The following is a 144,179-nucleotide window of genomic DNA, read 5'->3' on the forward strand; positions in this document are numbered from 1 at the left end:
TGGTCAAAGCAAGATGGAGATATTGTATGTAAGGTTGGTACTAGGACAATGGTTGATTATTGGAGGAAAGGGGCAATTTTTAGTCTAGTTTGCTGAGTGTAATGGAGATTGAGCCCAAAAGATTAGATTCTATGAAGTACATGGTAGCCCCATTTATGGCCTAATGACAGCCTTCTTCACAAGGAGGACTCTACAGGATAAGAGGATATTTTCCCTACTTTGGTGTCACGGAGAGAGTTGGGTGGATGCACAAATGTGGAAAAAAAGAGTTGTAGCATCATATCTGGAACTGAGAAGTAATGTGACCAATGTCTGTGGTTGGGGGAAGATCACAGAGTCATAGTATCAAGCCAAGCAGTAGGAGAAGTAGGTGGTTCATTCCCAATATGGAGTGCGGATCTAGCATAAGGAGGAGAAGAGGAGAAGGATGCCAATTAGCTATCAGGTAAATATATTGAACACAGATAAAACAAGCATGACAGAAACATGTGGGAAGAGAGGAGAAAGAATTTGTTACTGTATTTCTCGTAATTCTTTGATTGGAGGAAACAATCTCTGCTTCATTCAGACTTTATCTTCACGAAATTACGTGTCATTTATGATTCAATTACCTTTACCCAGAGGCCCCTAGGATTTGGAATGTGGGTGAGACTTCACTTTTTGGCACCCAGGAAAACTTAAGCTCTTTAAGTTACATGGAAATTTGGCTAAAAACACTAAGCCAAAATTTTGCCTACAAGCCAAGCACTGTCATCCTATTCTGTGTTTGTTTCACTAGTAAATGTTATTAGAGGGAAGCATTTGTTTGAAATTTCTGGCCAGTCATTTTTCTGCTCCTTTTGGTTGCTTTGTGTTTTTGCAAATCATCTCTGGGCTAGAAGCCATTCTTGCTTCCTTTTTGCTAGAACTCTCAATCCAAACAAAGATGCTGTTTGGCATGATCACACATGAAGCCATCTCAGTAATTAGTACAGCCAATGGATTCAAGCCAAACAAGAGAACTACTGGACTGTAATCTGGTGGACATGTTGAAGATGACACCATCTATAAATCTGTTGTGTTCTACCTTAGGGACCAGTAGCAAGAGAAACCCGTCAGAGTTTCCCTTTGAGGCTCTGGAAATCTAACCTGGAAATTTTGATTTATTGCAACACCTCCTAATCTGTTGGTGAATTGCATTCAGAAATGTCCTTACTGCTGATATGCTATGTTTGGCAAATTGAGCAAAGAGAAAGTCAGGACTTAAGATTGGTTTGCCACAAGACGGCTGAAATATGAAAGGAATTAGATACAGTATGAATGAAAATAAGGATAGGGATACAGGGAAGGGAAGATAGGTAGTGGAATTCAAGTCGCTGAGAACAAGGGACTTGGGGACTTCAATGAAAATGGAAGGAAAATCGTGGATAACAGAATTCTAGTGAAGTTGTAATAATTCACTACTACTTAGATTGCAAAAATAAGATTAAAAAAGACATAATTATGTTCTTATTAGGTCTACACTGCTGTAAGTGCATATATTGACTCATTTGATTGCCATGACTAGGCTGTGACTATCATTCTCATTTAAGAAGAAGAAATTAAAGCAAGGTCAGGCAGCTACAGAATAGCAATTCTGGAACCACAGACCTCATATGGCTCCAGAATCCATTCTCTTAACCTCCAAGTTATATTATTCCTCATAATGTGTATTTATTTATATTTGTTTAGTGGACATTAGAGATAACATGGTGATCCATTTTTGGCACCCTGTGATTGCTAGCTCTAGGTCAGGAATTAGGCATAAATGGGTCAGGTTTAAGGAAGGTGATAGGCTGACCATATAATTTATGGAATTAAAATTATATCATTTTGAAATATTTATCAATTGATTAATAAATTGAATTTATTGTATTGGTAGATGTGTAAAATGACTATAATGATTTTCTGTAACTTTTTCTAAAACATAATAATGTGTTTTTGTATGCATTAAAGCAACATAAAATCAACTTTTTATTGATTATCTAAAATCACAAGAAACAAAAAAAATTTTATTCTTGACAAACACTCTTGTATCCTCATGAATTTTGTAGCTTACCTGTGTCATAGGTATTTTTCAGAAGATTTTATTTTTAATATGTACTTATTAAATATTTTAATAATAAAATGTCTAGAAAGTTTTCAAAGTTGCCTTTTATAAGTAAAACATTTCAAACTGTTGACATTTTCAATTAATCTTTCTTTGTAGACCATAATTTTTTTAAATGAGAAAGTACTCTCTCTTTACAAGTGGTGAGAAACTTTATAATTTCAGAGAAAATACTGCTAAATAGAGGTTAGTCATAATTCTATTTTTGTATCAAATTTGGTATCTATTTTAGATAATATATTTTCAAAGGACTATTATTTGGCCTCCGTCAAGTGTACTTTTCTTTGAAAAATATTTTTGTAACCAAAATCTCATCAAATAGGTTATTTGCAATTATAATTCTTTTGACTGTTTTATCAAATTCAGATGCTGTAAAGCCAGAGGTCATCTCAATTTCATTCTGCTCTCTTGCTGAATATCAACCTATTGAAATAAAAATAGAATCTTTATTTAAAAAATTATCCCCACAACTGAGATATTTGAAAGCATAATTATAGAATTTTTAAAAATCTTGAACACTATTTGAATTCTTGATTTTTTCAGTTTCATTTTTTCTTTTGAAGAATTAAATTTAAATGTCTTTCTGTTTGTAAGCTTTGCTTTCAAAAGTTTCAAATTTTTGAAAGTGCAAAAGTTTTCTTTTGCACTCTATTTATTGAATATGCTGCCTAATGATTTACAGCTGACTTTTAATAAAACACATGAAAGATTTAGAAAACTTATTTGAACAATGTCCAATACCTTTGCAGGACATTTAAGTTGATTTACAAAGTACTTCTTCAAAGGCTTATACGTTTCTAAAATTTGACTGATATCAAGCAACACAGAGTGAAAGAATGTGCTGCCATAGCTGAATTTTTGTAGTCAGTATTTTTGTCAGGCTAATTGTCATTCAGTTTCTCTGTATATATGCACATATTGATATATTTTGGCTATGCTTTATATTTACATCTTTAGAATACTGATGCTTGTTTGAGAGCAATTAGAAATTATGTGTGTACTATAAACAATTCCAAGTACATTTTTATTACATAGGTCCATTAATTTAGTAAAATTGTTCTTTGAATATAAGGCTGTGCTTCACTAAAATTTTCATTTGTACTTTTACTGCCCAACAAATTAATTCTCAAAATTGAATTTTTTAGCTGAACTTAAAATTGTATTTACAATAACTTCATATGTTTCTCCTTCAATAAAAGGAACTTATAACCACTTTATTTAGATTCTCTAAGTGGACTAAAATCTGACCTGTTATTGGAGTTACCTTAATTAATTTTCTGTTCAAAGCATCTGATAGAACTTATAAAAGTCTCATTTCATTTAACTATTTGTAAAATCTTCCTTCTGATATTTAAATCAACTTGTTAACAACTTTTCCTCACTCTTCATATATTCAAAAGAAATTTTGAAATCAAATATAAGCGAAATTAGAAAAGCAGTCATTTGGACGGTCGTGGTGGCTCACGCCTGTAATCCGAGCACTTTGGGAGGCCGAGGTGGGTGGATCATGAGGTCAGGAGAACGAGACCATCCTCATCCTGGCTAACACAGTGAAACCCCGTCTCTACTAAAAATACAAAAAAAATTAGCCGGATGTGGTAGCGGGAGCCGGTAGTCCCAGCTACTCGGGAGGCTGAGGCTGGAGAATGGTGTGAATCCGGGAGGCGGAGCTTGCAGTGAGCCGAGATTGCACCACTGCACTCCAGCCTGGGCGACAAAGCGAGACTCCGTCTCAAAAAAAAAAAAAAAGAAAAAGAAGAAAAGCAGTCATTTGATCTAAGTGAAAAGTCATATTTTATTATATAAATTATATAAATGTAACTTTTGCAGTAAATGCATTAAATCAATCTATAGGCATCATTTGTAGAGATTGGTATAACTTTTGAAGTTGCTGCTAAAGCTTATTCAAATTTGTCTTCTTCTATCTTATCAAGGGTGTCATTATAGTACCCACTGTAGAGTTTCAACAAAGGCCAGGGAATAGGGAGCAAACCCAGTGAAAATGGAGACCTGCCACATGGTTGAGGTTTTCAGAGATCCAGTGGTCTGTGATATTTGTGTTATTTTCTCCAAAATGAAGGATATGTTGCTCATGTCCATGGAAAGAGACTCAAAGCCATTTTGTGTGGCCTGTTTTGGATTATGGAGGCCATGTATATTACATTTGAGTGTCTGTTTTAAACCATTTAATAAGTAACCCACAAATCCACTGGTGTTCAGAGGAACATAGAGCAAAACAAGTCCTGTAGCAGGGCTGGGCTCCTGTCTTGCCACTTGTATCTTACAAAGTAGCAAATCCAATGGAACTTGAAGTGTCTTTGATCCTTGAGGATGCTATATGGACCTCTTGGCAGACCATAGTAGAATTACAGTACAAAATCATTAGGATTTTGGAGCAAAGGTATGTCTTCTATAGACAACTATCCTCCCTTTCTTTTACACATTAATGAAGTAAAATTCACATAACAAAATCCATCATTTTAAAATGAACAATTCAGTGACATTTAGTATGTTAACAATATTGTAATACCAACAGTTCTTTTTAGTTCTAAAACATTTATGTAATTCTAAAACAAAACCCCTTACCCATTAAGCAGTTTCTCTTCATCCTATTTCCCACACCCACTAGCAACCATCTACTTGCATTCTGTCTCTATGGATTTATCGATTAAGTAAATTTCATATAAATGGAATCATACAATATTTCAGAACTTTTGTGTCTGACTTCTTTATTTAGCATTATAATTTCAAGGTCCATCTATGTTGTAGCATGTATCATTAATTAATTCCCTTTTGATGGCAGAATAATATTTCATTGAATGAATAAATCAAAATTTGTTTAACCATTCATCCATTGAGGGACATATGAGCTATTTCCACCTGAGTGCTGCTATAAACATGCATGTACATAAGCTTGTTTGAGTCCTTCTTTAGTTCTTTTGGGTATGCACCCAGGAGTAGAATTGCAGGATCGTATAGTTATCTTACGTTTACTTTTTTGGAAAACTGCCAAAATATTGACAACAGTAACTGAATCATCTTACATTTGCAGAAGCAATGTATGATTCCAGTATTTCCCACATCCATGCTATTTTCTTTCATATATAGATATATATTTTATTATTATTATACTTTAAGTTCTAGGGTACATGTGCACAATGTGCAGGTTTGTTACATATGTATACATGTGCCATGTTGGTGTGCTGCACCCATTAACTCATCATTTACATTAGGTATATCTCCTAATGCTATCCCTCCACCCTCCCCCCACCCCACAACAAGCCCCAGTGTGTGATGTTCCCCTTCCTGTGTCCAAGTGTTCTCATTGTTCAATTCCCACCTATGAGTGAGAACATGCGGTGTTTGGCTTTTTGTCCTTGAGATAGTTTGCTGAGAATGATGGTTTCCAGCTTCATCCATGTCCCTGCAAAGGACATGAACTCGTCATTTTGTATGGCTGCATTGTATTCCATGGTGTATATGTGCCACATTTTCTTTATGCTATTTTCTTTGTTTTAAATTATAGCTAACTAATGACTATGAAGTAGTACCTCTTTATAGTTTTAGCTTGCAGTTCCCTAATGGATAATAATGTTGAGCATTTTTCAAGACCGTTTTGGCTACTTGTGGCCCCTTGAAATTTCATATAAATTTGAGGGTTAGATTTTTCATTTCTGTACAAATGGCCGTTGAAATTTTGATAGGGATCATATTGAATCTGTAGATCACTTTGAATAATAGTAAGATTTCAAAAAATTCATTATACCAAGCTTTACAATTTGATTGCAGAATTTAATCCATTTATACACAAAATAATTAAAGACTTCTGCTATTTTTCTATTTCCTTTCTGTATATCTTATAGCTCTATTTTTCCTCATTTGCTCAATTTTCAACTTCTTTTGTGTTTGTTCTATTTTTGGCAATGTACCATTTAGATACTCTTCTCACTTCTGTTGTAGATATATTTTAAATATATTTTTGGTGGTTACCATGGCTTACAGTTTTGATTAACAGTAGCAGGTTACATCAAACATCTTACATTTATAACAATCTGGTTTATACCAAGTGAGCTTGAATAACATGCAAAATATCTGCTTCCATCTAGCGCTGTCCCCTTCTGTGTTGTTGTAACATATAATGTCTTTATACATTATGTGTTTAATATATCAATTTCTAATTATTTTATACATCTACTTTTACATCATGTAGAATATAAAATGTGGAGTTGCAAACCAAAAATGTAAAATTATTGACTTTAACGTTAGCTCTGTAGTTACCTTTACCAAAGATATTTATATCTTCATATATCTTTGAGTTACTGTATATTGTTCATTTATTTTTATCTTAAAGATTTCTTTTAGCATACCTAAAAGGTCTTGCAGATTGACTGGTAACAACCTCCCTCAATTTCAGTTTATCTGGGAATGTCTTAATTTCTCCTTCATTTTTTGAGGAATAATTTTGTTGACAATCACATTCCTTTTTGACAGCTTTTTTTTCTTTTAGCATGTTAAATATATTTTCTCACTAACTTCTTATCTCCTTAGGTTTTTTTTTTTTTTGTAAAATTGACTGTTAATTTTATTAACAATTCCTTGTGTGTGATGAGTTGCTTTTCTCTTGCAACTTTCAGTATAGTGGTATGATCATAGATTACTGCAACCTCAAATTCTTGGGCTCAAAATATCCTCTCCCTCAGCCTCCTGAGTAATTAGGACTACAGGCTCATGCCACCATGCCTAGTTCAGATACTAAATCTTTTTTAAAAATAAATTTACATCCTAGGGATAAATTCCACTTGATCACGATGAATGTTCTTTTTAATATATTGTTGAATTTAGTTTGCTAGTAGTTTTTGTTGAAGATTTTTACATCAATATTTATAAGAGATATTGGGCTGTAGTTTTGTTTGTTTTTTATGTGTCTTTGTCTGGTTTTAGTATCAGGGGAATAATGGGTTCAAAGGATGAGTTTGGAAATATTCCTGCCTCCCTTATTTTTTGAAATGGTTTGAGTAGGATTGGTATAAATTCTTTAGATGTTTGGTAGAATTCAGCAGTGAAGTCGTTGGAACCCAGGCTTTTCTTTACTGGGAGAATTTTTATTATGGCTCTATCTCCTTACTCGTTATTAGTGTGTTCAGGTTTTGGATTTCTTGCTGGTTCAATCTTGGTAGGTTGTATGTATCAAGGAATGTGTCTATTTCTTCTAGATTTTTCAATTTTGGGGCATATAGCTGCTCAAAATTAGTGATTTTTTTGAATTTGTGCAATATCAGTTGTAAGGTCTCCTTTTTCATGTCTGCTTTTTTCTTTGGATCTTTTTTTATTCTCAGTATGGCTAAAGGTTTGTTAGTTTTGTTTAATGTTTCAAAAACCAAACTTTTTGTTTCATTGATCTTTTATATTGTTCTCTTCATTTCAAATTCATTTATTTCTGCTCTGATCCTTCTTATTTTTAACTTAACCAATCCTTATTTTTATTTATTTTTTTCTCCTTTTTAGCACTTATTTTCAATTATTTATTTTATGACTTTTAGGTTCAGGGGTACATTGCAGGTTTGTTATATAGATAAACTTGTGTCATAGGGGTTTATTGTACAGATTATTTTGTCACCCAGGTAATAAGCCTGGGTTTTTTTTTTTTTTTTAAATAATCCTCTCCCTCCTCCCACCCTCTACCCTGAAGTACATCCTAGTGACTATTGTTCCCCCCTTTGTGCCCATGAATTCTCATCATTTATCTCCCAAGTATAAGTGAGAACATCTGGTATTTGGTTTTCTGTTCCTGCATTAGTTTGCTAAGGATAATGGCCTCCAGCTTCATCCACGATCTTGCAATAGACTTAATCTTGTTCTTTTTTATGGCTGAATAGTATTCCTTGGTGTTAATGTATCACATTGTCTTTATCCAATCTGTCATTGATGGGCATTTGGGTTGGTTTTATTTCTCTGCTATTGTGAATAGTGCCGCAATGAACATTTTTGTGCATGTGTGTTTATGTTAGAATGATTTATATTCCTTTGGGTATATTTCCAGTAATGGGATTGCTGGGTTGAATGGTAGTTCTGCTTTTAGCTCTTTGAAGAATCATTACACTGCTTTCCACAACCGTTAGACTAATTTACACTGCCACCAACTGTGTAAGTGTTCCACTTTCTTTGTAACCTCCCCAGCATCTGTTATATTATGACTTTTTAATAATATTCATTAGGACTGGTGTGAGATGGTATCTTGTGGTTTTCAATTGCTTCTCTCTAATGGTCAGTGATATTAAAGTCTTCCTCATATGCTTGTTGGCCACATGCATGTCTTCTTTTGAAAGTGTCTCTTCGTGTCCTTTGCCCACTTTTTAATAATATTGTTTGTTGTCTTCATGTAAATTTGTTTAAGTTCTTTATAGATGCTGGCTAGTAGACATTTGTCAGATGCATAGTTTACAAAAATTTTCTCCCATTCTGTAGGTTGTTTGATAGTTTCTTTTTCTGTGCAAAAGTTCTTAAGTTTAGACACCAATTGTGAACTTTTTTCTTTGGTTGTGATTGCTTTTGGTGTCTTCATCACGAATGTTTTGCCCATTCCTATGTCCAGAATGTTATTGCCTAGGTTGTCTTCCAGGGTTTTTATGGTTTTGGGTTTTACATTTAAGTCTTTTAATCCATCTTGGGTTGATTTTTGTACATGGTGTAACAAAGGGGTTTAATTTCAACCTTCTGTATATGGCTAGCCAGTTATCCCAGCACCATTTATTGAATAAGGAGTCCTTTCCCCATTGCTTGCTTTTGTCATCTTTGTCAAAGATCAGATGGTTGTAGGTATGCAGCCTTGTTTCTGGGCTCTCTATTCTTTATCATTGAACTATGTGTCTGTTTTTCTACCAGTACCATGCTGTTTTGTTTACTGTAGCCCTGTAGTATAGTGTGAAGTCAGGTAATGTGATGCCTCCAGCTTTGTTCTTTTTGCTTAGGATTGCCTTGGCTATTCAGGATCCTTTGAATATTTGAGTGCATGTTTGTTTATGTTTAAACGATTTATATTCCTTTGGGTATATTTCCAGTAATTGGATAGCTGGGTTGAATTGTAGTTCTGTTTTTAGCTCTTTGAAGAATTGCCACACTGCTTTCCATAATGACTGAACTAATTTATGCTGCCACCAACAGTGTATAAGTGTTCCATTTTCTTTGCAACCCCTCCAGCATCTGTTATATTTTGACTTTTTATAATATTCATTCTGACTGATTCCATATGAATTTCAAAATAATTTTTTATAGCTCTGTGAAGAACATTATTGGTAGTTTGATAGAAATAACATTGAATCAGTAAAATGCTTTGGGCAGTATAGCCATTTTAATGATATTGATTCTTCCTATCCATGAGCATGGAATGTTTTTCCATTTGTTTGTGTCTTCTCTGATTTCTTTGAGCAGTGTTTTGTAATTCTCATTGTAGAGATCTTTCACCTTCTTAGTTAGCTGTATTTCCAAGTATTTTATTGTTTTGTGGCAATTGTGAATGGGATTGCATTCTCGATTTGGCTTTTGGCTTGGCTGTTGTCGACGTATAAAAATGCTAGTAATTTTTGTGCATTGAATTTGTATCCTACAACTTTGCTGAAATTGTTTATCAACTGAAGGAGCTTTGACATAAAATTATGTCATCTGCAAATGGGGATAGTTTGATTTCCTCTCTTCCTATTTAGATGGTCTTTATTTCTTTTTCTTGCCTAATTTATTTTGCCGGGACTTCTAATACTATGCTGAATAAGAGTGGTAAGAGAGGGCATCATTATCTTGGGCCAGTTTTCAAGGGGAATAAGTCCAGCTTTTCCGCATTCAGTATGATGTTGGCTGTGAGTTTGTCATAGAAGGCTCTTACTAATTTAAGGTATGTTCCTTCAATATCTAGCTTCTTGATAGTTTTTAACCTGAAGAGATATTGAACTTTATCAAAAGCCTTTTCTGTTTCTATTGAGATAATTGTGTGGTTTTTGTCTCTAGTTCTGTTTATGTGATGAATCACATTTATTGATTTGTGTATGTTGAGCCAAACTTGCATCCTGGGGATGATGCTTACTTGATCATGGTGAATTAGCTTTTTGATGTGCTGCTGGATTTGATGTGCAAGTATTTTGTTGAAGATTTTTGCATCGATGTTCATCAAAGATATTGGCCTAAAATTTTATTTTGTTGTGTCTCTGCCCACTTTGTATCAGGATGACATTGGCTTCATAGAATAAGTTAGGGAGGACTCCCTCCTCACTTTCTGGAATAGTTTCAGTAAGAATGGTACCAGCTCTTCTTTGTACATCTGGTAGATATTACTTATTTTCTTTTACTAATTTTGGGTTTGGTTAGCTATTACTTTTTTTAGTTCTTTGTGATGCATCATTAGATTATTTACTCTTTTTTGATGTAGGTACTTATAGCTATAAACATCCCTCTTAGTACTGATTTGGATGTACCACACAGGATTTGGTATGTTGTGTTTCCATTGTCATCTGTTTCAGGAAACTTTTCTTCTTAATTTCTTCATTCCCACTGGTAATTCAGGGACATATTGTTTAATTTCCATGTATGTATAGTTTCCAAAATTCCCTTTGTTACTGATTTCTAGTTTTATTCCACTGTGATCAAAGAAGATGCTTGATATTATTTCAATTTTTTGAATATTTAAAGACTTGTTTTGTGACGTAATATATGGTCTATCCTTAAGAATGATCCATGTACTGAGGAAAAAACTGTGTATTCTGTAGTTGTTGGATGAAATGTTCTGTAGATATCTATTAGATCCATTTGGTCTGTAGTCGGATTAAGTTTGATGTTTCTCTGTTGATTTTCTCTTTAGAAGATCTGTACAATGCTGAAAGTGGGGTGTCGAAAGTGGGGTGTCGAAGTATCCAGCTTTTATTTTATTGAGGTCTATGTCTCTCTTTTGCTGTAATAATATTTGCTTTATGTATCTGGGTGCTCCAGTGTTGGATGCATATACATTTAAAATTGTTATATTCCATTGCTGAATTTACCCTTTTACTGTTATAAAGTGACAGTCTCTTCTTATAGGTTTTGCCTTGAAATTAATTTTGTCTGATGTAAGTATAGCTATTCCTGCTCTTTCTTGGTTTCCATTGGTATGGAACATCTTTTTTTTCAATCTTTTTATTTACAGTCTATGTGTGTCTTTATAGGTGAAGTGTGTTTCTTGTAGATAACAAATCAATGGGTCCTGTTTTTTCATCCATTCACCCAATCTATGTCTTTTTATCAGGGAGTTTAGTCCATTTACATTCAATGTTATTATTGGTAAGTAAGGACTTGCTTCTGACATTTTGATATTTGTATTATGGGTATTTTGTGGTATGCTCTTTCTTCTTTCATTCCTTCCTGTCTTCCATTAGTGAATGCAATTTTCTCTAGTGATAGGATTTAGTTTCTTGCCTTTTATTTTTTGTAGATTTGTTGTATGCTTTTTGGTTTCAGGTGACCATGAGACTTGCAAGTACTATCTTATAACCAATTATTTTAAACTGAAAACTACTTAACATTGTTTACATAAACAAAGAAGCAAAAAGAAAACTAATAAAGCCTCTAAGCTTTAAAGCATTTTACTCCCACTTTTATTTATTTATTTTTTGCTTCTGTTTAGATCTTATTATGCTGTCTATGTCTTGAAAAGTTGTGGTATTTTTAATTGGTTCATCATTTGGCCTTTCTACTTAGGATAATAGAAGTTTACACACCACAATTACAGTGTTATAATACTCACTGGTATTTACTATTACTGTTGAGTTTTGTACCTTTAAGTGATTACTTTTTGCTTCATTAATGTCCTTTTTTTCCTACTTGAAGTACTCCTTTTAGCACTTCTTGTAGGACAGGTCTGGGGATAAAGTTCCTCAACTTTTGTTTGTCTGGTAAAGTCTTTATTTCTCCTTCACGTTTAAAAGATATTTTTGCCAGATATGCTACTCTAGGATACAAGTTTTTTTTCTTTTTTTTCTTTAGCATTTAAATATGTCATGCCACTCTCTCCTGGCCTGTAAGATTTTCACTGAAAAGTCTTCTGCCAGATGTATTGAATATCCATTGTATGTTATTTGTTTCTTTTCTCTTGCTGCTTTTAAGATTTTTTCTTTATCCTTGACCTTTAATTATTAAATGACTTGAGCTAGTCTTCTTTGGGTTAAATCAGCTTGATGTTCTACAACCTTCTTGTTCTTCAATATTGGTATTTTTCTCTACATTTGGAATGTTCTCTGTTATTATCGCCCTGAATAAGCTTTCTACCCCTATTTTCTTCTCTACTTCTTCTTTAAGGCCAATCACTCTTAGATTTGCCATTTTTAGGCCATTTTCTCGATCCTGTAGGCATACTTCATTGTTTTTTATTGTTTTGTCTTTTGTTTCCTGTGACTGTGTATTTTTAAACAGCCAGTCTTCAAGCTCACTAATTCTTTCTTCTGCTTGATGAGTTCTGGTATTAAAGGAAGGACACCGATGTGTTCTTCAGTATGTCAACTGCATTTTTCAGCTCCAGAATTTCTGCTCGATTCTTTTAAATTATGTCATTCTCTGTTAAAATTTTCTGATAGAATTCAGAAATCCTTCTCTGTGTTATCTTGAATTTCTTTGAGTTTCCTCAACACAACTATTTTAAATTCTGCCTGAAAGGTCACATATCTCTGTTTCTCCAAGATTGGTCCCTGGTGACTTATTTAGTTTATTTCCTGGAATGTCTTGATACTTGTAGTTGTTCATCTGTGTCTGGGCATTCAAGAGTTAGGTATTTATTTTAGTCTTCACTGTTGGAGATTGTTTGTACCTGTCCTTCTTGGGAAGGCTTCCCAGACATTCAAAACAACTTGGGTGTTATGATCTAAACTGTATCCACTTTAGGGCGTACCCCAAGCCCAGTAACACTGTAGTTTTTACAGACCATTTGAGGTGTCACCTTGATGGTCTTGGACAAGATCTGGGAGAATTCTCTGGATTACCAGGCCGTAACTCTTGTCCTCAACCCTTATTTTCTCCCAAACAAAGATCTCTCTCTCTCTCCCTCTCCTCAGCCAACTAAAGCTGAGTGTGGAGTGACACAAGTGCCCCTGTGGTCACTGCCACTGTGACTGTGCTGGGTCAGACCTGAAGCCGGCACAGCACTAGGTCTTGTCCAATGCCTGCTGTAACCACTCTCTGGCTACTGCCAATTTTCTCTCAAGGCCCTGGGGCTCTATAATCAGCAGGTCACAAAGCCAGCCAGGCCAGTGTACTTCCCTTGAGGGTGATGGGTTCCCCCAGGTCATGGATGTGTCCAGAGGTGTAATTCAGGAGTCAGCAACTAGAGTCAAAAACATTACAAGTCTACCTGTTGTTCTATGGTACTGCAGCTGAGCTGGTTCACAGACCACAAGATGCAGTCCTTCCCACTCTTCCTTCTCCTTTCCAAATGCAGAGGAGGCTCACCCCATGGCCACCACCACCACAGGCCCACAAGGAGAACTTCCAGACTACCACTGATGTCCCCTTAAGGCCCAAGGTCTCTTAAGTCAGTTTGTAAGCCTGGTCTGGGATTCATCCTTTATGGCAGTGGGCCCCCCTCTAGCCCAGGACAGGTCCAGAAATGCTGTCCTAATCCCCTCCCATCTCCCAAAAAACTTCCTTCCCAGATCTTCCTACAGACTTTAGGTGATCTACTATGTGTCTCAATTTTGTGTCTTAATCTTTATCTCAGGTGACTGCAAGTCTTTCCTTCATTTTACATTTTCCAGCACTGCCTGTGACTTTTCTATCTTGTATGAGTTCTGAATTAGGCCAAGCAGAAATGAGTGCCTTGTATAAGTTCTTCAGGTAACTCCCAGGAATTTTAGAATACAAACACAATAACTCGTAAAAAGATCTTCTTTGCTCCTTCTGGAAGCATAAACCAGGGTCCCCTCCTGGAAATGCAGGTTGTTGTCTTCAAGACCACCTCTATCCTGGGAGGGTTTACAAGGTCAAGTAAAAATACTATGATGTTTTTCTACTATTTTGAAGTTATCTCTGTTTATTCAGCATTTGCTTAGTTTCTGTAAACTTTTAACTATTTTTTAAGAGCTCCGACAAATGTGGATCTTACAGTTTCTGCTTGGTTTTCAATGTTTCTGTGGAGGCAAAAAAGCTTGTAGCTACCAACTTTACCATTTTGCTCATGTCACTCATCAAGTATTTTTCTTTGGAAAAAATGTCTCTGTTTTTTTTTCTTTTTCTGGAACCTAGTAGTAATTGTATATATGAAAATGAGACTCTTGCTATATAATCCATCACAGTGTAATGCTTGCAATTTTTTTTTTTTTTTGAGACGGAATCTTGCTTTGTTGCTCAGGCTGGAGTGCAGTGGCAGGATCATGGGTCACTGCAGCCTTGATCTCCTGGGCTCATGTGATTCTAGTGATTCTCCTACCTGAGTTTCCTAAGTAGTTGGGACCACTGGTACATGCCACCATGCCCAATTCTTTTCTTTACTTTCTTTTTCCTTTTTTTTTTTTTTGAGACAAGATCTTACTGTGCCCAGGCTGGTCTCAAACTGCTGTGCTCAGGTAATCCTCCCACTTCAGCCTCCCAAAGTGCTGGAATTACAGGTGTCAGCCATTGCACTTGGGCAAAAACCTGTTTTAGATTTTAGTTTTAGATATTTTGTAGCAATAGGGTTGTACTATGTTGCCCAGGCTGGTCTCGAACTCCTGGGCTCAAGCGATTCTCCCACCTCAGTCTCCCAAGTAGTTGGGACCACAGGTGCACTATGTTGCCCAGGCTGGTCTTGAACTCCTAGGCTTAAGTGATCCCTCTACTTTGGCCTTCCCAAGTGCTTGTATTATAGGCATGAGCCATCACACCTGGTCAAAAACCTTCATCAGATTATGCTTTTCTTTTTTTATTTCATTTTTCATTTTTTATAGAGACAGGGTGTTACTGTGTTGCCCAGGCTGGCCTCAAACTCAAGGGCTCAAGTGATTCTTCTGCCTCAGCCTCCCAAATTGTTGGGATTACAGGCGTGAGCCACTGCACTTGGCCGCTATGATGTTCTGAAGTACTTGATTAGCACCTGGAAATAGTTTATGTGAAATCAGGCTGAAGTAGATCCTGAATGAAACAAGATTTTCATGGCATTGACTTATGTTGCACTGACACTCTTTCAAGTCACATTTTCAACTTAATGGGGAGAGTTCCCCGTGACCAAATATTTTAGTCTTGATTTATAGAATGGTATGACAATATGCTTACATGAGCCAATTTTATGGCCCCAATCCAGGGTAGCCATCAATTGCAGTGGGGAAAGTGTATTTTATCACTGGGCAAGTCTATGGTCAGTAAATTTGTTTGCTCACTTTGATTGAAAGAAGAAATAGAGGTATCTATGTGCGCTGATTCATGGGCAATGGCTAATGGTTATGTCTAATGACCAGTGACTTGGAATGACAAGATTTGAGAATTAGTGACAAGGAGTTCTGGAAAAAGAGATGTATGTGTGAATCTCACAAAATTGGCCCTAATTGGAAGATAGTTGTTTGTGTGAATTCACACCAAAGAGAGTTCACACTAGGGAAATCCTCAATAATCAGGTTGACAAAATGACAAAATTGTGTATGTAGTCAACATCTTTCCTTGGCCACTAAAATAGTTGTTTACAGAACTCAAGAGTTGAAGTGGCAGCCAGAGCAGCAGGAATGAACAATATTTATGGGCTAAACCTCATAGGTTCTCCCTGGCCAATACCAACCTAGACAACTTTGTGTGTGTGTGTCTACCAGCCAATGATAGAGAACAACATTGTATCCCCAATACAGTCACACTCTACAGGGTAATCAACCAGCTACTTAGTGGCAGGTTGATTGCAATGACCTCTTCCATCATGAAAGGACTTCCACTGGGGATGTGTTTGTACTCGCTGGAGGGCCTTCTGCCTTGGATACGAAATTGCCTTAATATCTTAACGTTTCTGCCAGCATCACCAATGAAAAACTTACAGAATATTATCCTTTTGTCCCAAACAACATTGTTTCTGAATATGGGACTCATTTACGAACTGTTTTCCAAAGTGATTTTACCAACATTTGCTCCCACTGAACTTAGGAAGATGAGAGTCTCTGTTGCTGTACATCCTCATCAACACTGCTTATTGTCCAATTCCATTTATGGATAAACAGTCTGTCATTTCGTAGTGAAACTGAAAATGAGAATATCTTCTAACTTAGCAATTTATTTCATCAGTATATGCCCTAAAATGCTCTTGAGAAAGTACATGAGAAGATACTTACACAAATATTCAGAGCAATATTATTCATATTAGCAAACAAATGGAATTTCTATTTTACATAAACAGTATAATAGAAAATGTTGGTACATTCACTCAATGAAATACTGGGCATTAGTGAAAATAAATGAACTAAAGTTACATGTTGCAGTATGAATAAATCTCAAAAACATAATATTGAGCCAAAGAAAAATATATACGTTATGATTCTGTTTATATAAAGTTCAAGAACAGGAACTCTGTACATATTTTTTAAAAAAATACAAGCAAGTGTTTGATTCTATTTACAAAGGAGGAAGGGAATGGTTGACACAAAATTTAAGATAGAACTTTGCTATGAGAGGGTGGTGCAATGGGTAAGGCATATATGGGCTTCTCTGATACTGTAGAATTTGTCAAGCTGAGTGGTAGGTATATGTATATTGATTTTACTATTTTCTTTAAGCCATGCTTGCCAGAATATATGCTCTGTGTTCACTAAAACTTATTCTCTTGCAGGGTACATAGAGTTCCACATTTCCCAGCCTGCTTGCCTTTAGGGGAACCCATAACTTCAGTTCTAGTCAATAAAATGTGAAGGGACGTGAGAAGCATCACTTCCAGACGGAGATGGTAAAAACTATCACATGATCTCCCTGAGATCCTTTCCCTGTCATGTTGACTGAACCAGAAGATGGAGACAGCCTGGACCTCTTGGGTCACTGCTGAAAGGGGGTGCCCCGGAGAACCTCTGGACCTGTAGTGAACTTCATTAAGTGAAAAACTATAATTTATGTGCTAAGCTACTGAGATGTAGACATTTGTTACTGCAGAATAAATTAGTCTTGTTTAATGCAGTGAACTTACATGATTTATTTATTTACCCTTGTGTACACAGTTAATTTCCCAATATAAAAAAGAAGCTCGTGCTTAAGGGAAAGACTTGGAGAGGGAAGTAGAATCACACACAGTTCCATCTCATACTAGGCAGGCTCCTTATTCAAATAACAACTTCCTGGAACCTCAGTTACTTCATTTAAGCATAATTGAATAATTATGCCTGCCTAACAGGGTTATCTGGGCATTAAACAGGATAATGTATTTCATTGGCTTAGTAAAATGCCAAGTATCTATAGATATTAAATAAATATTAATTTTTGTTTTCTTCTTCTGAAAAAGGAAGAGAACATATAGAACAGGTAAAAGGAGAGATTAAGATACTTTAGTGTCTTTACTGAGCTGAGACCAAAGAAAATGTAGGCAGAAAGGGCTTAAAACAATCAAAGAGAAAGCCCAAGTAAACGTCAGGGCTGGGATAGTTAGGACTTTCCACTGCCCCCTCCCATCATCTGGTAGTGCAGCGCCGGGAACATGATGAAGTGGCATCATTGTCTGTGGTAAATACTTGAGGTTTGTCATCTCACGCCAAGGAAATCGAGAATGCAGACACACAAGAAGTGAGTTTAATAGTGGAGGTTTAATAGGCGAGAGAAAAGAGAAGAGAAAAGCTCTCTCCTGAGAGAGAGAGGGGATCCCGAGTGGGTCTTCCGGTTTTGTGGTGAAATGCATGGGGTTTCATAGACGAGCTTGAGGAGGCAGTGTCTGATTTACATAGGGCCTGAAAGATTGGTTGGACCAGGTGTGCTGTTTGCATAGCGCGTGAAGAAGCTGGCCATCCCAGCCTAATCTTGTATTATGCAGATGGGGTCGCTACCTGGCCGGCGCCATGTTGTTTGCTTTTTTACCACACATATGGTGACAAAGAAAAAGAATGAGGGAACCTCATGTTGAATAAACCTGGCTTTCATATATCCCTTTTCTATTGGCACAACTGCCGGCATTTTTGCTTGCTTATTTATGCTTGCAGCTTGATTTCTCAGGCTGCTTTTGTTACAAAAGAAATGATCTGGGGGCTGCTTTTTATTAAAAGGAAACCTTATCAAGGACTCTCTTATCCTCACTATCTGCCTAAATAATTTCTTTCTAGCTTCTGTGTTAATGAAGATCATCACAAGGGTGATGTTGAATTATGAATTACCACCCTGAAAGTTAGGACCACCAGAATGTCAAGAAATTCACTGTGACTTACACCAAGGTTGCCAGAGTCACCTCCTTTCTGAGGTCATTCTGGGTAGACCTGCAACAAGTGGGCTTAGAGATCTCTTGAGCTGGCCTGTCTTGGGTCTGCCAGTTCTCAGCCACTGAGGACAGGTCTCATCCTTCTCTATGAGCCTTTCCCTCTTTTCTTCTGTCCCCAAACCAGGCATCTCCTAGAGTACTACTGTCTTTGCAAAGAGCCGAGATTTCTAGACTAGTGGTTCTGAGTGTGCAAAAGTGTCAACTAGAAGGCTTGCAAAAACACAGATGGCTCAACTTCTCTCTCAGAACTTTGGATCCAGTAGGTTAGACTAATGTCCAAGAATTTGCATTTCTACCAAGTTCTCCAGCGATTCTGAACCCCACTTAGAGAACAGTCTTTGATTTTCTCCAGTGCTCAGAAAGGTAAGAGATAGGAGTTTCTGCCATATTAGCGGGTCATATTCTCCAAGGGGACCAGCAATTTGGATATGCATTTTCCTGAGTTCTGTGGTGGGGGCTAGTTGTCTGACCTCACAACTAGAAGTGATACTGGTGTTTGCATTGGTCTCTTTCAAGTGACTCAATTAAATAACAGAAAGTAATAGAGGAAACCAAGGAAGGGGACTGGAGCTGGACTCCTTTAAATGGATTTTTTTCATGAAAAAATCTGTTATTCTCTGAGAAGCGGTTGCTGCAGGCTGATTGTGGGAGTGACCCTTTGCAGCAAAGGAAAGGAGGCAGTTCCAGGCACCCTGTGGGACCTTCCCAGATCTAATTTCTCATTGTAATGAAGACTGATGGGTAATGGGATCAGCTTTTTGCCCAAGGGCCTGCATGGTTCTGTGGAAACATTTTCCCACTGCGGCACATTTGGTCTGTGGGGAGAGGATGGATGCTGGAGGCAGACTTGCTGGCAGGAAGCAAAGCCCGGCTGGCCTCCTGTCATCTGATTCCCTGTGTACGGGGCTGGCCCAAGGGAACCTCATGTCCTCCTTTCTACCCAAGGTCACAGGGAGCTGCCAGCGCTGATGACGGCCCCAAGTTATAGCCCCTCCGGGCAGACTCTGTGGAGAAATGTGACTCCATTAAAACACAGCTGTCACCCTGGGGCAGCTGAAGGAGACAATAATAATCTTTAGATCTAACCCTGAAGTTTCAAGAAATTACTGAGAATAAAATAATGTCAGCACAATTTCCAAAAAACAAAAAACAAAAAAAAATCTAGTCCTGGTCTAGGCCAGTTAGGGAAGCTGGGGTCAAGGAAATAACTGAGTTTTCTTGAGCACATTCTAAGTACCTGGTGATTTACATGTGTTTTCTAGTTTGCACATTTAGGGCAATGCTGGAAACTAGATTTATCTTCTTAATTATTTGAGGAAGTAAACTAGGGTCAGAGAGGTTAATTGATTTGCAAAGTTTAGTAAGCGGCAGAGTGTGGCTATGAAGCACAAGCTGGCCTGACCCCAGAACTATGTCCTCGGCCATAGGCCCCTGCTTTCAGAAATGACAGGCCCATTTTGACCACAATGAAGTAGAAGTAGGCCATTCAGGAATAAAATGTCTGTACACATTGACATGTGCCTTTTATTTTCTATGAAGGGCCCACACATTTGCCAAACTCCACACTTTTTTTCCTGGTGCAAATGGGATATTCATCCCTGTTTCTGAGAATCACCCCAAATGCCACCTTATCCCTAACAGCTCTTCCTCTGTAGCTCATGTTTCCTGGAATCTTGCCTTCTCAACATTCCTATAGCATTACTGTATCTCACACCTCATTCATTTATTTATTAATTTATAAACTAAAAATAAAATTCTAAGCCCCCAACTGAATGAACAGACCATCTCTTGGCCAAGGGAACCCCAGAGCAACCTTGAAAACTGAGTTCTCAGCCATGACGGGAGAAGGATGTTTGGCACCTTATTATCTCCCCTCCTTCACTAACCACGATTAGGCTTTCTTCCCTAAGGGCATAACAGAAACCAGCCCATTCAGAAGACTTCGCTACTGATTTCAATTAATTGCCCGACACTGCCCCTCCTGTTTTATCTGATAAGAGACACCCACCACGGAGTTGTTCTGGCTAGTCCACTAAGAATATGTAGTGAGGGTTTTTTTGTCCTCTGTTTCATCTTTTGACATTAGAGGACTGACAACTCCACCCTCAGATCATGCTAACACCACCATTTTTTGTACAGGGGTCCCATTAAGGGGCATAAAGTTCAATTGAACATGGGCACATTTCTCCTTTCATGAATACTAATAACTCCTATAGCTTATTAAATATGCATATTCAGCCACCCCGTTCAGCGTGCGTTCCTGCTCCCCCTGTCCCTCCCTTTAAATATCTGTTTCTGGCTTCCTACCAGAAGCTGTGCTACCTAGGTTGTCAGAAAGGCCAGCCTGCAGGCTGCAAAACTTTATGAGAAATAAAGCTCTCCTTTCCAAATTTATAAACCTCATCATTCTGCAGTTGACACATTCATTCAATAGACATTTATTGAGAAATACCTTTTCTATGCTAGATTTTTTTTTTTAGGCTCTAGGGGCACAGAAATGTGTTAAGTTCCTGCCTTCCTGGACCTTTACGCGCGCACACACACACACACACACATACACACACACACACACACACAATATATTATATATATGTAGTTTGATTTCAACTAGTGAGAAGTGTTTTGATAAAAAATACACCAGAGTGAGGGGCTCAAGAGTGTTTTGGAGGAAACGACCTATTATAGAAAGACTGGTCTTAAATGGCCTTACTGGAGAGGTGACATTTGATCAGACACCTAAAGTTATAGAGCAAGTGATATGACAATGTTTAGAAGAGAATATTCTAGGCAGAGTGAGTAGCAAGTATGAGGGCACTGTGGCAGGAAAGAGTGATGTGTCTGCAGTGAGAAGGAGTGATGTGTAGGGGCAGCATGCTGTCCAGTGTGGCTGGGGTGGAGTAAACCTAGGGGATCATGGTTGACAATATGGTGTCAAAAGCCAGACAGCTCCCAGCTCCTATCTTCCTAGCTCAACTTTGGGCAAGTCAAATCTCTTTTCTGAGTCCTGATCTGCTCATGAATAAAATATGGATTACAATGCCTATTAAACTGTGTTGTTTGAGAGCTGAACCAAGAAAATGTAGAAAAGGCCTAACTTAAATAGACTCAATCATAATCTTCAGTTTTCTTCCTTCTTTCCTTTTTATTTATTTATTTATTTATTTATTATTATTATTATACTTTAAGTTTTAGGGTACATGTGCACAATGTGCAGGTTAGTTACATATGTATATGTGTGCCATGCTGGTGCGCTGCACTCACTAACTCGTCATCTGTCATATTCTCTTTTGTTTCCCCTTCCTTCTTCCAAAAAAAAAATCATCCTTAAAAAAAGGAATCTTGCTAGTCCTTGAGCATATGGAAATGGCTTGATCAAGTTTCTTGCTGTCCTTATCAGAGGGAGAGTCCTTGGTGGCAGTAGAACCAGCCTGGTGGTCTCTTGAGTGCTGAGTTCCATCCCGGAGGAGCAGGGAACAGAGAGGGAGTAGCTGCCTGGAGGTGTCATCAGTGAATGAGTCCCAAGCAGGTGCTAATTAAACTGTCTGTATTTTAAGGGATATCTGGAATATTCTAGGGCATTCCAAGTAGGGCAAAGTGTATTCTCTGTGATAGGCAAATAATGCCGTCCCCCCCCCAAAACTTCCATGCCCTAATTCTTAGAACTTGTGAATATGTTGCCTTACATGGCAAATGGGACTTAGCAGATGTGATTAAGTTAAGGGTCTTGGGATGGAGAGATTATTCTGGCCCACCCAGGCAGGTCAATATCATCACAAGTGTCTTTATAAGTGAAAGAAGGAGGCAAGAGTGTGAGGATCAGAGAGAGAACTGATGACATTCATCTGCTGGCTTTGAAGATGGAGGAAAGGGGTTGTGAGCCAAGGAATGTCAGCAGCCTCTGTGAGCTGGGAAAGGAAAGGAAATGGATTATCCTTTAGAGCCACCAAGGGAACACCACCCGGCTAACACCTTTGTTTTGGCCTCATAAGACCCATTTCAGATTTCTGACCTCTAGAATTGAAATATAATACAATTTATGTTGTTTTAAGTCACAAAGTTTGTGGTAATTTGTTACAACAGTTGCAGGAACCTAATACATTCCAAAGAGAGAAAACTGGGAGCTGGCTCCAGAGAGACTGCAGACTCTAAAGGGCTTGGTTCTCCATGCGCTTCCTCTTATAACCAGGACACATACTGGTTTCCTTCTGCTTGTATCTCAGAGCTTTTTAACATCTAGCAAATGATGTTGCTGAAACCTTGGTTACCTACTTCTAAACCCTCCTCACCCTGGAATCCTCCTTCCCTGTTTTCCCTCAGACTTCATCTTTGTATTCATCAGACAATGTATAGAACCATTCCCAAGCCAGAGTTACTCTATGTCATATATGTCACATTCTTAAATGGTCCCTGACTCTAATTCTTGCCTCAATTTTCACCCTGTTTTAAAACCCATCACCTCATTGTAGTTTTCCACATAAGATCTATACTCTCAGCTACCAGATATAGCATTGAAACTTGGATGTCCTACAGTAACTTCTACAACTGAATTACCCCTTAGCCTCATCCCAAATAATCATGATGAATGGCAGAAACATCTTCATAGGAAGATAGTGGAGAAATTTCAGAGGAACACTTGGTTCTCCCTCTCCACCCACCGTGATGTCTAGATGTCCATGTGTTTGTTGCTAACCTTATAACATATTTTGCAGCTACTCCTTTCTCCCCCTCCCACTGTCCATAGCCATTTTCCATCTTTACTGTGTGCCTCTTGACTGGCCTTCTCCATCTGCCCTCAGTGTCCTCTATTCCATCCTGCAGCTGAGTTACCTGGCAGGTTAGTGCCACGTGCATCTTGGACTGAGCAAGCTACTCTCCGTTTGAACATGCCCGGCTGCATACATAGCAGTCTGTTCTTTGTCTGCCATTCCAAAATATTTCTGATTTGGCACCAGTCTACTTTTTCATATGAATCTGACCACATTTTCCTGCCAGTATACTGTGCATTGCCGTGTTCCTGGCAATTCATCAATCCTTGAATACATTCTTATTTTTCTGATTTCATGCCTTTATTCAGATTATCCTACATATGACCTTTTTTCTATTGAAGTGCTTCCCTTTTCTTCTAGACTCAAAGAAAATGCTAATACCCTTCTAAACCCTTATGAGATCCCCTGTCTATCTTCTTAATTAATGTGCCCCTCTTCTATTTTTTGATATTGAATATGAAAGTCAAGTTCCTCTCATAATAAGAGTTGAGTCATTTTGTGCCTTATGGTCTTTCAAGTGTGTAGCCAGATCTTTTGTTTGAAAGCATATTAGGGATACTCAGTTCGTAGCCATTTTTTAGGGTTTTTTGAATTTTTTTGTATTAGCCACCCCTCCCCACCTTCCCATCTGGGGTTAAATGCCTGCCCACAGGGCCCCCTTTCTCTCAAATGCAGTTTCACTCTTTGGGAAATGTACTGGGCATCTTCCATTTGCCTCTCTCACCCTATCTCCCACCCTTCTTCACCCTGCTCTGTGCGGCTAGGGGCTCAACTATATGGGTTGTGTTGATGGGTTCCTTTGCTGCCTGGCTTTGGTTTGAGTTTGTTCAATACGAAGCCCCATTAGGAGACTGGAGGGTCTCCTAATGCAGAGTCTGGCACGTAGAATCCAGCAAACTCTTTTGATGGTAAGGGTGGGTGGGCTATGTGCAAGCAATTTCTGATGCTGCCGAGCCCTGCAGTAATGGTACTGGGAGCTGTCATTATTGTCATTCTTATGAACTTCTTGGGAAACAGTTAGCAGGCATCTCTAGAACGCTGCAGTTCTCAGCACACGGAGATTGCTTAGTAAATGATGGTGGAATCAAATGGAATCAAACCCATGGCTGAGTCCTTCTTTCTCCTATAGCTGTTGGAACTCGGAGATGTCTACCGCTAGTGGCAGGATAATATACTTGGGTCACATAATCTCTTTTTTGCCCAAACTTCACTGCTTTCCTATATGGATAAAATTCCCCAAAGGCTATTTTGATTCTTTCTGGGATTGAAAGAACATGGCAATATTTGATTGGCAGTCCAGAAAAGGGAGCTTCTCTGGGAAACAAGACTAGACAAGGCAAGAGGCTGCTGAGTGAGTGAAACAACCAGATCTCTGGGGAAGTGGAACCCCAGCTCTTGGCTGAGACAGACTGTGGTTAAGCAACTCCCCAGGAAGAGCACTCCCTCAGCCTGGCACATAAAGCTGCCCATTCCACTTTGGCTCTGCAGACCATGCTGGTATTATTTATAGGGAAGAGAAAAGTAGTTGAGAGAGGTCCTAGGTCATGGCACTGGGGCAGGTAAGTAGCATTTCTGAGGAGTTGTTACAGTGGAAGGCCAAAGTCTCTGGAAAGAAGCACAATGAAAGTAGTCTGAAATGGAGAGAGATGGGTTAGCCCTCGATGGCTTTCAATGTGCGGTGCAGTGCTGTCCTGAAGTGAATTCCAGTGGTAGTTCTCACGTGAACCTAGACCAGCAGCATTAGGGATACCTGGGAACTTTTAAGAGATGCAGATTCTCAGGCCCAACCCCAATATATGGAATCAGAATCTCTGAGTGAGGAAGGCCCACTTGTGATTCTGAGGCTTGCTAGTATTTGAGAGCAATGAGTTCGAGGAATCTGTTGTTATCACTCCTACTGGTATACAGGGTCTACTAGTGGGTATTGTAGGCTAATGTGGAAGTAATGTATCCCTTTCACTGCCTCTCCAGAAAGATGGCACAACACAGAGAGACTTGGAGGCTTGGTGTGGAGATAGAGAAGGCATTTATATATAAAAAGCTTTGACTTCTCTCTTCAAATTTCATCTAAATCTTGTGTGTTAGAGTCCGAGATGGCTGAAGGGAGGGAGATTCTCAGCAAGAATGGAGGGGTGGATAGCAGTCCTGAAGGGACTCTGGGCTCCTGTATTCAAATTGGCACCCAGTGTTCTGCCAGCCCCTGGCTCAGGATTGCATGGGGGATCCTGGGTCATGTCTCATTTCTGAGATTGAGAAACTGGAGAAACCTGCCTCACCTTCAGTCTCCAGCTATTGTATAACAGAACAGACTTGAGAGAGATGCCTAGGCAGAGATAATCTCAGTGTATGAGTCAAGACACTGGCATCAAGAAGCATCTCACAGACCAGGAGCCACAAGTAAAGGAAAGTAAATTAAAGGCAAGAGGCTCAAGGACACATCATCAGCCCAAAGCTTCTGGCTCATGGCTCTCATTAGGTGGATGAAGCTCTGTTTCTGTGCACTGATGTCTGACATGGGACAGATGATAATTAAGGCAGAGACCAGCAGAAGCTCTGTTCTGCATCCTCAGAATCCCTCTGCTTGGTGAATGGGCCTTTTATTGGTAATTTTGAATAGATGCAAAATGTTGATCATGTTATAGTTGGCACTATGCTGGCTGTGGGGCTATTTGGAGATCTCAAGCTGATATTCTGGTGATATTTGACAAGGGGATCCAAGAACAATCAAATTTGCTGTAGATGCCATTGACAAGTCACCTTTCCCTGCAAGGGCCTCCTGGGAAATATGTGTGCAGAGAAAAAAGTCAAGTGAAGCAGCGCTTTATTCCTAGCACAGCTCTGATCAACTATGGTGAACAAGTACAGAATATTCGTCAGAATTTAAGGAGATTCCTGACCTTGGGCAGGTCACCTGCTCTGACCACCTCCACCTGAAAACCTACCTCTGTGTCTTGGAACTCCATTCCACAGTTCTGGGGAGGTCACACACAGGATGAAGTAGAGTAGAATGCCAGAGATGGGAAGCATCTCTCACAGGAGACAGACGCTAGGGAATGCAACTGAGAGGAAGGAGAGGCACATTCCCATGGGACCCCTTAGAGGCTGACAGAGATCCAAGGCACTTCTATTTTTGAGACTCCTGATACATCAAAAACATAAAGAAATTGAAAAGAGGGTCATAGAATTTATAGACATTACACGCTTACTTTAAACAAATTAGTGTTTTTAACAAATATAAGACAAAGATAAAATTGTACAATATAATCCCAGAATTAAAGAAACAAAACAAAACAAAAAACATCATGTAGCCAATATTACAAGGTGGTGCTCCAGGAGGCTTAGTGTGGGAATGGGGAAGGTATTTATGTATAAAAAGCTTTGACTTCTCTCACATTTAAAGTTGTGTGATGGGTGTCTTCTTCCTTCAGCCAGCCAAGATAGCTCTATGACTGTGTGTAATTGTACTGAGCATAAATGTATGGGTCAAAAAGTGTGCATTGGAAGCCTCTGCATCATCAGAAGCATTAACTGATGGATTTTCTGTTTTGCAACCCTTATGATGGGCTCAGACCTGTCCCAGCCAAATCTTCCTTTTCAGTGTGGCAAGGAAGGTGGCATTCAACACAGAGACCTGAACTCAGCATATGACCACACATACTGGGCAGGCCTGTCCTACCAGACTAATGGTAGATGATTCCCACCTTCACCCACCCAAGGGGAAGGACTAGGAAGCAGGAAGAAGAGCCTCTATTTCCTCTCTTAAAAGCAACAGAAGGCCGGGTGCGGTGGCTCACGCCTGCACTTTGGGAGGCCGAGGCGAGTGGGTCACGAGGTCAAGAGATTGAGATCATCTTGGTCAACATGATGAAACCCTGCCTCTACTAAAAATACAAAAATTAGCTGGGTGTGGTTGTGCGCGCTTATAGTCCCAGCTACTCAGGAGGCTGAGGCAGGAGAATCATTTGAACCTGGGAGGTGGAGGTTGCAGTGAGCTGAGATTTCACCATGCACTCCAGCCTGGTGACAGAGCAAGACTCCATCTAAAAAAAAAAAAAAAAAAAAGCAAATAAATAATAATAATAAAAAGCAACAGAAGCCTCTTGGTGAGCCTCACCTACTCCTCACTATCAAGAGAACAAAGAGATGCGGCATCTTGTTCCAGATCACAAAAGGAAAAGCAACTTGGCTGAACTCCCCTGGCTTATGATTGCTCCGATCAGGGACTTCATTGCTGACATCACTGGAAATAACCATATCTCATTTGAGCATCTTGAACTTACCTGGAGTTCAATGCACCCATTAAATTTTTGTTGGTTTGTTTTATGCAAGAATCTATTTGTCACATCCTCAGTTCCTTTCTGGCTTCCTCAACAGCTCCATTCACTATGGACATCATCTGAGAGTCAGGGAGAGGCAGGAGGATGACAGAGACTTGGCTGCTGAAACATTTGACTGCTTCCCCAAGCATCTGAAGCCTTTCTGGCAGCCTCCTGGGAAGGTTTCACTGAGAGACGTGGGAGACAGGTGGGGTGGGTCTTCCTTGCTTCCATGCATTTGAGCTCAGGCGCTGGCCCATTTATCTGCTGCAGTGAAGCTCTACTAATGCAAAAGACATACATTCGGCACAGAGTGCCCTGGAGAGCAGTGAGGATAATAATGCCACTATTCATTATTTTAAAACAAACACAATTTGCAATGTGGAGCTATCTGGAAGTGTGAAATTGGTTCCTCTTAAAGAGCAACTGGCAAGGGAAGAGCATGTGACCAGACCAAGGGCAAGGAATTCCACTTGGGGCCAGCAGTGCAGTGTCACAAACTATAAGCTGGCCCTGCCAGCTGAGCTGCAGTCACAATTGATGTTGGAATATTATAAGAGATACCTATCATCCATTGAGGACCTATTAAGTGCTCTGTGTGCTTGATCTCATTGTCTCCTAACAACTACCCTATATCATAGACATTGTTTTTTCCCATTACCATAAGAAGAGACTGAGGGTCGAATCAGTGGACAGCCTTGGCAGAGAAAACTTCATTCCAGACTGTTGGGACTTCCAGGCCATGCTCTTTCCACAGTACCTTGTTGTAAGTGCAGGGATAACACTGACCTGTGAAATAAGACACTCTAGCTTTCCCTCAGAGCCGGGAAATGGTATGAGAAAGCAAGGCATGCAAAAAGGAAGAAGTCCTTCCCACTGAACAAGTCAAAGCTAGATCTGACTTCCAGCTTGGCCAACTCCAGGCACCAAAAATTGTACAACATTGGACAGGTTGTTTGCCAGTTCTGCCCCAATTCTCCCATCTGTGAAAATGGGATTTGAATAAGATAAAAGCTATACTCTTAAAGGTCTTAATTTTGCTAGAATCTTATGCCAGCAGGAATGTTATTCACTGACCCACCCAGGCACTTACATGTTTAAAAAACCCCCACACTGGCCAGGTGTGGTGGCTCACGCCTGTTATCCCAGCACTTTGGGAGGCCGAGGGAGGTGGATTATGAGGTCAGGAGATCAAGACCATCCTGGCTAACATGGTGAAACCTGTCTCTACTAAAAGTACAAAAATTAACCGAGCATTGTGGCGGGCACGTGTAGTCCCAGTTACTCGGGAGGCTGAGACAGGAGACTAGCATGAACCTGGGAGGCAGAGCTTGCAGTGAGCCGAGTTCACACCACTGCACTCTAGCCTGAGCGACAGAATGAGACTCCGTCTCGAAAAAAAAAAAAAAAAATCCCCACACTGAGTAGGAACCCAATCTAAAACCACAGGGCTGTAAGGTACTTTTAAGGAGAGGGCAGCTCAAAACCCCACCTGATTATGAGATTTCATTCACAGAAGCTTCAAAAGAAGAATCTCCTCTGGAATTCTGTGTTTCCTGGGAGCTCTTGTCTTGCAGTCATTTGGAGTTTTCCGTCCTTGCTTGATGGAAGAGTGTCGAGTTGAATTCACAATGCTGCTCTTGAAAAGTTGTTTCAGAGATCATGTGAACGGTGTGGGGTTGGCCTGTCTGGACTTGATATCTTGATGTGATCTTACCCTGAAGTCCCACTCCACTCTGCTGGTGATCTTAAAGATCACTGTGATGCAATGGAGAAAGCATGGTTTGGAATCACACCACTCTGGGTTGTTCCATCTTCTATATATGCATCCATCCTGGGCAACCTGCCCAACTGCTTGGAGCTTTGGCCCTCTCATCTGTTAATTGGGGAAACTAAGGTAGCCTTACAGCTTGAGCATGAGATGGGGCAACTGCATTAGATGCTGGATGTGAAGCAGCTGACACAATGCTGGACCCAGGGCCAGTCTTCTTTCCCCTCTTCATGCCCCTTCAGTAAAAAGTTTCCTCCCCTGAGACATGGTTCCTGGACATGGGATGACATCTGGCACAGTAAAGTCGTAAGAGCTCTGTCTCTGAAAGGTTTTTGGGGGCCATCGGTCCTTTTGAGAGCAAAATGAAATTTGTGAACATTTTCCTGAGAAAAGAATCACACTGAGCTATTAATGCTGACACTCACCTTTAAGAATCTCCTCCCAGAATCTCAGCCAGGCATTTCAGGGGTCTTCCTGCCTTTAGAGCTGCCTGTGATTCAGTTCACAGGAAACAGGCAAACCTTTCCCAGACCCTGGGAAGGCACCAAGAGAACAGGCTGAAGGCCAGGTGGATATCCTGCTGTCTTTTCCTAATTGCTTTTCTTGTGCTTGTGTGCGAATGTACTCTTGTTAACCTGTGCTTCCTGTACCCCATGTCCCTGGCACCTCTTCTCTGATCTGTGACACCAGCAGGAGCACAATTAGTCAGGAAGAACAAAAGCTCTGAGGTGCATGGACTCAGCTCTGACCTCACCAGATGTTCTGGCCTGGTTGTTTTCATGTAGGTTTCTGGAGCACCCTGGAGGCTGCTGGCTACTCCTCTCTAGAGCACTCCCTGGTACACTGAGGTGGCCGCATTCCTCTATGTTCAGTTATCCTGTGCAGCTACAATCATCTGTCCTCAGGCACTTCACTTACAACAAAGCCAGAGATGCCCATTTTATGAGATCAAGGCTCCTTTATTTATGACATGACAGGAGAACAGAACAGACTGCTATGCTTTAACGTGAGAAGAAGGGCCTCTTGATTCCCGGCCAGCCCTGTGCATGTGAAACCTGGCAGCTCAGGCAGCAGCATCTCTGAATGTAGGGGACAGTCACTGGCAGCTTGCTCAAAAGGGCTGTCTCCTGGGAAGGGGTGCCTCCAATTTGGCTAATTGTCTGGCTCTTTTTCCCCCCGAGTCCAGAGGATCTGTACCTGGGTCACCCTTGATGACACCCAGTAGATTCTAACATAACATCCATCATTTCTGGAGCTCCTTCTTGGTGCCAGCACATGTCACTTTGTCCTTTCTCCACACTACCCTGTTTGTGTGTCCTTGTCCCATGCACAACAGACCTGGATTACAAATGTTTACATCTTCCCAGTGGCCACATGCAACCCCTTCCATCTTCCCAGCAATCCTCTCTTTCTCTAACCTTCTCTAGCTCATTACCCTGTTATATTTTTATCTGTAGATCTTACCATCCTCCGAAGGTCTATTACTTATTTATGTCTTTACCTGTTTATTATCTCTCTTGCTAAAGGATAAGACCATGAGAGCAGGCCCCTTGTCTCTCTTATTCATGTTCTATCCCCAGGGCAAGGACTAAGCGCACAAAATCAGTTCTGTTGAATCAAGAGTTTGTGGCAAATGCAGTTATATATTATTATATGGATTCAAAACTTTCCCCTGGGTCTTGTTTTGCCAGGAAATTTATTCATCCTGGAAAGAAGGATTCAGGAAGCTTTGCAGATGAAGAGACTGAGATTAGTCGTATCTCTGAAAATGTAGTGCCACAAAAGTGGACTATACATTACAGACACTGTGGAGGTTTGTGGGTTCATGCAATTGTTTTGCCTGCCCTATTTCTGAGCACCTAGATCTCATCACTGATACCCGCTTTCTCTTCCCACATCTCAAAATCACCTTCAATCATGGACATGGGGTTTCAGACTCCCTAGAGGTGGCTCTCTGTGCCATATTGTGCAATCCAATGGCCAAGTGTTGTTATGCAGCTATGATGGTGCCCACAATGATGGTCACCAGTCTCACTGACATGCCATTGCGGGTCTTGTGGGCAGGATCTTGGAGCAATAATATTTCCATTTTTGAAGTGTGGTGCAAGAAGCCATGGTGATTCATGCTGTTCTCTGTCCAGTTGCCAGGAGAAGCTGGGCCAATTCTAAGCACGTGCGGTCTGCAATGGTAATGATGTTGAAGATGATGATAATGATAGGTAAAATATATGGAGCACTTGCACTGTGGTAGCAACTTTGCTGAGTACCCTGCACATTATTGCATTTAGCAATCACAACCATTGAATGAGGTAAATCTAATGATCATCCCTACTTTGCAGATAGGAAGGCTCAAAGAAGCGAAATAGCTAGAACTTGGGGTGATTCTAAAGGCTGCACCTTTAACTGCTGTGTTCTGTGGCTTTGGTTGTAGCTGAGGTATAGAAAATAGATTAGAAAGTGCATGCCTAGGTGTGGAGAGGATGGTTGGGAGGTTCTTGCAGCGGTTCAGGTGGGAGTTGCTTAGAGCTGGGGCTGGCAGAAACAAGGCATGGTTTTCTTATGGTACCACTCTTGACTTGAGAAGCAGAGAAGATAAGTTCCAGTGAAAGGACAAAATGACTGCAAAGAAAAGAATAAAAATGCCCTCAAGTGTGAGTCTGAGAATACCAAGGTGCTGCAGGCCACGAGAGAGCTTGTCTAGCCCAGTGTCATGGTGGTGAGAGAATTCGAGTCTATGAAGGACCAGGCTGTTCTACAGAAACCAGAAAAAAAAAGTGGGTAATGGTGGTGCTGCAGGAGGGGTGGGAGAGGCAGAGTGGCTGGGCTGAGCAGACCCAGTCCCAGCTGGGAAGTGACTCAGAGGAGCTACTGCCTCATGATGCAGTGAGAGATGTCAGTTGGAGATGCCTATTGCAAGATTCAGAGAGGGTGGGATGATTTCCAGACAGTCAGACAGAGGTGCTGTTTGGAAACCAGGTTTCCAAGCTGTTAGCAAGCTTGCCTTCAGGGGGTTTTTCAGAACAAGATTATTCTCATCACTTGTCCTGCATGTCCTCTCCATGTGGCGTTTCCCTGAAATATTTTCTTGATTTTGGAGGGTCTGTGAACATGAAAGAGAATATTTAGTTTTTGCTCATTTCTTTCTTTCTTTTTTTTTTTTGTTGAGACAGAGTCTCACTCTGTCGGCCAGGCTGGAGTGCAGTGGCATGATAGCTCACTGCAACCTCCGCCTCCCAGGTTCAAATGATTCTCTTGACTCATCCTCCTGAGTAGCTGGGACTACAGGCATGTGCCACCACACCCGGCTAATTTTTGTATTTTTAGTAGAGACAGAGTTTCACCGTGTTGGCCAGGCTGGTCTCAAACTCCTGACCTCAGGTGATCCAACCGCCTCTGGCCTCCCAAAGTGTTGGCATTACAGGCGCGTGCCACCCACCACACTCGACTGCTCATTTCTAATACAAACATATATGACCCTTCCCTAATTATCAGCGTAAATTGGTTTGCAGAAACCATGGACAAAAAAAGATTCTAAAACATGTATTAAGCACACACTGTCCTGGTATGCACATAGCATATAACCATGATCCAACAAATCCCACTAGTCACGTTTTCCCAAAACTCCATAAGACACAACCAGTGTTCACTGAGTTGTGGCTCTGCTCTCTAGGAAGAAAACATTTTCCACTGCCCTTGCAGTTAGGTGGGGTTCAATGACTAGCTCTAGCCAATGAAGAAGAGTGAGAATAAAGTGTGTCAGTTCTGGGCTGAGTTATTAACAACTGTTTCTCCTTGTCCAGACTCTTCCTGGCCTGTGACCTTGGAGGTCATCCATTCAGCCTAGGTCCCTTAATCACGGTGTGGAGCAGCATCCAGGCTCCCAACCCCATCCCAGACTCTCCTTGAAGATGTGGATCTACAACTGATGAAAATCTTTGTTGTGATAAGCCACTGACATTTTAGACATGTTGTTACTAATGCATAAGCTATTCATTTTCATGATCTTTCCTTTGCCTGGAATGTCTCCCTTTTTCTTTTCTAAGCACGGCAAACTGCTACATTTTTTGAAAATACCCAGCTGTCATATTAACATCTTGTAGGGGATTTTTACCACTCTTTAGCACAATTACTTTCTCTCTTTACCCCCTGCAGCATCTTGCAGACACCTTCTTACTTTGCATTGCACTTATCTTCCTCTTGTGAGTCTGTGAGCCCTTTGGAGACCAGGACCATGTATTATTTATCCTACTATCCCTAGCACCAGCACAGGTCTGGCTCTGGGAGGGAAGTCGCACACCAATACTTGTCTGATTGAACTTGGACAGGCACCGTTGTGTCTGTGATGAGATTCATTGAGACTTTTCCCCAAGGTCGCACTCAGTTTCATTCATTTAGATCCTTGCCTCTAGAGTCTTCATGGTCGGTGAGGCCTGATTTGTGTTGCCTTAACATTGGGTCCTCTGGATATGTCCATAGATATTTAGAAAACTGCTCCTGAGGGTGGGTGGCTTCTTTCTTCTCTTTGGTTAGCTTCTTGATTTTATTAGATTGTTGAGTCCTAGAACATGCAGCAGTCTGGATTTGACTAAACCGCACTGGAATATTAAAGCACGGGTTTTGGGCACGGATATGGTCCCTTCCACCTCTTGCTATTGATGTTGCCTCAACCAAGTCATATCCTCTCCCAGACTCCTCCATCCGTAATCTGGAAGAATGATAACAAGCTCATTCAGGGCTGTTATGGGGGTTAAATAATATAGTCACTTAAATAAGATAGCCACATTTCATTTTTCCTTACTAACTGACAAACTGCCAAGTAAGCACAAGAGAGAAAAAACATGGGAAACTCTCTGGGCACCCTCCCTCCACCCTCCACCCCTGTCCAGGCCTGGCTGATGGAGAATGGGCAGTCACCTCTGCCAAGCCCACCATGGGCATTACCACTCACGTTGTTGGGGAAGCCCTACAATTCCACTGTAGGGCGCTGATGTGGAGGCTGCTGGCTGATGCACACATGGCTGCCTGCCATAGACACATACATTCTTATGTCAGCTATGACGTCTGGAGGATGCAGGGGCTGGATTTGTTTGAAGCCACCACTTTCCAGATCCAGGCCCTTAACTGAGGTCTAAGGATGGATTCTCTATGGGGTGTCTGTGACACCAAAATTATATGCACATAGTAATGGAGGCTTTTATATTTATTTTTTTCCTGAGGAAAGGATCTAAAGCATTCGTCGATTTCTCAAGGAGTTCTATGACCCAGAAAACATGAAGGGATGGCAAATCCTATGTGGCAATCTGTGACACAGAAGAAAGCAGCTTGGTTCCTGGCATGCTGTGGGCTCCAACACACTTGAGGTGTGAGAGGAGAGGGGAAAAGTAGGTGAGATGTGCGAGAACATCCCCAGGGCCCGGTGTTTCCTCTTTTTCCCAATGTGTTAGAATGCGGCAGTCAAAGGAAATCTGGGGGCAGGACTAACTGAACAAAGTCAGCCTAGGGCCATCTGTGTTGCACCTCCTGGATCAGGCCCTTTGCCCTGTAATCCCAATGAAGTCCCATGACTGATCTGTAAGGGTGGTGCCAATTAGCCACATTTTACAGGTGGGTGGAACAAGCCCAGGGATGCCAGACTACTTTTCCAAGGAAAACCAGCTTGTAGGTGATTGATCAAGGATTTTAAACTCAACTCAAATATGTGTGACCTGCATGCCAGAACTTCTGAAAAGGGAAGTGAGAATATAGAAGAATAGTCGCTATCAGTAGAGACCACTCAGGAATACTTGTTGAAGAAAAGAAAGGAAAAAAATATATAGAAGCAAGGAAAAAAGGAGAAAATCTTAAATCTTAACAAATACAAGAGTTATGAAAGACCTGGGGACTAACATCACCATCTTGGGTAATATAGAAAAATGTTTTTTTCCTAAAAGATTATAAACACATTTTCATCTTTTTTCCTTCTTTTCTAGGGAAACTTGCCTTCCTTCCTTCCTTCCTTCCCTTTTTTCCTTCATTCTTTTCTTCTTCCTTCCCTTCCATTTTTTTCTTCCTTTTCTTCCTTCTTTTTTCAATCTTTTCTCCTTTCTTTTCTTAAACAGATGTCTCCTGAGCCCTTCTTTTGTGAAATACTGAGTAGACAGCATTGAGGATGATATAGATGTGTAAATATTCCTAATGCCTCCCTGCTATCAAGAAAATCTTAACCTTTTAGCGTGCTTATATCTAAAGCCAATGGAGGAAAAAAAAAACTTCCTGACAAATGAAAAATCTAAATGAAAATTTAGGAGAATAATTGTAGAATTTGTGGATGAGGGCATACTTTAGAGAAGAAAACTTATAATAAAAATACTATGTATGGCAAAATATATGATGTATTAATCAAGTCTCTTGCAAGTGAAAGAATAAAAGTGAAATTAACTTAAGTGAAAAGAAAATTTAGAGGCATTCATAGGTAGCTGAAAAATCCAAATTGCATGTAGCACGAAAGGTCACTTTCCTGAATATGTCAAGGACTCCCATTCTTGATGTGTAGTTTAGATAGATAATAGCTAAGTGAAATAAGACATGAAGAACACATTGCTGATTAACTGTAAATTGCTGTAACTTGTAAGGAAAATAATATCAGTGTACAGAGTGCAGCTGAAAGTATCTATATATGTTGACCTTTTGGAAGGTGATATTACAAACATGAGTACAACGTTTATCACAGTAATGTTTGCAGTATTCAAAAGAGAAAGCACAGAGATAAAAAAACAACCTAAATATCTACCAGAGGGGAATGGTTGATTAAGCCACAGAACATTCTTACTATCAAATTTTATGCTACAGTTAAAAGGGAAAAATGAGGTGCATGTTTGTGGGTCAGAGGGATTTAGCGGTCATTGAGTACAAAAATCAAAGGGCTCAGTCATGTGAATAGCATCATCACACTTCTGTAAAACAATTAAAAATGAAAAAGGCTTTTATGTGCATATCTATCTATTATTTATCTATTTATCTATCTATCATCTATCTTCATATGATTAGAGAGAAAGGTAAGGATAGACACTGCAAATGCTGTTTAACTCAGGTGGGAGTAGGAGTTGGGGAGAAGATTCAATAATATTTTTATAACTTTGAATTTTAGAATATGGTAGAACTACTGTGCATTATTGTTATTTTTAAATAATAAAACAATTTTTAAAAGGAAAAAAATAGACCATCAAATAGGGAGGTAAAATTCAGCATACTCTTTTTCATTAGGAAACAGCAGGTGGCCAGCGAGGCCCAATCCTATACAGAGTTGGTATTTGACAGAACTCAGTTTGGATTTTTAATTTTCATTTTTGGGGTGGCTGCATTAACTCAGGACCCATCTTACAGACAGGAAAGTGGACTGACAAGAGTGAGGAGATGTGCAAAAAGATGGAAATCTCACAGCCTCTTAAAATTAAGAAGAAATGAGAAAATAGACGATATGCTACTTGTAGTATAATTGAAAACCTCCCAATTTTAATTTTGACTGGTGAAAAAAGGACAATTTTTATCTGTGTTGTAAATCAGCATAATTTCTCAATATTGTTCACTGCAGCCCATTCTGTTTAGGGCAATTTATTTCTATTGTCCTATAGGTAAGCAAGCTCAGCTTACTTTCAGCAACTGCAACAAGTTGAGTCCTGATGTACATAATTAAATTTTAAAAAAAACGTGAGACACTTGCTGAAGTGAGAAGACTTGGGGAATTTTTTTCCAAAGTGTAAATTAGCTGGAGAACACGAGTCTTGGATGGTTGTATCAGTGCCAAAGGATGAGTTAGTTTTCTCAGATACGGCCGAGCTGCATAATAAAGGTTGTTTCACAGGCTTCCGGTTCTTATGAGCTGTTTAATTTCAAACTCTGCCTGTCTTATAAGCAACTGGGTCATTAACCTTAAAAATATCAACTTGTTCATATTCACGTGAAGTGAGTTATAAGCCAAGGGACCCTGAAGACTCGGCAGGCATTATGGGTTTGCACATAATACTCTGTCCTCACATTTCTTCAGACTCAAAAGTAGGGAGATGCAGAGAGAGCAGGGGGTGGCACACAGTAGTCTCTCGGTCAGATTTGCGGTGTCCCGCGGGAGGAGAGAGGGAAGGCAGGTGTGGGAGCAGCAGGATGCCACAGTGGAAAATCCAGGGCATGGGCTGAGGCCAAAGCTGACCATGAACACAGATTGGGGAGGGTCCTAGAAATAAGGGTTCAGGCCGGGCGCGGTGGCTCACGCATGTAATCCCAGCACTTTGGGAGGCCGAGGCGGGCGGATCACGAGGTCAGGAGATCAAGACCATCCTGGCTATAACACGGTGAAACCCCGTCTCCACTAAAAAAAAAAAAATACAAAAAATTCTCCGGGCGTGGTGGCCGGCGCCTGTAGTCCCAGCTACTCAGGAGCCTGAGGCAGGAGAATAGCGTGAGCCCGGGAGGCGGAGCTTGCAGTGAGGGGAGATTGCGCCACTGCACTCCAGCCTGGGCGACAGAGCGAGACTCCGTCTCAAAAAAAAAAAAAAAAAAGAAATAAGGGTTCAACCAGAGCGGCATGGTCGTGTCTGAAGGACTTTGTGTGGTGAAAAAGACGGGAGTGTGTCTCCAGCTCCCCCTCTACCCTGGCCCCTGGTTCTGCAGGCCAGCCCCTCCATACTTTTCATGAAGAGTCCACAGCTCCACAGAAATGATAAATGCTTGAGGAGATGGATATTCTAAATACCCTGACTTGATCATGACATGTTCTATGCATGTAACAAAATATCACACATGCCCATACATATGGGCAATTATTATGCAACAATTAAAAATAATAATTCACAGCTCTCCTGGCCTGGGGAAAACAAACTAGGTCTGGGAGTCCCACATTCTTTTATTGACATTTTATATAAAGTCAATGGCCAATTATTGACTGTATTAGTCAGCCATAACCAAGTTCCACAGACAGTGGCTGAAGCAGCAGAAATTCATTCTCTTGTACCCCTGGAAGCTGAAGGGCTGAGATCAGGGTGTCAGCAGGGTTGGCTCCTCCTGAGGCCTCTCTCGTTGGCTTGCAGATGGCCACCTTCTCCCTGTGTCTTCACGTGGTCTTGCTTCTGTGTATGTCTGTGTCCTCATCTCCTCTTCCTCTAAGGACACCAGTCGTATTAGATTAGGGCCCATCTATATGACTTCGTTTTACTTTCCCATTAATTACATCTTTAAAAGCCTTCTTTCCAAATATGGTCACATTCTGAGACATTGGGGATGAGTATTTTGACGTATGAATTTTGAAGGTTGGACATACTTCAGCCTATTTATTTCTTTTGGTATATTTTCCACTCAAATACCATCAACTGTCCAGATAGAAATGTGAGTGTGTGTATGTATATGTGTATGTGTGTGTTTGTATGTGTGCATATTTGTGTATGTATGTGTGACTGTAAAATGACTAGTTTTCTCCCTGATAATACTTTTATCTCCCTACTTTTCAACTACACATGACAGCCCTCTGGGCTGTGTGCCTTCCAAAAGCATGACAATTCTATCTCTGGAAGAGCAAGTTCTCTCTGAGTACCTCCACATAAAATGGCTTTGAAACCCATTTCCATTGCTTCCCTCTGAGTTGGACAGAAGCACTGACTCCTCAAACAGAACCTGAAGTCAGAGTTTGTCTCTAGATCTGATTCTGTCAGGCCCCTCAGCCCCTACATGTGGAGGTGCAATTTATGAAGTGCTCACTCCATAGCAGATCCTTTGCCAGATCCTCGATTGAGTTCAGCACACTGGCCTTGTATGACTGCCTTTGTCTCTAAGGCACTGTAAGTGCACAGGCATATTTGCATGTTGATTATTATATATCACTACATGTCAGGCATTCTAAATGTTCTGCAGAAGTGAATTCATTTAATCCTCACAATAACTCTATAAGACAAGGACCCTTGATAGGCCCATTCTACAGATAAGTAAACCAAGGCCCAGGAAGCAGAATGACCTGTCTGAGGTCAAATACCCAGCCAGTGATAGGTCCTGCATCTGAAACCAGATAGCTCAGAGCATATTTATTCTTCACACAGTCTTGTGAAAAGGGGGCTGCTATCACCATCTTGCAAATGAGGGAAGAGATTTATAGCTGTTTGGACCCAGGAGTGTCTAACTCCAAAGCCGTTTTTCTTTCTATTGTGCCACCCTGTTTGCCTGGACACTGCCTATTCCCCAGCGTCTTGGCTAATCCTCCCTCCTGTCACACATCCCTTGTGAACACCCACAGTCAAGCATGCCTGCTTCTTTACTTCAATATTAAAGAGCACAGAGAGCTGTCAGGCCTATTTGGTGAAACAGAAAAGGCACAGGCTTGTTTCAAACCTCAGCTCTTTTACTTTCCAGCTTTCTGGTCCTGGCCAAGTTGCTTTCCTAAATTTTAGTTCCCTCATCATAAAAGTGGAGATAAAAATAACTAGGTAATAGTGAGTCTTCAATGTTCAACAAATGTTAGTTAATTTCTCACCATGTTACTGTTGAGCAGGGTAGAAAATTTATTGCCGAGTGACCTCTGCTTCTCCCATCAGATGACATTTACTTCCCTGCCCCAGAAATCTGGACTGGCCTGGTGGCTTGTTTTAGGAAAAAGAAAGTGATAGAGGTGACAGTGTGTTAGTTCCAAACCTCAAAAGGCCTTGCATGTTTCCACCTTTTCTCTTGAACTCTTACCATGACCATGAGAACAAGCCTGGATTAACCTGCTGGAAAATGAAAAACCACCCAGAGCAGAACAGTCATTCCAGCTGAGGTCACTGTAGATGGGCAAACCCAAAACAACTGGCCAGCTGACCACAGATGCATGAGCTGGGTTCAGCTGACCACCCAGCCATCTTCTTGTTGTCTGAGAAATTCTATATGGGTGTTATTTAGGTCATTAATTTTGCTGTGCTTTGTTATGCAGCAATAGCTAACTAATACAATCATATATTATCTGTACTATTTACAAAAAGCTCAAAAACATGATCAGCTTTATCCAGAGTAGTGTCCTTTCCCTTGTCTTCATGTGTGCTCTCATCTTCATGCTCCTGTTCTCCTTGTACATACATGAAAGGAACTCCACGTTGGCTACTGCTGATGCTTCTAATGAGTGACAGCAGGAAATATTTGTTCCCACGGGTTCAAATAAACTCTCTTTGCATATGCTTCTTGTTGTCCTTATGTCAATATTGGCTTATGGAACTACAATCTTTTTTATGAGAGCTTTAGAGTGTGATTTTAGCAAAGAGACTAACACTTCTTATGGCAAAGAGAACACAATTCAAATGCCATTAAAGTGTTACAAAAAAGGGTCAGCTTCCTCCCAACCTGGCCAGTTCAGCAGGGCCAGGGGCCCACAATCATGATTCTGAGCTTATCTTTCTGTTCTGTGGCTACAGCCAAAGCACTCTGGTTACTGACCTGTCTGGATGGCCAAGGCACACCCCAAGTTCCTGTAACAACCATTGGCCTCAGATTAGTCTACAGAGCTGTGGCATTTACCAGGCCTGACTGTAATTATTGTGTGTGTGTGTGTGTGTGTGTGTGTGTGTGTGTTCCTGACATTATGTTACACAGCAGTGAGATTAAAAATGGTTGTACTTTATGGAATCCTGAGTATTTATGACAGGTGCTTCCTACCTCAGTTGAAAGACAGGTCAGGAATTCCCACTAAAGTTATTTGGCCTCAGAGCACCTAACAGTCACAGCTATAGTAAGTCACAGCTACAACAGTCACAGCTATAGTAAGTCATAGCTATAGTAGTCACAGCTATAGTCACAGCTATAGTAAGGTACAGGTGTCTTTGTGGCTTTTGACTCTAGCACAGTATCAATGTGGTTCCCTAGTAAATGTCTTTTGCATGAACCTAAAACCACTGTTCACGAAGAAACCCTTCATTTTCTTCCCCTTGACCTTAAAAAATTTCATTTCTTTCAGAGTCCACTATAATTGTTAGGATTCTAGGCTGGGTTCAGGTTTCAGCTCCAGCCCTTTCTACCTAGATGATTCTATATAAACTCAACATTGATGAGTCCCAGGATACAGGTATAAAAAACACCTAATGCTCTCTCCTGCCTTGTAGTGTTGTGGTAAGGAAGTACACATAGGTACTCAAACAAGTGAATACATTATCAGGTGCCTAGAATACTGCTTGACATATGGTGGTGGGAGTGATTAAATAAATGTCACCTGTTCTTCATTTATATATTTGTTTATGTGACACTATCAGAGCAGTAATTACTTGTCATCTCCCATGACAAAGATAGAGGGATGGAAAAGAACTGGCCCCTACTGAAAAGTTTCCTCGTTGGGAAGGGGAAGGTGCTGGTATGAGCATGTTGTTGTCCACAGGGGCAATTGCTCCTGCCATGAAAACAGAGGTCTGAGAAAGCCCAAGGACAGCAGTGTCTAATTCCTCTTGGGTTCAGGGAATTGGGAGAGGAGTCTCAAGAGAAGGCAGTTTTTGAGTTGAGTTTAGAAGGATGAAGGGGAATTTCACAGCTGAAAAGGGCAGGTCTTCCAGGAAGAAGGAAGGACTTGCAGGAAGGAGCCAGGCCGTTGTAGGCCGACGTGGAGAGAAGCTGGGCAGGAAGGTAGGCTGGCTGTCAGGAGAGAGGTATCGGGACAGAGCTGAAAAAGAGACTGGGGACAGAAGGAGGTCCCTGAGCTCTTCAAGAGGGCCTTGTTTCCTTCAGCTGCCTGTGTAAGGGGGAGGGAAATAATGTTATTTTGGATGTTGGGAGCAGAATTCCACTCAGGGAGAGAACTGTGCTTGTTTAAAAACAAGCCTTAATGGGCCCTTATGGATATGATTGGAGGCCCCGTGGGGATTGTCTGAGTGGGTTGGGAGTTTATCAAAGAAAGCTAAATGTTCATGCTTAGAGAAATTAAGGGGGAAGCGTGGGTGGGAGAGAAGGAGATTGATGCAGGGCAGAGGAGAAGCAGGTGAGAGAGTGGGGGAAGGGAGCAGCAGGAAGTATTCTCCTGCTCAGAGGGATTGGCACAGTTGGGGGTGCAGGGGAAAGGGCCTTCCAAGGCTGCTGAGAAGAGGACGAGGTATGTGTGGTTCAGTTTTAGGTTGTTTGCTGAGCAACACTGTTGAGCCTCTTCAGGAAAAGCAGCTGCAAATCCAAAATGCCTGCATGAATGGTGTTTTCCAGAAATCAAAGGACAGGGCCTGGGTTCCAGGTGACAGATTAAGACAATCACCAAAGGAGGGGAGCATCAATATAAGCAGAGAGCAGAAACTGGGTGACATAAACAAGGAAGTCCCTGGGAAATCACAAAGACATGGGCAAATATGAAACTTCAGAACAGAAAAGCATATACTTTTGAACCAATTTTATTTGAATATTAAAGAACAGAGAGATGCCAGCTGTCACCCTTGGCTACATGTGTATGTCATATGTCACCCATGATATTTGCATGTATAATGTCTTTTTAGAATCCTATGTGCAGATACTACATCTTCAGGAGAAACAAGGATGGCTGATTAGGAGGATATTTTGAATCAGGGGCTTTCAGTGTATCATAAATGTTCAGGGCCACCTTTCTTACTTGGTGATATTAGGATATTCCAACCTTTTGAGTTTTTTTCCAGCCTCTTTTTCACTAAGACTATAAACTAGATGGAGACAGATCATAGGAATGTCAGAACAGTGAAAGGGGTGGCAGGAATGTTCTAGAACACTCAGTGCCTCAGACACAGCTGAGCATTTAAAATTCAGGCATCACTGAACAGAAAAGCACCCAGAATATTATAAGTAAAATACAGGAATAGAAATGCATCCAGAATATTATAAGCAAAAGGGAGGTGCTTTTGGAAGGACATAGCAGTTACCTGAAGGAACCTGAGGTGAGGAGTAATAGCCAGGTCTGGGAGGGAATGAACATGGAAATGAAAATTTAAGAAGCAAGGTCATTGCTTGTCTTCTAGGGGCCACATGGTATCTTGATTCTGTTTCTTCCAGCTAAATTTTTTGTTTTCCTTTATAAACAACTTCCTCCACCCCAGCGTGCCAGGGGTGCCTCAGTCCTGCTCTAGCGAGGCTGTCAGTTCCAACGGGCTCCAGAAGCCTGCAAGAGCCCCTCCACCTCAGTCCAGGTTCCTGAAGCCTGAATCTCACTGGTGTTGCTGTGGGAGGCTCCCCTTCCTCCAATCATTTGTCTCTGAGTGGAGGCAGATCACATGGTGTCCACATGGCTGCAGGGCCTCTGCTGCTGCACTATGGGCAGTGCCCAAAGAGGGAGATGCAGGCTGGAAGTGAACTCACGTGCGCAAAATATAATGGTTTCAAAGAAAGAAGATGAATAGTAAAACATCCACCTGCCTGTTGGCCAGCACTACTGCAGTGTACTGTGTCTCCACAGCAAGAAGAGGACATTTTTAGAGTGCTGCATCTGTATAGCTGTATGCCAGACACTTTTATCTTCTCTGGCTTTCTTCCATCAGCTACTTTGAGTGGAAGACACAGCAGTCCTCATTTTATGATTAGCAACTCGTTTGGGACCTTATGAAGACATTCCACTTGAAGGTGCCTACTTTCTTCATGAACTGGAGAAATCTGATGGGCCTACTTTGGAGCCACTCAGCACCCCAGGTCCTCCTAACCCCTGGCTCTGCAGGTCTCTTGAATATACTAGATGAATTGCGTGGCCTTGCCGAAGTGGCTGGTCCCATAGCTGGTTATTGCTTCTGCTGTTGCAGCAGGACTTAAAAGGGCCAAAGGGTCACAGACAGACAATCATCCTGTGAAGAGACTGATGGTGAAGAAAGGGCTTTCAGGAAAATAAATGGATCAATGAGAGGAGGTGGCTTAGACTACATATGCATGCAGGTGAATCCTGTGCACAGAGACCCTGCACAGGAGACCCCTGTCATACATATGTGCACATGCACACCCCTACCCCACATACCTACACAACATACGTGAGTATTTGTGTATATACATATATATTAGGAGCCCTGTCTATCTACAGTGTTTCAGACCAAGGATTTAATCTCCACTTTGCCTTTTGCCACCTGTGGGATCCTGAACAAACCATTCTCTCTCTGACAGTAACTTTCTACATCAGTTAAAATGAAAGTAATTATAGATTTTTAAAGATGTGAGAATAAACTAATATATGTAAAATACAGTGCCTGACACATATTTTGCTATACAGAAATTCAAACTAAATATAAACTACATTTAAACTATGCTTACATAGACTCACGTACACATATTCATTCATATGAATGCATGCATGCATATATGCATTCCTATGCATATATAAATTCTTGCATATATACAAGCACATACCAATACCAGTCGTATTTACCAATACCAATACCAGTCATAAATACCAATACACACAATAATTTTATACACATCTGTGGATGGCATTAACATTTATGCTCATTCATATATTATACATATAAAATTTAATATACACATTCATGAACATATATCAACTTGATATCAGATACACCACACTATTAGACACACACATATATCCACAGATGCATACGTACACATATTATATATACGTGTATGTATGCATACATACACATATTATATATGTATGTATGTATGCACGCATGTATATAAACACACATTTTACATAGTAAGAATTCATCTCTAATATTGAAAAAAGTCAAAATAATTCGCTACATAGATCTGAAAATAACTCTCAGGTAGGTCAACCTTATTGCCTCATGTATGGAAAACGGCTCCTGTTACTTCTTTTAGAGAAAAATATGCATTATTTATTTATCTTCATAAGCCTATTGGTGGCAGAGGAGGTCCTTGTTTCACGTCAGGCACACAGGAGAGATACCACTTTCCTGTCTGGGGAAGAGGAGCCAGGTCCATGAAGATCTGGCCTGTGTTTGGGATGCCACAGGTCAACTGTGAGATGGGCTGTTCTTATACAGAAGCTCTGTCTTCAGCGCTGGCTCACAAAGGCCAGGCTTGGGTCAAGCAAGGTGTTTTGCTTCTCTCATTGATACACCCTTAGGTGAGCTGCTGAAGAGCTGCAGTTTTTATTCCTGAGCCTGTGTGGGTTGTGGGAGGATGGGGAGGGCTGTGTGCAAGGTCCCAGAGTTCTCTCAATCCATCTGCAGGTCCCCAAAGTCCTTGGGAAATTGAAATCGTGTTCGGTGGCTCTGAGGCACGAGCACAAGCTTGTCATTGGCACTGTCTACTGCTGCCTGGGTGTCTGGGGCCTCCACACTCAGGCCCCCATGCCATGGTCACAGGTCTGTGTGGGGGTCTATTGGTTTGTGAGCTCACTTTGGAGACTCAAACATAAAGGATTAAAGCTGCAGGCAGAGCTGGTGGGAGGCTGGCCTTTTGCAAGGAATGACTGGTTGTGCTCCATGAGGAAGGACACCCTGCCACCTTATTTATATGGTCACACTTCCATTTATAAATTACAAGAGGGATGAAGAAGGAAGACTTTGATCCATCAAATTTATGGATTCAATAACTGTTACCATTTCAGACATCAGGGTCTCTGGGGAATATTTTCTCATGTATGCTTAGGTAGCAGAGAGGAGAGACAAATGCTAAATATTCTGCTGTATTTATGAAATGTCAAATGTGCTTTCCGGGGTAATTGCATGAATATTGAAAAGGCTCGCTGAAATTTATATCCTTGCAACTGAGTGTTTGGGGATGCTTCTTGTCAGCAGCGCCTTTGCAGACAGGACAACAGCCTGGCATGAAATGCCCAAATGAAATGGGATCCAGCCTGGCCTTTCCTGGCCAGCCATTGCCAATGCAGCTGGACAACTTGGCCTGACTTCATGTACGCTTCCCATGCAAGGAGTCCGTGTCAGGCCCAGTGGACACATTCAACATAACTAGGGGACTTGGTTACTGTTAAATATCCCATGATAACTCTAAAAAAAAATGGTTTTACTGTAATTTTCCCCAGATCTGGTGGAATAGCATATAGCGTATCAGAATCTAGGTCTATTCCATTGGAAGATAAACCATTCCTCTGTTTTTCCAAATTCCTAGCATGTTCTTTGACCAAGCAGGACATTCTTAACCTCTGGCAGAAAAACAGTCTCAGCATTCACTGAAGAAAAACAAGTGGCCTTTCCCAGCCATAGACCTTGAGTAGCGTTAAAACATGGCGGGGTGTGGGCATGCATCGTAGTTGGTATTTCCCCCTTTTTTAAAATTTCAGTTAAGTCAGTTTAATAGTCTCATGAGTCATTCTCATGTTCTCTTTCTCTTTCACCACCCATACACACCCCATCATAGATCTGGCTGCTTTAATCTCAGAAATGTCTCTTACAACCCTAACTTGCTTTGCTCCCAGGGTGGCTTTTCTTTATGATGTCATAACTTTTCTTTACGATGCCATAACTTTACAGACACATCACCCACTGTCTCCCCATGCATACTGTGCTCTGTCTCCTCAGTGCTACTCATGCTGCCTCCATCCCTGGTGCCCTCTGTGTATCTCTGTGCCTTTGTGCACACTGCTTCCTCTGCCTGGAAGCCCTTCTTCCTTTCTCCACACAACACATCTCTCCTTACTCATTAAAGTCCCATACAAATGCTAAAGGCACCTGATCTTGTCAGCAAACTTGGCCACCAAATATAAAATCTCCTTCTATGCCCACCAGTCATGGACAAAACTAAAGAGTTGCATGAGAACTTCAGTTACCAGGCAATGTTACCAGGGTTTGGGGCAGAAGGAATAGATGAAAGGGACAATTCTAAGGAAGATGATCAGAAGACTGACCCCAATGTGGAGAGGATGATTCCAGCACTACTCGTACTCCACTAGGTGAGCCAGGAGCTGGTAGGAAGGGTGGTGTGGAAGAAGGTTGGGGTGAAACTGGAGAAATTTTGGAAAAGAAAACTACTTTAGAGGTTATGGGCTTTCTGAGGCCACCAGAGGTGAATGGGAGAAAAAAGAGTGATATCAGCTAAGCCATGTACTTTTCTAATTTTCAGGATCAGACAACTTGAAATCTGCCTTTGCTTTTACTGGGCAATCTGTTCTAGGGATCACAGCCCCTACCTGTAACTGTCACCTCTTTTGAGGTACAATTATAGGACTCCTCCATCATTACATTCTTTCCTCTCATCCCATTGCAATGTTTCCATGCTGAGAGGGCTCCAGATAGATGTAGGGAAGCTCTGCTAGTCTCTGTGCTGAAGCTCAGTGCCTGGCATACCTCTGCCTTTGATGAGGCTCTGGCCCAGCCCTGCATCATTCTTCATTTGCCTGCGCATTAAAGAATGCCCCTGGTGGTCATCAGAGCACCTCGTGTCAGAGGCTTTGTCTACACCTCTCTGTGCCTAGGTTGCAAGCACAGCTTTGGATTTTTTTTATCCTCCTCTCATGTACTGATGTTCAATTTGGGTGAGTTCCTCTTCTTAGCCTTATTCAACTGAAAAAAAAAAAAAAAAAAGAACCTGATTTCTTTTGGCCATATGCTGCATTACAAAAATGCCTAAGGCCTTCAGTTTGGCAAATTTGATCCCAGATGAGGTTCTGAGCACAGACAACTTGTCAAGTGGTGGGGTAAAGTTTACATTTCAGGCTCACTTCTACCACCCATCTGGATGATGCCCCAGTGACCCATCATGGCATGTGGGTATTAAAATAATAGTAGAAATCTCAACCAGAGGGAATTGTACAACTGGAAGGGGAAGGGGATATACATACGTGTGAGAGTGTGTGTGTGGGTGTATTTACTCATACATTTATACATATATATGTACATTCTTGAATTATTTTAATACCAACATCTCATGATGGGTGTATGATTTTATACATACATATATACACATATATCATGGTATGAATTTATAGATGAATATATGTGTATTATATACTACATATGTGTAAATATACATATATACACAAAGTATATATACACCCATATATAAACTATATATTAGTAAATATGTATATACACACATATATAAATAGATACACACACACACACACACACACACACAAGCTTGGCTAAAATGTACCACTCTGAGCTAAACTTGAGCCATGACTCACTCTGCTCCCATGATAACAGTGAGTACTGTGAAGTTCAAACAAACAGAGAGAACCAAAACAAATAAAACTGGTCTGTATCATCTCTGCATGACCAAAGACTCTCCAGGGCCCTTACCACCAACACATGGGGTTGAGGTTGGAGGGCTCCTGGTGCCAGTGGCACCTCTTGAACCTCTGTGAGAGTACAGAACACGTGTCAGAATGGACACGTCCCATTGTAATCTTTCCCATAACATCATGCCCCCTCCAGATGGGGCTGTAACTTTTCTCACATTTGCATTCTTAATGTTAACTATAGAACCTGGCATGCAGGCAGTCAATCTTTTTGTTGTTGTTGTTTTTCACTGATAGAATGTCCTTGGCTAATCGTCATAAATTTTCATAAAATTTGATCTGCTAAATTGCATATGCACAGATTGTATTGTGTTTTATGAAGAAAATTACAACATCATTTCTTCTTCCTGAGTTTTGAGGAAAGACAATGAAATGTTTACCAGTCTAAATCAGCAATTGAAAAATTGATACATTATTGATACTTTTAATGGACTTTTAACTTGGGAGTCCAGCAATTAATTTTAAATGTCTCCTCTATTTATTAGATTTTGTTACGAAATACAGATTCATTTTGAGTATATACGTATTTGTATGTATAGTCATATATAAATATATAAAATTGGATTTATATATAAAATCACAGCTCACTGTGCATATTGATCCCTGAGTATGATATCATCCAATATATTGGATGATTGTGGGATGGACTTGTTCTTCTGCCATTCTAAGAAATACCTTTCCCAGCCAGGTGCAGGGACTCACGCCTGTAATCCCAACACTTTGGGAGGCTGAGGTGGGCAGATGACTTGAAGTCAGGAGTTCGAGACCAGCCTGGCCAATATGGTGAAACCCTGTCCCTGCCAAAAATACAAAAATTAGCTGAGTGTGGTGGTGCATGCTTGTAGTCCCAGCTACTCAAGAGGCTGGGGCAGGAGAATCACTTGAATCCTGAAGGCGGAGGTTGCAGTGAGCTGAGATTGTACCACTGCACTCCAGCTGGGGCATCGCAGTGAGACTCCATCTCAAAAAAAAAAAAAAAAAAAAAGAAAAAGAAATACCTCTCCCACCCTCCCATCTATCTTGAAGTGAAAACATACTTACTCCACAAGGGTAGTCAGACCAGTCTTGACTGAAAATATGGGAAGACAACTGAGTTCAAGGCCATACAGGGTGAGTATTCTGTCTGTGCGTGTGAGTAGAAGGCTCACGGCTCCCTGGTCTTTCTTTCTCTTGAACTTTCTAAGGTGCAAAACACTTCACCACCATCCTCCTGGGACTCTGCCCCCTACTTCTATGAATCTTTTCATTTTCTTCTCTCTTTCTGTGTTCCTCTTCCTTTAAGGCCTCCCTGTGTGATGATCCTGCCTCCTAGTGCCCTGGGAAGCCATATACCTCCCACTTCATGATGAGAGTTCAGTCCAGTTCTCAGGTCCTCTTATAAGGTTCATAGCCTCAGAGTTGATTCTCTACTCGGTTTCTGCTTGTGGCCAGGAGAGAATGGGTTCTGGTCTCAGTTCTGTTGGCTTTGAATGATCTCCAGACAGGTAAATTGGTGGTGGTGATAGGGAGTGGGAGAACTTCCAAAGTGGGCTGTGCATGAAAATATTCATTTTTATGAGAATTAATTGCATTTTGAATACCATCTACTCTAGTCTTTGTTCATAATTCTTTTCAACCCTGGCCTTATGATGCTAAGGGCACAGTTCTCCCCTCCTTATTGTAGGTTTCATTTGAAAAACATTCCCACGTTTAACTGACATGCTTAAATAACTTCTGTGAAATTGCTGATAGGGAAAAGGGAATAACCCTGATTTCGAAACTCAAACCCTCCCCACTACTCTTTTTCTAGAGTACTGTATGATGAACTCAGCATTCCTCACTGTGAATCAGACAGTCATTCATCTTAAGGCTATTGGCTGGCCCTCATCGAACATTTCAAATAAATTAACAGAAAGCTTGAAAGTCAAGATGCCCTTCCCATGCAGTGGCAGGGTCCTACACTGCTGATTCTATGCGGGTGCAGTGAGTTCAGCTTGTGTTCTCAGAAGTGCATGGACTGTGAACATTAGCTGAGCTCAGAGAACAGCAGATGCATCCGTGTCCAGAAGCTGAGATCCATGCGGGCCCTCATAGAAAGTGCAGTTGCAGAATGGGCTTCCAGTTGGCAACCCAGGCTCCGTGCATCCCTTTTCCCCAGTGCTCTGCACAATGCACCTCCTCAGCAAGAATCAATGAATGAATGAATGGATGCACTAATTAAAGCCTAGGATCCGGCCGGGCGCGGTGGCTCATGCCTGTAATCCAGCACTTTGGGAGGCCGAGGCGGGCGGGTCACGAGGTCAGGAGATTGAGACCATTCTGGCTAACACAGTGAAACCCCGTCTCTACTAAAAATACAAAAAAATTAGCCGGGCGTGGTGGCAGGTGCCTGTAGTCCCAGCTACTCGGGAGGCTGAGGCAGGAGAATGGCGTGAACCTGGGAGGCGGAGCTTGCAGTGAGCCGAGATCGCGCCACTGTACTCCAGCCTGGGCAACAAAGCAAGACTCCGTCTGCAAAAAAAAAAAAAAAAAGAAAAAAGCCTAGGATCCTAGTGGTGGTCCTATCCCAGGAGTTAGCTTTTAAGAAAATACTGTGGCAGTGGGAGTTGAACAATGAGAACACATGGAACATGGACACAAGGAGGGGAACATCACACACTGGGGCCTGTTGGGGGCCAGGGGCAAGGGGAAAGACAGCATTAGGACAAATACGTAATGCACGCAGGGCTTAAAACCTAGACGACGGGTTGATCGGTGCAGCAAACCACCGTGGCACATATATACCTATGTAACAAAGGTGCACATTCTGCACATGTATCCCAGAACTTAAAGTAAAATTAAAAAAAATTTATAATATTTTGACAAAAATCTGGTGAACAATATAATTGAAAGAATGTGATTCACTTCATGAGCAGTTTGCTAGACATCTCACTTTAGAACCTGAATTTGTCTGGGAAAATCTGTGAGGAACAACTGTGACCACAAGATACCAGGGAACAGTATTTTGCAAACTTGAATATGCATATGGATCACCTTGAAGCTCCTGCTTAAATGTCAGTTCTGACCCAGTAGGCCTGAGAAGAGGTGTGAGATTCTGCATTTATGTTTAACAAAGTCTTGGGTGTTGCTGATGCTGAAGCTTCTTGTCACTTTGAGTAGCATACTTTGAGAAGCAAACCACACTTTGAGTAGCAAAGCTTCACAGGCAGCTTGCTACAGGGCAGTGTTTCGCAACAGAAGGTGGGAGGACAGGAGACTTTCCACCCCTTCTTGAGGATATTTGATGATGTCTAGGGATCTCTTTGGGTTCCATAACTAGACGGCTGCAACTGGTATCAGCCAGGGATACCACTAACATCCTACAATGCACACGACAGGGCTTGCCACAAAGAATTATCTGGCCCCCAATGTCAACAGTGCTGAAGTGGAGAAATCCTAATCTAGGGGAAAGAAAACAGTTTTGCAGTCCAGTGGCCCAAGGAGCAAACCATGATCTTTCCACTTAATTGCTGTAATCTTTACAAGACTCTCTGAATCTCTGTTCTTTGGAGAACTATCTAATAATAACCAGTAGAGTATCTGCATATGCAGTGAAAGTTCAATAATACTTGATATCAATTGAATGATTGTAGAAGAATAACTATCTTCCCTGGAGACCAACAGAAAAGCAGTTACCATTATTGAGTATCTATTCTACATCCAGATAAATATTTTGGATATTTCAGAGATACTTCAGATATATAGGCAAACCCAGAGGGATAGACAAGATAGCCTCTTGAATCTATAATATTAGATTTCTAAGAAAAAGTTGCCTCAGTTCCCACTGATAGGCAGATATTGGCAACAGAAGTGCTCATAGAGTACCAAATTATAATGGCCAGTTGATTGCAAGAGTCACACGATGTTTTTCAACATCCCAATGGCAACAGCTTTTCTCATCAGCAGAGCACCCAGCTTTGACTTGCAAAGGCATGGGGGCAATGCATTCTACTACCGGTAATCTCGGGGCTGCTCTTGATTTGCTTTCAGAACAAGAGCAAAGCTAGCCTCTTAGGAGGTCAGAGCAGAGGTGGTGGGGCAGCAGAAGGTTGAGGCTGGTGGGCTTCTGATGCTGGTGTACGTGCACTTTGGGGAACATCTGAGTCTTAATCCTTCCCATGTGTTTCAGAATGCTTTCCCCATGCATTCCTCTGCCATAACAATAATTAGACTTCTCTGCCCAATGCATAAAGAGATGAGCATGCACATCCACACACAAACACACATACACTGCTACATCTATGTCTCAACAGATGAGTCTTTCTGCTGACTGCCTGTAAAAAGAAAAACAACAAGATGGCACAGCTGGAAAAAAATGTCTATGTTTTAGAGGGTCTATAAAGCTCTTTATCATCCCAGCAGGAATGGGCAAGGATCTGGCAGGACACCGGGGTGCTCAGGAAGAATATTGAGCATCTACTTGACATGTCAATGAAGCTTTCCAGAATCATCTCCAGGCCTCTCTCTTGCCAAAGATAGACATGATAGTCTTGGGACCCAGATATGGTCTTCTCCTGGTTCCTCCATTTTTTACCACACTGGTCTCCAGCTTTTCTGCCTGTAGAATTCCGTAGAGACAATTACTCTAAAAGGTTATTATATTTTCCTGGATGATGACAGTTAGAATAATCTGTGTGATACAGTGATTAAACATATAGTGGTATTCATGGCTATAATTTATTACAATCAAAGGATACAAAACAAAGCAAATGGGAAAAGCACATGGGATGAAGTTCAGCCTTCAATAATCTTCCCTCATTGCAATCATGCAGGATGTGCTCAATTCCTCCAGTAACAGGTAAGTGATGGCTGTTAGGAAAGCTCATTAGAGACTGAGCACCTAGGGCTTTTACTGGGAGCCAGTCATGTAGGCAGCCTCTACCTAGAATGCACAAAAACTCCAGACTTCAGAAGTAAAGCAAGTGTTCAGCGTAAATGACATTGTTTGAAAAAAACAGCTTAGGTATAGTGAGCCACTCTTATCAAGGAATGATGGGAACCCTCTTAACTCTAAGTTCCTAGACACTAGCCAGGGACTTACCTTGCCTTTCCAAAGATAGCAGTTTAGACCTACAGTGTTAACTCTTTTCAGTACAGCTGTGGATCCTGTACTCTATGGGACAGTTGGTGATTTAGTGAGACCCCAGAGTTCTAGAGGTGTGACGAGGTGCCTTGGGACCCACATTCTCCCATAGAGGCTATGAAAACTGATCCTCAGCCATGCTTGCTGGAGCCTTTGAAGACACTGTTCTATAGGGGAGTACTAATCCTCCCAGTGATAACAGTTGATGCCAAAACAAAGACAATCTCTTCTTAAAATCTTCCCTGTCTGTCTGTAACATGAGCTGCTCCATTTTCTTCTATTTTGAATCAGGAACACTCAGGGTTTTATTCTTGTAAGTCAAAGAATCTTTTTAAAGGATAGAATGTAGATATATATTTTTTCTTTTTGGCTTTTTGACTTAAAAGCTTGAAGGAGTTTTATCTTTGAATTGAAAGCTCCTCTCCCTCCCTCTAGGATATGCCTTGGCATATGTTCTTATTATTAACTCTGTTGAACATGTGATGATCCCACTCAATTTCTTATCTCAGATCCTTTTAATATTTTTTTTCAGTTCTTCCAAGTTTTCTTCCATTAGATCTGTAATTATTAATGTCCATCTTTGGGGATACTGATCATCAGGGTCTGATTCTCTATGTTCTGTCTTGCCATTCATTTCCTAATCCACTCATTTATTTTATTTGGGAATTTTTTAACTCATTCAATAAACAGTCCCCAAACATCCCTACCCACTAGAGACACTTCCAGACACTGGAGATTGAAAGATAAGGTATATTGTTGGCCATTCAGGATATCAATAGTAAAAAGATACATGCAGCCGGGCATGGTGGCTCACAACTGTAATCTCAACACTTTGGGAGGCTGAGGCAGGTGGATCACCTGAGGTCAGGAGTTCAAGACCAGCCTGACCAACATGGTGAAACCCCATTTCTACTAAAAAATACAAAAATTAGCCAGGCATGGTGGCAGGTGCCTGTAATCCCAGCTACTCAGGAGGCGGAAGCAGGGAGAATTGCTTTTACCCGGGAGGTGGAGGTTGCAGTGAGCCGAGATTGTTCCACTGTACTCCAGCCTAGGCGATAGAGCAAGACTTCGTCTCAAACAAAACAAAACAACACAACACAACACAAAACAAAACAAAACAAGACACATGTGAATCCCCAGAACAATAGGGCTTTCACGGTGACTTGTCCACCATGCAGGGGACCACAGAAGATAGGGGGATTTAGGGTGACGTGGGGGGCTGTCTGTAGACTGTTTTCCTTAAGTTTATCTTTTATGTCACCAGTTTGATTCTCTGAAGAGTCACATTTTACTTATTCCAACATCATTTTTATTTGATTGGCTGTGGTGTCTGTGCTTTCACATTTTGCTAATAAGCAACAGGATTTTGTATTTTCTGATATGCTGATCATCACTTTTTTCTAGTTATCTTAAAGAGGTACATCTAAAGTTCGTGCCCAGCCGACATGGATCTAGTCCTAAAGGAAAAGTCAATGAGGAGGTCCCATTTTTCTCTTTCTCCTACACCCCACCCTGAATAGAAGCAGAACAGCTAGAGGCTTAGGTCCTTTTTGTTCATCTCTCTAAGTGTAGATACTACCTGAGACGGGGACTGGAAAGAAAGGCTCCGGGAGCCTCGAGGAGAAAGACACAGAGATGTCTGTCCGATTGCACCAAGGACCTCTACTTAGATCATAGGGGAATGAGTATGGTGAGCTGCTCCTGAAACCTGCCCCAGGGGCCTTGGTCCTCTTAGATGGTCTCCTGCATCCTTGGCTGTAGCACATAACAGGCGAGAGAGCATATCACTGCCATCAAACAAGAGCCATGGCCGAATACAGAAACAGCTCCCTAGTGTGCTGGGAGTGGTGTGGCAGAAAAGAAAAATGCTGTGGGACTTCCATTCCTGGGAGCCCTGGTTGTTCCCTTTCATTGCTGCTGCTGCTGTTAGGAACTCCTTGAGTTGGATGATTTAATAGTAATAATGATAAGCATTAAGGGGAATAGATTCCTTGTTATTCATCTGATTCTGCCATCTCTTCAGAATTGTTTTTACTAGTTTATCTACAAGTAGAGGCAATTGAAAATTCATTTTTGTCATAAAAATAAAATCCTCTTAATATAATTGGAGCCACCAGAGGGTCTGCCTAGTCTAAATAACAATCCATCCCAAATATGGTTTCTAATGATGTTTGGGGGCGTTATTTCAGGACAACCAGGCAGAGAATGAGGTGGACTGCTCTCTAGTGAGTATTTAGCACCCATTAAGTGCTAGACTCAAGGCCCTCTCCCTGTGTTATTTGGTTCACAAAACAAACCAACAAATAAAATAACAGTTTCCTCATCTGACAGTTGACAAAACCAAAGCAGAAGTAAAATTGGGGGAATCTATGCCTAAATAAAGGTTGGGAGTTTCCTGGTTTCTGATCCACTGTAACTGGAAACACATTCATCTCTCAAAGGTCAATTTATCTCTCACCTGCACGGGTGGTAGAATGTCATTCCCAGAGCTGCTCTCCATTTCCTTTACCTAGTTTTGGGTCAGTCTTTCTTCATGAGGATTTTATGAGTTATTTGGGGTCCCGGGAGTAAGAGCTTTCACCTGTAAACCATAGCTTCTCCCTTGGCTATCCTATCCTCATCTGCATGCTAAGCTGTAGAGGGTCAGGTGGGCTTTAGGATGTAGCCCTTGTCATGAAGTCTCCACACAAGGTGCCAGTTTTCATTAACTTCTATTTTATTTACTTACCCAGAACTGTTATTTTTTTTTCCTAGATGGTTTTAAGATGCATTAACATTGGGGCATCTATGATTTCAAGCCATCATTTAGTAATTACGGGGAAGGAAACATCTTTTCTTTTTTTTTTTTTTTTTTGAGATGGAGTCTTGCTCTGTTGCCAGGCTGGAGTGCAGTGGTGTGATCTCAGCTCACTGCAACATCTACCTCCCAGGTTCAAGGTATTTTCCTGCCTCAGCCTCACAAGTAGCTGGGACTGCAGGTGCGCACCACCACGCCTAGCTAATTTTTGTATTTTTAGTAAAGATGGGGTTTCACCATGTTGGCCAGGGTGGTCTCGATCTCTTGACCTGGTGATTTTCCCACCTTGGCCTCCCAAAGTGCTGGGATTACAGGCATGAGCCACCGCACCCAGCCAGGAAACATCTTTGCTGAGGTCAGCCCTGAGGATTGTACCAACAATCTTTCATCCTTGATTGCATGGACTCTCCCAGCTACAGTGGGTCAGGTGCCCCGTGGATGAGAGTATGTTTATAGGACATCCATGACATGCCGAAACAACATCCCTATTTCCAGTTTTGTTTATTTGCCATTTTGCCTTTCCCCCGCTCTTTTCGTTAACAAATGTGTTAATCTGCCCAATAGAAAAATAGATGGAGGAGATGGCACTAGAGGAAAAAGTAGAAGCAGAACATGTAGAGGCATAGGAGGAGAATTAGTGAAGTCTTAATCACACAGTTTTAGTTATTCATTCATCCAACAGTTCATAAATGGGGACCACCTGTTTGCACTAGATGTCATAATAGAGCAGTAGTTCCTCATCTTTTTATTTTTTAATGTTATGGATTCATTTTAGCTCCTGATATCAGCAACAGGCAGCATCCTACTTTTCAAGGTGTTTATGATTACCTTGACACTAATATATGGGCCCTAAATTAAGAAACCACAGCTAGATAAATTCTAATAGCCTGTCTAGTTCTTAGCTCCTATGACTCCTTTTAAATTTTAATTATGCAGAGAGAAGCAATGAGATTTCTAAGGAGGGAGTTAAAAAAAATCTCTTCTGTCCATCGCCATCATTTTATTCACCTCTAAAAACCCAACCTTTTCAGTCGGACTCTATGACTGCTCTAAAGTGGCCTGCTTCAATATATGAAATTTAAAATGTGGGATTTTAGTTCAGAAAGCAGAGCTTGGTTTTAAAAAAAAAATGTGGGCTTAATAATGTAAAAAAGGCACAGTCAGGCCAAGGTCTTCCTTGGGAAAGGCCTATGGGGCAGCAAGGATCACACCTGTAGAGCGCTGTGGAGTTGAGGGGTGTGGGGCGGGATCCACTCTGCAGAAGTCTGTGCTCTCATAATCACAGTCCCTGCCACTCAGAAAGAAGAGCCCCTCATTAGGTGCATAGGCGTCAAAAAGCAGTGAAAAAGCAATGAAACACTAGTTAAGGAGCTGCCCACTTTTTCAAGTACAGCTACATAGGCCTAGCCTGCTGCCATTTCAGACCTAATTCAGACCGTTCATCTGGAAGGGTGCACATCGTGGAAGTTTTAATTCCCAGCCAGAATATACCCTGATTAGATTCTCTCTTCTGCTCCTGCTTGGGCTTATTAAGGGGAAACTTTCAATTACTTGGGAAAGTACCAGAGGCCTGTGGAGGCGAGTTACGGCAGTTTGGGGGTGGAGGTGGGGTTTCTCAAGAACAAGGCTGAGCACCCCGAGCCTATTAATTGAGGATTCCATGTGCATGCTCACCCCAAGGCACAAGTCTGAGGAAAGACGAACGGAAAAGAACATTTTCCCATTCAAACCAATTGATTCCTCAAAAACAACATGAAAATTGAAGCTGAAATGTCCGTGGAACTCCAGCTCATGAAAGGTTCCAGTAAAAGCTGTGGAGGAGATAGGAGACACCTGCTAATGAGGAGAGTTTTAAAACCATTGCAGGCCTGAATTTTTAGTATTTTTTTTTTTTTCTAAAACCTAGATGACAATTTCAAAAACTGGAGGGGGAAGTAGAGAATGTTGAGGTGTTTTAAAGACAAAATTTCTTGCTGAGACAAACTGTCAAATTTTTTATTATATCCATTTCAAGGCAGGCATTTATTACCTTTCCAGTGACTGCATATCTCCCATAATGTTCTTACTGTGGTTTGCCACTTAATTACCCACAGAATTTGCATTTAAACCGAGTTAAAGGATTCTATCTACTCTTTGGCTTTCTGCAGCTGTTTCCATGGTAACCAAAGGGGTCTCCCGGTGGCTGGCTGGGCCGAATATCAGGTTCTACAGGCCTGGAAGCATCTCGCCGCCCACTGTTGATCCATCTCCTTCGCGTCACTGAGGAAAGTCAATGGGAAGCATCAAAGGATCCACTGACCTCTGTCGGATTTCTCTGGAAACGACTCCCAGCAAACAAGATTCCCTTATTTGATGAGCCCTTCAGGACAGGGGTCTGGGGTTGACTCTTCTCCATGCAGACCTACACAGACTGCTCCCCGAAGCAGCAGCTACATGAACTGAGCGAGCCTGGTTCCAGTCCCCTCTCTTGATCCAGAGTCCTCAGCACAGGTCGGAAGCCTGGGCGCCTCCTTGCCTTGAGAGCATGAGTGGACACTTCCTGGTGGGAAGGCAGCATGCCCCTCTTCTAGTGTTAAGGGATACCTCAGCATGATTATTAAAGACAGTTGCAGCAGGAGGTCACAGAGGGTCACAGAGGCAGGGCGCAAATTACAGTGAGCTGATTTCACAAAGTACCTGGACTCCAGGCCCGGCTCTGCAGCCTTGCACAAAGCTGGTTCAGCCCTCCAAAGCTGAACAACAGTGCAAAAGAAGGTGCACTGGTACCAAGTGATTTTCCTGGATCCTTTCAGCACTGAAAGCCTGCATTATTAAAGTCAGATTTTCACAAAAAGGAATAAATTGAAAACAAAGGTGCAGTATAATAGTTCTGGAAAAACGAAGTTGCTTGATCTTGTACACCACCACAGGAGAAGACACACAGCATGATGGGAAGTGGGACCCCTACAGCAAGGAGATAAGAAGAGAACTGCAGAATTTTCTCTGTGTTTCTCTCCCTCAGCTCTGTGTTTTTCTCTGTGTTTTCTCTCCCTCAGCTCTCTGAAAAAGCTAAACAAGCTATGCTCAAACCTCCAAAGGACCAGCGCTAAGCCCCTTAACATACCTCTTAATCCTTGCTGCTGACCATTCCCTGGGGTTGGGCAGAAGTAAAGTGCACATTCAATTCTGTGATATGACTTGTATTACAGTATACCACCATAAGACAACAAGCAATTCTGGTGGGGCAGTGAAGAGACTCCCACATCATATGGGCAATTGTTAGTGATTCTAACTAGTTCTTCTTGATTATCCTGCCAGTCAACTTTCCAATGAAAGCAAATTTTGGAAGGTAAAAGTATGAGAGATGTCAGTCATCATGTTTCACTATTAAAGTTCTTTTGAAAAATCTCCTTTGTTGGATTAGAACATTTAATCTGCTTTGTTTTCAAGGTTGGCCGTAATTGAGCATGAAATTATGCTGCTTTTTACTATACCGTTTTGTTTTCTCCTCTCATTGGATGCTACAGGGAACTTATTTTAAGTATCTTCATTGCAAACTCATTTGTGATTCAGCATGAATGTCTGGGGCACATGTGGGTATTGAATGCCCACCTAGGCATAGTTCTTCTGCGGGCTCCTGACTGAATTCCAGAGGGGAAATAGGTTCCCTGCACTTATCTTGTCCTGTTTTCATCGTGTTCAAAGTGGACCACAGAATGATCTGTACCTGTCTTCCAGGACCTGGTAAGGGCAGTAATAATGAAGACAAAACTTTAGTTACTGGGATTTAGAAAAAGGCTTTCCTGGCAAGCACCAAATGGCTATGCAAGGTAAAGTTGGGGGACCCCCAGGACCAGGGGGGCATGGAGGCAGTGCATCCTCTTAGAAACTGAGGATTGAACCACAGACTTGTACCTGCCACTTTTAGTTCTTCTCTTTCACATGACTACATGGATATAAAGCTTTCACCAAGGTTTTCAGTTCTCGAAGCTTTAGGCTTCAATGTTCTCAAAACTGACCTTAATGGCTTCCATTCTGGTTCTGCACTAAGGGGATTTAAAACAATGTAACCTCATTGAAGACTGGCAGCAGACAGAGCCAGAAGCTAGCATTTGCAGTTTTCTTTCTTTCTTTTTTTTTTTTTTTTCCCTCACGGAGTCACTTAACACTCTAGCCTCTGTAGGTGCGTAGTCCCAGTCCCAGGGTATAAGTGAACTTACGTGATTCACTTACATGTGTGATATGAAAGGATCAATTCCCAGCCATGAATGGAGGGGTCCCTATGGACTTCCAGTGATAAATTCATTCTCCTTATTAGGGTTTGTAACTTTTACTAGCCCACTCTTGAGTCCAATTACTCTGTTAATTGTTCCTTTTTTGTTGTTGCAAATAACAGAAATGCAACTCAAAATATCTTTTTAAAAATGGGAAGCAATTTATTGGTTCACATAACTGAAAATACCAGTGAAGAGCTGACTCTTAGAATGAATGGCTGGATCCAGGGGCTCAAATGGGTCATTTGGAACAAATACCCCGGGATCTCCCAGCTCTGCTTCCCTGACTGCTCCCATTGCCTCCATGTCAGGCAGGCTCTTCAATTGAGATGATGAGATGGTAGCTGCAGTTTCAAGCTTACAGAGGACCTTTCTCCAGAAGCAACAGAAAGAAGAAGAGAGGGCCTCTTTATCATTGAGCATTTGGGTTGTTGTTGGATCAAGCTGGGTTATCCATCCACACCTGATCCAATCATCATGGCCAAAGCCATGAAGAGCAGTGATTGGTTTAGGCGTGGTCCATCTGACCATTCCCCGTGCATAGGCTGGATATAGTCCAATCTAAACTACATGGACCAGAAAAATCAGGGTGCACAACAAGAATGTGATTACTCCAATTCTTTTTATTTCATCATCATGAAAAAAGAACTATTTTTCTTAAACAAGTGAGGCAACTGATACTAACTGTAGTAATATTAGAGTATGACACAGCTAATAGATCATGGTTTGAACCCATCTGACTCCAAAGTTTATTTTTCTGATACTAAATTCCCCTGCTCCACTTTCCTCCTTGCGACATCACGGAGACTGGACTTAGAAATCTTTAAGTTTGGTTTTTCACAGTGCAAAACTTTAGTAATCTGAAGCTGGCATAATAATGATGATAATAATTTTTTAGTTGGTATCATGCTCTCTACATTTCTAGCTATGTTGCTTTCCGTTGTTTCCTCACTTGTTGATGATTTAAGGCAAGTATTTACCCACTTTTTAAAATTATAATTATACTTTAAATTTTAGGGTACATGTGCACAACGTGCAGGTTAGTTACATATGTATACATGTGCCATGCTGGTGTGCTGTACCCATTAACTCGTCATTTAGCATTAGGTATATCTCCTAATGCTATCCCTCCCCCCTCCCCCCACCCCACAACAGTCCCCAGTGTGTGATATTCCCCTTCCTGTGTCCATGTGTTCTCATTGTTCAATTCCCACCTATGAGTGAGAACATGTGGTGTTTGGTTTTTTGTCCTTGCGATAGTTTGCTGAGAATGATGGTTTCCAGCTTCATCCATGTCCCTACAAAGGACATGAACTCATCATTTTTTATGACTGCATAGTATTCCATGGTGTATATGTGCCACATTTTCTTAATCCAGTCTATCATTCTTGGACATTTGGGTTGGTTCCAAGTCTTTGCTATTGTGAATAGTGCCGCAATAAATATATGTGTGCATGTGTCTTTATAGCAGCATGATTTATAATCCTTTGGGCACATACCCAGTAATGGGATGGCTGGGTCAAATGGTATTTCTAGTTCTAGATCCCTGAGGAGTTGCCACACTGACTTCCACAATGGCTGAATTAGTTTACGGTCCCACCAACAGTGTAAAAGTGTTCCTATTTCTCCACATCCTCTCCAACACCTGTTGTTTCCTGACTTTTTAATGATCGCCATTCTAACTGGTGTGAGATGGTATCTCATTGTGGTTTTGATTTGCATTTCTCTGATGGCCAGTGATGGTGAGCATTTTTTCATGTGTTTTTTGGCTGCATAAATGTCTTCTTTTGAGAAGTGTCTGTTCATATCCTTTGCCCACTTTTTGATGGGGTTGTTTGTTTTTTCTTGTAAATTTGTTTGAGTTCATTGTAGATTCTGGATATTAGCCCTTTGTCAGATGAGTAGGTTGCAAAAATTTTCTCCCATTCTGTAGGTTGCCTGTTCACTCTGATGGTGGTTTCTTTTGCTGTGCACAAGCTCTTTAGTTTGATTAGATCCCATTTGTCAATTTTGGCTTTTGTAGCCATTGCTTTTGGTGTTTTAGACATGAAGTCCTTGCCCGTGCCTATGTCCTGAATGATAATGCCTAGGTTTTCTTCTAGGGTTTTTATGGTTTTAGGTCTAACATGTAAGTCATTAATCCATCTCGAATTAATTTTAGTATAAGGTGTAAGGAAGGGATCCAGTTTCAGCTTTCTACATATGGCTAGCCAGTTTTCCCAGCACCATTTATTAAACAGGGAATCCTTTCCCCATTGCTTGTTTCTGTCAGGTTTGTCAAAGATCAGATTGTTGTAGATGTGTGGCATTAATTCTGAGGGCTCTGTTCTCTTCCGTTGGTCTACATCTCTGTTTTGGTACCAGTACCATGCTGTTTTGGTTACCTTAGCCTTGTAGTATAGTTTGAAGTCAGGTAGCGTGATGCCTCCAGCTTTGTTCTTTTGGCTTAGGATTGACTTGGCAATGCGGGCTCTTTTTTGGTTCCATATGAACTTTAAAGTAGTTTTTTCCAATTCTGTGAAGCAAGTCATTGGTAGCTTGATGGGGATGGCATTGAATCTATAAATTACCTTGGGCAGTATGGCCATTTTCATGATATTGATTCTTCCTACCCATGAGCATGGAATGTTCTTCCATTTGTTTGTATCCTCTTTTATTTCATTGAGCAGTGGTTTGTAGTTCTCCTTGAAGATGTCCTTCACATCCCTTGTAAGTTGGATTCCTAGGTATTTTATTCTCTTTGAAGCAATTGTAAATGGGAGTTCACTCATGATTTGGCTCTCTGTTTGTCTGTTATTGGTGTATAAGAATGCTTGCGATTTTCGCACATTGATTTTGTATCCTGAGACTTTGCTGAAGTTGCTTATCAGCTTAAGGAGATTTTGGGTTAAGACCATTGGGTTTTCTAGATATACAATCATGTCATCTGCATACAGGGACAATTTGACCTCCTCTTTTCCTAATTGAATACCCTTTATTTCCTTCTCCTGCCTAATTGCCCTGGCCAGAACTTCCAACACTATGTTGAATAGGAGTGGGGAGAGAGGGCATCCCTGTCTCGTGCCAGTTTTCAAAGGGAATGCTTCCAGTTTTTGTCCATTCAGTATGATATTGGCTGTGGGTTTGTCATAGATAGCTCTTATTATTTTGAGATACATCCCATCAATACCTAATTTATTGAGAGTTTTTAGCATGAAGGGTTGTTGAATTTTGTCAAAGGCCTTTTCTGCATCTATTGAGATAATCATGTGGTTTTTGTCTTTGGTTCTGCTTATATGCTGAATTACGTTTATTGATTTTCATTTTTTTAAATAATTATTATACTTTAAGTTTTAGGGTACATGTGCACAATGTGCAGGTTAGTTACATATGTATACATGTGCCATGCTGGTGTGCTGCACCCATTAACTCGCCATTTAGCATTAGGTATATCTCCTAATGCTATCCCTCCCTGCTCCTGCCACCCCACAACAGTCCCCAGAGTGTGATGTTCCCCTTCCTGTGTCCATGTGTTCTCATTGTTCAATTTCCCATCTATGAGTGAGAACGTGCGGTGTTTGGTTTTTTGTCTTTGCGATAGTTTACTGAGAATGATGATTTCCAATTTCATCCATGTCCCTACAAAGGACATGAACTCATCATTTTTTATGGCTGCATAGTATTCCATGGTGTATATGTGCCACATTTTCTTAATCCAGTCTATCATTGTTGGACATTTGGGTTGGTTCCAAGTCTTTGCTATTGTGAATAGTGCTGCAATAAACATACATGTGCATGTGTCTTTATAGCAGCATGATTTATAGTCCTTTGGGTATATACCCAGTAATGGGATTTTCATATGTTGAACCAGCCTTGCATCCCAGGGATGAAGCCCACTTGATCATGGTGGATAAGCTTTTTGATGTGTTGCTGGATTCAGTTTGCCAGTATTTATTTTATTGAGGATTTTTGCATCAATGTTCATCAGGGATATTGGTCTAAAATTCTCTTTTTTTGTTGTGTCTCTGCCAGGCTTTGGCATCAGGATGATGCTGGCCTCATAAAATGAGTTAGGGAGGATTCCCTCTTTTTCTATTGATCAGAATAGTTTCAGAAGGAATGGTACCGCTTCCTCCTTGTACCTCTGGTAGAATTTGGCTGTGAATCCATCTGATCCTGGACTTTTTTTGGTTTAAAGCTAAGAGAGGTGAATATGATTTTTACGGTGTCATTGACTGAATGTTTGCATCACACCGAAATTCATATGTTGAAGCCCTAATGCCTAATGTGGCTATATTTAGAGATGGGGCCTCTGAGGAAGTCATTAAGGAATTAAGTTAAATGATGTCATAAAGATGGTGCCTTGATTTGATAGGATTAATATTCTCATAAGAAGAGTCACACCTCTCTCTGTCTCTCTCTCTCTTCCTCTCTGTCTCTGTCTCTCTCTCTCTCTCCCTCCACTTCCCCCACTCCAATCTGGCCCTGACTTGTGAAGACACAGCGAGAAAATGAGAAGGCAAGTCAAGAAGAGAGCCTCAGAAACCAACCCTGCTATACCCTGACCTGGGAATTCTAGCCTAAGAAATTTATTTCTGTTGTGTGAGCCGATTAGTTTGCTATTTTACTGTAGCAGGCTGAGCTGACTTATATACGTGGTCCCCCAGTTAGTGAATGGGAGAGCCAGAATTAGAAACTGTGTCTCCTTTCTTTCATTTTAGAGTCCTTTCACCTTCCCCCAACTCTGTTTTCATGCACTTTTTTTTTTCTTTTGCCAAGCACAAACCATTTAAGTAGGAAAGTGAGACCCTAAGTATTCAGAGAGCAGAATCATTTATGGGTCTGTTGGAAAAAAATCATGGGAAATTATCTAGAAGTAAATAGATGAATATGATCAAGGTTTGAAAACCGCTGTTTTGACTGGGAAATCACATTTTCTATCACTGGAAGAACTCCAGGTCCCTCCAGGCATCTCTATTGGCCCTAATTTGTTTTTGTTTTTTCTGAAGGAATTTTATAGTACTACAGGGAGGAAGATTTGTTAGCTTGTTCCTTGTTCAAAGGACTTTTTTTTTTTGTTGCAGCTTTTCCATTATCCACACCTTGGGAAATGGAGATGCCAATCTGATTGGTCTGAGACAGTGATTGGCTATGCTCACTAGTGTGCAAGGCCACTGATGCCCAGGTGGACAGTAGCATGGCAAGGATTGGGCAGTGGGGAAGTCTGTTCTGGGCACCCATCATAAAGAGGTGCATTCTTTGCAGGAAATTTAAAAGCAATACTAATATCAACTAAAAGTTGGTCTGCTTTTTATTACCATAATGCCTTGGCAGTTTAAAACCCGATGTCAATAACAAAACCTCTCTCCTCATAGAGGTAACTGCACCTGTTGCCCTTATCTTTTCTATGCCATTGCAGGCAGGTGCTAATAGATGGAGAGGCCAGGGGGAGTTGGATAGAAATTCCCAATGCATCGCATCTACTGAAGCTCTCCTCCCACCCACTGGCCCTGCCCCTTCTTGCCTACACGTGTTCCAAAGGTGCACACTCAGCAGGGGGATTTCTACTGATCTATAATTGAAAACTGTCTGAGTTCCCTTTGGGGCGTTTGCCTCTCCCAAGCAACTGCCAGCCTGAACGAGCTCAGCAGTGGGATCCCCAGAGGCAGCATAATGATCCAGACTATAAATGCAATTATTACCATTGCAGCACTGGGTAATATAGAAAGAGAGAGCAAACATGAGAGTCAGAGAGGGGCTCTGAATCAGGTGCAGGAGTGGAGAGTGAGGAGGTGGTTGGGAATGTGGATGGCTGCATCATGGGAGGAGGAAAAAAGATATTCATGGAAGGCCTGAGCTCCCTGTGGTCCAACTAGCATTTCCTGGATAAACCTTGCCTGTACCTCTCTGTCCTTTGCCTTTGTTACCAATCATTCCTAACATAGGTAATTACTTATAATTTGTAATATTATTCAGTTTTAGAGAAGTGCTAACGTGCTTAGAAAAAAGCAGAGAATAGTGTTGGAGGTTGCAGGGAAAACATCTCTGGCCCATTCAACCCTGATGTGCTTTCCTGGACTTTATCTATCCTCTGCAAACTTTTATTCCTTATGAAAAGCCTCCAATCCACATCCTGTGACAATGCCCTGCCTTCTGACTTAAGCCCAGGGGATGAGGATAGCATTCTCAAACAAACTCAGAAATTGTGTCTGCACCTTGAGGACAGAGGGCCCATCTCTTGGCAGAAAGAAAAGGAGCTGGGTGACAAGCTAAGGCAGGAGATAGAGTGACAGTCCTGTAGTTGGAAGTTCTGCAAAGACTGCTATCTGGGGCCTTCCTGCTCCTTTCTCTGACCTTGGGATATCATTGTCCTGAGCTTTGGGGATCATCTCTGCAGGCCACCTTTCGTGAAACATTTGCTGGGCTTCTTTGATCTCCAGACAAGAGTGTGTTTCCTGAAATACTCACTGGTATCTGAAGATCACTGGTGTCATGTCTAGCTCCTGTTCCAGGGTTGCCTCTGAGATCAATCCCTGGGTGAGTGTGTCATCGCAGATAGGGGCATTTTTCTCTGTACCATCTGTCGATGCCTCTAAGGCTATGTGTATGGAACGTCTCTGTAGACAATTCTGTCTTTGCTTTCATGACCTCCTTCATGGAGCAGGTGTGGGAAGCATCTTGCCTGTGGCCCCACGGTCTCTCCCATGGGCACCACCCATGGAACAGTCCCCACAACCACTGCCATCCCTGGATATGTATTAATATCTTCTGGAATATGTCTCTGCCTCTGTGACTGGGGTGGGTATTTTTTATGGAACAGCTGCATGCTCCAGTTATCTTTTAGGATTTTCAGGAAATCATGGTTTCCTTGTAGCAAGAGGACCAACATTGTTTGGCCCTAGAGCTGTCAGTTCAGACTGGAGGGCCCCTGGGCATCCTGCATAGAGCAGAGGGATAAGCAGCATTGGATGGAGAAAGAAGGAGGCAGACTCTACCCTGGGCTGCATTGTTTGTAAATGAAAAGAACACTGCAGTGTTCTGAAAATCAACGTTTTATATTTGTATCCATTTTCTTAGGCTGCCATCACAAAATATCAAAGACTGGGTGGCTTAAACAACAGAAATTAATTTTCATACAGTTCTGGAGGCTGGAAGTCCAAGATTAAGGTGTGGGCAGGTTGGTTTCCCCTAAGACCTTTCTCTGTGGCTTGCAGATGGCTGTCTTCTCACCATGTCTTCACCTGGTCTCCCCTGTGTGATCATATATCCCTGGTGTCTCTTTGTGTGTTCAAATTTCCTCTTCTTATAAGAACACCAGTCATAATATTAGATTAGGCCCCACCCTAATGGCCTCATTTTACCCGAATTACCTCTTTAAAAGCTTTATCTCCAAATGCAGTCGTATTGTAAGGTGCCAGGGGTGAGGGCTTTAACATATATATATGAGGGAAGTGCAATTCAACCCATAACTCTATTATTCCCATGCTCCACCAATTCTAAACAATTTCAGTAAGAAAATGTTCTCCCCTTCCCAGTTATTTTGTGATCTAAGTTATAAACAATTGCTCCAGTTATTGTTGAGTTTTTCTACTTATCTTTTAATAAACATTATATTTAATAACAGTCATATTAATTTTGAGAAACACCAATTATACATTTGGCCCCAGGCACCTATAGACTCAGCTACATGTTGTTATTGTCAGAGTAAGTTCTTAAAGTTGGCGGTCATCTATTCTTCACAGAATTAGAATACGCTATTTTAAAATTGATATGAAACCAAAAAAGAGCTCGTGTAGCCAAGACAATCCTAAGCCAAAAGAACAAAGCTGGAAGCATCATGTTACCTGACTTCAAACTATACTACAAAGCGACAGACACATGGACCATAGAGAACTCAGAAATAAGACCTCACATCTGCAATCATCTGATCTTTGACAAACCTGACAGAAACAAGCAATGGGGAAAAGATTCCCTATTTAATAAATGGTGCTGGGAGAACTGGCTAGTGGTATGCAGAAGATTGAAACTGGACCCCTTCCTTACACCTTACATAAAAGTTAACTCAATATGAATTAAAGACTTAAATGTAAAACCCCAAACTATAAAAACCCTAGAAGAAAATCTAGGCAATACCATCTAAGACATATGCACTGGCAAAGGTTTCATGACAAAAGCATCAAAAGCAATGGCAACAAAAGTAAAAATTGACAAATGGGATACTAAAGAGCTTTCTGCACAGCAAAAGAAACTATCATCAGTATTGGGAGAACCCGCCCCCAATATTTCAACTTAGGTTCTTTCTATTTTCCATAACTGTCAGCCGGCTGAGAAATAAAGAGAGACAGTACAAAGAGAGGAATTTTATACCTGGGCCGCCAGTGATGACATCACATATTGGTAGGACCATGATGCCCACCTGAGTCGCAGACCAGCAAGTTTTTATTAAGGGTTTCAATAGGGTAGGGGGTGTAAGAACAGAGAGTAGGTAAAAAGATCACATGCTTCAAAGAGCAAAAAGCAGAACCACTGATAAGGGTCTAACAAAGATCACATGCTTCTGAGGGAACAAGGCAAAGGGCAAAAGCAGAACCACTGATAAGGGTCCAACAAAGATCACAGGGCAAAGGGCAAAAGCAGAACCACTGATAAGGGTCTATGTTCAGTGGTGCACGTATTGTCTTGATAAGCATCTTAAACAACAGAAAACAGGGTTCGAGAGCAGAGAACCGGTCTCACCACAAATTTACCAGGGCAGAATTTTTCCCCACCCTAATAAGCCTGAGGGTTTTGCAGGAGACCAGGGCTTATCTCAGTCCTTATCTCAACTGCACAAGACAAACATTCCCAGAGTGGCTGTTTATAGACCTCCCCCCAGGAACGCATTCTTTTCCCAGGGTATTAATATTCATATTCCTTGCTAGGAAAAGAATTTAGCGATATCTTCCCTACTTGCACATCCATTTATAGGCTCTCTGCAGGAAGAAAATTATGGCTGTTTTTGCCCGACCCTGCAGGCAGTCAGATCTTATGGTTGTCTTCCCTTGTTCCATAAAAGTTGCTGTTATTCTGTTCTTTTTCAAGGTGCGCTGATTTCATATTGCTCAAATACACATGTTTTACCATCAATTTGTACCGTTAACACAATTATCACAGTGGTCCTGAGGTGATGTACATCCTCAGTTTACGAAGATAACAGGATTAAGAGATTAAAGTAAAGACAGGCACAAGAAATTATAAAAGTAGTATTTGAGAACTGAAAATTTCCATATTAAGGTGAAATCTTCACAATTTATGTTCCTCTGCTGTGGCTCCAGCAGGTCCCTCCATTCGGGGTCCCTGACTTCCTGTAACACATCAGCACGAACAGGCAACCTACAGAGTGGGAGAAAATTTTTGAAATCTATCCATTTGACAAAGCTCTAATATCCAGAATCTATATGGAACTCAAAAAAATTTACAAGAATAAAAAACCCATTAAAAAGAGGGCAAAGGACATCAACAGACACTTCTCAAAAGGAGACGTTCATGTGGCCAACAAACATGAAAAAACTCAACATCACTGATCATTTGAGAAATGCAAATCAAAACCACGACGAGATACCATTTCATGCCGGTCAGAATGGCGATTATTAAAAAGTCAAGAAACAACAGATGCTGGTGAGGTTGTGGAGAAATAGGAACGCTTTTACACTTTTGGTGGGAATGTAAATTAGTTCAACCATTGGGGAAGGCGATGTGGTGATTCCTCAAAGATCTAGAACCAAAAATACCATCTGATCCAGCAATCCTATTACTGAGTATATACCCGAAAGAATATAAATCATTCCATTACAAAGATACATGCATAAGTATGTTCATTGCAGTACTATTCCCAATAGCAAAGACAAATGCCCATCAATAATAGGCTGATCTATTAAAGGAATAGTGGTATATAAACACCATGGAACACCATGGTATACCATGCAGCCATAAAAATGAATGAGATTATGTCCTTTGCAGGGACATGGAAGGAACCAGTGGCCATTATCCTAAGCAAACTAATGCAGGAACAGAAAACTAAACACCACATGTTCTCACTTACAAATGTGAGCTGAACAAGGAGAGCACATGGCCATAGGGAGGGTAACAACATATACTGGGGCCTGTCAGAGGGATGGAACTGGGGGAGGGTGAGCATTAAGAAAAATAGCTAATGCATGCTGGGCTTAACACCTAGGTGACAGGTTGATAGGTACAGCAAACTACCATGGCACATGTTTACCTATGTCGCAAACATGCATATCCTGCACATGTACCTTGGAACTTAAAGAAAAAAGTTGGCAGTCATTTGACCTCATTTCTACTGCAGCCGATCTCTCTCAGCCCTGTGCTACTCCAAGTGCCTGTGTTTAAGTGGTAAATTAGAAATTAATGGTAATTTTGGAGACAATCAAATAGAAGTTGAGTTACTTCCATTGAAGTTTATGTTTGAATTTTAAAACAGTGAAACAGGTATTTTACACTTACCTACAAAAATTCACAATTAGTTGAAATTTAAAACAATATTTTCCCTGTCTGTGCTTTTCTTTCTGGTCATTACTATTACCATGATTTATACAAAAATGATTTAGTTACATGGGAATATTTTTTAAAAAGTCACTGCATGATGATCTTTAGCTCTATTGGGGATTTAGAGACACCAAGTGAGGGGAGAACCAATAACTGGATCCAGGTTAAAATGCAGGCAGCCAATAACCACAGTCTAGGCAAGAAACCTGGGATTCAATAGTGAGGTAGAGCTCTTTACACACACACACACAAAAACCACACACACGTAAATACGCATACACACAAATACACAAACACACACACAAATACACAAACACACACAAACACACACATACACACACATGCACATCACATGCAGATATACACACACACACACACACACACACACACACAGATCAAGACAGAAGTCCACTGCCATGAGGCCATGTATCAGGGCCTAGCGGCTATACAGGGGCTCCATTCTGCACCCCATCTCATCACAGCAATGAGATGAAGCCAGTGATCTCTGCTTTAGGAATGTGGAGCCCAAAGATCCCCATTGAGACTCACAGTCAGCCTCTGTGTTGCAAGGAGGACCAATTAGGGAATTGAGGAGTCCTTCATGTACCAAATCCTCCCAGCCTTCTCCTCCAGCTTCGGAGCACTCTGCCAAACACGGGTAACACACAGAATGCGGACAGGTCTTTGCCCTGAGAGAACTCTGTATGCTGGGGGAGTCAAAAATGTAAACAGATACAACTCACCTTCCACCAAATTTCTGTCCCATGGCAGAGAGGAGAATGTGTGTAGCTTTGAGAGTGCCTGTCACTTGGAGTGTAATTCCAAACTCCACAGAGCAAAGGTTGCTCCATGTCTAGCTGGGAGTGGTATCCGTCAAGTCCAAACAGGCCTCCAAATTTGATGGACCAAAGCTAATGTTGGAAATGTGATGCTTCCGATATTGGACAAAGAGTGGAGAGTTAAGGAGCAGAGTTCCAGGAAGATGACAGAGGAACTGTACATAGAACAATTTTGTGCCTTGCCAGGAGCACGTGCTCTTTCCCTAGTAGTTGGAGGCTGGTTCGTATGTGCAAGTGCTGGTAAGGTCTGTTAGAAGCCAGTTGCCTCCATCGGTCCAGGACAAAGTGAGTTAGTTTAGTCGGGTGTGCAAAAAGGACAGGGAGAGCACAGCAAAGAGCACTCAGGAAGCTTCCCAGGAGGATTCTTGAGATGAGCAGTTAAGGATAAACATAACTTTAATTTGGAAAGGAGCAAGGAGAAGTTATGCATATTATAAGAAGAAGCATTAAAAGAAAAGTAACATGATCACATGAGGTAACCTGAGTTAGCTTGCAGAGAACTTCAAACATTTCATGTGTAATTAATGTGGGGTAAGTGCCTGTAGGTGGAAATGGATACAAAAGTCTGAGGCCAGCCCTACAGTGGTATTCCATGATTCCTGCTGAAAGAGGGGGAGTCTAGGCCTTTAGAGTCCGTCATTGTGTTCGAACTCCCTGTTCTAGGTCAGTCCTTAGGGAGGGTGATTCAGGGCCCTGCCACCTGACTGCCCTGGGAATTGGGGCAGGACAGCTCCTGCGGGTGAGAGATCAGAGGCTCAGTGGGGAGAAAGCAAGGCAGGGAGGCAGGCTTCTGTAATCGCCTCTGTGGGGTGTATCCTGTGAAACCAGAAGATAGCTTGTTAAAATGCAGGTTGAATTAAGCTCAAGGCATTATCTCCTTTCTGTCCTCTGATCCAGGGTTAACATTCTGCAATTATTGCAAGAGATAAGAAAAACCCCAAATGAGAGAGAAGCAGGAGGGGGCCGGGGACTCTTCACCTTACTAGGAAGGAAATGTGGGGGGATGAAGTCGAGCCATGGGGAAGTGGATTCACTCCTGAGCAAATTAAAATCAGCAAATTGGCCAAACTCAAGGATGTGCTCATTATGTCTTCTTGAGACAGAGATTCTCAGAAACCAGAGCATTTACTAATGACCTCCAGAGATCGGCCAGGTCACACCTGCCTACTGAAAACTTTCACTTAAAATTGGCATCTTTTAAAAAATAACATTTTCCCCCTATGATCCAAATCATATATGCAATGTAGAATCTTTGGAAAATAGAAAACAGACTCAAATCTTCCATAAATAATACCTTACTCATCAATTACCAGGGTTAATATTTTGGTTTTAATCTTTCCAATCCTTTTACACACACACAATCACTCCCTTCATACTTCTGGTTTTACCAATATAGTAGAATGATCCTATTTGGAAATCTGATTTTTGGCATTGATTAACAATCTATTCATTTATAAAGCGTGTGTGAATGCCCCCTTTGTGTAGGCCTCTCCAGGCCTGGGGATGCAGTGGTGATTAATAGTTCCCATGTCCTCCTAGAACTGACAGGGCACAGAGGGAGACAGCAGCCAGGAAACTTAACATTAGAGCTTAAAGTAAAGTATTCTGATGAGGAAAAAGTACAGAAGCAAAGACTAATATAGCTGGAGTGCAGCCTGAGACCAGAGGGTTTGGGAACATGGTGGCAGCCAGAATAGTGAACTCAGTGAAGGGGATAGCAACCCTGTAGGCCTTGGTGTGGGAAAGACCTTGGTGTGCAGGAGGGACTGGTGGAGGGCAGTAGGGTGGAAACAGAAGGAATTAAGAAGTCAAATTGGATAAGAAGAATAGGGTCTTTTAAGCAAAAGATAATTTTTACTTTAAATAAAGAAGGAAGCCATGAATGGATTTTAAGCAAGAGAGTGTGTTACTTAATCTTATAATTTTTTAAGGAAAACATCCCTCTGACCAGTGTCTGGAGAACATATTGGGAGGGGACAAATCAGAAGCTGAGAGACCAATTAGGAAGCTATTGCAGTAGTCCAGGCAACGTGCCATGGTGGCGAGGCCTGCATTGGTAGCATCAGGGATGGAGAAAAATACAAACTTCTGAGATATACTTTGGAAATAGACCAGTTATCTATGCTAATGGCTGGATGTGGGTGGTCAGTTGTCTTCAAGGTTTTTAGAAAGGTGGTGATACTGACTGATATGGATCCGCTAGGGGAAGACTAACTTTGAGTTTCTTTTCTTTGAGGGGAGGTAGGGATGGGGAAATTGAGAGCTTCATTTTAGGTATGTGCTATTTGAGATGCTGTGAAACATCCAAGTGGAGGTTTTAAGTAGGTCATGAGGTCTGCTTATCTGGAGTTCAGAGAAGAGGGCTGAACTGAAGATATGAATGTGGGACATTGACTGGCACTGATGTCGGCCCTGGATTTATAGAACAAGGTACATATGAGATCAGAGGAGACACTCGGAGGAGTTCAGCAGTTGGCAAGAGAAACAACAGTCAATGAAGTGGACAGAAGCAGGAGAGGTCAGTGAGGTCAGGGGCAGGGGCAATGTGAAAGTATGGTTTTATAGAAGTGGAAAGAGGAAAGTGACTTACATTTCCTGTAATTAAATATTCTAAACCTTAAATTTCTTTTTATTGAAAAAATACTGCATGTACATTAGTTAAGCTTAACAATGATCTTTTTTTTCTTTTTTATTTATTTATTTATTTATTTATTATTATTATACTTTAGGTTTTAGGGTACATGTGCACAATGTGCAGGTTAGTTACATATGTATACATGTGTCATGCTGGTGCGCAGCACCCACTAACTCGCCATCTAGCATTAGGTATATCTTCCAATGCTATCCCTCCCCCCTCCCCCCACCCCACAACAGTCCCCAGAGTGTGATGTTCCCCTTCCTGTGTCCATGTGTTCTCTAAACCTTAAATTTTAATGTCTGCACAATGTTTTATTGAATGGATGTACCATAAATTATTGAAATTCCTCCGTCTCCTCCCACCTCCTCCCACCCCGACCACACACACACACATCTGGGATAGAGGATATTTAGGCTGTTTACAACATGTTTGTAGTTAAGATGAACATCATGACACTGAATCTGTAGGCACATATATAATGAATCTTAAAGGTATATTTCTAGAAACAGGATTATGGAGTAAAAATTAATATTAATAAATAGTTTAACATCTAATGTATGATGTCTTTTCTGCTGTTTATAAAGACATTAAGAAAATTAAATGGCATAATTTTCATTGATAATATGTCTATAATCTAACAAAGTCAATTCAGAAATAACAAAAAAGCACTTATATTAAATACCTATTGTATTCTAGATGTTGTGTGATAGATTTAGAACTCTTGCATTTTAAGTATAGCACTGAGATTCAGGGAACTCACTTCACCTCAAATAGCTTATTTTGTTATAATGTTGTAAAGATTTGAACAAATGTCGGTCTCCATATTATTTGTTAGTTCATTTAAACTTCTCTGATGATTTCTTTCCATTGTTTTTCCTTTATCCATTCCAAACTCTCTATATTGCCCCTTTCCTTATTGGCTATATTCACACTTCAGTATCTTCTTTTCAATGTTGGGCAGCTCCTTCTTTGTGTCCTTACAAATCTCCTGTCTTCACCTAATATTAGCAATGACTGTGATTCTCACCAATTCCTCCATATAAGCTCACCTCCATTATGAGTCCACTCTCTGCAGGGTAGAGCGTTGCATGCATCTTAAACAAACATCACTTAACAGGGAGATCTGAGGGCCCCCAAAACAAATCTGATTCATCTCTGTAAGGTTTCATCAGCAGCAGGAATGAATAAATGATTGTTGAAATTAATCAATATACATCTTACAGATTAATAGATATAATAGCTATAATGTAATAACAATCATTTCTCCAATGTACCATGCTCTGTGTTAACCAGTTTATATATATGTATATATAAATATTAATTCTAGGGTCAATACTAATATAAATATTATCTCCACTTTAAGGTAAGCAAAGCCAACCCTGCAATATAAAAATCATGTTCATTTTGCATGAGAAAAGTTAAGAGAGATAAAGTACATCATCTGAGGTGTGACAGGCTATCTAGGGACAGAATTTGACTAAATTCTGTCTGACTTTAAAATCTGTGTGTTTTATTATTACACAATCTTGCTTGCATGGATATACAAAATATCACTCATAGACTTACCATAAAATTGTTAGAATTAAATGAAATCTTGAAAATTTCATCAATACAACCTCATTGCACATCCTCAAAAGACTGGAATATTTTCCCATGAGTAAGTACAGCAAAATGCCTCATTGCCTACCGCAGAATCTGAAAGAGACACCACTCCAAATTAATGTTTTGTAAATGAATGACTACAGCTATAGGAAGCTGTCACCTCAGGGGGAACCTTTCCATTTCCACCCAAAATAATCTTTCTCTTTCACATCACTGTCACAGTGCCCTAGGCCCCACTCTTTCTTTTAGGGACTTAGAATCCTGGGCCACTTTTGCAGAGGAAACAAGCAGCATCCTATAGGACTGAGGGACTTAATTAACTCCTGCATGAAAGTCAATAGGCAACTTACTGGCTACTGTCCGTAGAGGTCTTCCTGGATCACAATGGGGAGGAAATTGAAGTCAGCCCCCCTGTATAGGTGAAGCACAGCACTTCCCCAGGAGGAAACTGAGGCCGGGAGGGCTCAGGATGTGCTTTTATGGTGCTTATTCAGATGGAGGCCAGGCTATTTCTGGATGCTGACTGGGGTTTTCATCAGTGCTGCCGATATATAGACACCTCTTTCCTCTTTCCAGGCAGTTGTAGGATGGTTCTTCTGGACCCCTGAGGTTGAGTGGGGCTATCTGACTAGCTCCATCCAGTGAGCTTTGATCAGATGGGATAGACATCACCTTGGCTGGAGGATTTAACTCTCAGCTTGAGAACAGTGATTTCTCTTCCTCTGACATAGCAGCTAGCAACATTCAATATGGTAGCTGCTCTGTCAGCCCAGGTCTCTGCATACCTGGAATGAGCAAAGCCCTGCCAAGGACACCCTTGGGTGCGTACAATAAATAAGACATGAACTTTGGTATTTGAAGCCTCTGAGATTTGGGGGTTGTTACTGCAACATGTTCTAAATTGTTCTGACTGAGTCATTGTTTCCTCTTTTGCCTCTTTGTCTCCATGAAGCCTCAAGGAGACCTCAGCCCTGATTTTGACACCCTCTGCTCTGTGCCATGTGCCTCTCAGCCTTTTTCATCTTCATAGCCTGGCGAACCTTGGGGGGCATGTGGCTGGAGGTAGAAACCGTGTTCTGCCCCAACATGCTGCTTTTCTTCTAAATGCCATCTGTCCTCTAAGAATTAGACTTTTAAAACTTCAAAAGGCTCTAATAACCCTTCTCTGAGGTTTAACTGGGTAACAATAGGGAGAAAAAAATAGTAGCAGAAAAATAGAAACACACTGTTTAATGTATTAAAATGTTGTTCTGGCTCAGCTACATCTTCCTGGGCCCCAGTAAACTACTTTATTAAACTGTGCTTTTGTGTGGTGCCATTTGATTAAACTGAAGGTCACACTAAGGAGTGACCCTGTGAAACTTAGTATTGTGAGTACTGTCAGAATGTTGCTGAGGACAGTGCTTATTTGATCACATGTGGTTCTTTGTATGACAATACACAGAAAAAATTCAACACTAAGAATAGTCATAATTTTGAGCAATTATTTTGCTTTTATATTACACACACTGTTAGCTACACATGTATTCATCCATATATCTACTCACCTATCATTAATCGATAACTTCATCCTCAGGGTACATCTAGTAAAGCAAAGCCTCATGGTAAGATTGGACTCAGCTATTCCTGTGCCACTGTGTTTAGAACACTGGATCACCCTCTGAGCAAGGGTCAGCTGGTCGTCAAGAGTTCCCTTCTACGGGGAAGAGCTCTGTCACACTTGACCTTGATCCTGCTTCTCCACAGCTCGAATGCATTAATAGAGGCTTTTATAGCTGAAGCCCAAGATTTAAGTTGTCTTTTATTAGAGTGACAGAGGGCCACAAAATTAACAAATAATGTATTCATGAGACTATTGCGGGAAACTCAACATCTTTTCAATGCATCAGGTATCCAGCTCCAAAATGAGTAACCAAATCTTAGAACATCCAGGATCACCCTTTTAAACTCCATTATCAATGCTCTTGTGTTTGGTGTCTTTGTTAACTTGGCTATGCTAAGCCACACTTTCTAGAACACGCTTTCCTCTATGTTTCCAGTCAGGGTGGGCCATGGGGAGACCTGGAGGCAGAAAGACAGTGGCAGTCATCTTGCAGGTCAGCCACAGTTGCTCATCTGCTGACTCACCGGTGGGAATGAGTCTGCAGCTGGTCCCACACCTGCTTCACCTTCCCCTGGCTCCTCCTTCAGCTTCTCTGACTCTTGAGCCAGGTGTGTGTTTAAACAACAAGGAGCACAGGACTCTGCAGGACATCCACACCATGGAGATTCTGCTTCTCTGACTGAGCCTTGACTGGCACACTGGTATTCACATAACACGAGATAAGGAATCTGCGCAGAATGGCTGCAATAAGAGCTTCTTCTAAGTCCTGCTTGAGCAGCTCCATCTCCTCCATCAGCATAATGCTTTATTCCTGTCAAATGTGATGTTCCAATTGTGATGTTTCATTTCTCACTGATGGCCTTGCCTTCTAGTGAATAGGCTTGCATGCATCCCATCATTCAGCAAAGAAGTACTGAGCATCTAATAGCAATGTAGCCCAGTCACTTTCAGAATCTGGGAATACAGAGATGAGTGATGTTGGTAGAGATTGTCTCCAGACAATTGCTAAAACGTGGTGAGAGGTAACAAATGGATACAAGTTTTCATGAGAGAGAGTGGAGAGAATGACTGCTACTGCTTAGAAACAACCCAAGACCATGGAGGACTTTACAGTGAGATAAGCAATGTTGAGCTTTGGACAACAAGTTCACCAGACATTAATATTTCTAAAAACAAAAGAAAACTCTAGCACTGCAAGATGACCCTGTTAAATTAAGTGGGGTGCATAGGTGTAGCTGCTGGGGGCAAGGAGATAGAAGATGCTTTTCTCTTTTATACATTTTATACATCTCTAATATACATGCTGTCTATTTTAACTCATGTTTTTGGACAGTGTTCTTGGGTAGAGATTTACATTTGGACACTTTTTAAAACAGGTTGGAGATGGAGTCTAGGCCAGGGCTTCAATGCAAGAGTATATAGCTTACCTCAGCCTGTCTGCCCACTGCAGCAGGAACCACAAACAAAACGTACGCAGCTCTTTCTTCACGGCTTAAAGAATCCATGGTCCTTCTGTTTATTCTGGGCTTCAACTCCCCAGTTCCATACTCCACCAGCTTTGTGTGTTGGTTCATGCTTCTCATCATAAGCTTTCTGCCTGTGTATTCCGTTTGGGGATCACATGGGAGCATCATTAGTATTGTTCTCTAGACTGCATGCTCTGTACCTGCAGTGAAGTAGCAGGAAGTCCAACCCACACTCCTGTGATCTGGCTTTGGTGTTTCCCCTGCTTCCTGCTCCCATCTTGAATCCACTTGTGTGTCCTACTAAAGGTACCTCCAAACAAGCTGTGCTGCTCTGAGTGTCATTGCTGCAGCCATGGTCTAGGTCACCATCATATTTCCCTGGGACACTGCTGCAACCTCCTCACTGTTCTCCCTGCTTCCAAACTTGGGCCCCTATAATTTATCCACTGCCTATATGGCAGCAAGAGTGATCCCTTTAAAAATAACTGTGATCATTTCCTTCCCCTGCCTCAGTCCACTTAATGGCAACCATTACACTTAATACAAATCCAGTTCTTTATTGTGGCAGGAAAGGTCTTGCATGTAGGGCTCCTGGGCCCTTCTAGAAGGCCATGGTGTGCCCCTTGTACCCTGGTATGTGCTTTGGTCACAATGGTGCCTTTTCTCTTCCTGGAATATGCTAAGCCTTTCCTCATCTCAATCTATCACATTTATTAACAGCCCTACATAGGATCTCTTCTCCTAGCTCTTGGAAGGCTTCTCTTCATTATTTAAATCTCAGCTTAAATATCTTTTTCTCAGACAAATTGTTTCCTTACCACCTAATCCAAAGAAACCTAACTTAGCTCAAGCTACTAAACAGAACACCATGGGCAGGGTGGTTTAAACAGCAGGCATTCATTTCTCACCTGGAAGCTGGATCCTCAAGATAAGGCGGTGGCTGATTTGGTTCCTGGTGAGGGCTCTCTTCCTGGATCTCAGGCGGCCACCTTCTTGCTATGTCCTCACAAGGAGGAGAGAGAGTCAGCAAACTCCAGGCTTTTCCTCTTCCTCTAATCCCATTCTCATGACCTCATCTAAACATAATTTCCTCCTCAAGGCCCCATCTTCAAATACCAACATTGGAAGGTAGGGCTTCCATGTATTAATTCTGGGGGGACACAAACACTCAGTCCATAACCTCATTCACCCAGTTACACACTCCCTATCACCATACTTATTGTCACCAAGCTTGTCACAACTGGTGAATACCTTATTAATTCAGTGATTTCCTGCCCATCTGTTGTGCTCCATACTCCACAGTAAGTTTATAAAGATATGTATTGATCTTTTTTCCCATTTGTGTTTCTATTTCTTAACTCACTACTCAGTTCAAATTGCTACTGCTGTGTCTTGGGGAGGTAGTTGGGTGTGTGTGTTATGTGTGTGTGGTGTGTGTGTGTATGTGTTTATAGGAGAGTAACCTTCCCCTATATCTGTAGAAGATAATTTGATTTGATAATTTATGAGCACATAAAGAAAGGCTGATGTCCTAGGGAATAATGTGTTATTACCTTTTTGTGTTTTACTGTTTTAATTTAGCTTTATTTCATATTTGTTTCAAGTGAGTACAGTTCCAATTTTTTTTTATTTGGATAGACAACAATATTTCTTTATGTTAATTTATCATCCTCCCCATTTGATTGGTAATTGAATTATTTTCCAGCTTTTTTCCTATTTCTAATTGTGTTTCTATGAGGACCTAAAATTTTGTTTATTTTTATTCAGGAGAATTTCTTCAGATATAATCATAGAAGTTGAATTTCTGGGTCAAAACTGTGAACAGTTTTAAAGATTTTATTACATAGCAACAGATTTCTCCTTAGAAAGATTGAAACAGTTTGCTATGCCAAAAACAAAGTGCACCGTTCATGTTTCCCCACAATCTTGTCAGCATTGACTTAAACATTTTTTATCACTCATAGCTTGTTTTCCTAATTTAGGTATTTTGGGAGGCACCCCTGGAAAACTGCAGAAAGGAGAAATACATAGTGAAGCCACACTGTTCCACAGTCAGGCTCTCATTTCCACAGTCCTAGAAACTTGATTTTGTCAGAGACTGAATAAGTTGAAATGTCTTAAGTCACCGGAAACAAAAAATCCAATTCAAACTGGCTAAAACCACAAAGCGCATTTACCAAGTCAGGAGCCTGCTCTGTTCATCAGCACCTGGCTCCGTATTTCTACCATTCTCTCGACATTGCTTTCCTCTTGGTGTCCACTTCATCTTGATGCTGAAGGAATCTCAATTTTTAGGGTCTCTCTTAAAAAAAAAAAAAAGATTGACGAGACTTCTCAAAAATAACGGCTCTCCCATCCTAGATATATTCCCTGTGAGTCTTTGGACTCAAATGGGTCTCTTGCTCATTTCTGATGTAATTGCTATATTTTGGTGGATGTTATCTGTGTTCCTGCAGCAATCCACACAATCCCTGCAAGGAGTGTATCTACAGTGGGTTACAAATTAGGACCACTCCCCTAGAGCAGGGGCTACAGTGAGCTGCTGGGAAAGGGAGAGCAGATAATTTTTTAAAACAAGTATTATTAGGAAGAGAAAATAGATGCTGGATAAGCAAGCAACAATTTCCAACAAACACCAGAGTTTGATCACACTTGCATTAACCAAACTCAGAGACTGAGATACAAATGGATGTCAAGGTTACAGTGAGAAATAGGACCCTCAAGGGGAAATAATGTTACGTTAAATAACCAAAACACTTTCTCCCTGCATGTAAACAGCATAGAATCAATTTGGATGGAACTGCCATATGGACAATATTAAGTCCTCCAGTCCATTAACATGGAGTGTCTCTCATTTTATTTATATATTTTCTATATTCTCTCAGAAATGTTTGTAGTTTTCTGTGTACAGGAACTTATTTATTTCCCCAATGTCTTTTTATTATTTTTAATGTTGTGAGTGGCATCATTCTCTTAGTTTCATATTTAGGTTATTTATTGTTCACGTATATAGATGGACTTGATTTTTGTATATTGATTTTTGAACCCAGTGATCTTGCTGATCTGTATCATTAGTTCCAGTAGTTGCATGTGCATTTGCATGTGTGGCACGTTTATGTGTGTGAATTCCATAGGACTGTCTACATATAAGATTGTGCATACAAATAAAGACAGTCTTACCTCTTTTTTATAATCTGAGTATTCTATATTTCAGTGTGATTGCACTGGACATAACTTTCAGTATAATGTAGAATGGAAGTGGTAAGAGCATGCATTGTGCATTGTTATGGATCTTAGGGAGACAACATTCAATCTTTTACCATTGAGTATGATGTTACCATTGAGTGTAATGATAGATGTCCTTTTTCAGTTTGAGGACATTCCATTTATTCATAGTTTGTTGAGAGATTTTTATCGTAAATAAGTATTAGATTTTGTTAAATGATTTATTTGCATCTATTAAGATGATCCTTTTTGTCCTTTATTTTATTAATGTGGTGTATTAGTTTAATTGCTTTTTGGATGTTAAACTAACCTTGAAATTCTAGCACAAATTCCTCTTGGTTATGATGTGTTTTTATTTTCATATGTTGATGGATATAGTTTGCTCATATGTACTTGAGAATTTTTGTATCTATTTTTCACTTTGTTTTATTTTCATGTCTCTAGCTTTAATATCTGAGTAGTGTTGGCCTGATAGAATGAAAGGAGAACTGTTCCCTACTTCTCTATTTTCTGAAACAGTTTGTGAAAGTTTTGTATTATTCTTTAAATTATAGTCCTTAAATATTTGGTATATTACACAAGTGAAGTCATCTGGGCCTGGACTTATTTTTGTGAGAATATTTTAAATTACGAATGCAATATTTATATGTTGGTTATATGCATATTCAGAATTTTTCTTGAGTAATCCTTGATAATTTGTGTCTAAGAGTTTATATTTTATTCGAGTTGTTTGTTGAAAATTTTATTCAAGTTGTTTAATTCGTGTTAGCTTTTATTTTAGGCCTAAGATTTAACCTCATTATACATACAGTATTAGGTAGGGTTGAAGGTTCATTATTTTTCCCAAAAAGAATATCTAGTTATATAAGTATCATTTGTTGAGAAGAATTTCCTTTCCCAATAAATACTTTTGAGACCTTCATTAAAAGGAAGTGACTGTGGGTGTATTTCTGGATGCTCTAGTTTATTTCATCTATGTATTTGTCAACTCTTATGTCAGTACTACACTGTCATGAATATTTTAACTTAGTGATACCCAATATTTACACTCTTGACATTTTGGGCTACATAATTATTTGTTTTATGCAACTGTCCTATGCTTTGCAGGATGTTTAGAGATCTCTGTGTTCTAAACACTAAATGTTGATGGCACCCTCTTTCAAGTCTGGTTTTTCTTACAGTTTATGTCCAGGTCCAAAGGATTTTCCTAGTTTTCTTTTATATAAAAATAAATTAATTTCTCAGTCACTCTTAAAGATATGCAATTCTGGACTGAGATTACTTTTCTCTCAATTCAAAGATATCTTTCCACTGTCTTCTAAACTCCATAATTTTTGAGAAGATAGTGGTCATTGAAATCAATATATGTCTATAGATAGTTTATTGTTTTCCTATAGTTGCTTCTAAAATTTGCTCTTTCTTTTTGGTTTTAGCATGTTAACTGGTGTTCCTAGAAGTGTGTGTGTGCCTAATCTGCTTGGAGTTATATGAGCTTCTTAAATCTGTAAATTTATGATGTCATGTTCTGGTCACCCAACAGAAGTGGGATGAAGTCCCCCCAAACCTCCCAAATTGATGCAAATGTCAAGCCTGTTAATGCTATACACACATACCAAGAGAATATGAACATACTTATTACTCGCTTAATAAAACTTTCTAGGGAGAGAAGGGCAGGCTTCCTAAGAAGATCAAAAATGACATGAGAAAGCAGACAAAGGGGATTGGCTTGGGGTTTTTATGGTGGTTAGGGATTAGATTCAGCATGGGTGTTCCTCCATGCACTCCAGGGCTGCCTGGTTTGAACTTCCCATTGGTGTAAAAGGAGGACACACTTGGGCTTTCTTATTTGCTTGCCTTAATATGGGCAGAAATCCGATGAAGCAGAGTGGGGCTTAAAAACAGTCAGAAATTAAACACTAAACATGGAGTTTGTCTCTTTATTACATGTCACCAAATTGGAAACATTGAAGAAATTACAATTTCAAATATTTTTTTCTGCTCTAGTCTCCCCCTGTCTCTGTCTCTCTCTTTCTTTTAAGTATTTTCCCCTTCTGTCCTGCAATTAATAATTCTATTATGAGGTTAAACCCATAGAGTGTGTTCTTAACTTTAGATAATACATTGTTTAGTTTTAGAATTTCCACTTGAATTTTTGTAGATTCTATTTTTTCTGATTATATTTCCTAAGTTTTTATTTGTATAAGTACATTTTCTTTTACTTATAAGATGTAGTTATAACAGCTGATTTAGGATTTTTGTTTGCTAATTTCAACATTTAGATCTTTTGGTGCCAGTTTCAGTTGACTGTTTTTTCTGTTGAGGCTGTTTTGTTATTGTATCCTGTCCACTGTGAATGTGCTCATGTGGAGACTCTGGATTTTGCCTATTCCTCTGTAGAGCGTTAACTTGGTTGGACACAAATTGATAACTCTGTTTTTTGTTTGTTTGTTTGTTTGTCAACCACAATATAAGTTTAGATTTTAAAAACTTCTAACTGTATGGCTTTGAATCTGCGCTATGCATGTGTGGTTGAGGGTTAAGCCAGAGATTTGGGCAGTGTTTAAACTGCCACTTGCTTGCATTTTCTTTCTGCAACTGCTCCCATGTCTGGCTTTTTTTTTTTTTTTTTTTTTGTAGGTTTCTGTATTCAGGTTTTCGTATTAATAGCTGTGGTTGCTTCAGACTCTGTCTCGGGCTTTTCAGCTCAGATAAACTGCTTTCTTCTATTAGAGTTTTAGCTGTCCTGTAAAACTTTGACCTTCTCTCTCACTCATTGCACTGGCCCCTTCTCCCAAGCTTTAAGTCCCTTCTGGATATAGATGCTTTTAATACTCTCCAGTGCCTTCATGTAATTTTATTTTTTAAATTTTTCTTATTAAATAATGATAAATATATGCTTATTATTTCCAGGATGTTTGGATCAAGTAAAAGCTTGCTTGGTCATTCTAGAATAAGTAAAATTAGTTTTTTCCACTAGTTTTATTACATTGTCAATATTTTTCTTAATGATTTTTAAGAATTATGTATTTTGGATACAAGTCTATTTGTTGGAAATATGTTTTATGAATATCTTCTTACACTCCAAGGCTTACATTTTCATTGTCTTAACTCTGTCTTGTAGGTTAGTGCTTTTTATTTTATTTTATTATTATTATACTTTAAGTTTTAGGGTACATGTGCACAACGTGCAGGTTTGTTACATATGTATACATGTGCCATGTTGGTGTGCTGCACCTATTAACTCGTCATTTAGCATTAGGTATATCTCCTAATGCTATCCCTCCCCCTTCCCCCCACCCCACAATGGTAGACTGGATTAAGAAAATGTGGCACATATACACCATGGAATACTATGCAGCCATAAAAAAGGATGAGTTCATGTCCTTTGTAGGGACATGGATGAAGCTGGAAACCATCATTCTCAGCAAACTATCACAAGGACAAAAAACCAAACACCGCATGTTCTCACTCATAGGTGGGAATTGAACAATGAGAACACATGGACACAGGAAGGGGAACATCACACGTTGGGGACTGTTGTAGGTTAGTGCTTTTTGTAGTCTCCCAGAAACATCTTTGCTTACTCTAAGTCATGGAGATACTTCCTACTTTTGCTAGTTTTACAATATTTATAACAGCTTCTTATGATGTTTAATTGACATGTGATAAACTGCACCTATTTGAAGTGCACAGTTGATAAATTTTTTTTTTTTTTTTTAAATATGTGTACACTTGTGAAACTATTACCACACTTAGGATAATGAACATATTAATCACCTCCAAAAGTACCCTTTGATAATACTTCCCTCTTAAACCTCCCAGATCCACTCAGCCTCTTATGCTTTCTGTCACCATTTGTTTCTATCACTGAATTCCTTCCTGTCACTATTTCATGGCTTATTTATATGATTTTTATTTTATTTTATATAAATGAAATAGCACAGTATTTGGGGATTTTCTTGGGGAGGGGCATCTGGCTTTTTTCCAACAGCATAATTATTTTGAAATTTACCCATGTTATTTCTTGTTTCAGCAATTACTTCCTTTTTATTGCTGAGCAATATTGTATTGTATGGATTTACAACAATTTGATTATCTATTAATCTGTTAATAGACATTTGTTTCAATTTTTGGCTATTACAAAATAAAGCTTCTATGAATGTTTGTGTAAAAATATGCTTTCATATCTTTTGGGGAAATGCTTAGGATGAGAATTGCTGGATCACAAGTTAGGTGTATATATAATGTTTAAAAAAACCTGCTAAACATTATTTTGCTGTTTTGGGCTTTATTTCCTCTTTCTAGTTTCCTAAAGTAGAAGTTGAAGTCATTGATTTGAGGTCCTTGTTCTTTTCTAATATTTGTAGTGTTACAAATTTTTCATTAAGCACTGCTTTAGCAGTATCTCACAAATTCTGATATGTTACATTTTTGTTCTCATCAAGTTAAAAAAGGTTTCTAATTCTCCTTTTGGTTTACACTTTGACTTATTCACTGTTTAGACTTATTTAATTTCTGAATATTTGAAGTCATTTCCAAATGACTTTTTGTTATTTTTTCTCAAATGTGTTTCCATTGTGGTCAGAGAACGTACTTTGCATGACTTGAATCATTTTAAATTTATTGAGAACAGTTTTATGGTCCAGAATATGGTCTATCTTGATAAATCTTCTATGTACACTTGAAATGAATGAATATTTTACTGCTGTGGGGTGGCATGTGGTATAAATGTGAATTAGGTCAAATTTTTCTAGGATTGTTCAAGTCTTCTACACCCTTACAGAATGTCTACCTAGTTGTTCTATCAATTATTGAGTAAAGGATATTGAAGTGTCTGACTGAAATTGTGGATTTGTTGATCTTTACAGTTAGATTATTAGTTTTTGCTTTGTATATTTTGAAGCTCTTTTATTAGGTGCATAAACATTTAGAATTGTAATTTTTTCTTAACAAATTGACTCCTTTATTATGTGACATAAACTTATTTATCCCTGGTAATATTCTTTGCACTGAAATTTACTTTATCAAATACTAATACAGCTACTTCTGCTTTCCTTTATTTATTTTTAGCTTGATTTTTTTTTCTTCTCTTTACTTTCAACTTATTTGTGTTATTATCTTTAAAGGAAGTCTTTTTGTAGGCAGCATATATTTTGATCTTGCTTTTTCATCCAGTCTAACAATTGTTGCTTTGTGTTTGTGCAGGAATGCCATTGGTTAAGATCATTTATATTGAATGTGTTTATTGATATGTTTCAGCTTAAATTTACTATTTTATTTGTTTTCTGTTTGTCTCATCTGTTTTATCTACTACTTCCTCTTTTTCTTCCCTCTTTTGGATGAATCGAATATTATTTGTGATTCTGTTTATCTCCATGTTGGCTTACTAGCCATCAGTTTTTGTTTTGTTATTTTACTGGCTGTCAGAGTTTAGAATATACATCTTTCCTTTATTGCTGTCTGCATTTAAGTGACATGCCACTTCATGTATAGTATCAGAACACAACACCATTCTTCAATTTTCCCACTCTCTGCTCTATTCCTGTTTTTGCCATTCATTTTACTTTAGCATTTGTTACAAACTCCACACTACTTTGTTATTATATTTTGTTCAAATAGTAATCATCCTCTAAAAATATTTAAATAACAAGAAAAATGCATTCTATGCTTATCCACATAGTAACCATTTCTGGTTTTCATTTGTCTTTTATGTAAATCTTTATTTTCCTCTGATATTATTTGCCTTTTGTCTGAAGGACTTCCTTTAACATTTTTTTGTAATACAGGTTTGCTGGTGATTAAGTCTTTCACCCTTTGGTTCCCTGAAGAGAGACTTAATTTTTCCTTTATTTTTGAAGGATATTTTCAAAAGGTGTAGGATTCTTGTTCAATGGATTTCTTTTTCTTTTAGTGTTTAAAAGATTTTTAAAGATGATGAGAAATCTGCCATCATCTTTATGTTTATAGCTCTGTATTTAGCCGGCATCCTTACCTTTTTTTTTCTGGCTACTTCTATGATTTTATCTTCATCACTAGTTTTGAGCAGTGATATATATCTCTCCCTCTCCTTATCTATCTGTTATCTATCTGTCTACCTCCTCACCTATCTCTCTCTGATAATCTTAACTTACTTTCCCTATGTATCACTTTCTGTCTCATCATTTTTGCTTCTTTATTTCATTTTTCTCTTGGATATTTTTATTCATTTCTCTAATGTTCCACTTACTGTATTGAATTAATTCTTCTTTGGTCACCATGTAATTTAATCTTCATTGCTGAGCTAATATCTCTTACTTCATTTTCTTTCCTGAATTCAATTAGCTCTTTTCTCCTTTTTAGACATTTCTAACTTGAATTTGATATCAACAAATCATTTAATATCATTTTGTTTATAATTTTAAATTACTTTTCTACTGTATATTTCCTGCACATAATTTTATAACTGTGTATTTATCTCTAAATCAATTAACTTCTTTCTGATATCATTTTGCATTTTTAATAGGCAGAAAATTTAACTCTCTCAATAGCAGGAAAATTGTATTTCTTTTGGTATAATTTAGGTATTTGACATACTCGCATCTATATATTATAAACATTTTGTCATATCAGAGCAATATTCAATTAATAAAATAATATATTAATATATCCAATGCCCATTCTTCTGTTGCATCTCTTCTGATATGTCATTTTTAAAATTTTCCTAAAATTTTAAAATTATTTAAAAATAATGTCTAAAATTATTTTAAAGTTTTATTTCTTTATTTTATTTTATTTTAAGTTCCACGGGACATGTGCAGGATGTGCAGGTTTGTTACATAGGTAAATGCATGCCATGGTGCAGGTTTGTTACATAGGTAAATGCGTGCCATGGGGTTTTGCTGCATCTATCAACTCATCACCTATGTATTAAACCCAACATGCTTTAGCTATCTTTCCTGATGTTCTCCCTCTCCTCACATCCCCACTTCAACAGGCCCCAGTGCGTGTTGTTCCCTTCCCTGTGTCCATGTGTTCTCATTGTTCAGCTCCCAATTATAAGTAAGAACATGTGGTGTTGGTTTTCTATTCTTGCGTTAGTTTGCTGAGGATCCATCCATGTCCCTGCAAAGGACATGATCTCCTTTTTTTTTTGTGGCTACATAGTATCTTTTCTCATAAAGAAGGTATTCAATTTTAATATTTACAGTTTTGTTGTCTTTCTGTCAATAAAAGGCTTGTTGGTGCCTATACTGTAGGTTTTAGTCTCTTCTTTTTCTTGTATACCATTTAAAGCTTACTAATATTTTGTTAATGAATACTTGTAAATGAAACAAAATGCTAAATATTAGTTATTAACTGTCAAAGACAGAACCAAAGTAGAAGAAAAATCATTTTCCTTCTCAATGTTGTTTAGTCGAAAAAATGACATAGGGTAGAAAACTATTCAGAGGTATATGCTGATACTTTTTATTCATTTTTATTGTGGTTTATATTTAAACAAGGATTTCACAGATATAGGTTCATTATTAGAGATTACACTAATCATATAATAAATTTTACTTGTTTTTGTTTTTTGGATTATTTGTTCTCCTGTATTGAACTGTTAGTCCTACACATGAAGACCGTAGTTGTAATTATAGTGTTTTTATATCAGCATTTTAATTTTTTTATGTTTTTAAAATCAATAATTTGTATTTTCCATTTTCAAAACTATGTTAGATATTTTTTCACCATCGCTCTTCTAAATACCTTTTAGAATCAAACTGTTAGGTCTTCCAGAGAAGACATTCTATTGGGATATTTGTGATTCAAATGGCTTTGTCAACTATAAGTAGAAAATAGATATTTTCTAAATAATAAGTTTAAGTGTACTATGCTATGGTAAGATCTTAACAACAGAGGAAACTCGGTACAGGGTACATGGGAATTCGCATACTATTTTCACATTTTCTGTAAATATATTTAAAAATAAATAATTTATATAAAAATATTAAGTCTTTTGGCAGGGGAACATTCTATATCTGTCATATTTTTGGCACTTTTTGGATTTTTTTAAATAAGAGTCATAGTTTCTGTACATTTCTATTTAGGGTGATATCTAAGTCTTTTGTTGACATTATGTATAAAATTTGTTCTCCAAATTTTTCTTTCCTAATTAGCTACTTCTAGAGTATGAGAAAATTCCGAATTTATGTCTGTTGAACTTTTGCCTAACCACTTTTAGAACTTTACATGGAAGGAATACTAATTTTTCAGCTGATTAGCTTGGATTTTCTTGTTACGCAAAAAATTATCTACAATGACATTTGCAACATTGTTTTTAGTGCAACCTAATAGTTTTTATTTTTTATTATTTTATTTTTATATTTTAACTTTTATTTTATGTTGGGGGTACATGTGAAGGTTTGTTACACAGGTAAACACATGTCATGGAGATTTGTTGCACATATTATTTCATCACCCAGGTATTAAGTCCCGTACTCAATAGTTATCTTTTCTGCTCCTCTCCCTCCTCTCACCCTCTCCCCTCAAGTAGACCCCAGTTTTTGTTGTTTCTTTCTTTGTATTCATAAGTTCTTATCATTTAGCTCCCACTTATAAGTGAGAACATGCAATATATATTTTTCTGTTCCTGTATTAGTTTACTAAGCATAATACCTTTCAGCTCCATTTGTGTTCCCACAAAAGACATGATCTTGTTCCTTTTTATGGTTGCATAGTATTTTATGGTGTATATGTATCAAATTTTCTTTATCCAATCTGTCACTGATGGGCATTTAGGTAGATTCCATGTCTTTGCTATTGTTAATAGTGCTGCAATGAACATTCATGTGTATATGTTTTTAGGATAGAATGATTTCTATTCCTCTGGGAGTATACCCAGTAATGGGCTTGCTAGGTCAAATGGTAGTTCTGCTTTTAGTTCTTTGAAGAATTACCATACTGCTTTCCACAATGGTTGAACTAATTTACACTCCCACCAACAGTGTGTAAGTGTTCCCTTTTCTCCACAACCTTGCCAGCATCTATTTTGACTTTTAATGATTGCCACTCTGACTGATGTAAGATAGTATCTCATTGTGGTTTTGATTGGCATTTCTCGAATAATCAGTGATATTAAGCTTTTTTCATATGCTTGCCAGCCGCATGTATGTCTTCTTTTAAGAAGTGTCTGTTCATGCTCTTTGCACACTTGTTAATGGGGCTATTTGTTTTTCTCCTGTAAATTTGTTTAAGTTCCTTATAGATGCTGGATGTTATACCTTTCTCAGATGTGTAGTTTGCAAAAATTTTCTCCCATTCTGAAAGTAATCTGTTTACTCTGTTGATAGTTTCTTTTGCTGTGTAGAAGCTCCTGTTTAATTAGATGCCACTTGTCAATTTTTGCTCCTGTTGCAATTGTTTTTGTTATCTTTATCATGAAATTTTGCCTGTTCTTATATCCAGGATATTATCTCCTAGGTTGTCTTTCAGGGTTATATACTTTGGGGTTTTACATTTAATCTACAATGCATCTTCAGTTGATTTTATTTTTGTGTATGGTGTAAGTAAAGGTCCAGCTTCAATCTTCTGCATATGGCTAGACAGTTATCCCAGCACCATTTATTGAATAGGGAGTCTCTTCCCCATTGTTTATTTTTGCCAGCTTTGTTGAAGATTAGAAGATTGTAGATGTGCGGCCTTATTTCTGGGGTCTTTATTCTGTTCCATTGGTCTATGTGTTTGTTCTTGTACCAGTATCATGCCATTTTGTTTACTGTAGCCCTGTAGTATAGTTTGAAGTCAGGTATCATGATGTCTCCAGCTTTGTTCTTTTTGCTAAGAATTTCCTTGGCTATTCTGGCTTTTTTTTTTTTTTGGCTCCTTATGAATTTTAAAATAGTATTTTTTAGTTCTGTGAAGAATGTCATTGGTAGTTTGGTGGAAATAGCATGGAATCTGTAAATTGCTTTGGGCAATATAGCCATTTTAATTATATTGATTCTTCCTGTCCATGAGCAGGGGATGCTTTTCCATTTGTTTGTGTCTTCTCTGGTTTCTTTGAGCAGTGTTTTGTAATTCTCATTGTAGAGATCTTTCACCACCGTGGGTAGCTGTATTCCTAGGTATTTTATTCTTTTTGTGGCAATTGTGAACGGGATTGCCTTTCTGATTTCTGACTTGTCTCTCGGCTTGGCTGTTGTTGGTGTAGAGAAATGCTAGTAATTTTTGTACGTTGATTTTGTATCCTGCAACTTTCCAAAGTTATCAGCTGAAGGAGTGTTTGAGCTGAGACTATGGGGTTTTCTTGATTAGAATCATGTCTGCAAACAGAGAGTTTGACTTCCTCTCTTCCTATTCAGATGCCTTTTCTTTCTTTCTCTTGCCTGATTGCTCTGGCCAGGACTTCCGATGCTATGCTGAATAGCAGTGGTGAAAGAGTTCATCCTTGTCTCATGCTGGGTTTCAAGGGGAATGCTTCCAGCTTTTGCCCATTCAGTATAATGTTGGCTGTAGATTTCTCATAAATGGCTCTTATTATTTTGAGGTATGTTCCTTTAATACCTTGCTTATTAAGAGTTTTTAATATGAAGTGGTATTGAATTTTATCAAAAGCCTTTTCTGTGTCTATTGAGTTAATCATGTGGTTTCGTCTTTAGCTCTACTTGTGTGATGAATAGCATTTATTGATTTGTGTATGTTGATCCAATCTTGCACTAGGCATGAGCCTACTTGATCATGGTGAATTAGCTTTTTAATGTGATGCTGGATTCAGTTTGCAAATATTTTGTTGAGGATATTTGCATCAATGTTCATCAGAGTTATTGGTTTAAAATGTTCTTTTTTTGTTGTGTCTCTCCAAGGTTGTGGTATCAAGATGATACTGGCCTCGTAGAGTGAGTTAGGGAAGAGTCACCCCTCAATTTTTGGGAACAGTTTCTGTAGGAATGTTACCTTTTCTTCTTTGTACACCTGGCAGAATTTGGCTGTGAATCCCTCAGGTTCCAGGCTTTTTTGGTTGGTAGGCTATTTATTACTGACTCAATTTCAGAGCTCATTATTGGTCTGTTCAGGGAATCAATTTCTTCTTAGCTCGGTCTTGGGAAGGTGTATATGTTTGGGAATGTATCCATCTCTTCTAGGTTTTCTAGTTTGTGTGTGTAAAGGCGTTTGTAGTAGTTTCCGATGGTTGTTTTTATTTCTGTGATGTCAGTAGTAACATTCCCTTCATCATTTTTAATTATGTTTATTTGTATCTTCTCTCTTTTCTTCTTTGTCAGTCAACTTAGTGGCCTATCTATTTTATTATTTTTTTTCAAAAAAACCAATGCCTGGATTCACTGATCTTTTGAATGGTTTTTCATGTTTCATTTCCTTCAGCTCAGCTCTGATTTTTATTTTCCATAATCTGCTAGCTTAGAGGTTGCTTCATTCTTGCATCTCTAATTCTTCTAGTTGTGAAGTTAGGCTGTTAATTTGAGATCTTTCTAACTTTTTGATGTAGGCATGTAATGCTCTGAATTTCCTTCTTAACACTGCCTAAGCTGTGTCTGAGTTTCTGGTATGTTGTATTCGTGTTCTCGTTATTTTCAAAGAACTTATTGATTTCTGCCATAATTTCATTATTTACTCATAAGTCATTCAGGAGCATGCTATTTAATTTCCAGTTATTGCATGGTTTTAAGGAATTTTCATAGTCTTTTTTGCATATTATGATATTTTTATTGTTTGATGTTTTCACTGTGTTTGTGAAATTCTTTTGTTTTTTACTTTTATTGTAAGTTCTATGGTACATGTACAGGATGTGTAGGTTTGTTACATAGGTAAACATGTGCCATGGTGGTTTGCTGCACAGACTTCTCTTTTTATTGTGCTGTGGTCCAAGAGTGTGTTTGGTATGATTTTGATTGTTTTACCTTTGTTAATTTTTTTTTTTTTAATGGAGTCTCTCGCTCACCCAGGCTGGAGTGCAGTGGCACGATCTCGGCTCACTGCAAGCTCCCGGGTTGACACCATTCTCCTGCCTCAGCCTCCTGAGTAGCTGGAACTACAGGTGCCTCCCACCACACCCAGGTAATTTTTGTTTTGTTTTGTTTTGTTTTGTTTTGTATTTTTAGTAGAGACAGGGTTTCACCATGTTAGCCAGGATGGTCTTGATCTCCTGACCTCGTGATCCGCCCACCTTGGCCTCCCAAAGTCCTGGGATTACAGGCATGAGCCACTGCTCCCAGCCTCTGTTGAGGATTGTTTTATGTCCAATTATGTGATCAGTTTTAGAGTATGTGCCATAGGGCAACGAGAAGAATGTATATTGTTAAGGTCTAGTAGATCCATTTGGTCCAATGCTGAGTTTAGGTCCTGAATATCTTTGTTAATTGTCTGCCCCCCAATGATCTGTCTAATACTGTTAGTCTGTCAATGGAATGTTGAAGTCTCCCACTATTATTGTGTGAGAGTCTATGTTTCTTTGTAGGTCTCTAAGAACTTGCTTTATGAATCTGGACACTCTTGTGTTGGGTGCATATATATTTAGGATAGCTAGGTCTTGTTGAATTGAACACTTTACCATTATGTAATGGGTTTCATGGTCTTTTTTTTTAAATTCTCGTTGGTTTGAAATCTATTTTGTCTGAACTTAGGGTTGCAATCCTTGCTCTTTTCTGTTTTCAGTTTGCTTGGTAGATTTTCCTCCATCCCTTTATTTCTAACGTTTATGCTTCCTTTTATTTTATTTTTATTGCATGAGCAAGTACTTCCAGTACAACTGTTGTAAAGAAGTATTACATTTTTGTCTTATTCCTGACATTAGTGGAAGCAAGCATAATCATCTCAATTGACTGGGTGTGTGAATAATTCTTTTATCCTTACCTAAATTCATGAATACAGAATTTGACCCAACTCCTTTCAGAAGGTAGTGAGAATATCCTATGATGTTCCTTTTTTGATTTCTTATAGAAGACAAACCCTGTAGTACATTTTTTAGTATGAAATCAATCTTTGCATCCCTGTAAAACCTAATTAAGTATGTTCTATTATTTTTTAATAATAGAACGTCTGGAGGATTCCATTTCATGGTGTTCTAAGAAGTCATCATTCAGTTGGAGGTTTGCCTTTTATTTTTGTATATGTGTGGTTTGGGGTATTTGCTTACTTTATACTGGGTTTTATCTGTTTTGAAAAAAGAGGCTTTATCTTTGAATAACCTAATAAAATGTGTCAGTTTTAGTCTTATAACTTGATGTTTTCACAAATCCAAGCATGTGTGTTGACGTCACCAAAGGCAAGATATAAAACATATCTATTACTCCCCAAGTTTTTCTTACGCTTCTTTGCAGTCAGTACTCTCACCCCATCCCAGGCCCAGTTAACCTCTGATTTGCTTGCTGTCATCATAGATTTGACCTTTCTAGAATTTAATGTAAATGGGACCATGCAGAATGTAGCCTTTTATGTGTGGCTTTTAAAATTTATTTTCTTCTTTTAAAAATTGGCAGCTAACTTCATATGTTTTTATTACGTACAAAGTTTTGAGAGTTATTCATGTGGTTCATGCATCATTAGTTTATTCCCTTTAATTGTGTGGATATGCCACGAGTGATTTACTCGTCTACCAGCTGAATGGAAATTTGAGTCATGTCTGACTTCGGGTTACTTTTGATAAATAATCTATAAACATTTTTGTAAGCTGTTTGTGTAGACATGAATTTTTATTTCATTTGGATCAGTACCTGGGAGTAGGATTCCTGCCTCTAGTATTGCAAGTGCGTATTTAACTTTATAAGAAACTATAAAATTACATTCCCATTAACAAATATCTGAGAGTGTCAGTTACTCCAGATCATTGCCAATATGCAATGAGTCTTCAATTTTAGCTGTTCTAATAACTAGTGACTGTGTAGTATAATAGCAGTCTATCATTATAGCCATAGTTTGCATTTTCCTAATGTTGAATGATGTTGCTAATCTTTAGCCTATTTGACATTCAAAATTCTTTACTGGTAAAATTTCTGTTCAAATCTTTTTCTGTTTATTTTTAGTTGCTTTAAAAATATGTGTTTATATTTAGATTTAAATATTCTTTATATGTTCTGGCTAAAGGTATTTGCATTAGTTGTATTTCCCCTAATTGTAGCTTGCCTTTTTATATTCTGACTCATAGTGACTCAAAAGGCAAAAAAATACCCAGGTCATAGGAATTTCTCCTATATTGTCTTCTATAAGGTTTATAGGTTTAGGTTTTACATTTTAATATTAGTTATCTGGATTAGGCAAAGATTTCTTAGATAAGAAACAAAAATATGAACCAAAAAAAGAAAGAAAAAAGATGTTAAACTTCTCCTTAGAAACAACATAAGGTAGGAGACAGTGAAGGAATATTTTCAAAGTACTGAAAGAAACAAAACAAAACAAAACTGTCAACTTAAAATTCTATGCCCAGTAAAATATTTGCAATAACGAAGGCAAACTACTTTTTTGCAGGCTTATGGAAGCTGAAATAATTTATCACCAGCAGACCTACACTATAAAAAGGGTTAAATTCCTAATGACAGAAGAAAAAATGTATGAGATAGAAATAAGATCTACATAAAATAATAGAAACCACTGGAAATTGTTAGATATGTGGTAAATATAAAAGATATTTTCTTGTTTTATAAAATCTCTTTATAAGGTAATTTATCATTTAAGGCAAAGAAGTATTATGCAATTTATAAGTTTATAAATAAAATGCATAACAATAGAAGAAAGACCAGTAGGACAAATGGAAGTCTACTGTTGTAAGGTTCTTATACATATAACATGTGAAGTGCTGTAACACTCAAAGGTAGGCTGTGCTAAGTTAATGAAGCATACTGTAAACCCAAATGTGACCGCTAAAATCATAAAATGACTAAGTATACCTAATAAACCGGTTAAATAAATAAAATAAAATCATAAAATCTGTATGTGTGCATACAAACACACACACACAAAAACTTACAGTTGGAATTTTCTTGTATTTAGAAACTTTCCAAATACAGAATTTCAGTGAGTGTTAAGCCAATTTGTTAAAATATCAAAATGAAATATTTTCTCATTAGTGTGTAGGAACTGCTGATTGACTTCAGGATTCATGGAAATATACAAGTCCAATTTCTGCAAATACCACTGCATAATGTGGATGATAAATGATGTTGTGATTAATTATGCACAACCACATCTGGATTCATGAATCTTTGGGAGCTATCTTTTTTTAGATACTATAGGCATAAAACCAAGAACCAAAATAAACCGAACACCAGACTTTTGAATTTTTACATCACTAAGAGTCAAACAAATATTTTTCAAAAATAATATGTATATTAAAACACATTGTTCTTATGGAAATTTTATTATTAATAAAATATTTACTTTTTGAAATGGTGTGATGTATATTTAATATGTAGAAATTTAAAAATTATTTTAAAATATAAACATGGGTTATTTTATGTTTATGTCATTGTTTTCACTTTTATATGATCTATAATGCACATAATGTAACATCTATTTATATACTTTTAAAACTACAATTTATTTTATTTGGTTATTTATTATTATAATTATGTTTTACCTAGTAATATATAAACCTATATAGTATAAAAATACATGTAAAAATGTAATATGTATATGCTTTATACTGTTACATATTGCTAATTGTGGGAATTAGTATGGTATATTAGTCATTTGGTGACTAAAACAAATAAATATAGTGAGATTTTAATGAATAGAAGGCTCAGTTCTAAAAGCTTTGTTCCTTCTACTCTGAGACACTATAACTAGATGTTCAAGTGTGAACTTCTAGAGAGAGACTTGTACAAATTCAGGTTCAGTTTTAGCACTTTCTAGCTATGACACTTTAGGAAAATTAAGGCTTAGGAAATAGCCTTAAAAAATGAATTAGAAATCTTTTTTATTAAAAAGCATATATTAGTACCTTCCTCACTGAGTAGTTGAAATGATAAAATAAATTAAAATATGTAAAATAATTAGAACAATGTATAAAACACACAAGTGCTTATGACTATCACTATGATTGCTACTACCAGTAATGACTTCTAATACAGCTTAGCATTTAATAAGTGTCAGGCACTATTTTACAGAACTCTACATAGATTAACTCACTTAATTCTCATAAAAAGGTGGGTATGCATGAGATATATTCCCATTTTGGAGATAAGTGAACTGGCACAGAGGGATTTAAATCTTATTCTTATGTTTGTGTTAAAGCTGCCATCTATTAATATTTAAAGAACAAGTTGTTTTGATCATGTTGATAAGCAGAGTAGTAGATTGGTTAAGATAAGCTTGAAAAAATAGTTTTGTATTGTCATAGGTTAGACTATCATTATGTATGGGTTTTTATTTTTGCCCATGACATCATATTTGACAACCAAAGTCACGTTTGCCTCATAAAATGAAGTGTGTAAATTAACTCTAATATTTTTAATTTACTTTGAAATGGCTTGTATAGTCAGTGTGACTACTGACTCAAATGTTAATCTCTTTTGGCAGTGCCCTCACAGACACACCCAGGATCAATACTTTGTATCCTTCAATTCAGTCAAGTTGACACTCAGTATTAACCATCACAATGATTTATCAAAGGCACACATCTGTTGGATCAATTTATTTTTAGAAGTAAGGCAGCAGAAATCTCATGTTCTCTCTTCAGTTAGCATTTATTGAGCATCTACTTTTGTGCCTAGCACTGCTATAATTATTGGGCTCCTAGTAATGTGAGGAATCAAATTTCTTACCTAAAGCAATTCACAATGAGTGAAACAGCATAATAGAAATACATAACGCCGGTGCTATAAAGTCTAGTGATATGTAAATACAGTTATAAATTAGAGGAGGTCTCCATAAAGGGAGGATACTTCAGCTGTGTTCTCAGCATGATAGATTTTGTGGGTTGTTTTTTGTTTTCAGACGAACTAGGCATTCAACATAGCAGGTGTAAAGAGATTGGACTGTGAAAGAACACAGCATGCACAGGATACAGTCAATTCAAAGTGATTGCAGGTGAAGATGTATAGAGGAGATGGGATTAATTCATAAATGGTTTAGCTTCTATCCTATAGAAAACAGAAAACCAATAAAGGTAGTTTCCATAATCAAATGTGTTGAGTCAACAAAAAGATACGTTGGAGCTTACCCTGTGTCAGGCACTGTGTAAGCCCCTGGAAACACAGTGGTGAAGAACCTAAAAATGCTTCCTGACCTTGGGAAATTGAGGGTATTGAGGACATACCAAGATACTGATAATCCTTTTGGAAGGTGAATTGGATAGTGATATTATTGAGACCTAGAAGAAGAGAATTAGAGTTAGGGAAGAATATGCTGCTCCGTTGAGTTTTTGAAATGAGTTTCAAATTCTTTTCCCATGGTTGGACATACCATGGAGCCAATTAAAATAATACTCCTCATTAATAAGGTGCTAGTTCAAATGTCACCTCCTGAAAGAGGGCTTCTCTGACCACCTTAGCCACAGGAAATACTCTTCACATATTATATGAGAACCTTATAACAGTATACTTCCATTTCTCCTCTCCAGACCTTTCTGCTATTGTTATGCATTTTACTTATGCACATGTTATAAACTGCATAATACATTATTTGCTTAGTCACTTTTTATCCCATTACCCCAACTTATTTTGTTAATACTTTTTGCTACCTGGAATTATCTAATTTATCTACTTGTTCATTTTCTGTTTTTCCAACCTAGAATGCAAATTGCAAGAGGCAAGATAAATGGTTCATTCTGTTTCTATTCACCATTTCATCGCAGGAATGGAAGCATAACAGGCTCTCAAAACATTTTTGTTCAGTGTTGAATTGATGGACATAGGAGAGAGCTCAGGCTAACTTGGAAGTCATTGATGTGTAAGCACAGGTGAGTGTGAGTGTTGGTGAGTGTGAAGTTAGTCTCTTTGGAACATATTCTCAATCTTTCTGCTATCTTTCACCACCTCCTTCTCTTTTCCAAAGGGCAACTAGTTGTTACAGAAAAGAGAACATTCAAGAAATCATGGAGGTGGAATACAGGAACCTGGGCACCACATATGCAGATTACATGTTGCTCCGGGTTCTTTTGCCTTGACTCCATATCTGCCCCCTCAGTCTCTCCAGGACACAATGTAGAAAACATGGCCACTGACAGGTTGGCATAACTGCCAGAATAGCTTTATTCATCAGAAAGACAGGGACAGTCCTACTTACTACCAGTTCTAAAATCCCTAGCAAAAGAGTGCTATTAGACTGGCTTTTCAATGGCAGGTAACAACCCTTGTTCCAATCCATTGTGATTGGCGTAGGAAGTCTCATGAGTACAGTGAGAATGCACTCCAGCCTGCCTAGAATGGTCCTGTTCACAACTCTCAGCCTAACTTAATCATCCACAGCACCCTCCCTCACTTTCAAATAATGTGCTCTAGTTTAGGTGATAAATTATAGAGTACTTCCACATGAACAAAATGATCTTTTCATGGTCACCACGCAGTTGGTGGTTGACTTCTAGAAATATGCTTGGGGTGGCAGGAGTAGAAGGTGGCTGGAAACCTAAGATGACCAAAAGGTGGGAGCACCCTTCAGGAAGCCAATTGCCTGTGTCCATCCCTCTGTGCCTGCCATCCCTAGTGCACCTCTTCCAGACACGACACCCAGAGTTAGGCAGCAGAGCCTGGCATACTTCAAGATACACCCAGAGGTGTGCTGATCTCTTGAAAGCCTCCCTCTTCTCATGATACCACAGGCAGGGGACTGGGTCAGTGGTACATTATAGAATGAGTATCCACCTGAGACTCTCAGCTAACTGTCTCCTCCACTTTAAGGATTTTCCTCCCTTTGACAAGCCCTGCACTTGGATTTCTCCTGAGTGAAATACTTGGTGAGGGTTTCACTGACAGGCTTCTTCCCAGGCCCCAGGATGATCTTAAGATTCCTGGAAATAAACTAACAAGTAAATTTAAGGCAGCATCTTGCACTTTCATCTAATTCCTTACCGAAAATGTGTGAACCTGAAGGCAACTCAAAATTCTGAGTGAATTTCCAGACTTTTCTTGGAAGTGACAAGAAAGCAACCACAGGCACCACCCAGTCAGCATACAGAGACATTTGCAGCTTTCTCCATTCATTTGCATTGTTTTCTTTAACACTTTTCTGCCCTCATTTTTCATTTGATGTTCTCTTGTTTTGTATTTTTCCTCTTTCTCATTTTATTCTCTTTGTCCTTTTTAAAAATCATCTGCCTCTTTTCTGTCACATCTTCATTCCCTGCTCTTATTCCTTTCTTTCTTCTCTTCATCCCTCGTCATTCTCTGTCTGTCCTTTTCCCTTGATGAGAGACACTAAATGTGAAGTCGATTTGTCCCTGGACGTAGCTGTTGCTTGGGAGGAGACACACCCCAGGCTCTGAAGACTCTCTACTTCAATACTGAAGGACCTCGGCCTCAGCACTGACATGAGTTACATACGATGGTGGCCCCTGAAGGAGCACTTAACAAGTTACATTAGTGAGCGCTCTAGATCCCTTCTACACAGCTGTGCTTGAAGGTCCAGAACTGATTGCCAGTGTGTCTTTGGGGCATGCATTTTCTACTGCCTATTCCATTCCAAAGAGCCGGCTTCCTGAGTTAGATATAAGGTCTGACTGCTTAATATTTGATGATATGATTTTCCCACTGCCCAGATGAATATAATCTTGTATAAGGCCAATGCAATGCCGAAGTTGCCACTCCATAATTTCAGCAAAGTACAAAGAAGCAAGCAGAGAAGGGAGCCCATAAACTCATAAACATCTGTGGGAAACAGCAAATAGATTCATTTGGAAAATCAAAAAAGAAACTATAAAAAGATGTTTACATTATCCTGAGGAGAAAAGGCTATATTCACAGACTTTATTATTAAAATTTAAAGATAATTCTTAATATACTTCTCTCTGGTGCTGCAGTAAAATTTTATGTTCAGGACTTCGGATATATGCCTTGTGTTTTAGGTCATGGCCATGGTAAGTGCCATATTGTGGGTCTTTGTTCATTCATTCATTCAACAAATATTTCTTGATGCACTTGTAATATGTTGGCCACTATAGCATACGTGGGCTATACGGTCATGACCAAGACAGGCAGGTTCCTACCTTCAAAGAGCTTATATTATATTGATTATATTCATAGATACAAACAAATGAATCAAGGAGTGGTTTAAAATTACTGAACTTTTGGAACAGAAAGAAGGCTAGTATGACTGAAGCATGGAGAACAGGGTCTGGGTAGTGTAGGATGAAGCTGAGGGAATAGACAGAGACAAGGGTCATGATGAAAAGTATAGCTTTTATTCTAAGGGTAAATAATACTTCACAATCGTGGCTTCTTCTTCAAGACCAGAGCTAAAGACCAGCAATTCCTCTTCCCTGGCTAGACTTCAAGTACTGTTTGTCCACTTTCCCTGTGATCCCCTAAAATCTCTCCCTGTGGGGATCATTAATGCCATCTTTAACATAAAGTGACTTAAACCCTACAGAATTAGAAAAACCTCTCAGCAGAATTAACTCCTATTGTCCCTCCATCCCTGACAATCTGTCACAAATCTTTGCTCTTTTCTTGGATGTCCAGTTACAACATCAGCTTTCTAGGGTCTGGCTGTCGCCTCTTGACTTCTGTGAAAAGGACTCATTTTCTGCCTCTGTGATTATGAGCAAAACTATTACATATATCCTTCTGGCTGTTTCTCATTCTAGGGGTTGGGTCACAAAATATGAATTAAAATATAAGCCATTTCAATTATTATCCTTTACTAATTTTTATGAACAGTTGGGAAATGTGCCATTTGAAACATTTTGCTTAGCATCCTCTCAGAGGCATGAAACTTCTGCATTTTTTGAACTGCTACGTATTAGCAATAACAGAATGGCAGGAAAAGAAGGATTGATCACTTTTCATACCACTTTTACCCAGATTGACCCCTTGGCCAAACTCTCAATGTTGTTTAAAATTTGCATAATACTTTACAATTACAACTTACACTTGGCTTCAATTTCCCAATAGTCAGCATCCAGTTTAGTACATCTTGTTTTTTTTTAATCTCCTCTTTTCAGTTTCTTGTAGGATTTTTATATTTAGTATTTTTTAATTAAAGGAAACTTGCAAAATTTCCATCCTGTGTAGATAGAATTGAATCCTGAACAGACAGAATCTTTGGATAGAAACCTCTGCATTTTGAGAACACCACTCTAAGAAATGCCTTAATGGAGCAGCACTTTCCAGTAAGATGAAGAGTTACAGATAGGAGCAAATTGCAACTGAACTTGTGTTTTCATGCGGCTGAGTTGCCAGGAGCCATGTATTTTTCCTATTGTTCTGCAGATCTTTGCTGGAAAGTTTACATTCATTGATTGCTCAAGGCAAGTGCTGCAGCTTGGTGAAATCCCTTTCTAAAAACAAAAATGTACAACAGGTACTCAGACATCCTTACACTGCCTACTTTCCACCGCTGACTTCCGCCTCCCTCCAAGAAAGTATAAGTATGTGGGAAATGGAAAATATGGAAGATGGGTAAACAATGGGAGATCGGAAAAGAAGAAAAGAGAAACAGGGGAATAGTGCAATGGAGGGTAGAAATGGGGAAGAAAGAAGATAAAAGAGGGAGGTGTTGGAGAAGGGAGGATATAGGATCACCTTAAAGGTAGAAGTTCTGTGAGGAAAGAGCTGGAGGAGATATGAGATGAAGAAAATGAATATGGAAAACTTTAGAACGGATGTCAGAACAGGCTGCCGTTTTTTAACCTGAAAGTGAGTCCAACCTTGTGTTAGTCTCACATGGCTGCTGTAACAAGTTACCACAAACTTGGTGGCTTAAACAACAATACTGTTTTTGAGGTAAGAGGTTAAAATTGGTCTCACTAGGCTAAAACCAAAGTGTCAACAGGACTATGTTCCTTTCTGGAGCCTCTAAGGGAGAATTTGTTCCCTTGATCTTCAGCTTCTGAGGATTGCCCACAATCCTTGTTTCACAATCCGCTTCCTACATCATTAAAGACAACATAGGCAGATTGAGACTTTCTTACATTAAATGACCAATTTCTGCTTCCAATGTCACATTTTCACCTCTCTCTCCCCTGCTCCCTTCTTCCACTTATAAAGACACTTGTAATTACACTGAGCTTGTAACCACCGGGAATGTGTCTGAGTCACATGGCACCAAAATATGTTAGCAGCTGCAAATCTGTACAGGTCTGCAGCAAGTTCAGTTCTTGCCTCCTCAGAGGGGAGAATTCAACCAAGGGCAATAAGGTGGAGGGAGAGACTGAGGCAAGTTTGGAGGGAGAGACTGAGGCAGGAGTGAAACTTTATTAAAAAGTTTAGAGCAGGAATGAAAGGAAGTAAGGTACACTTGGAAGAGGGCCAAGCGGGCAACTTGAGAGAGTCAAGTGTGTGGTTTGACCTTTGACTTGGGGTTTTATGCATCGGCATTATCCCAGAGTCTGCATCTCTACTCCCCTGATTCTTCCCTTGGGGTGGGCTGTCTGCATGTGCAGTGGCCTGCCTGCACTTTGTGGGGGCCGGGGGAAGCATGAGCAGTGTGTTTACTGAAGTGTACATGCTCACTTGAGGCATTTTTTCCATACTGGTTGAGTGTCCCTAGTAGATTATATACCAGTTAAACTCTGCCATTTTTTTTTTTTTTTTTTTTTTCTTTTATTATTATTTATTATTATTAAACTTTAGGTTTTATGGTACATGTGCGCAATGTGCAGGTAAATTACATATGTATACATGTGCCATGCTGGTGCGCTGCACCCACCAACTCGTCATCTAGCATTAGGTATATCTCCCAGTGCTATCCCTCCCCCCTCCCCCCACCCCACAACAGTCCCCAGAGTGTGATGTTCCCCTTCCTGTGTCCATGTGTTCTCATTGTTCAATTCCCACCTATGAGTGAGAATATGCGGTGTTTGGTTTTTTGTTCTTGCGATAGTTTACTGAGAATGATGATTTCCAATTTCATCCATGTCCCTACAAAGGACGTGAACTCATCATTTTTTATGGCTGCATAGTATTCCATGGTGTATATGTGCCACATTTTCTTAATCCAGTCTATCATTGTTGGACATTTGGGTTGGTTCCAAGTCTTTGCTATTGTGAATAATGCCGCAATAAACATACGTGTGCATGTGTCTTTATAGCAGCATGATTCATAGTCCTTTGGGTATATACCCAGTAAACTCTGCCATTTTGCCTCTTAGGGCACATGCTTGAGCCCACTCACCCAGCTCCTGAAATCTTATTGGGAAGCTGCTGATCACCAGTTTTAGGTGTTTCTATCTACTGGGAGACTGCCTTTCCCTGGTGCTAATGGTAACCAACTATTATTTTAAAGTGGCAGTTTAACAACCGCCTGAACATCACCTGATGCTAACCTGGCATACCTTGGTGGGGAGAAGGGGAGCTCTCCTGCTGTGCTCATGTCTGCCTCTGCCTCATGACCTACCATCACAAGCCCATCTGGACAATCTGGGATAATTTTCCCATCTCAAGGGCAGCTTATGGGCACTCTAATTCCATCTGCAACTTTAGTTCCCCCAACCCGCCCCATGTAACCTACAATATTCAAGGATTCCAGGGATTAGTATGTGGACACATTTATGAGGGCATTGTTTTGCCTACAGAAGTCCTGGTAGTGTTATAGGGATCTCTCTGATTCCTGGATGGCTCAGACTTCAAACCCCACTATCACTCTATTTCTTTTGTCACATCTTCATATTGAAAATGAGGCTTGATGCAAGGTCTGGCTTTCCATGTCTTTCTTTATAGGGGCCATAGGGGATCACTCTTTGCCTTTATCTAGTATCTGAAGTATATTTTACAAATTTGAACTGTGTTCACAGTATCCATCTATTGTGATTCAATTCTTCAAGCAAAACCAGACTTTGATTAGCAAACAAAGCCTGAAATGTCTAAATAAAATAAAGGATATGAAAGTGCATAAATGAGCAGTTTGTTCTTTCTTAGAGTGGCCACCATGGCTTATAGAGAGAAAGTTCCTGTTCTGTGTGAGCAATACCAGATGAAGGATGCACTGGCACATGAGGTTGAGAGACCTGGGCTAGGGTTAGAGGTGGTGCTCTGAGAAAGATCCGAGGAAAAGAAATTATATCAGTAAAATAATTACATAACTTCTTTGCAGTTTTTATATTTCCTGTTTTCCTGGAAGGATTCTGTCTTATTTATAAATAGTTTTTGTGATTGATTAAACTGGCTACCTAGTCACTCAAGATAGATAACTCAACTTTTTAATTGAACAAAATTGACTGATGCTATGTATTACAGTTATTATTACAGCTTTGATAGATGCAATGAACAATTATCTGTGCATATGAGCAGTGCAAAGAAAGAGGATTTCTGAGTACTGTTTGTTTAAATACATGTGCATTTGAACTAATTTGTCCAAATATCAGTCAATAATATACAAATGTAAAGTTATAGCAACCATACTTTAAATAAGATAATATTACAAAAACATTTTAACATAGTACCACATATTTATTTGTGGAATGAGATTGTTTCCAGTATGTAATCAAAAGGGGATGAGAAACTCAAAATTGACAAGGGAGATTTAGTAAACAAAGTCTTTATATGTAACATAAAGCTAGAAAGAAGATAGGCACTCCTTTAGCATAAGTAGGTCTAAAGTGATATAAGCAAACAGGATATGAATTCATTCTATGGAGCCATTGATGGGATCTGAAAAGGCGAGATATCTGACTTTTTAAAATATGTGATGACCAAAAAAGGCAAAAGCAGAAAGGAATATTATAAGACAAGTTGAAAAAAAAAATCTCCAAATCCCTCAACTTCCCCCATCCACATCTGAAAAAGAACAACAAAAGGTTCTGCTTGTGTGGTCAGAAGGGTCCAATTTTTACAATTTTAGAACACAAACTGAAACGCAGAATGATTTCTGCAGAGAAACTTACTAGTTTCCCAATTCAGAAGATCAAATAAATTGTTGTACCTCAATGCCCAAAGATTACTGAAGTTCACAAAAACAAAAAGAGATATGAGGGACAGATTAAGCAAAACCGATGTAGAAATAATCAGAGTTATTAAAATGACAAGTGGAAAAGAGAGATTAGAATAAATAACCAACATCAACTAGAACAAATTTCCTACTACAAGTTTCAGGCAGAATGTACAGATTTTCTACACAAGAAAGAGAATCAAATAATCTCAGATTACTGAAGTGAACATATGCAGACTATAGGATTACATGTGAGACAAAAATCTTCTATCTAGCCAGGATACCATCCATTTGTTAGGGCAAGGAGGGGTGTGTGTGTGTGTGTGTGTGTGTGTGTTTCAAGAATTCATAGGACATGTTACACAGTTTTATCTAAAGAAAAACACAAGGATATATGAATATGATGTTATCAAATGGCAATTAAATTAAAACATATATTAAATAAAAGATAAAGAAATAAATCATGAGCAAAGATTTTAAAATACATGCACAGACATTTATGTACACATATTTATAAATATGTATTTATAGGATAAACTGATAATGATAATATGACTGATAATTTTTACTATAAAATTTAAGTAAAGGTAAATAAGACATAGACAACAAAAATCAGGAAAAACATTTAATAGCCTATAAATAAAATATTTCAAATTATTTAGAATAAACTCTTATGATCAGAAGTTAGAGATTTAAATGCCTTTGAATGATTTCATTTTATAAAGATGGGAAAAGTAAGAATGGGTGAGCAAAATATTTATTAGAAATATATAATTATTGTTTAATATGAATATAGTTACTGATAAAATGAGGCAAGTTAATATTTTTATTGTTGAAAAGATAATATTTGAGGCAATTTAAAATTACACTGGAATTTTAAAATTAACAGTGGGTAGTAAAGAGAAAATAGTCTAGGCCAGCAAAAATAAGGATTAGAAGAAAGCAAACAGCATCAATAAAGAGTAGACAATAAATAGCAAATACGAGCTAGGATGAAAATAATAAAAACCAAATATTTTAGTGAACACAATAAATATGGGTGGATTAAAATAGTCCCTCATGATGTTCATTTTCATAATACAATATATAAATACACATACACTGCACAATATGTTTGATATTTTCAAGTAGAATACCCAATGAAAACTACCAAAGCAAAGTTTGGAATAAATATTCTAGCAAATATAAATTAAGCAAATGTAATAAGATGAAATGGAGTGAATGGAAAAAGCCAAATGCATTATACAGGAAAAATAATATTTGTGCAAAAAATTATTAAAATATATCTCTTTATGCAAAAACAAAATGGAGCCAAATAAGGAAAAACCTGCAGAAAATGGAACTTGATAACATGAAATTAAAGTAGAAGATATCAATAAAACTTCTTTTTCTGAAAGGACACATGATGTCAATAATAAATGTACATGGATAATGAGGATTTGGATTATTAAACAGAAGGATTTGATTATATCAAATAAAAGGATTTATCTCAAAAAGTTGAGATATTATTAACCTTCTTCATTGTTCATAAATATATGAAATAAAATGTCAACCATAGAATTATACAAAAACTTAATATCATGACAATTAAGACACTCTTAAGTAATCTCTGAAGCAAAATGGATATCAAAATTGAAATAAAAACTACCTCAGGCTGATCTGGGTGGCTCATGCCTGTAATCCTAGCACTTTGAGAGGCTGAGGCAAAAGGATTGCCCAAGAGTTCAAGAAAAACCTGGGACACACATTTGAGACTCCATCTCCAAAAAATTCTTTTAAAAATTAGCTGGGCATGGTGGCATATACCTATAGTCTCAGCTATTTAGGGGGCAGAAGTGGAAGGATTGCTTGAGCCCAGGAGGTTGAGGCTACAGTGAGCCACGATTGCACCACTGCACTCCAGCCTGGGTGACAAAGCAAGACCCTGTCTCAGAAAAAGAAAAAAAAATCAATCTGAAAAGGACAAAACTACATGCTAAAATATGTGTGAAAGCAAAACGTTTAACTATAAAAAATTCATAATAGTACTTTTTCTTACTATTAAAAGGCTAATAGAATAATACATTGAGTATTTGACTACTAAATGTAGAAACATTAAGAAGAACTAAAAAGATGAAATTAATTAAAATTAAGAACTAAAACTGAAAGAATAGAAAACAACCAAATGGATAAATAGAATAATAAAACATTTTTCTCTCCAAAACAGTAAAATAAATGCAATGCTAAGAAGCTCACCTTATGAGAAAAAGAGAAAATGAAAGAACTGAAAACATTAAGAATGACAAAGGGGTTTTAAGCACAAATACAAATAAATTAGATTTATAAATGATTATTAAGTTTAACACTGTGAATTTGACAATATAGTATAAATAAATAGTTTTCTAGCAAAAATATGAAATTTTCATATTTCAAATGGCAGGATGAGCCTTATGCCAATTAATTCTCCTACCCCCACCCTAAGTGGCATCGCATAGTAGACAATGTTAAATGAAAAGCCAGCTAAGCTAAACAAGAACAGCAACAACAACTCATCAACAGGAAAAAATGAAAAAATAAAGTGGAATAAATACAAAAAGCCACCAAAAACAAAAAGTTATCATTGGTAATGGCATAACCTGCTCCTGAATGACTTTTGGGTAAATAATGAAATTAAGGTAGAAATCAAGAAGCCCTTTGAAACTAATAAGAACAAAGATACAACATACCAGAATGTCTGGGACACAGCTAAGAGCGAAATTCATAGCACTAAATGTCCACATCAAAAACTTAGAAACATCTCAATTAACAACCTAACATCACAACCAAAAAAACTAGAAACCAAGAGCAACCAAATCCCAGAGATAATGGAGGACCAGAAATAACCAAAATCAGAGCTGAACTGAAAGAGATTGAGATACGGAAAACCATTCAAAAGGTCAACAAATCCAGGAGCTGTTTTTTTGAAATAATTAATACAATAAATGCACTGCTAGCTAGACTAATAAGGAAGAAAAGAGAGAAGATTCAAATAAGCACAATCAGAAAGACAAGGGAAATACTACCACCGACTCCACAGAAATACAAACAAACATCAGAGAATATTATAAACACCTCTATAAACATAAACTAGAAAATACAGAAGAAATGGTTAAATTCCTGGACACATACATCCTCCCAAGACTGAACCATAGAGAAACTCAATCCCTGAACTGACCAATAATGAACTCTGAAATTGAGAGTAATAATAGCCTGCCAACCAAAAAAAGCCCCAAACCAAATGGATTCTTGGCTGAATTCTACCAGATGTACAAAATGGTACCATTTATATTTGAAACTATTTCAAAAACTTGAGAAAGAGGAACTCCTCCTTAACTCATTCTATGAGGCCAGCATCATTCTGATACCAAAACCTGGCAGAGTTGCCAGGTGCAGTGGCTCACACCTGTAATACCAGCACTTTGGGAGGCCGAGGAGGGTGGATCACGAGGTCAGGAGTTCAAGATCAGCCTGGCTAAGATGGTGAAACCCCGTCTCTACTAAAAATACAAAAAAATTAGCTGGTCATGGTGGTGGGTGCCTGTAATCCCAGCTACTCCGGAGGCTGAGGCAGAGAATTGCTGGAACCCGGGAGGCAGAGGTTGCAGTGAGCCGAGATTGTGCCACTGCACTCCAGCCTAGGTGACACAGCAAAACACCGGAAAAAAAAAAAAAACCCTGGCATAGACACAACAAAAAAAGAAAACTTCAAGCTAATATCCTTGATGAACATATATGCAAAAATCCTCTACAAAATACTGTTGAACTGAAAACCCAGCAGCACATCAAAAAGTGTATCCACCACAGTCAAGTCGGCTTTATTTCTGGGATGCAAGTTTGGTTCAATATATGCAAATCAATAAATGCGATTCATCACATAAACAGAACAAAAGACAAAAACCACATGATTATCTCAATAGATGCAGAAAAGGCCTTCAATAAAACTCAACCCCGATTCCTGTTAAAAATTCTCAATAAATGAAGTATTGAATGAACAAACCTCAAAATAATAAGAGCTGTATGTAACACACCCATAGCCAATATCATACTGAATGGGCAAAAGCTGGAAGCATTCCCCTTGAAAACCAGTACAAGACAAGGATGCCCTCTCTCACCATTCCTATTCAACATAGTATTGGAAGTTCTGGCCAGGACAATCAGGCAAGAGAAAGAAATAAAGGGTATTAAAATAGGAAGAGAGGAAGTCAAATTATCTTGGTTTGCAGATGATTGATGATCTTGTATCTAGAAATGATCCCATATCTAGAAAACCCCTTCATCTCCACTCAAAAGCTTCTTAAGCTGATAAGCAACTTCAGCAAAGTCTCAGAATACAAAATCAATGTGCAAAAATCAGTAGCATTCCTATACGCTAACAACAATCAAGCTGAGAGCCAAATCATGAATAACGCAGACTCACAATTGCCACAAAAAGAATAAAATATCTTGCAAAACAGTTAACTAAGGAGGTAAAAGTTCTCAACAAGGGGAGCTACAAACTAGTGCTCAAAGAAATCAAAGGTGATGGAAACAAATGGCAAAATGTTCCATGCTCATGTATAGAAAGAATCAATATTGTGAAAATGGCCAAACTGCCCAAAGCAATTTATATATTCAATGCTATTTCCTATTAAAATCCCACTGGGACTCTTCAGAGAACTAGATAGAGCTATTTTAAAATTCATATGGAACAAAAAACAGGCTGAATAGCCAAGACATTCCTAAGCAAAAAGAACAACACTGGAGGCGTCACTCTACCCAACTTCAAACTGTACTATAGGGCTACAGTAATTAAAACAGCATGGTACTGGTGCAAAAACAGACAGATAGACCAATGGAAGAGAATAGACAACCCAGAAATAAGACCACACACATACAAACATCTGATCTTCAACAAACCTGACAAAAACAAGCAATGGGGAAAGCATTCCTTATTCAATAAATGGTGTTGGGAAAACTGACTAGCCATATGCAGATTAAAACTGGACCCCTTCTTTACAGCATATACAAAAATTAATAACTCAAGGTAGATTAAAGACTTAAATGTAAAATCCAAAACTATAAAAACTTTGGAAGACAACCTAGATAATACCATTCAGGAGATGGAACAGGCAAAAATTTCATGTTGAAGACACCAAAAACAATTCAACAAAACAAAATTTGACAAATGGAATCTAATTAAACCAAAGAGCTTGTGCACAGCAAAGTAAACTATCAACAGAGTAAACAGACAACCTTTAGAATGGGAGAAAATTTTTGCAAACTATGCATCTGACAAAGGTCTAATATTCAGCATTTGTAAGGAACTGAAACAAATTTACAAGAAGAAAAAAGAAACAACCTCATTAAAAAGTGGGCAAAGGACATAAACAGGCACTTCAAAAGATAACATACATTCATCCAACAATCATATGAAAAAAAGCAAAACATCACTGATCATTAGAGAAACACAAATCAAAACCACATTGAGATATCATCTCATACCACTCAGAATGGCTGTTATGTAAAAGTTAAAAAATAACAGATGATGGCGAGGTTGTGGAGAAAAAGGAACGCTTATACACTGTTGATGTGAATGTAAATTAGTTCAAGCATTGTGGGAGAGAGTGTGGTGATTCCTCAAAGAACTAAAGACAGAGATATCATTCAACCTAGCAATCCTATTACTAGGTATATACCCAAAGGAATAAAAATCATTCTACTATAAAGACATATGCACACATATGTGCATTGCAGCACTATTCACATAGCAAAGACATGAAATCAACCTGAATGCCTATCAATGATAGACTGGATAAAGAAAATGTGGTACATACATACCACGGAATACTACACAGCCATAAAAAAGATGAGATCATGCCTTTTGCAGGGACATGGATGGAGCTGGAGGCCATTATCCTTAGCACATTAACACAGGAATAGAAAAACAAAAACCACATGTTTTCACTTATAAGTGGGAGCTAAATGATGAGAACACATGGACACATGGATTGTGGGGGAACGCCACACACTGGGGCCTATCAGAGGGTGGAAGGTGGAAGGAGGGAGAGGAACAGGACAAATAATGAATGGATGCTTGGCTTAATACCTGGGTGATGAAACGATCAATACAACAAACCCCCACAACACAAGCTTACCTATGTAACAAACCTGCACATATACCCCTGAATTTAAAATAAATGTTGAACAAAGCAAGTTAACTAATTCCTGAAATTCATAAAATGGATAACTTCTAGATGAAAATAAATGAAACCACAAGCAAAAACAAGGACAGGCCAAGACTGCTTAATTAGTAGAGGTGTTTTCAGAGGCCTTCCAAGCCTGAAAATGGAAGACACTGAAAGATAGGGCCATATCTCTGAGCAGTGTGATCAGTTAGGATACACAATTAGGCCAGCTTTTTGGCATCTGTACAAAGTTCATCCCTCCTATATAGCCTGTGCAAAGCCACAAAGCAGTGTAGCTCAGGGAAGGAGCAGTGAGTTTGGGCACTTGTGACAGAATAGTGGGACTATGCCAGAGATACACAGGAGGAGGTGGTACCTTCTAGCTCCCCCTCAAAACATAAAGCATAGACTGCAAAGTACTGCCAAGCAGGCTGAATAACACTCGAGTACAAAAAAAAATACACTCTGAAACAATACCAATAATTTTTTTAAAAACTATACCATGATAGATAGAAATCATATAAAACCTTATGTCTAGTAGAACAAAAAGATAAATAGGGTTATTTCTTTGTTCTGTTGGGTGAAGAATTAAAAGTGAGAGGAGGAAGGTGATACAAATATGGATTAATTCTAGAAAGACTTTGACAAATATAATTTTAAGTATATATGTTAACGTCTTTAGTGTAAACACTTGAAAAATAGAAATAAATTCCAGATCATTAGAGAAACAACAGCAACAAAATCCTGGAAGGAAACATAATAAATAAATTTAAAAAAATAAGAACTTAAAAAGTGGAGGAAGATGTAATGAAGACTTAGGATAAAAATAAATCACTAAACAAGATGAAATTTTTAAAATAAAATAATGATTGTCAACATAGACGGATAACATTAATCTACTAAAAGCACATTTTTTGAAGAACAAACAAAATAAAGCAGGCAGGATCAAGTAGAATTCAAGATGAAAACTAAAATACAATTTTTCATATTGATAAAATGAATATTTCACCATGAAAATATTTTAGTCAATAATACTTATGCATTCAGAAACATAACTTAAAATACGTACAGAAAAAAATGATTAGCTGTGGAAGACAAATTGACAAAGCTACAAAACTAGTGAGAGAGTTTATTACACCTCTCTCAAAAGTGACAGAACAGATAAGTAGACCAAAGTAAGTACAGGTATATTGAATAATAAAATGTTTGAACAAGTAGAATTTAAATTCAACAGAAGTTGCATATTTTTTGTGAATGTGAATTATTTATTTGAGCAAATAAATATGTATTCCTTTAAATTTAACAAAACTGTACTTTTTAAATAACATATACAAAACATTCACAAATAACGATTATGAACTAAGAACCAAGGGAAATCTGAACAAGGTATAAAAAGCTGATTTCATGTAATCTATATCCATTAAACAAAACCCAATACAATTAAGAATTAACAAATTAGGAGCAAAAAATACTAAAATGTAAAATCTATGCATATATAAAACATACATTTATATAGAACTATTGAGTTAGATAAAACATTAAAACGGAAATTTGCTATTAAAATTGATAGCAAAGGTATCACTTAGATATAAAAAACAATTGTGGTGCTTAATTTTCTGTGTCAACTTGCCTGAGCAATGGGATGCCAAGATAGCTGGTTAAACATTATTTCTGGGTGTGTCTGTAAGGGTGTTTCTGGAAGAGATGAGCATTTGAATTGGTGGACTGAGTAAAGCAGATGCCCACACCCCACCCCCCGCCACCCACCGTGATTGGGAATCATTTCATTCTCTGAGGGCCTGAATAGAACAAAAAGGTGGAGTTGAATTCACCCTCTGCCTGATGGCTTGAGTTGGGACTTTGATCTCCTGCCTTTGGCTTTCTTGGTTCTCAGGCCTTCAGACACAGACTGCGGCTTAGTCTGTTTTCTGTTGCTTTCAACAGAATACTTGGAACTGAGTAATATATATTTAAAAAAAAAAAAAGGAATTCATTTCTCATAGTTATGGAGGCTTAGAAGTCCAAGGTCAAGGAGTTGCATCTGGGTCTCAGGCCTTCAAACCACACTATAGTCTTTCCTCTGTCTCCAGCTTAAAGACAGCCGACTGTGGGACTTCTCAGCCTTCATAACCATTTAACCCAATATACCTTCTAATGAATCCTCTCTCTCTTTTTTCCCCAATCTTCTATTGGTTATTTTTCTCTGGACATTCCTTGCTAATACAATAATAAGCATTGACTATTAATGAACTTAAAAATTAAAAAATTAGAAATTTTGTAAATAAATGAACTTAGTTTTTTATTTAAAAACCTGGAACAGGACAAGTCAGTGATTAAAGAAAAATAGAAAAGAAATTAGGCTGGGCGCAGTGGCTCAGGCATGTAATCGCAGCACTTTGGGAGGCTGAGGCGGGCGGATCACCTGAGGCCAGGAGTTTGAGACCAGCCTGGCCAACATGGTGAAAGTCTGTCTCTACTAAAAATACAAAAATTAGCCAGGCGTGGTGGTGCGTTCCTGTAGTCTCAGCTACTGGGGAGGCTGAGGCAGGAGAATCGCTTGAACCCGGGAGGAGGAGGTTGCAGTGAGCTGAGATCGTGCCACTGCACTCCAACCTGGGCGACAGAGTGAGACTCTGTCTCAAAAAAAAAAAAAAAAGAAAAGAAAGGAGAAATTAATAAAGATAATAGCCCAAAATAATAACATAAAAAGGTAAAACCTTAAGTTATCCAAAACCCCATAGAATTCTTTTTTTTTTTTAGACAGAGTCTCGCTCTGTCACCAGGCTGGAGTGCAGTGCCGCAACCTCCGCCTCCCGGGTTCAAGCGATTCTCCTGCCTCAGCCTCCCAAGTAGTGGGGACTCCAGGCGCATGCAATCACCATGCCCAGGTATTTTTGTATTTTTAGTAGAGACAGGGTTTCACCATGTTGGCCAGGATGGTCTCCATCTCTTGACCTCGTGATCTGCCTTCCTCGGCCTCTCAAAGTGCTGGGATTACAGGCGAGAGCCACCGCACCCTGGCCCCCAGAGAATTCTTAAATGTATGTTGGTAAAATTTGTCAATGTATTTGAATTAGGAAACCAATTGGGGGTTATTTTTAGTACCTTGACATTTGGGGAAGTGACTAGATTACATAAACTTTGGCAGAAATTGTCTTCTTTACAGTGAATAATCCTGACAATCTGAATAACCTTACCTCATAGATCTAACACACTGAACTACCCTAGCCCTTTTAGAGAAGGTGCAGAGAAAATTAGGAGCTCCATGAAAGCACCATTCACCTGCTAAAAATGCCAGGTGATCAGACACAAAGCAAGACTAGATGAGGAGCACTGGGCAGGGTGATGAATTGCATTTCATAAAGCCCAAAATAGTTTATGCCTATTTACCAACTTTAAGGGCCTTCATCAGGACTAGGGCCCTCTGCCAGGAAGCAAACATCTAAAGTGAGTGACCTTGAATCTTGGCTGGCTGATAATGGACCACAAAGAATTGACAAAATCCAACCGCTTGCTGGAAGATACATGGCTTCCTTCAGCAGACAGGTGAAAGATAAAATAGGTTGGCTTACAAAAAACAAAGAGCCCTGGACTTATTGATTTTTATAAACAAAATCCTTTGGGTGCCCTACAAGTAGAAAGATGGTATGACAATCTGTCTTCCTGGAATAAAAATAGAGATGTGTATAAATTAAATATGCTTTACTTCTGAAATGCATGCTACAGTAGCAGCAAAGTTAACTGCTACTGAACCTTTTTCTTTCCATTTTGTTTTGTCTTAAAGAAGGTTGCTTAGCTTTCTCTTTCTTTCTTTCTTTTTTCTTTTTTTTTTTTTTTTTTTGAGACAGAGTCTCGTTCTGTAGCCAGGCTGGAGTGCAGTGGCGAGATCTCGGCTCACTGCAACCTCCACCTCCTGAGTTCAAGCGATTCTTCTGCCTCAGCCTCTCAAGTAGCTGGGACTACAGGCACACACCACCACGCCCAGCTAATTTTTGTATTTTTAGTAGAGACACGATTTCACCATGTTGGCCAGGATGGTCTCGATCTCTTGACCTTGTGATTCACCCGGTTCAGCCTCCCAAAGTGCTGGGATTACAGGTGCGAGCCACAGGACCCGGCCCAGCTTTCTCTTTCTAATGAAGTAGAGAGCACTGCTGTAAGGCCTCCCCAAATCCTTGATGCATGCAGGGATTAAGATTTGGGTTGAAGCTAGCTCCTATGTATTCTATGAACTTTAACTGAAATGGACATTTTTTGGGGGTAGTACTTTGTTTAATTAAAATGTTCTCCACTCTGGGTTTATAAGTGTTTTGTTCATTTCTCCATGAAATAATTTGCTAGATTATATTATCTGTTTACCAACCCACCTCACCTTCCCCTCAAGGAAGCAAGCCAAAAGTCATTCTTTTATACATGGAGCAAGAGAGCAAAGAAAGGAGGAGAGGAGTTCTTTATTTGCAGCTTTTAGTGATCATTCTGTAAATGGTATTCCGTGGATTATTTCACATTTTATTGCATTAAATCTACACACTGACCTTGCTTTATTGACAGATATCTTCAGATTATATCTGAAGCTTACAAAATTTAATGACTTTGATTGAGGATACAAAGCTGGTTCACATTGTAACCTTCATCTAATTCCAAAATACATGCTCTCTTTGCTACTACATAATTATGTCAATTTAAAAAGCAAAATAAATTGGCTGCAATGTTGTCATTCTCCACAAAAGATGAACCTCAAACAGGTACAGTGGACCTTTCAAGTGCCTGCGATCATGAAGGAGAATCAGAGCAGGTAATATGGCATCTTTTGATGATGGTGTTTATTTAAGTAGGAGTGGCACAGGCTTGATTTTAAACATGACTGAGAAAAGATAGAGAAAGCTTCCCTGGAGATGAATGCAGTTGCCAACGAAAATGCACAATTCAACCTTTCTTCACTCAATAGCAATTGAAGTATGAATGCATTTAAAGCCCTTCTAGTTCTGATTTCATATCTAAAGTTATAGCAAGAACATCAACTTTGATAGGAAGTAAGTTAATGTGCTAACCCGATAGCCTTCAAACAATAATAAAGACCCTTGCACATGTATTTTTTTCTGACATATATATGTATATATATGTGTGTGTATATATATATATATTTTTTTTTTTTTTTTTGAGACGGAGTCACACTCTGTCGCCCAGGCTGGAGTGCAGTGATGCAATCTTGGCTCACTGCAGTCTCCACCTCCTGGGTTCAAGCAATTCTCTGCCTCAGCCTCCCAAGGAGCTGGGATTACAGGTGCCCACCACCACGCCCAGCTAGATTTTGTATTTTAGTAGAGATGGGGTTCATCATCTTGGCCAGGCTGGTCTTAAGCTCCTGACCTTGTGATCCACCTGCCTCAGCCTCACAGAGTGCTGGGATTACAGGCGTTAGACATCATGACCGGCCTATACATTTACATTTTTACTTGTTTTTTCTCTCTCCATATATATAGATATATGCATATATATATTCATATATATAAATATGTGTATGTGTGTACATATCTGTACATATGCAACCGTATGTCACTTAAATGACAAGAATACATTCAGAGAAATGGTTAGGCGATTCTGTAGTTGTGCAAACATCATACAGTGTAGTTACATACATGTAGATGGTTTAACCTACCACATACGTAGACTATATGGCATATAGTCTGTTGCTCGTAGGATACAAACTTGTACAGGATGTTACTGTGCTGAATACTCTGGGCAATTATAACACATTGGTAAATATTTGTGTATCTACATATATCTAAAAGATACCATAAAGTACAAAAAATTTAAAATGGTACACTTCTATAGGGCACTTACTAAGAATAAACCTTGCAGAAATGAAATCTGCTCTAGATGAGTCAGAAAGTGTGTGGAGTGAATGTCAAGGCCTAGGATGTAACTGTACACTACTGCAGTTCATAAATACTCTACACTTAGGTCACACTAAATTTATGTTTAAAAAATTCTTTCATCAATAATAAATTAAACTTAGTTTACTGTAACTTTTTAATCTTATCAACTTTTTAATTTTTTTAACTTTTTGACTCTTTTATAATAACACAGCCTAAAACACACATTGTTCAGCTGCACAAATATATTTTATTTTTTATATTCCTATTCTGTAAGCATTTATTTTAAATTTTTTTTTAGTTTTTTACCTTTTAAAACTTTTTTGTTAGAAATTTTTTTAAATTTTATTATTATTATACTTTAAGTTTTAGGGTACATGTGCACAATGTGCAGGTTTGTTACATATATATACATGTGCCATGTTGGTGTGTTGCACCCATTAACTTGTCATTTAGCATTAGGTATATCTCCTAATGCTATCCCTCCCCCCTCCCCCCACCCCACAACAGTCCCCAGTGTGTGATGTTCCCCTTCCTGTGTCCATGTGTTCTCATTGTTCAATTCTCACCTATGAGTAAGAACATGCGGTGTTTGGTTTTTTGTCCTTGCGATAGTTTGCTGAGAATGATGGTTTCCAGCTTCATCCATGTCCCTACAAAGGACATTAACTCATCGTTTTTTATGGCTGCATATTATTCCATCGTATATATGTGCCACATTTTCTTAATCCAGTCTATCTATCAACCTAGGCTTACACAGAGTCAGGATCATCAATATCACTGTCTTCCACCTCCACATCTTGTCCCACTGCAAAGTCTTCAGGGGCAATAACAAGCATGGAGCGGTCATCTTCTATTACAACAATGCCTTCTCAAATGCCTCCTGAAGGACCTTATTGAAGCTGTTTTATATTAAGGTTTTTTTTTCTTTTTCTTTTTCTTTTTTTTTTTGAGACAGGGTCTCACTTTGTTACCTAGTTTGTTGCTGAGGCTGGAGTGCAGTGGTGTGATCTCAGCTTCCTGCCACCTCGACCTGTTGGGCTCAATTGATCCTCCAGCCTCAGCTTCCCAAGTAGCTGGGACAACAGGTGCACACCACTATGCCTGGCTAATTTTTTGTTGTTGTTGTAGAGATGGAGTTTCACCATGTTTCCCAGGCTGGTCTTGAACTGAGCTTAAGCAATCTGCCTGCCTTGGCCTCCCAAACTGCTGGGATTACAAGCTTATAGTTAACTTTTAAAAATATATAAGTAGAAAGAAAGAGCACACTAAAATAACAACTAAAAGTGTAATATAGTGAATAGTAGGCAATAGAAATTTTTCAGCTACACTATAATCTTATGGGAGCATCGTTGTATAGGAAGTCCATCAGTGACTAAAATGTCATTATATGGTACATGACTATGTAATCTATGTACATATAACTATTATATAATAATTTATAGTATTACATATATAGTACACACACATACACACATTACATATATAAAGATTATTCTGTTTCAGGTAACATTAGGCAATTCTAAATAGTTTAAGTATAAATGGGAATTTCTGGAATTATACTGGACTGTCTCATGGGATCAAAGAAAGTAGTGAATCAATAAACATCAAGCTGGAAATCAACTAGAATTTATTTAATCCAAAGACTTTGATATCAGGGGTTTATTAAACTTCTCTCCAGATTGTTGACTTACATATGGCTTAACTCACAATTTGATCAGCACATCTTAGATTGGTGTCCAATTCTGGACAAGCCAGAACTGCCTGGTGGTGCAAAGTTATATAATGTAGACATATAAGAAAGACACGGAAATGAAAGAGATTCATCATTGTTTTGAGGGGGTAATAAACAGAGAAGAGGGAAGAGTTGTTAGCCTGGATAACGCATTTTTCTATGATAATTTTGATGAAAACTTCCTCCAAACTTTATTTTTGGTTTCAAATAGTTCAAAAAATCAGGTCTGGTTAAGCATTCAGTACAGATATTGACTTAATTAAAATCTTGATTTTATTTAGTTGGGTCCTCTAGGTTTAGGAATTATTATAATAACAACATATTATCTTTTTTAAAAAACAAAATGATGCATTCAGCATGACTGCGCCTCTACTCTATAGTAAGAACTTCCCATATTATATTTCCCAAATATAGCCATAACAGTATATATCCCACCCTACCTACTCCTCTTACAATGAAAGGTTGGCACTCCTGCATTGACAAGTTTAATCTATCCTCCTTTCCATTGAACCTGGGTAGGGTAGAATACAAACAACAGAGTTGGTGGAAGTGACAGTGCATGCCAATCAAGGATAGGTCATAAAAGGCAACACAGTTTCTGCCTGGCACGCTCTCTCCCCCGGGAATGCTTGTTCTGAGGGAAGCAAGCCACCATGTTGTAAGAGACCACCTAGAGAAACTGAGGCCCTGGCTGACAACCAACATCAAATGCTAGACATATGAGTAAACAAGCATGTAGTAGGCCCCACCCTCCAGGCCTCCAGACACTCAGGGAAGGAGGCAGCCTTCCTTTGTTGAACCCTGGAGAAAGTGCAGATTCATGACACATTTAAATGTTGTTGTTTTAAGCCTGTAAGTTTTGCACTGGTTTGTGATGCAGCATTAGCTAATTGGTACCAATATTGGTATCTGGATATTGAAAGACATAAAATTGTGGTAGTGGGTTTGTGACTAAGTAACAGGTAGTAGTTGAAAGGATGTAGAGGAAATCTAATGGCCCTTTTGGAATCTATCAGTTATGGTGTAAAGAAAAGTGAAAAAATATTCTTGGAAACTGAGGGAAATTAAGTGATTTCAGGGAGTTTAGCAAATGTGCCATGTGTCATAACGTGGCAAATAGAAAATGTTTCATGAACTGGAGGGTCTAGCTGCAAAGATTTCCAGGCAAAGTGTTGAAGTTGTTACCTGCTTATATTTTTACTTGCTTATAATAAAATGTAAGAAGAGAGATTCAAGCTAAATAAATAACTGTTAAATAAAAAAGAGTCAGTACTTAATGGGTTTGAAAATAAAACTGTTTCTCATTTCCATCTTCCTCATTCCAAAATTAAGAAAGTGTTTTAGAGCAAGGATAAAATCCAGAGGAGACTATAAGATGCATTATTAAGACTTCAGAAAAATCTAAGGTAGTTTCTCAGAATCATTTAGTCAGACAAATGGTATGCCTTCTGGATCTTTTTTATTCAACAAAAGGCCCTGAAAAGGTCATGTCCCACAGCTGATTTAGATAGAAAGTCTCAAGTAGAGAAAATATTTTCTTGAATAGATTCATAAATTTGGATCTTTGTCAATTAGAATGGATTATAAACTAATTCATAAAAACCCCTCAAAGTTAAAAAGAATTACATCGGTTTAAACAAACAGATAAAGACAATACAAAATTAAAATAGGTCTTGGTATCTCCAAATTACTACTATCAGAAAGCATTCTGAGAAAACCACACAGCTACAAATACCAGCCATTTCGAATGGAAAAATAGGATGACTCACGGAGTAAAGATAAGAGGTAAATGGGTGGAAATGAGAACCATAGTGAATCTTGCAGGCATTAGACTGAGTTCTTACCCGGTAACCAGCATCATTTTCTAGCTGAATTTCAGAAGTACTATGGAACAGTAACTACTGAATGTGTCCCATTTTCTCTTCTTTGAACAGGAAGGTGCATAGCAGTTAACCAATCCTGTTACCATTGTATGCTGGGCTTGCAAGGGGCATATAACTTGCCTTTTTAGTTCGCAAGTCATCAGATGTAAAGAAACTGTACTTGAAGAGCTATCCTTGAGGATTTTCACCTAAGGAGACTTCATGGCAGCTGGGCATGATTTGAATGCTAAGAACCTGGATTTTGAAATGATGCATCTTTAAGATGAGACTCAAGGTTTTGGAGGAGACAAATGAATATTTTTTTGATATGGAAGAGGTAGGATTATTGTGGTCAGAGAATGGATTGTGGTAGATAGTATTTTCCAAAGATAAAAGCATCAACATTTATTTGATTCCACACGTTCTTCTTACAGTGTGACACTGAAACTCTTTCATCAAGAGATGAGCTTATGTGCCATTTTCTGGAAGCAGGTGTACTTTCATAACCACCTTGCTTAATAGAATTAATAACGACAATGTGACTATTTCCCAGGCTAGGTCATAAACGGCAATGACTTCTACCTACTTTCTCCCTTCTCTCTCTCTCTCTCTCCTTCCCTCCCTTTCTCTTTCTCTTTCTGTTTCTCTTTTTCTCTCTGGAACACTCATTCTTTGGTCAAAGTTAGATACTATGCTAGTTGGAAGTTCAAACTAGCCTATGTGGAGAAATCACATGGAGATGCCATGTGGAGAGAAAATTAAGAGCTGCAGCCTTCCCCAACTACCAACTACTACTTCACCAACGATATGAATAAACAGACTTTCAGATGTTCAGAGTCCTCAGATGTAGAGTCACTTCAGGGTACCTATGAGAGCCAGCTTTTCTCAAACCCTACTCAAATTTTAGATTTATGAGTAAGTAAATGTTATTGTTTTAAGGCAATATATTTTGGGGGTATTAATTACGAAGCATTAGGCAACTGAAACAAAAACTGTATATGTTGGAATGTTTATATTACAAATTTTGAAATTAATAAGCCCACATTTTATCATCTTCTGACTAAAAACTGGGGTCACGTGAACATTCATGATAAAACACCATGGCTCTAGTTCCCCACCTGCGCAAGCAGAAACTCATTCTTCATAAAATCGCTATCTTGTTCTTTTGTGCTCTACTGCTTAAAAAGAAGACACACACACACACACCAGTTCTTCCTTATCTAGACAATTCAAATCACTTTCATTTAAAACATCAACTTTTTTTTTGACTCTAGGGAATGTCCCCAGAGATGCATTTCTACCTACCCATAGTTAGATATAAAAAGATAATTTTTTCTCTGTTCTCAGGTCCCAGCCTCATTGTCAATAAGGAATTGTTATTAAGTTATAATTAGAGTCACTAATGCAAAATTTTGTTTCATGTGGATTTATTTTCTTTGATGTAAAGAAGATCTTTTGGGCCCTCTGTTGGTGCTGTACTTTTCATTGAACTGCTAGTCTTTACTTCAAGTCTTTATTCATCAGTTCTTAATCTTTGCTCAGCCTATAGCCTCTTTTATTCTCTTTCTGTCCCTCCCTCCCTTCTTCCTTCCTTCCTTTTCTTCCTTCCTTCCTTCCTCTCTTTCTCTCTTTTCTTCTTTCTTTTCATGACCACAATGCTTGGCTTCCCTGAAGCTTGCACTGCAACCTGCTGGCTTCCTGCTCTTCTTGCTAACGGCTAGATGAAATTGCAGATATCTTTCTCTTCAAAGAGAGAGCGCCATCTCTGAATTGTCTCTGGCATCATCAGCACTTTGCTGAAGCTTTGGCAATGGAAGCAGTGCTTTACATTACTGGGAAGAGACTGATAGGAAAACAGATTCCTATTGTGCAAAACACTGATGTTTTTTGCATTCCACCATTGTACCACTTTCCAGAAGCTACAGCTTAAGGGCATCATTGGGTAATTGTTTTATACCCAATGTCATGGTAGGTTTCATGTGCAAATATCTTTGTTATAACCCTAGTGTTCATTCCTTCTTGCACCTGTTTTCTCAGTTAAAATTAATGTATATCAATATTCCTACATGGTTTTTGAAAATATAATTATAATAGTTGCATATAGCATTCAACTTAGTGGATCAACCGTACATAATTTACTCAGCCATTCCATTATTATGAAAACAGTACATTGCTTCCTATCTTTCACCACTTGAATTCCACATATGTGAGAAGCTATTTAATATAAAGTTTTTTCTCTTATAATGGACAACTTATTTAATCCTGTCAAGAACTAAAAAACTATGCTCCCAAACACATATTGCCATTTTTATTCCCTGAAGTGGTCTGTTCTCATTTTCATTGCCACCTTCATTATACAAGAGAAAACATTTTCCTTATTCTTGCTGGGATCAGGTGTTTATCCTATTTATTATATTTTGCCAATTTCATAAATAAAAAAAGACTGATTGCCCTAGTGTACATTTTTTGATTATTGGCAAAGATAAACTTTTTTCATAGCTTACTTGTAATGTTTATTTTTTACTATCTCTCTTATGAATTGTCTGGTTTTGCTCATTTACCTTCACCAAAAGTCGTAGAACTAAGTCCCCTGCAAAGCTCATGTTTGATGCCAGGATTTCCAGACTCTGAGCAAGCTGTATCATCGCATTTCTCATCTATAACGGCATAAAGACATGGGATTTTAGTAACATAATAGTCTAAGAAGTAAAACTAGAAAGCAGTGGACAGTCAATAAATAATTCCTGATAATATCGTTATTTTGTTATTATTACATAAGTAACTTCATTGTTCATAAGAACATTAGGTAGCAACAATGACAGTAATCATCCTTATTTGATTTGTTATGTTTACAAGAAGACCCTTGTTTTGCTGCTAAGTATCATTTTGAACATTGATTCTAAGAAGATATCATCCCCTATTAGAAAGAGTTTTGTAATTTAACAAGGCTTTTTGATTTCCATTGAGATGAATTTCATTTTGCTTTTTTTTTTTTGACTTGACCGATTGATTTGGTGTTTTATTATAAAAAAAATTTCCTCTTTTGTTGTTTAAAAAATCAACCTTGTTTGGTCAAGGTAGAAATGTTTTAGTAAGCCATGGCATGGTGGGTCACTCCTGCCATCCTAGCACTTTGGGAGGCCGAGTTGGAAGGAATACTTGAGCCTAGGAGTTTGAGATGAGCCTGGGCAGCACAGAGAGACTACGTCTTCTCTACAACAAAACTAACAAACTAACTGGGCATGGTGGCATGCACTTCTAGTCCCAGGTTCTAGGGAGGCTAAGGTGGGAGCATCACTCGAGCCTAGGAGATCCAGGGTGCAGTGAGCTACAATCAGGCCACTGCACTCCAGCCTGGGTGACACAGTGAAATGCTGCTTCAGAAAAAAAAAAAAAAAAGAAAAAGAAAAAGAAATGAGAAAAAATTGAGGGTTTCCAAATCAAATTCATTGATGGATAGTTTTCTGTTCGCATTTTTCTGGCATATTTTGATATTGGAGTTATATTTTTCTTACAAATTAAATTGGTTTGTTTATTTGATCTGGGTTTTAGATTATCTGTTGTGTGAAAATTTTCCACTGCTGAATATTTCTAAGAACTAGTCTTTATGATCCACAAGACTTGAGCGAACTTGGGTCATTCTTTAACAAATTTGTAAACTACTTCTCTTGTTTTCTAGTTACTGATTTTTCTACTTCATTTTGTAATAATTTTGGTAACTTGAATTTTAATATTTTATAAAAATTATCTATATACAAAAATTTCAGATTAATATATGCCATCTGTTGTACTATAAATTAAACATTTCTTCTAAAATTACTATTGCATTTCCTTCTTTCTCACTTTACTTGTAGTTATTTCATTCTTTTTCAGATTTACTTTGTTGAATATTTATTTTTCAAAATACAGAGTATTGTAGTTTTATAATTTATTTTGCACTGTTTACCATCATTAATTTTTTTAATTCATAGTTTTCACTTTTAAAGAAACTTCCAGTACATTATATTACTATTATTTAATTACTATTAAAATTTTGAGTCTGTAGAGTTACCTCTTTATGCATCTTTGCTATTAAATTTAACTCTATTAAGTGCTTTTATAAATGTCATTGATTTAAACCTTATTTGTTGACTGCCAATTCTGTGCTAGACAAATACTTGTCATCCATGATATAATTATAAATATGATACTGCTATTACTACTTGAAGCTTACATGCAGAAAAATAAATGTTGGTAAATAAAGATTGATGAGAAATGGTGACAAGCACTATAATAATAACCATGCGGTCCTACCGAAATACAGAAAAGAAAGTTTATATGAGAAGCACCATATAATATATGAATATTTAATATTGATTTTACTTTTTTTTTCATCTTGTGTTATCTTTAAGACATTACCCAAAAGACAGAGTCTTGCTTTATCCCTAAGGCTGGAATACAATGGCGTGATCTTGGCTCACTGCAACCTCTGCCTCCAGGGTTCAAGCGATTCTGCCTCAGCCTCTCGAGTAGCTGGGATTACAGGCACCTGCCACCACACCCAGCTAATTTTTATAGTTTTAGTAGAGATGGGGTTTTGCCATGTTGGCCAGGCTGGTCTTGCACTTCTGGCCTCAGATGATCTGCTGGCTTCAACCTCCCAAAGTGCTGGGATTATAGACGTGAACCACCGTGCCTGGCCGACTTTACTCTTTTGTGTGTTCTCCCTTCCACTATTCTCTCTCACTCCCCATTTGATAGGATACTGATGGGATGTATCCAAATATTGACTGTTTTCTTTCTTTCTTCCCTACTTTTCTTCTTTCCTTCATTTCTTTCTTATATCATAATTTGTCTGTCTAATCTGTTAGTCTGTGCAGTTGCAGACAAAGAAATCTCCCCTCATACTTGGACTGGTTACCAAGTGCTGTATGTCAGCCTAGAATATTTATAAAGCGACTTCCACAATTAATAGGAATTACATGAGAAAACAATTTGGACATCTCTGTGTTAAAGAATTGTCTCTTTTCCTGGTATTTTCAGAGACTTTAATATGCTTTGAAATCTCCAAGAAAGAAGTATAGGATGAAGCATTTTTTATACTAAGTATGGACTCCTTTGATCTGGTAGCTTCATGAGAGAACAATGTTCCTTGCTACAGATTTTGGGAAGAGCTCATTTATATTATCATGAATTATGGGCTTTGGGATCCTTCTAGACCCAGAAAAGGAGGCACAGAAAGACCACTGAATTTGTCTACATGTATTAGGAAATGTTAATTGTAGGATAAATCACAAGTAAAACAAAAAGCATACACACAAATAAAATATACAATACAGTATGTATATATATATGCACTGTTTAAACCATATATCATGTAGTGCCTTGCAGTACTATAAAACAAAATTGTTTTAGTGAGACTTGTTTCTCATGTGTCACACGTGTGTGACAGATTACACAGAGAATGGCTATTAGAAGATTTAGGAGAAAACAAGTTGCTCTGTTTTCTGAGACAGCAAAATGGCATGAAAAATGTAACAAATGATTCCAAGACTGACTTTTTATTTTTAAATTGATGAGACTTATGATTCACATTTACAGGAACTGAACTATATTCAGCAGGGGGAAAAGGTATAGCAAATTAAATCTACCACAACTTGGTTGTCACTGAAGAGGAATTCATGGCGAGGAGAGAATTTCTGTACTTTTAAGGCATCGACATCACTAGGATTAGCTAAAGTTTGATGATAATTCAAAACGTGATGATGAAACAAGCCATTGATCCAAGGGATCTTCATTTCCAGGATAAAATATTATTAGAGTGTATTATTTTTTCTTTATTTTGAAATAATTTCAGACTTACAGATATCTTGCAAAAATCGTTTCTGCACCCCCTACACCAAGCTTTCCCTAACTTTAACACCTCACATAACCATGGGGCAACTATCAAAACTAAGAAATTAACAATACTAACATCTAAACTACAGACTTTCTTCAGATATCCTCAGTTTTTCCACTAATGTTCTTTTGTTGATGTTGTTCCAGGATTGTACATTGCATTTAATTGTCATATATCTTTGTATAATTTGTATTAATTCCTGTTATTCCTTGTCCTGGTGACCTTGACGCTTACAATGTGCTGGCCAGGTATTTGTAAAACGTTTACCAATTCATGTTTGTCTGGTATTTTGTTGTGATTAGACTGAGGTTATACATTTTGGGAAGAACACCCAGGAGGTGACGGCCTTTCATACCGCATCATTATTAAGCGCACACAATATCAGTGTGACTCGTGATGTTAACATGGTTAAGGTCATGTCTGCCAGGTTACTCTCTTGTAAAAGCACTGTTTCCTTTACATCTTTCTTTACTGCATTTATTAGGTGACTCACTAAGTCTAACTCACACCTAAGGGGTGAGGAATTAAACTCCACTTACTGGAAGGAGAAGTATCAACCATAGTAATTAATAAAAATTAAAACTACCATAGTAATTAATAAAGATTAAAACCACCGGGCCGGGCGCGGTGGCTCACGCCTGTAATCCCAGCACTTTGCGAGGCCGAGGCGAGCGGATTTCGAGGCCAGGAGATCAAGACCATCCTGGCTAACACGGTGAAACCCCGTCTCTACTAAAAATACAAAAAAATTAGCGGGGCGTGGGGCGGGCGCCTGTAGTCCCAGCTACTCTGGAGGCTGAGGCAGGAGAATGGCGTGAACCCAGGAGGCGGAGCTTGCAGTGAGCCGAGATCGCGCCACTGCACTCCAGCCTGGGCGACAGAGCGAGACTCCGTCTCAAAACAAACAAACAAACAAACAAAAAAACACCGTAGTAATTAGTAAAGATATTGGGTGAGATTCCTTGAAGTTGTGCAAACATCCTGTGTCTCTTTAATATTTTATCTACTAAATTTAGCATTTCTCAGTGGATCTTGGGTGCAGCAATTATTATTGTGTTCTAGTGATAATTTTCCATTTCTCCGATTCTTCCATGATTATTAAAATTTTTCTGTAAGGAAGAGTTGGCATTTCTACTTCATTTATTGTTTTATTCAATTAAGTATTTGTTATTAGTATGGGCTTATGGATATTTATTTAATTCTTTGGGTTATTACCCAAAACTACCATTTTTTAATTTTGTTGCTCAAATGGTTCCAACTTGGGTCGCTGGCAGCTCTTGTGGATTGCCCTCTGTGACCTGAAGCCATGAAGTAGACTGCTCAGAAAAATCGAGGAAAGAAAAATACTTCTGACATAATAAATAAAATTTGATCATGGGTTCCTTTGATCTGGGACCTTCATGAGAGAAGAATGTTCCCTGCAACAGATTTCGGGAAGTGCTTTTTCATGCTATCAGGAATATATGGGGTTTGGGAAACTGCCAGACTCAGAAATATCAGACTCATGCTGATATTTTTCTGTTTTTAACAGCATTTCTTACATGCTGGCATCAAAAGATGCACTAGTCTCATCTTTTATTCTTCCTGTCCCAGCCTTGGAATCATCCATTTCTCCAAGGAGCCCAGAATGGTGTTTAGAAACAAAAAGTAAACTCTCTCTGTCCCTCTCCAGAAATATATAAAATGTATACAGATGTATAAATAAACACATATGTATATATATACACATATGTATGCATATGTATGTATATATACATACTTATTTCTGTATCTATGTATCTGTAGATACATTTTTAAAATAGGAGTTTATATTCATATACCCAACCTCAATCCAGCACCATGGGCTCATTCTAGCACTTCTCCATTATTTATTTGTAACGTCTTTCTATGGAAGTGAGAAATATGGTTTTTATTGTCTAAATATATTTTATTTTGTCAAAACCTAGTGTATATGTAAAGTAGTTTTTGAATGTCTTACCAATTAAAATACAGTGTTTACATACAGTTCTTTTTGCCTTTAGCCTCATGATATATGGCTGAAATCACTGTCTTCTGAAGATAATTATGCCAGTTTCTCTTTCCCACATCCTGTAGTGCAGTTGTGTTATACATTTGCATCACAGTTAGATTCATTTGTCAAAAGCCTACATTGCATCTATTACATCTTGGGTTAAGAACTACTGACTTCTGCCTTCTTGTATTATCAATTGAGAGAAAAGTGTTGAAACCTCCAACTCTAATCACAGATTTATTTATTTCTCATTTCAGTTCCACCAGTTTTTCCTTATGTAGTTGGAACCTTGGTTAGGGGCATACACTTTTAGTATTAATATATCTTCTTAGAGAATTTAAGTCTTTTATCATTGATTCATGTTTACTTTTGTTCCTGATAATATTTGTCTTGAAGTCTACTTTGTTTGCTTATGTGAAGTCATTTCTATTTCTTCTTCCTTTTAGCAATTTATATTTTTTAGTTACCATACAATACAATAGACTTTCTTGATATATACTTCAATGTAGGAATTTATGCATTCACCAACACAATAAGGAAAAAATAATTTTTCTCTCAAACAGAACTTTGTCCCTTTGTGGACACACCCTTAACCCCACTTCTAATTCCTGATACTTGCTGATTTATTCTCTGTCATTAGAACTCTATCCTTTTGGGAATGCCATATAAATAAATTATATGCATCCTTCTGTGACTGACTTAGCTCACTCAGTATAATACTTCTGAGGTTAATACAAGTTGAGTGTATCAATAGTTTGTTTCTTTTTATCAAATAGCATTTTTCCTGAATGGATGTATCATTTCTTTTTAATCCGTTGAGGAACAATTGTATTCTTTTAAATTTTTGGAAATTGTGAATAAAGCTGATAAAATACTTATAATCTGATTTTTTATGAACATAAATTTTTGTTTATCTAGAGTACACATTCTTAATGAGAAAATTATTATCTTCAAGGTGGCAAAAATTGGTTTTGAGATTCAAAACTATTGTATTCCTTTCATGCATAAAGCACAGATATATAGAGAGTATATAAACAATTGCAGATAATCCTTGTAGTATTAAAATTTCACGGGGAGATAATTAACAAAAATGTTTAAACAGGTTTTCTACTATTGTGGTGATGAAAAACATGTTTAAAAATACTGCTTTATCCTGAGACTTTGCTGAAGTTGCTTATCTGCTTAAGGAGATTTTGGGCTGAGACAATGGGGTTTTCTAGATATTCAATCACATCATCTGCAAACAGGGACAATTTCACTTCCTCTTTTCCTAATTGAATACCCTTTATTTCCTTCTCCTGCCTAATTGCCCTGGCCAGAACTTCCAACACTATGTTGAATAGGAGTGGTGAGAGAGGGCATCCGTGTCTTGTGTCAGTTTTCAAAGGGAATGCTTCCAGTTTTTGCCCATTCAGTATGATATTGGCTGTGGGTTTGTCATAGATAGCTCTTATTATTTTGAGATACGTCCCATCAATACCTAATTTATTGAGAGTTTTTAGCATGAAGCATTGTTGAATTTTGTCAAAGGCCTTTTCTGCATCTATTGAGATGATCATGTGGTTTTTCTGTTTGGTTCTGTTTATATGCTGGATTACATTTATTGATTTGCGTATACTGAACCATCCTTGCATCCCAGGGATGAAGCCCACTTGATCATGGTGGATAAGCTTTTCGATGTGCTGCTGGATTCGGTTTGCCAGTATTTTATTGAGGATTTTTGCATCAATGTTCATCAAGGATATTGGTCTAAAATTCTCTCTTTTGGTTGTGTGTCTGCCCGGCTTTGGTATCAGGATGATGCTGGCCTCATCAAATGAGTTAGGGAGGATTCCCTCTTTTTCTATTGATTGGAATAGTTTCAGAAAGAATGGTACCAGTTCCTCCTTGTACCTCTGGTAGAATTCGGCTGTGAATCCATCTGGTCCTGGACTCTTTTTGGTTGGTAAGCTATTGATTATTGCCACAATTTCAGAGGCTGTTATTGGTCTATTCAGAGATTCAACTTCTTCCTGCTTTAGTCTTGGGAGAGTGTATGTGTCGAGGAATTTATCGATTTCTTCTAGATTTTCTAGTTTATTTGCGTAGAGGTGTTTGTAGTATTCTCTGTTGGTAGTTTGTATTTCTGTGGGATCGGTGGTGATATCCCCTTTATCATTTTTTTATTGCGTCTATTTGATTCTTATCTCTTTTATTCTTTATTAGTCTTGCTAGCGATCTATCAATTTTGTTGATCCTTTCAAAAAACCAGCTCCTGGATTCATTAATTTTTCGAAGGGTTTTTTATGTCTCTATTTCCTTCAGTTCTGCTCTGATTTTAGTTATTTCTTTCCGTCTGCTAGCTTTTGAATGTGTTTGCTCTTGCTTTTCTAGTTCTTTTAATTGTGATGTTAGGGTGTCAATTTTGGATCTTTCCTGCTTTCTCTTGCAGGCATTTAGTGCTATAAATTTCCCTCTACACACTGCTTTGAATGTGTCCCAGAGATTCTGGTATGTCGTGTCTTTGTTCTTGTTGGTTTCAAAGAACATCTTTATTTCTGCCTTCATTTTGTTATGTACCCAGTAGTCATTCAGGAGCAGCTTGTTCAGTTTCCAGGTAGTTGAGCAGTTTCGAGTGAGTTTCTTAATCCTGAGTTCTAGTTTGATTGCACTGTGGTCTGAGAGGCAGTTTGTTATAATTTCTGACCTTTTACATTTGCTGAGGAGAGCTTTACTTCCAACTGCGTGGTCAATTTTGGAATAGGTGTAGTGTGGTGCTGAAAATAATGTATATTCTGTTGATTTGGGGTGGAGAGTTCTGTAGATGTCTATTAGGTCCGCTTGGTGCAGAGCTGAGTTCAATTCCTGGGTATCCTTTTTGACTTTCTGTCTCGTTGAAGTCTCCCACTATTAATGTGTGGGAGTCTAAGTCTCTTTGTAGGTCACTCAGGACTTGCTTTATGAATCTGGGTGCTCCTGTGTTGGGTGTATATATATTTAGGATAGTTAGCTCTTCTTGTTGAATTGATCCCTTTACCATTATGTAATGGCCTTCTTTGTCTCTTTTGATCTTTGTTGGTTTAAAGTCTGTTTTATCAGAGACTAGGATTGCAACCCCTGCCTTTTTTTGTTTTCCGTTTGCTTGATAGATCTTCCTCCATCCTTTTATTTTGAGCCTATGTGTGTCTCTGCACATGAGATGGGTTTCCTGAATACAGCACACTGATGGGTTTTGACTCTTTATCCAATTTGCCAGTCTGTGTCTTTTAATTGGAGCATTTAGTCCATTTACATTTAAAGTTAATAGTGTTATGTGTGAATTTGATCCTGTCATTATGATGTTAGCTGGTTATTTTGCTCGTTAGTTGATGTGGTTTCTTCCTAGCCTCGATGGTCTTTACAATTTGGCATGATTTTGCAGTGGCTGGTACCGGTTGTTCCTTTCCATGTTTAGTGCTTCCTTCAGGAGCTCTTTTAGGGCAGGCCTGGTGGTGACAAACTCTCTCAGCATTTGCTTGTCTGTAAAGTATTTTATTTCTCCTTCACTTATGAAGCTTAGTTTGGCTGGATATGAAATTCTGGGTTGAAAATTCTTTTCTTTAAGAATGTTGAATGTTGGCCCCCACTCTCTTCTGGCTTGTAGAGTTTCTGCCGAGAGATCCGCTGTTAGTCTGATGGGCTTCTCTTTGTGGGTAACCCAACCTTTCTCTCTGGCTGCCCTTAACATTTTTTCACTCATTTCAACTTTGGTGAATCTGACAATTATGTGTCTTGGAGTTGCTCTTCTTGAGGAGTATCTTTATGGCGTTCTCTGTATTTCCTGAATCTGAACGTTGGCCTGCCTGCCTTGCTAGATTGGGTAAGTTCTCCTGGATAATATCCTGCAGAGTGTTTTCCAACTTGGTTCCATTCTCCCCGTCACTTTCAGGTACACCAATCTGATGTAGATTTGGTCTTTTCACATAGTCCCATATTTCTTGGCGGCTTTGTTCGTTTCTTTTTATTCTTTTTTCTCTAAACTTCCCTTCTCACTTCATTTTATTCATTTTATCTTCCATCACTGGTACCCTTTCTTCCAGTTGATTGCATTGGCTCCTGAAGCTTCTGCATTCTTCATGTAGTTCTCGAGCCTTGGCTTTCAGCTCCATCAGCTCCTTTAAGCACTTCTCTGTATTGGTTATTCTAGTTATACATTCTTCTAAATTTTTTTCAAAGTTTTCAAGTTCTTTGCCTTTGGTTTGAATTTCCCCCTGTAGCTCGGAGTAGTTCAATGTACAAAAATCACAAGCATTCTTATACACCAATAACAGACAAACAGAAAGTCAAATCATGAGGGAACTCCCATTCACAATTGCTTCAAAGAGAATAAAATACTTAGAAATCCAATTTACAAGGGACGTGAAGGACCTCTTCAAGGAGAACTACAAACCACTACTCAAGGAAATAAAAGAGGATACAAACAAATGGAAGAACATTCCATGCTCATGGACAGGAAGAATCAATATCTTGAAAATGGCCATACTGCCCAAGGTAATTTAAAGATTCAATGCCATCCCCATCAAACTACCAATGACTTTCTTCACAGAATTGGAGAAAACTACTTGAAAGTTCATATGGCACCAAAAAAGAGTCCGCATTGCCAAGTCAATCCTGAGCCAAAAGAAGAAAGCTGGAGGCATCACGCTACCTGACTTCAAACTATACTACAAGGCTTCAGTAACCAAAACAGCATGGTACTGGTACCAAAACAGAGATATAGATCAATGGAACAGAACAGAGCCCTCAGAAATAACGCCACATGTCTACAACTATCTGATCTTGGACAAACCTGAGAAAAACAAGCAATGGGGAAAGGATTCCCTATTTAATAAATGGTGTTGGGAAAACTGGCTAGCCATATGTAGAAAGCTGAAACTGGATCCCTTCCTTACACCTTATACAAAAATTAATTCAAGGTGGATTAAAGACTTAAACGTTAGACCTAAAACCATAAAAACCCTAGAAGAAAACCTAGGCATTACCATTCAGGACATAGGCATGGGCAAGGACTTCATGTCTAAAACACCAAAAGCAATGGCAACAAAAGCCAAAATTGACAAATGGGATCTAATTAAATTCAAGAGCTTCTGCACAGCAAAATAAACTACCATCAGAGTGAACAGGCAACCTACAAAATGGAAGAAAATTTTCGCAACCTACTCATCTGACAAAGGGCTAATATCCAAAATCTACAAAGAACTCAAACAAATTTACAAGAAAAAAACAAACAACCCCATCAAAAAGTGGGCGAAGGACATGAACAGACACTTCTCAAAAGAAGACATTTATGCAGCCAAAAAACACATGAAAAAATGCTCACCATCACTGGCTATCAGAGAAATGCAAATCAAAACTACAATGAGATACCATCTCCCACCAGTTAGAATGGCAATCATTAAAAAGTCAGGGAACAACAGGTGCTGGAGAGGATGTGGAGAAATAGGAACACTTTTACACTGTTAGTGGGACTGTAAACTAGTTCAATCATTGTGGAAGTCAGTGTGGTGATTCCTCAGGGATCTAGAACTAGAAATACCATTTGACCCAGCCATCCCATTACTGGGTATATACCCAAAGGACTATAAATCATGCTGCTATAAAGACACATGCACACGTATGTTTATTGCAGCACTATTCACAATAGCAAAGACTTGGAACCAACCGAAATGTGCAACAACAATGGACTGGATTAAGAAAATGTGGCACATATACACCATGGAATACTATGCAGCCATAAAAAATGATGAGTTCATGTCCTTTGCAGGGACATGGATGAAATTGGAAATCATCATTCTCAGTAAACTATCGCAAGGACAAAAAAGCAAACACCGCATATTCTCACTCATAGGTGGGAATTGAACAATGAGAACACATGGACACAGGAAGGGGAACATCACACTCTGGGGACTGTTGTGGGGTGGGGGGATGGGGGAGGGATACCTTTAGGAGATATACCTAATGCTAAATGATGAGTTAATGGGTGCAGCACACCAGCATGGCACATGTATACATATGTAACTAACCTGCACATTGTGCACCTGTACCCTAAAACTTAAAGTATAATAATAATAAAATAAAATAAAATAAAAATAAATAAATAAATAAAAATACTGCTCTAGAGTTTTCACTTAGAAGTGAGGTTGTCTAATCTTACGTGTGTGTTTTTTTGTTAAAAAAAAAAAAAAACTGTCAAACTGTTTTCCAGAGAGGCTGAAACATTTTGGATTTCCACCAGCAATGTGTAAGAGTTCCAGTTGTTCCACATTCTTGTTAGTACTTGATATTGCCAGTACCTTTTTAAAGCCATTTTTATAGGTGTGTATTGGCACCTTATTGATGTTTTATTATACATTTACCTAATGGGTAATATCTGTGAGCATGTTTTTATAAGCTTGCTTGTTATCCTTATAGTCTTTTGTACATTTTTCAAAACAGACTATTTTCCCAGCAGTTTTAGGTTTATAGAAAAATTTGTCTGAAAGTACAGAGTTCCCATGTACTTTCTCTATGCCTTCACTCTCAATTTTGTCATTCTTAACATTTTGGATTAGTGCAGCTTGCATGTTTTACAATTGGTGAACCAATATTGATACATTTTAATTAACTAAAGCCCATAGTTTACATTAGGGCTCACTCTCCTCCTCCTCTTTCTTTCTTTTCTTTTTTTTTTTTTTTTTTGTGGCAGGGTCTTTTCTGTCACCCAGGGTTGGGGAGCAGTGGTGTGATCTTGGCTCACTGCAACCCCTGCCTCCTAGGTTCAAGCAATTCTCATGCTGCAACCCCCTGAGGAGCTGGGCATACAAGCACGTGCTACCACGTCTAGCTAATTTTTGTATTTTTGGTAGAGACAGGGTTGTGCCATTTTGGCCAGGCTGGTCTCTAACTCCTGACCTCAAGTGATCTGCCCACCTCAACCTCCCAAAGTGCTGGGATTGCAGGAGTGAGCCACTGCACCAGGCTAGGTTTCACTCTTTGTACAATTCTATGAGTTTTAAAAAACACAAAAGGTTTGTATCTGTAATTTCAGCATCCTTCAGAATAATTCCACTGACCTAAAAATGCCCTGTGCAGCACCTATTTATCCACCCTTTACTCATCTCCTACCCTAAACCCATGGCGACCACTGACCCATTTACTGTGTCCATAGCTGTTCTTTTTAAAGAATGCCATATAGTTGATATTATACAGTTCATAAACATTTTAATCTTGCTTCTTTCAGTTATAAATATACATTTAAGATTTTGCCATGTTTCTTTACCACTTGATAGCTCATTTCTCTTTATTGCTGAGTAGTATTCAACTGTATGGAGGTACCACAGTTTGTTTATACATTGATCTATTGAAATACAGCTTGATTGCTTCCAAGTTTTGGAAATTACGAATGAAGGTGCTATAAACCTTTGTGTGCAGGCTTTTGTGTGAACACAAATTTTTGACTTATTTGGGTAAATATCTAGGATCACAATTGCTGCATCCTGCGGTAGTCCTATGTTCAGCTTTGTAAAAAATTTCCAAACTGTCTTCTAAAGTGGCTGTACCATTTTGCATTCCCACCAGCAATGAGTGAGAGTTTCTATTGCTCCATACCCTCAAAGCATTTGGCGTTGTCAGTGTTTTGGGTTTCTGCCATTCTAACAGGTGTGTAGTTGTATCTTGTTTTCATAAAATTTTGAATTAGATTGATTGACTCCTCATTGCTGCGTTTTGAGAGTTTTAAACATTTTCCTTATACAAATCCTTTTCTCCATCTGCTTTTGAAATATTTTCACTTTATGTAGAATTGAGGAGAAGCAGTTTTATTTCAGATTCTGAACATGTTTCTCTGTTGTCTTCTTGCCTGCAAGATTTTGCACAAGTCTACTGAAATCTTATTCTGTTCCTCTCTAGGTAGTGTCTTTTTTCTCTAGTACCTTCAGGATTTTCCTCTTGTCTTTCATTTTCTCAGTATAAATAAGATGTGAATAGACATTGTTGTTATTTGGGTATTTATTAATCTTGGTGATTTCTGAGTTTCTGGGATCTCTATTTTGGTGTCTGTAGTCAATTTGGAGCATTCTTAGCCATTATTTCTTAGATATTTCTTCTTGTTCATCTCTTTTTCTTACACTGGAATACGAGTAACTTTTATGGTAAAAAAATTTCATATTGTCTCATAGCTCTTGATGTTCTGTTTCATTCTGATTTTGTTTCTCACTCTTCTCTTTCTTTTTGTATTGAATTGTGGGTAATAACTATGGCTCTGTATTCAAGTTCACTGATTCTTCTTATAGCTGTGTTGTTTTATTAGCTTGTTGAATGCATCATTCATATCTCCTGTTATGTTTGTAATTCCTAGCACTTCCACTTAATTATTTCTTATGACTTGCATCTCTTTGTTGAAATTACTTATCTGATCTTGATCCATTAGAACCTTTGACATATTAATCAGTTTTTGTTAGCTCCACTTGATAATTTCAACATTTAACATATGATATATATCCTGATGACTGCTTTGTCTTTTGGTGACCTGTTTTTCTTGCTTTTTCATATGCTGTGATTTTGTTGCTGTTGTTGTTGTTAAAAAGCTGGACATATTGTGAAGGAAAGTAGATACCCAGGAAAGTTTTTTGTGTTTTTTTTTTTTTTTTTTTGAGATAGAGTTTCACTCTTGTTGCCCAGGCTGTAGGCAATGGCATGATCTCAGCTCATTGCAACCTCCACCTCCTGGGTTCAAGCAATTCTCCTGTCTCAGCTTCCCGAGTAGCTGGGATTACAGGCATGCACCACCATACCTGGCTAATTTTGTGTTCTCAGTAGAGACAGAGTTTCTCTATGTTGGTCAGGCTGGTCTTGAACTCCCAACCTCAGATGATCCACTCGCCTTGGCCTCCCAAAGTGCTGAGATTACAGGCATAAGCCACCATGTCTGGCCTCAGGAAAGTATTTTGTGTGCTTCAAGATGAGCACAAATTCTTTCTGGCAGATATTCATAGTACAGGTGTGTGTTAACCTAGCCAGGAGTTGTTCTGGCTTCAAAGTTAGTCGCTGCTATGGTTATCCTCAGTGCAAAATGGGCTTCAAATTCCTCTAGTGACACATGAGTTTAGGGTGTGAACTGGTCTGACAGAGGCTGTTGTTTCAATGTCTGCTTCCTCCTTGACTCTGGATCTTCTCTTTACTCTGTGTCCTGGAAGGGATTTATCTCTTGTAGCTTTCCAGTTAGCATTTTACTGTTACTTGACTCCATGATTGTTAGCCTTTTGGTAGGTGGCAGGCAAAGGGACTGTTCCCTGATGTTCTGGTCAAGCCTCAATCTTAGGTAAACATTGTATCCCTCCTTTCCTAGTGTCCAGCCTTCACAGTGATCCTGCACCTCCTCCAGACTTTGTACTGTGCCTAGAACATATTCTTGCCTCTCCAACTGGGTTAAAATCTATTTCTGTTCACTTCACCAACTGCAATGGATGTCCATCAGTGCCTTTTGACAGCAGTTTGTGATTACTTCCCCAAGCAGATTAAGGTTTTATCTCTATATGTAATAGAGGAGGTGCATGTTATTTTTGATGAAAAGCCTAGAACAACTTAAATAAACAACTGAATTTAAAAATTTATATTTGGAGTTTATCAACAAACTGGTCACAGGGGAAGAGAGAATTTGTGACCGAAACATAGATCAGAAGAAAATATTTATTCTAAAGAATGAAGATGTAAAAGAAATGAAAATACAAATAGAATAAAAGACACATAAAATATAGTGAAAAGATGTAACGTATGTGTAATTGGACTCCCAGGAGGAGAGGAAAGAGATAAAATGTGGGAGAGCAATAGTTTAATAAACAATAACAGACTTTTCGACAAACTAGCAAGCGATATATAGCCCCAGATTCAAGAAACTAAAAAACACACAGGAGAAACATTTTGAAGACCATATCTGGGCACATAATAGTAAAACTTCAATTCAAAGACAAAGAGAAATATCTTAAAAGCAGCCTGGAGTGGATGTTGCAGAGATGTATTAATTTAAAAGAGCAACAATAGGCTCTTTGAAGGCTAACAGATGATGTCTCAACATGAAATGAAATATAAAATAGAAGATAATGGAATTATGTATGCAAATTACTGAAAGAAAATAAAAATCTGTCAATTCAGAATTTTATGCCAAATATAAATAGCTCTCAGATGTTGCTATGGTTTGAATGCATGTGTTCTCACCGAAGTCATATGTTAAGACCTGAGACCCGGTGTGATTAAGAGAGGTGGCCCTTGGTGATTAAATCATGAGGGCTCTGCCTTCCTAAGTGGAATAAGTCCCCTTATAAAAGAGCTCTAGAGAACTAGCTGGGCCCAGTTTTTGCCCTTCTTCCCTCCCTCTGTAGGATACAGTGTTCTTCCCTTCTGCGATATTAGGACACAACCACAAGGCACCATCTTGGAAGCAGAGTCAACCCTAACCAGATACTAAGTCTGCTGGTGCCTTCATCTCTTGGGCTTCCCAGCCTCTCAAAATGTGAGAAATAAATATCTATTCTTTTTAAATTGCCTAGTCTCAGGTATTTTGTTATAGCAGCACAATTGAACAAAGAAAGAAATTGGAACTGAAAAGTGTGGTGTTGCTATAACAAATACAAGAAACTGTAAGCATCTTGGAACTGGGTAATGAGCAGAGGCTGGAAGAGTTTTGAAGTGTATGCTAGAAAAAGCCTAGATTGCTGTGAGTGGAGCATGTAAGGTGATTCTGGTGAAAGCCTGGAAGAAGAGAGCTGTAGAAAGAGCCTAATCTTCTCAGAGATTATCTAAGTGGTTGTGATCAGAATGCTGGTAGGAATATCTACAGTAAAGGCCATTTTTTCTTCAATTTATGTATTTATTTTATTTTTATTTTTAATTTGTGTGGCTACATAGTAGATATGTATATTTATGGGGTACATGAGATGTTTTGATATAAGCATGCAATATGAAATAATAATATCATAGAGAATAGGGTATCTACTCACTCAAGCATTTATCCTTTGTATCACCAACAGTCAACACTCTTTTAGTTATTTTGAAATGTACAATTATTATTGACTATAATCACCCTATTTTGCTATCAAATAGTAGGTCTTATTCATTCTTTGCATTGTTTTTTGTAACCATTAGCCATCCTCACCTCCCCCACAGCCCCCCAGTATCCTTCCTAGGCTCTGGTAACCATCCTTCTACTCTCTACGTTCATAAGTTCCATTGTTTTGATTTTTAGGTCCCACAAATAAGTGAGAACATGTGATGTTTGTCTTTCTGTGCCTGGTTTATTTCACTTAACATAATGATCTCTGGTTCATCCATGTTGTTGCAAATGACAGGATCTCACTCACTTTCATGGCTGAATTGTCCTCCAGTGTGTATATGTACCACATTTTCTTTATCCGTTCATATGTTGATAGACACTTAGGTTGCTTCCAAATCTTAGCTATTATGAACAGTGCTATAACAAGCATGGGAGTGGTGAGAGAGGGCATCCCTGTCTTGTGCCAGTTTTCAAAGAGAATGCTTCCAGTTTTTGACCATTCAGTATGATATTGACTGTGGGTTTGTCATAGATAGCTCTCATTATTTTGAGATACGTCCCATCAATACCTAATTTATTGAGAGTTTTTAGCATGAAGCGTTGTCGAATTTTGTCAAAGGCCTTTTCTGAATCTATTGAGATAATCCTGTGGTTTTTGTCTTTGGTTCTGTTTATATGCTGGATTACATTTATTGATTTGCATATATTGAACCAGCCTTGCATCCCAGGGATGAAGCCCACTTGATCATAATGGATAAACTTTTCGATGTGCTGCTGTATTCTGTTTGCCAGTATTTTATTGAGGATTTTTGCATCAATGTTCATCAAGGATATTGATCTAAAACTCTCTTTTTTGGTTGTGTCTCTGCCCGGCTTTGGTATCAGGATGATGCTGGCCTCATGAAATGAGTTAGGGAGGATTCCCTCTTTTTCTATTGATTGGAATAGTTTCAGAAGGAATGGTACCAATTCCTCCTTGTACCTCTGGTAGAATTCGGCTGTGAATCCATCTGGTCCTGGACTGTTTTTGGTTGGTAAGCTACTGATTATTGGTACAAGTTCAGATCCTGTTATTGGTCTATTCAGAGATTCAACTTCTTCCTGGTTTAGTCTTGGGAGAGTGTATGTGTTGAGGAATTCATGCATTTCTTCTAGATTTTCTAGTTTATTTGCATAGAGGTGTTTGTAGTATTCTCTGATGGTAGTTTGTATTTCTGTGGGATCGGTGGTGATATCCCCTTTATCATTTTTTATTGCATCTATTTGATTCTTCTCTCTTTCTTTCTTTATTAGTCTTGCTAGTGGTCTATCAATTTTGTTGATCCTTTCAAAAAACCAGCTCCTGGATTCATTAATTTTTTGAAAGGTTTTTTTAAGTGTTGGAAGTTCTGGCCAGGGCAATTAGGCAGGAGAAGGAAATAAAAGGTATTCAATTAGGAAAAGAGGAAGTCAAATTGTCCCTGTTTGCAGACGACGTGATTGTATACCTAGAAAACTCCATTGTCTCAGCCCAAAATCTCCTTAAGCTGATAAGCAACTTCAGCAAAGTCTCAGGATACAAAATCAATGTGCAAAAATCACAAGCATTCTTATACACCAATAACAGACAAACAGAAAGTCAAATCATGAGGGAACTCCCATTCACAATTGCTTCAAAGAGAATAAAATACTTAGGAATCCAACTTACAAGGGACGTGAAGGACCTCTTCAAGGAGAACTACAAACCTCTGCTCAAGGAAATAAAAGAGGATACAAACAAATGGAAGAACATTCCATGCTCATGGGTAGGAAGAATCAATATGAAAATGGCCATACTACCCAAGGTAATTTATAGATTCAATGCCATCCCCATCAAGCTACCAATGACTTTCTTCACAGAATTGGAAAAAACTACTTTAAAGATCATATGGAACCAAAAAAGAGCTTGCATCGCCAAGTCAGTCCTAAGCCAAAAGAACAAAGCTGGAGGCATCACGTTACCTGACTTCAAACTATACTACAAAGCTACAGTAACCAAAACAGCATGGCA

At 38.8% G+C, this 144,179-nt stretch overlaps 3 long non-coding RNA genes across 4 annotated transcripts; 2 read left to right on the forward strand and 1 right to left on the reverse strand.

The window, feature by feature from the left end:
- Nucleotides 1–30,299: 30,299 nt before the first annotated feature.
- LOC100938947 (uncharacterized) lies at nt 30,300–46,710 on the reverse strand. The gene is made up of 3 exons (XR_152076.4): nt 46,423–46,710; nt 34,332–34,537; nt 30,300–32,483 (listed from the first exon to the last, which is right to left on the reverse strand). It is a non-coding gene; the product is annotated as an uncharacterized LOC100938947 (long non-coding RNA).
- A 49-nt stretch (nt 46,711–46,759) lies between these two features.
- On the forward strand, nt 46,760–105,235 carry LOC103891639 (uncharacterized). Of its 2 annotated transcripts, XR_010141531.1 has the most exons (5): nt 46,760–47,171; nt 94,478–94,605; nt 95,582–95,636; nt 97,012–97,155; nt 100,274–105,235. It is a non-coding gene; the product is annotated as an uncharacterized LOC103891639 (long non-coding RNA). The 2 variants fall into 2 exon arrangements; XR_010141532.1 differs by lacking the exons at nt 46,760–47,171; nt 94,478–94,605 and adding an exon at nt 92,900–93,079.
- On the forward strand, nt 49,504–51,477 carry LOC129048239 (uncharacterized). Its single transcript, XR_008510431.1, has 3 exons — nt 49,504–49,628; nt 49,801–50,002; nt 50,308–51,477. It is a non-coding gene; the product is annotated as an uncharacterized LOC129048239 (long non-coding RNA).
- Nucleotides 105,236–144,179: the final 38,944 nt, after the last annotated feature.

Source organism: Pongo abelii, chromosome 8 (genome assembly GCF_028885655.2).
Source record: "Pongo abelii isolate AG06213 chromosome 8, NHGRI_mPonAbe1-v2.0_pri, whole genome shotgun sequence".
NCBI lineage: Eukaryota > Metazoa > Chordata > Mammalia > Primates > Hominidae > Pongo > Pongo abelii.